Source organism: Myotis nattereri, assembly GCF_964212035.1.
Source record: "Myotis nattereri genome assembly, chromosome: 15".
NCBI classification, from domain to species: Eukaryota; Metazoa; Chordata; class Mammalia; order Chiroptera; family Vespertilionidae; genus Myotis; species Myotis nattereri.
In genome coordinates, this window is record NC_138090.1 from 47,862,109 (window position 1) to 47,966,206 (window position 104,098).

General features: G+C 55.2%; 4 protein-coding genes and 1 long non-coding RNA gene across 10 annotated transcripts; 3 read left to right on the forward strand and 2 right to left on the reverse strand.

Annotated features, from left to right (window-relative positions):
* Window positions 1-2,322: 2,322 nt before the first annotated feature.
* Window positions 2,323-12,062, forward strand: C5AR1 (complement C5a receptor 1). The gene is made up of 2 exons (XM_081106871.1): window positions 2,323-2,350; window positions 10,596-12,062. The coding sequence occupies exons 1-2, from the start codon at window positions 2,348-2,350 to the stop codon at window positions 11,649-11,651; spliced, it is 1,059 nt and encodes a 352-aa protein (XP_080962997.1). The 5' UTR covers window positions 2,323-2,347; the 3' UTR covers window positions 11,652-12,062.
* Window positions 12,063-21,227: 9,165 nt separating this feature from the next.
* On the forward strand, window positions 21,228-30,345 carry C5AR2 (complement C5a receptor 2). Of its 2 annotated transcripts, XM_081107478.1 has the most exons (3): window positions 21,228-21,356; window positions 21,621-21,810; window positions 28,883-30,345. In XM_081107478.1, exon 3 carries the CDS (start codon window positions 28,891-28,893, stop codon window positions 29,911-29,913), a length of 1,023 nt encoding a protein of 340 aa, XP_080963604.1. In that variant the 5' UTR covers window positions 21,228-21,356; window positions 21,621-21,810; window positions 28,883-28,890; the 3' UTR covers window positions 29,914-30,345. The 2 variants fall into 2 exon arrangements, with proteins under 2 accessions (XP_080963604.1, XP_080963605.1); XM_081107479.1 differs by lacking the exon at window positions 21,228-21,356 and having other exon boundaries at window positions 21,456-21,810.
* A 12,525-nt stretch (window positions 30,346-42,870) lies between these two features.
* DHX34 (DExH-box helicase 34) lies at window positions 42,871-70,065 on the forward strand. Its single transcript, XM_081107573.1, has 17 exons — window positions 42,871-42,964; window positions 45,938-46,920; window positions 49,378-49,689; window positions 52,408-52,662; window positions 54,744-54,846; window positions 56,220-56,437; window positions 59,579-59,753; window positions 61,719-61,912; window positions 62,544-62,645; window positions 63,272-63,511; window positions 63,638-63,811; window positions 64,152-64,269; window positions 65,143-65,249; window positions 68,272-68,565; window positions 68,809-68,985; window positions 69,177-69,315; window positions 69,779-70,065. The coding sequence occupies exons 2-17, from the start codon at window positions 46,216-46,218 to the stop codon at window positions 69,910-69,912; spliced, it is 3,447 nt and encodes a 1,148-aa protein (XP_080963699.1). The 5' UTR covers window positions 42,871-42,964; window positions 45,938-46,215; the 3' UTR covers window positions 69,913-70,065.
* Window positions 70,066-81,896: 11,831 nt separating this feature from the next.
* Window positions 81,897-93,157, reverse strand: MEIS3 (Meis homeobox 3). 5 transcript variants are annotated; one of them, XM_081108725.1, is made up of 13 exons: window positions 93,030-93,157; window positions 91,262-91,443; window positions 90,671-90,830; window positions 90,525-90,575; window positions 89,577-89,627; window positions 89,275-89,373; window positions 86,293-86,404; window positions 85,932-86,080; window positions 85,204-85,280; window positions 84,932-84,990; window positions 84,741-84,824; window positions 84,364-84,433; window positions 81,897-82,345 (listed from the first exon to the last, which is right to left on the reverse strand). In XM_081108725.1, the coding sequence occupies exons 1-12, from the start codon at window positions 93,039-93,041 to the stop codon at window positions 84,384-84,386; spliced, it is 1,086 nt and encodes a 361-aa protein (XP_080964851.1). In that variant the 5' UTR covers window positions 93,042-93,157; the 3' UTR covers window positions 81,897-82,345; window positions 84,364-84,383. The 5 variants fall into 5 exon arrangements, with proteins under 5 accessions (XP_080964851.1, XP_080964850.1, XP_080964853.1 ...); XM_081108724.1 differs by having other exon boundaries at window positions 89,275-89,424; XM_081108727.1 differs by lacking the exon at window positions 84,741-84,824.
* Window positions 93,158-102,735: 9,578 nt separating this feature from the next.
* On the reverse strand, window positions 102,736-103,295 carry LOC308530283. The gene is made up of 2 exons (XR_013996835.1): window positions 103,252-103,295; window positions 102,736-102,776 (listed from the first exon to the last, which is right to left on the reverse strand). It is a non-coding gene; the product is annotated as an uncharacterized lncRNA (long non-coding RNA).
* Between the last annotated feature and the right edge of the window lie 803 nt (window positions 103,296-104,098).

Consider the following 104,098-nt stretch of genomic DNA (forward strand, 5'->3'; position numbering starts at 1 on the left):
CCCTCTTCTGAGATCCTGCATTTGCTGTGTTCCATCCCCAAGAGCTGCTTTCAAGGCAGAAGCAGATGCAGTCCAGATGAAAAGATGAGATTCTTCATCTAAAACTAATCTCAAAGCTATGAGATGATAGAAATAGCAGTGGGGAAATGTTAGTGCAGAAATAGAATATTGGGGACCAGCTATTATTATCCTATATAATAAAAGCCTAATATGCTACGTGTCCCATCATCTGGTCAGCTGGTCAACCAATCAAAGTGTAATACGCTAATGATATGCTAAGGCCGTTCAACCGCTCACTATGACATGCACTGACCACTAGGGGGCAGAACGTCAACCAGTCAACCAGTCGCTATGACGTGCACTGACCACCAGGGGGAAGACGCTCCAACCGGTAGGTTAGCTTCCTGCTGGGTCTGTCTGATCGGGACTGAGCAAGACAGGCCAGACATGCCCTGGAGCTCTCCTACGGTCCCTCCCCAGCTGGCCAACCTCCTGCGTTCCTCCCTGGCCCCAATTGTGCATTGGTGGGGTCCCTTGGCCTGGCCTGTGTCCTCTTGCAACCTGGGGCCCCTCAGGGGATGTCAGAGAGCTGGTTTTGGCCCAATCCCACAGGCCAAGCTGAGGGACCCCACTGGTGCACAAATTCGTGCACCGGGCCTCTAGTAAGAAATATTAATCAAGCTCTCTTGCCCTAGCTGGTTTGGCTCAGTGGATAGAGCGTTAACCTGCTGACTGAAGGGTCCCGGGTTCGATTTCAGTCAGGGGCACGTGCTCTGGTTGCAGGCTCAATCCCCAGCTGCTTGTGGGAGGCAATCAATCGATGTGTCTCCATCAGTGTTTCTCTCTCTGCCTCTCCCCCTCCTTTCCACTCTCTCTAAAAATCAATGGAACAATACCCTCTGGTGAGGATTAGCAAACAAACAAACAAACAAAAAAGGATCTCTCTCTCTCAAACCAATAAATAAATAAAAAAATTAACCATGCTCTGTGAACTGCGATTGTTTTGTTCTGATTAAATGTGAAGGCACATTCTAACCTGGCTGGGAGCTGCATGGGGGACCTTGGGAGCTCCCCTGGAAATCTGGCTCATCCCTCACATCTGGGAGCTGCTTATCATCCTGGAAAGAGTAACAGCCTTGTTGCAGAAGCCAGGGGCACCAGCCCTTTGCGAACCCTGAGCCAGCGTTACCTGCCAAGTGCCCATCTTGCATACCCCCATTCTTATCTCTTTCGCCTGCTTCTCCAAGTCATCTTCATCCTCTACCCAGTGTGAGCAGCTGGCTTATGGGGGGCTGCAGAGCAGATTTTTGTGGATGGCCTGCTGCTCTCCCTTACTGCCCGCAGGATTGGAATAAACGCTCACATACGATTCAACCCCGTCTGCAGAATTGGCTCAAGCCGTGACAAGCAGCCCGGACCCAATGATTGTCCCGTTTCATTGGGGCCTCGAAGCAACTTGCTTGGGAGGCTGGGCTCGCCCAACCCCTGCCCAGGACCTCAGGGGCGTTCAGGCAGGTTGGACTCTAAGCTTTTTAAAAATATATTTTTTTATTGATTTTTTACAAAGAAGAGCGAGGGACAGTTAGAAACATCGATCAGCTGCCTCCTGCATGCCCCCCACTGGGGATGTGCCTGCAACCAAGGTACCTGCCCTCCACCGGAATCGAACCTGGGACCCTTCAGTCCCCAGGCCGACGCTCCATCCACTGAGCCAAACCGGTCAGGGCAGTGATGGCGAACCTCTGACACGCGTGTCAGAGGTGACACGTGAACTCATTTTTTTTGGTTGATTTTTCTTTGTTAAATGGCATTTCAATATATAAAATAAATATCAAAAATATAAAGCTTTGTTTTACTATGGTTGCAAATATCAAAAAATGTCTATATGTGACACGGCACCAGAGTTAAGTGAGGGTTTTCCAAAATGCTGACACGCCGAGCTCAAAAGGTTTGCCATCACTGGTTTAGGGCACGGACTCTAAGCTTTTTGGCATAGGGGCCCTCGGAGGAGAGAGAGAGAGAGAGAGAGAGAGAGAGAGAGAGAGAGAGAGAGGGAGGGAGGGAGGGAGGGAGGGAGGGAGGGAGGGAGGGAGAGAGAGAGAGAGAGAGAGAGAGAGAGAGAGAAGTTCCTCAGCGCTCGGAGCCCTGATCCCTGCTCCCCTGGCTGCCCCACAGGGGCCCAGCCTCGGTGCCCGGTACCCCGAGTGCAGACCAATGAGGACCTCGGGGCCGAGGGCCGGGGGACGGGTCACTTCCTTCCTCCCCATCTGCACCTCCCTCGGGGCCATAAAAGCCACAGACCTCGGGCAGGAGGGCGCCGGTCCGCGGAGAACTAGGGAGACCCAACATGGTGAGTCTAGAAGCGGGGTGGGTGCCGGGGCCTTTGCTCTCTCCTTCTGGCACCCCCTCTTCCACTCCCTCCCCTTACTCCCCCCCCCCCCAATCATCGTCCATTTCTCCCCTTCGCCCCTGGCCCCCAGCTCAGACTCTCACTCCTGGGCTGGGACACATGCAGCGGTTCTCAACCTTTCATGCAGCTCCTCATGCGGTGGGGACCCCCAGCCATAACATTATTTTCGCGGCTACTTCATCACTGTGATGCTGCTACTGTGACGGATCGTCATGTAAATATCCGACAGGCAGGATGCATTTTCAGGGGTCGCGACCCACAGGTTGCGAACCGCCGCGCGGAGTCCGACCGCCCAGGAGTCCGCGCGAGGCCTGGGGGCTGGGAGCCTGGGGTCCCCGGGGCGGGGCGTTTGCGCCTCGGGTCCCCCAAGTACGAGGCTTTCTTCCCCACGGGGAGGGTCCAGGCAAGGCCGCGGGGCGGGAGCGCAGGTGGGGAGGCTGCCGAGAGCCGCTGGGAAGGACGCTGAAGGCACTGACCCGGACGGTGGGCGTTCTGGGCTGGAGAGGCAGGGAAACTGAGGCAGGAGCGGAGAGGGGCTCTGCCGCCTGGGGGGCCGGTTCCAGAACCGGGCGCGGTGGCCGCCAGGCAGGTGGATCTCGTTGCAACAAGGAAAGGAGACGGGGTCCCATCCAAAGCTCTGCCTGGGGGAGGGGGGCGCAGCCACGGCTGGGACCTGCCGTTCCCTCCGTGACCGGTTGATTTCCTCTGCGCCTTTGGCTGCACTGCACAGGCTGGGTCCCCCTCAAGCTCCTTCTGCCCACAGCCTGTCTGCAGAATCCCGGGCTGTGTTTCAACGTGGAGCAAGAATAGGGTTTAGCCCTGACCGGTGTGGCTCAGCGGATAGAGCGTCGACCTGCGGACTGAAGGGTCCCGGGTTCGATTCCGGTCGCGGGCATGGACCTTGGTTGCGGGCACATCCCCAGTAGGGAGTGTGCAGGAGGCCGCTGATCGATGTTTCTCTCTCATCGATGTTTCTAACTCTCTATTCCTCTCCCTTCCTCTCTGTAAAAAAAAAACAAACCAATAAAAATATATTGGGGGGGGGGCGGGGGAAGAATAGCGTTTAGCAAGAGCAGCTCAGAGTGTGAGATCCTTGTCTGATCGGAGAGCCGGGTCCCTGGTGGTTGGTTGGTGGGAGAGCCAGGCTGGTCCACGGATTCTGTGAGTGCCCGCGGGGGGGAGCCCGGGGTGAGGGGGTGAGGCCGGGCTGTGATTGAGCACCTGCTGTGCTCGCTCAGAGCTCTCGTCTTGCTTCATCGGGGGAAGGGAAGCAGGAGGGGGTTGGGGGGAGCACGGAGTTGCTTCATGCCCTCACTTCACCTTTTAGACCCTGCGCGTGCAGAGGGGACTTCAGAACAGGGCCCCGGTTAGCTTCGACTTCTGCTTCTTTCTGTAAACTAGTTCCCAGTGCCGGAGGGTGTGAACTGAAGAGCCACTCTCCGGCCCTCCTCAGAGCCTCAGGCTCCTTGCCACGGCTCGCGGAGCCTTCCACGAACATCCCACAGGTGCTCAAGGGCGGAGGCCAAGTCCTGCCTTCTCTGCGCTCTGAAGTCCTCCCCCTTCTCTTTCTCTTCTTGGTCGTCACCCCTAATCCAAGCTCCCGCCTCGATCCCTGCTCCAGCCTCCTCTCTGGCCACCTCTCTACTCACAGTGGCCAGAGCCATCTTTCTACGCTGAATGTTAACCCTGTCCCTCTGCAGCTCAAAGACCACCCATGGCTCCCCATTACCCCAGGATAAAGTACAAATTCTTTACCGTGGCATCTCTGGATCTTCCAGCCTCCTCTTGGCCACCTGCCAGCCACGCCTACCTTTGGTGTTTTGGTGGGTAGCACAGTCCCTGCCACTCACCACGTGGCTTCCTGCCTTGAAAGGGGGCCCCGTACTCTCGAGGCACTTTAAGCCTCTCAGGGAAGGCTCTCGAGTTCAACTCGCAGAAGTTCTCTGCCGCCTGCTAACCGTGAGGACTCAGGTCTCTGACATTCCCGGCCGCCTCAATTTTTCATCTGGGAAATGGGTGTTGCGAGAGCAGCAACCCCCATAGGGTTGTTCTGTGGATTAGATGAGATAATACACGAAAAGGGCTGAGAACAGAGCTTGGTGATTATGATTCTATTTTATAAGAAGTGCCCTGTCTCCTCCTTCACCCTGTCCTCCGGTCCATTCATTCATGTCGCCTCAGTGCCGCCACCCCAGTGCCAGCCACCGCTGTCCCTCACCTCAAGGGGACGGTTCCAATCTCCTCTCCTTCCGGCTTCTGTTCTGCAGCCCTTTGTCCACGCAGCAGACAAGGGCTCTTGCCACGAGCCTGGGAACTCAGGGACAATGGTAGCACCTTGCCCTCCTGGTGGCTGTGACATAAAGGCGGTCATTAGCGAATGAATGGCCGGACACCTGGCAAGTGCTTAGAACAGTGACACCTGGCAAGTGCTTAGAACAGTGACACCTGGCAAGTGCTTAGAACAGTGCGGGGGCAGGGAGGAATGCCTTGCCCCCCACGGCCATGTGCGGCAGCTGGAATTCAATTCACATGACACACCCACCAGGTCAGTTCCTCGGATGCCGCGGCCACAGTTCATGCCCTCCACGGTCAGGGCCACCTTGGACGGTGAGAGCGTTTCCCTGGCACAGAGAGCCCTGCGGATGGTGCTGTGGTTTTACTTCTCCGGGACCGGCCTCCCTTCTGCACACTCCCGGCTCAGTTCCTCTCTCCTCGCAGACCCTGACTTCCTGCCAGGGAAGTTTTCCTCCGGCCGGTGAATGTGTGTGCGAGGAACAAGTACCCTTAGGCTTTTCTGAAACGCCCAGATTCTCCATAAGACCCGCAGTGCGGGATGGGCGTGCACTCACTGCCAGGGGCCTGCGTCCGCCCGCCCACTGCCCTCTCCTGGGCACCACCCTGCCAGGGGCCCTCTGTCTGCTTCTTTCTTTTCTTTTTAAAAACATTTTTATTGATTTCAGAGAGGAAGGGACAGGGAGAGAGAGAGAGAGAGAGAGAGAGAGAGAGAGAAACATCAATGATGAGAGAGAATCATGGATCGGCTGCCTCCTGCATGCCGCCTCCCACTGGGGATCAAGCCTGCAGCCCGGGCATGTGCCCTTGTCCGGAATCGAACCCTGGACCCTTCAGTCTGCAAGCTGACGCTCTATCCACTGAGCCACACCAGCTAGGGCCTCTGTCTGCTTCTGGAACCAGACTGAACACAGGCGGGTGCCGCATGCGAGCGCGCGCACACACACACACACACACACACACACACACACATATACACACACGGATGGAGAGAATGACAGACAGAGTGGGAGGGGAGGGGCCGGGAGGGGGGGGGGTGCCAGTTCTGTCCTCTTTCGTTGGTAGCTTTACGCACTCCTGGGTCCGTGCTCGATCTTGGAGCTCTTTCCCCATCAGGGCCTCACTTCCTCCTTTTTGGTGGTTGCATAGTATTCTGCCGTCCGGATGGGCCGGGCCCCTGCGGCTGGGCACCTCGGTTGATCGGCGGGGAGCCCTTTGCAAGGCCCCCGGCTGGAAACCGCAGCGTTTGAATCAGCGTCTTTGTCCGCATCATCCTGAGAGGTCAGAGCCCAGGGAGCTCTGTCAGCTGATGAGAGGAGGGATGACGCATGTGGGCACGAGGGGGGGGGGTGTGGGGGGATGCTCCCTTTTTGGGGTCTGACTCATTCTGCAGCCAAGAAAGGCAGTTCGCTTGTGCAATCAGCAGGGGAAGGGTTAGCCTTCCCCTATATTTAACAACCTGCACATGCCCCCCTCCCCGCAAAAAAGCCAGGGAATGGAGCCTCCTGCTGTGCCTGGCGTTAACCTTTCTTGACTGGAGCCTGGGGGCCGGAAAGGGGAGGGACCCAGAGAAGCAAAAGGGGAAGGCAGGTCAGGATGGGGAGAGCTGGGGGTGACGGCTCAGGGCAGGTCTGTTCACCAGTGGAAACATGGCGATGATTTTAGCTTTCTACTTTGAAATATGTTCACACTTTATATAGAAAAACTAGAGGCCCGATGCACGAAATTCGGGCATGGGTAGGGTCCCTGGGCCTGGCCAGCGATCAGGGCCCATCTGTGGGGCAACCGGTGGGCCAATTGGGGGCCCCCTGCTGGCACCCGCCTTGGCTGGCCTGGGGCCTGCGGGTGGGGGCAGTTACCAACACTTTGTCATTCTCAGTCATCCAGAGCCTCGCTCCTCCCTCTCAGCTCCCCACTCCCCCCTCCTCCCTCCCCGCTCCCCTCCCCCTCCCCCTTCTTCCTTCCCCTTCCCCCCTCCCTCCCTCTCCTCCCTTCCCCTCCCCCCTCTTCCTCCCCCCTTCCCCCCTCCTCCCTCTGCCCTCCCCCTTCCTTCCTCCTCCCTCCTTCCCTGATTTCAAAGAGGAAGGGAGAGGGAGAGAGACAGAAACATCAAAGATCAGGCATGTGCCCTGACCGGGAATAGAACCAGTGAACTCTTGGTTCATGGGGTTGATGCTCAATCACTGAGCCACACCAGCCAGGCTAATTTTTAGTTTAAAAAAATAGATTTTGAGAGAGAGAGAGAGAGAGAGAGAAACATAGCAAAAGCATAAACACAATACTTGTCACCCTCAATAAAAGTAGCATCGATTCCTTCTTATTGTCAAATATCCACTTGAAAAAAATTTTTTTTTATTGATTTCAGAGAGAAAGGGAGAGGGAGAGAGAGAGAGAGAAACATCCATGATGAGAGAGGCTGCCTCCTGTGCGCCTCACACTGAGGATCGAGCCCGCACCCCGGGCACGTGCCCATGTGCCCCGACCGGGAGTCGAACCGTGACCTCCTGGTTCAGAGGCCGATGCCCAACCCCTGAGCCACGAGGTCCGGGCCAGCCAGGCCACTTTTAAACTTCCCGCAGTGTCTCAAACTGTCTTGTTTCCCAGTCGATTATTCCAGCCAGGATCCAAACGAGGTCTCCATATTGCCTTTGGTTGATATGCCTCCTAAATCTATTTTAATCCATGACACTTCCCTTCCTTCCTTCCTTCCTTTCTTTCTTTCTTTCTTTTTTTTTTTTTTTTAAAAAAAATGCTATTTATGAGGGGGAGAAAAACGACCATTTGTCCTGTAGAGTCTCCTACTGTCTGACCGGGTTCGTTTCGTCCCTGTGGTATTATTTATCATGTTCCTCTCGCCCCTGCCTTTCCTGTAAACTCCTAGTTTTAGATTTAGAACCTTGATTAGATTCATGTTAATTTTTATTTTTTTTTGGCAAAAATTACTTCATAGGTGGTGCTGGGTCCCTTCTATTGCCTCATGCCAGAGAGTACAGGAAGTCTCCTTCTTCTTGGGGTGCTGGGCTGATTGCTGGGCTCGGGGTGCCAGCCCTACCTTATCGACGGTCAAGTTCCTGTCAATCTTTCACCTGCTGGTTTTAATCAGATGTCGATGATCTCCACCCAGATCCGTTATTTCCTTAATTCCATCATTCCTCCTGCAGCTGTTATTCTTTGATTCCCCTCCAAGGAACCACTTCCCGCCCTGGCTGGTTTGGCTCAGTGCATAAACTGTAGGCCCGCGGACTGAAGGATCCCGGGTTCGATTCAGGCCAAGGGCACACACATCCATCGCAGGCTCTATCCCCAGCGCTGTTCAGAGAGGCAACCATCCTATGTGTCTCTCTCACACCGATATTTCTCTCTCTCTCTCTCTCTCTCTCTTCTTCTCCCTTCCACTCTCTCTAAAAATCAGTGAAGCCCTAGCTGGTTTGGCTCAGTGGATAGAGCGTCGGCCTGCCGACTGAAGGGTCCCAGGTTCGATTCCGGTCAAGGGCACATGCCTGGGTTGTGGGCTCCATCCCCAGTAGGGGGCGTGCAGGAGGCAGCCAACCAATGATTCTCTTTCATCATTGATGTTTCTATCTCTCTATCTCTCTCTCTCTCCCTTCCTCTCTGAAATCAACAAAAATATATTAAACAAATAAAAAAATAAAAAATAAATAAAAATCAATGAGAAAATATCCGCAGGTGAGGACTGACAAACTGACAAAAATTAAGCACCCCTTTCCCACCCTGACTCTTACTCTACACACAAATGGCAGGATAAATGCTTGATTCCTTCCCGTTCCAGAACGTGAAGGTGACTACGGGTTTGCTTGTTTTTAGTATCGATGTGAACTCAGATCTTCATATTTAAACTAGAGGCCCGGTGCCCGGATACATGCACAGGTGGGGTCCCTCGGCCTGGCCTGCGTCCTCTAGCAATTCAGGGCCTCTCAGGGGATGTCAGAGTCGGTTTTGTCCTGATCCCTGCAGGCCAGGCTGAGGGACCCCACCGGTGCACGATTGGGGCCGGGGAGGGGCCGCGGGAGGGCTCCAGGGCGTGTCCAGCTGTCTCGCCCAGTCCCAATTGGCTGGACCCCAGCAGCAAGCTAACCTATCGGTCAGAGCATCTGCCCCCTGGTGGTCAATGTGTGTCATAGCAACTGGTTGAACGGTCAGACACTTAGCATATTAGGCTTTTATTATATAGGATTATTATATAGGATATGTGTCATTCCCTCACAGTTCCTCTTATTATCAGGTATTCAAATTTTCCCATCTTTGACTAGTGGGAGCCTTTTCAGACTGTCTTTTGTATCCCTTTGACATGTCCCCGTTAAAAATTTCCTTACTTTCTGAGAGGTTCTGGGGTCATCATATCTATTTCCTGTCCCAGAACAGGAATCAACCCTTCTCCAAGGAGTCCTGGCTTGTTTGAATGGCAAATGGTAATTAGAGACCATAATCTTTGTTCTTTTTTAAAACTTATTTTTTTTGTTGTTGTTAATCCTCACCCAACGATATTTTTCCACTGATTTTTAGGGAGAGTGGAAGAGAGAGGGAAAGAGAGAGAAACATCGCTGTGAGAGAAACACATCAATTGGTTGCCTCCTGCACGAATCCTGGCCAGGACTGGGCGGGGGAGGAGCCTGCAACCAAGGCACGGGTGCTTGACTGCAGTCGAACCCGGGACCTTTTGGTGTGCATGCCGATGCTCTATCCACTGAGCCACACCGGTTAGGGTGACACTTGTGTTCTTCCCACGTCGTGGCTATTGTACGTGAACATAGGGGTACGTACATCTAGTGCAACAAGTGCTTTTGATTCTTTAAAATATTGCATTACGATATTATTTGTCTTGGTGACTCCATCTTTCGGTGACCGCCTCTCCCCGCTGCCTTAAAGGTTGTGTCTGAGTTTGTGGGGCCTTGGGGAACAGCTGACTGCTCCAGGATGCCACTCCCAGACAGAACACAGAGCTGCCCCCGTGGGTGCCAGGCAGCAAAAGGGGGTGATGTGGTGGTGAGGGGTAACCGGGACCCTGGTTATAGTTATGGCATCGCAGTGTGTGGGTGATATTAAGCATGTCTAACGAGCAGCGTGTCATGGGTTGTGACCACAGCTTGCAGCAAGCCTAGGCGTTAATCATTTGATTGCTGAATTGTGGGGACCTCCAGGGACTTCACGGGGAGGTGGTGGTGGTGGGGGGGCCCGGGAGCCCAATCAGCAAGGAAGAATTTTCCATCTACGCTAATAAAAGAGAAAGATGCAAATTGGCCGTACCTTCGCAACGCCCACCAGCCAACCAGGAGTGACTATGCAAATTAACCCAACCAAGATGGTGGGTTAATTTGCATATGCAGGAGCCCAGCGGCCGTGGGTGGGGCAAGATGCTTGTGTTGTCGTCATGGTGATGATGCAGGCATTCCGCACCGCCCCAGCGGCTCCGGACCTCTGGGCACTGTGGGAAGGCGGAAAGGCGGCTCTGGCTGGAGTGAAGGTGGTGCTGGCAGCCAGGGGAAGGAAGGCCCATTCTTCCACAAATCTTCGTGCATCGGGCCTCTAGTCTATAATAATAAAAGCGTAATATGCTAATCAGACCGGACATCCTTCAGGATGACCTTCTGGACAAAGCTGGGGCTGCAAGGGAAGCCCGGGTCCCAGGTGCCTGCTGGCGGCGGGAGGGAAGCCAGTGCTGGCCGCCTGGGGAAGGAAGGCCTACTCTTGCATGAATTTTGTGCATCGGGCCTCTAGTATTTTAATAAGTGATGCGACACCCCTGCTGACTCTCAGCAGGCCCCCATTTCCTAGAGAAACCTGGGGTGATGGGCTCAAAGCCACGTGGCTCTGGTGGACCCCCTGGCACCTGTCTGCAGACTCACCTTCTTCCTGCCTCTCTGCTTCCACCCAGGACTCCCTGGAAAACGATGACTATGACTACCCTTACACCTGGGACCCCAACACGTCAGTGGATCACTCTTCCTACACCGTGAGGCTGAGCACCCCGGACATACTCGCCCTGGTGATCTTTGCGGTGGTCTTCCTGGTGGGATTGCCCGGCAACGTCATGGTGCTCTGGGTGACGGGGATCGAGGTCCGCCGAGCCATCAATGCCATCTGGTTCCTCAACCTGGCCGTGGCGGACCTGCTCTCCTGCCTGGCGCTGCCCATCATGTTCGTGACGATCCTGCATCACAATCACTGGTATTTCGGGGACGCCGCCTGCCACATCCTCCCTGCCCTCCTCCTGCTCAACCTGTACGCCAGCGTCTTGCTCCTGGCCGCCATCAGCGCCGACCGCTTTCTGCTGGTGTCCAACCCCATCTGGTGTCAGAATTACCGAGGGGCCACGCTGGCCTGGGTGGCCTGTGCCGTGGCCTGGGGCCTGGCCCTGCTGCTGACCATCCCCACCTTCGTGTTCCGGAAGGTGTACAGAGAAGGCTTCCCCCCCAAGGCGGAGTGTGGCGTGAGCTACGGCCACAACAGCACCCAGGAGAGGGCCGTGGCCACCGTCCGGCTGTCTGTGGGCTTTCTGTGTCCGCTGGCGATCCTCACCGTCTGCTACACCTTCCTCCTGATCCGGGCCTGGAGCCGCAGCGCCACGCGCTCCACCAAGACGCTCAAGGTGGTGGTGGCCGTGGTGGTCAGCTTCTTCGTCCTCTGGCTGCCCTACCAGGTGTCCGGCATGCTGCTGGCGTTCTACCCCAGGGAGCACCACCACTTCAAAGCCGCGTCCCGGTTCGACGCCCTGTGCGTGTCCATCGCCTACGTCAACAGCTGCATCAACCCCGTCATCTACGTGGTCGCCGCCCAGGGCTTCCACGCCCGGCTCCTCAAGTCCCTCCCTGCCAGGCTGCGGAACGTGCTGGCCGAGGAGTCCACGCTCAGGGAGTCCAAGTCCTCCACGTCCAAGTCCTTCACGCTCTCCACGCTGGACAGCCAAGCCCAGAAGAGCCAGGCGGTGTAGGGGACACCCGCCCGCCCCCCTGCCCTCCTTCCGCTCCATTCTCTTCTGCTGCTTTCAGCTCAGCCCTGGGTGAGCTGGTGGTGTTCCCCTGAGCTCTCCTCCGTCCTTCCTCATTGCCAAGGCCCACGGGGACTGCCTGCTGGGGCCACACAACCTTTCTCTTTACCTAAGGATGTAGAAACACAGACACCGATATGCCAGGAGTCGCCCTGGTCGGCTTGGCTCAGTGGACAGAGCATCGGCCTGCGGACTGAAGGGCCCCGGGTTCGATTCCCAGTCAGGGCACCTGCCTGATCCTCAGTGGGGGGCGTGCAGGAGGCAGTCAACCAATGACTCTCTCTCCTCATTGATGTTTCTATCTCTCTCTCTCCCTTTCCCTTCCTCTCAGAAATCAATAAAAATATATTAATATCTATCTATCTATCTATCTATCTACCAGGCACTTGTTTGCACCGGGAGAGAGGGTGCAAAGAAAATAAAGGGTGCAAAGTAAAGCCTTGGCCAGGTGACTCAGTGGATGGGAGCGGCATCTCATATGCCAAGAGGTGGCGGGTTCGATTCCTGGTCAAGGCACAAACCCAGGTTGTGGGTTTGATCCCTGGTCTGGGCACGTAAGGGAGGCAACCGATCTATGTTTCTCTCTCTCCCTCCCTCTGAAATCAATTAAAAAATGTATTTATTAAAAGAAAGAAAATACAGTAAAACCATAGAATACAGAGGCATTCCAATCTTTCAAAAATGGTTATGTATTTATTTTATGGGGAGTTGGAAAAAAATATGTAACTGGTGTCTCCAAGGTTATTCTTGTTTAGGACAAAGCAAATTACACGGACCTACGCCCGGCCAGCATGGCTCAGTGGTTGAGCATCGACCTATGAACCAGGAGGTCACGGTTCGATTCCCGGTCAGGGCACGTGCCCAGGTTGTGGGCTCGATCCCCAGTGGGGGGCGCGCAGGAGGCAGCCAAGCGATGATTCTCTCTCATCATTAATGTTTCTATCTCTCTCTCCCTCTCTCTTCCTCTCTCTGAAATCAATAAAAACATATTAAAGCCCTAGCTAGTTTGGCTCAGCGGATAGAGCATTGGCCTGTGGACTCAAGGGTCCTGGGTTCGATTCCAGTCAAGGGCACATGCCTGGGTTGCAGGCTCGATCCTCAGTAGGGGGCGTGCAGGAGGCAGCCGATCAATGATTCTCTCTCATTGTTGATGTATTTCTCCCCCTCTCTCTTTCCCTCTCCCTTCATCCCTGAAATTAATAAAAATATATATTAAAAAAAAGTACACGGACCTACTAAGCTTCTGAAAGTGAGTTGATTTCAAGAAAAAAAGAAGTTAAAATGTTGCTTAAATGGGCTTTAAAACAGTTTTAAGTAAAAAGATGGCGCGTGGTTATGGAGAAAACCCCGCAAGAGGAAGGCGGAGGGTGGGAGTCCCTGATCCGGCACCGCCCGGCCATGTGGTCACGGAGGAATTTGTCTTTTTATTGTGTAAACGACTGTTCATTTACAATTAGACGTTTTATCTGGACACATTGCAGACTGCGGTGCAGTTGTCAGTAATCAGACCGAGGGGTCTGTGTCCCCCTGACTGCTTCCCTCAGTGGGAACATCTTGCAAAACGAAGTTGCGAAATCACTGCCGGGATGTTGACACTGACACCGCACAGGTAGAGGACACCTTCGCCACCAGGATCCCTCGTGACCCCTTTTTCCTGCCACCCCCACTTCCCTCCACTCTCCTCAGCCTTGTCCCCAACCCCTGGCAACCAGCAGCAACTGCACCTGCACCTGCACCTGCACCTGCACCTGCACCTCCCACTCCAACTGCCCCTCCCCCTCCCCTTGCCCCTCCCCTGCCCCTCCCCCTCCACCTGTACCTCCCCTCCCCCTCCCCCTTCCCTTCCCCCTGCCCCTCCCCCTGCACCTGCAACTCCCCCTCTACCTGCACCTCCCCCTCCACCTGCACCTCCCCCCCTTCCCCTCCCCCTCCCCCTGGTGGTCAGTGCTCATCATAGCTACCAGTCATTCTGCTGTATGGTCAATTTGCTTATTAGGCTTTTATTACATAGGATAAATATTATGTAGTACATGATTGCTTGTTATATGAACAGCAATATAGTACACAGTTGTATTTATTAAATATTAAATATATTCATTGCTATTTATTAGTTTAATAATTAAATATACTTATAATGATACAATAAAATACAATTATATATAATTATATAATATGAAATGTATAACTATATTATATAATATAGACACTATATAACATTAATACTATATTCATGTATGTAATGTATACGTATTGATACAGTAGAGTAATATTAATGATATGATTATATTATAGTGCTATATATAATGATATTTAATATATCAAATAATAATATAGTCAATAATTATTTTGCTTAACTCAAAATATCCAAAATACTTTTTAAAAATATGCTTTTATTGATTTCAGAGAGAGGGAGAGACAGAAACATCAATGATGAGAGAGAATCATGGATCGGCTGCCTCCTGCAGGCCCCCTACTGAGGATCCAGGCTGAAACCTGGGCAGGTGCCTAGACTGGGAATAGAACCGTGACCTCCCGGTTCATGGGTGGGTGCTTAACCACTGCGCCACACCAGCCGGGCCAACATACTTTTATTTCAACATGTAACCAGTGTGAACAATCATTAAGGGGATCTCTTACTTGTGTTTTGTTTTGTTTTGTTTTGGGCCGAGTCTTCAAAACCCTGTGTGCATCTGTGTCGCACTCACAGCGTGTCTCAGTGCGGACTGGCCCGTTTCAAGTGCCCAGGCGCCCCCAGGACTGGCGGCCACCCCGTTGGATGGCCCAGGGCTGACTCCCCTTCCCTGTTTGCAAGAGCAGGTGGAGTGCAGGGGACGCCCGTCGCCATGCGGCGCTGGCCCAGGTCTTGCGGGTTCCACGCAGCCGTGTCTGCTTGGGGACAGCCTTTACGTCAAGGTGCCGTCTGAGCCCTAGGAGGACAGGGCCCCGCCGGGCTGCCTGGCTTTTGATAGGAAGCGCTGGCTGCTGGGCAGCAAGGTTGTGGAGGGGAAGACCTGAGCCCAGCCACCTGGGCGGGGGGCCCCTGGGCCCCGGAAGGAAGATCCTGGGTGTCCCTTCTACCTCGACTGCCAACATCCCTCCTCTGCCCTCTGCCCAGGCTGGCTCCAGGCCTGGCTAGTTTCCGCTCTCTGTCTCTCTGTCTCCTCCTTCTGTCTGTCTCTCTCTCTCTCTGCGTGGTCCTTCCCTGCTTCCCCTGCCGTTTCTCCCTCTACCCTCACATGTTGGCCTTCTGGAGTTGTCTCTGCAACACGCTTCTCACCTTTCCGATTTCACCATGAACAGCTTTCTTCAGGGTGTGGACGCCACACCCACTCACCTCGCCCACACTGGCTTGGCCTCTTCTCCTAAACCTCCCCCTCCCCCTGCATCCTCTCCCACTTGTGTCCCTGCCTCTCCTCCTGCCTGGTCTTCCAGCTGCCCGGACTGTTTATAGAAGACCATCCCGGTCCCCATTCTACCTTCCTTCAGGATGCAGCCTCCTCCAGGAAGTCCTCCCTGACTTCTCCCTCTGCCTCCCCTCTCTCACGCCCCGCCTCTGTTCCTGGCCCTCCCCCAGCTTTCCCGGTTGGGGGAGTGAGCTGTAGGCAGGGAGGTCTTTCCCTCATCCCGATTCGGGAAGGAGTCGCTGTCCCAGGAGCTGTGCCCAACAGCAGTTTTCTAGAAACATTCGGAGGTCAATGGGTGAGATTTAGGTGGCTTCTCGGCAGCCTGTACCTGGTGCTGCCCAGCCCTGCCCAGGAGGAAGTGGTTTGACATAGAGGCAATTGCCCAAACTTGGGGTTTAGGAATCTGCTGGCTCAACCAGTCGGAAGAGGAAGTGGTGAGGGAAGGAAGTGGGTGAGGGTTTTGGCTGAATCAGCTGTTTCCTCCACCAAGTCCCCTGCCGCCCGCCCACTGTTAGGTCTGATCAAATCATCAGATCGATTCCCCCTCCCCTGGGACCGGCCCTCAGGCAACTCCACAACGGACATTCCACTCGCTTATGCCGCATTCCACCCCTCTCTCCCCTCCGGAGCTTCCCAGGATCCGGACCTGCACAGAGAATCCTCCACCCAGAAAAAGCCCGCCTGGGGCCCTTTCAAAACCTCCGGCTCCCCGCCTGTGGGTGCTGGCGCCATATGGGGGCTCAGCCCATCTGGTATCCAGATACCTAATCAATTCGTAATTTTCACCCCTTTTGGCCGTGCGTTCCTCCTGCGGCGACCCTAACACCCGCTGTTCCCAGGCTGGCTCAGGGCCCGCTCCCTGCCTCTGTGCCACACCTGTCACCTCCGGGGGGTGTCACTCCAGATGAGCTCCGTGTGGCAGAATGTCACGTGAGCCACACGCACACGTTCCCATTTTCCAACAGCCAGGCGAGAGACCAGCAACGAGGAACAGAAAAAAACGAGGTAAAATTTATTTTGGCGAAACATTTTATTGACTCAAATATACCTCAAATATTATCATCTAAATATGGGATCAATATAAAATAAGTTCATCCCTGACCAGTGTGGCTTAGTGGATAGAGCGTCGGCCTGCGGACTCAAGGGTCCCGGGTTCGATTCCGGTCAAGGGCATGTACCTGGGTTGCGGGCACATCCCCAGTGGGAGATGTGCAGGAGGCAGCTGATCGATGTTTCTCTCCCATCGATGTTTCTGGCTCTCTATCTCTCTCCCTTCCTCTCTGTGAAAAATCAATAAAATATATTAAAAAAAAAAAAAAGTTTGCAGGTTGGATCCCTGGCCCCAGTTGGGGCAAATTCGGGAAGTAGCCAATCGATGTGTCTCTCTTACATCAATGTGTTTTCTCTCTCTCTCTCTCTCTCTCTCTCTCTCTCTCTCTCCCTTCCATTCTCTCTAAAAGTCAATGGAAAAAAATATTCTCAGGTGAGGAGTAACAAAAATAAATATTTGTAAAATGTGCATGACATAAAATTCACCAGTCGTGGCATGTACAAGTGCATTCACAGTGTCGTGCAGCTGTCACCACTATCTAGTTCCAGAACGTATTCCTCCCCCACTCCCCGAAGGCACCCCTCACACCCTCCACCCCCCACATACCTATCAACTAGTCAGTCCCAGGCAACCATCAGCCTGCTTTCTGTTGCTACAGATTTGTTGTGGGAATTCAACCCGTTTTGACTGACAGACGTGTCAGTTTCCTGGGGGGTCGATGTCATAACTGCCTGGGTGTCCTGTCATCCTAAGTTCCCCCCACGTTGACGTGTAGAGACCCTGTCCTGGGCCCACAGCACGCCCCAGACACCAGGCCCGGCCCCGGCTTCAGGGATCCCAGCCTCTGCGAAACGGATGCCCTGGGACTCAGTGGCCGAGGAGTTTATGCAGATCCCGTGACCTGAGAAAGGGTCTCGTAAACGTATCAGATCAAACCAAGTCTGAGCGGATCAAGTCCCCACTGTCCCCACCCTCAGCTCTTTCCTTTGAGTCTATTTCTGACCAGAGAGGGTTCCCGCAGAAGAGGCCTTCAGGACGTGGGGGGAGGGGGCAGAGGGAGCGTCTGCCTTCAGGGAGGATGGGGGTCTGGGGTGCAGCGCGGCCAAGACAGGGTCACCCCCACCCCAAGAGAGGCCTGGAGACGCCCAGGTCCCATGGCAACTTCCAGTCCCTTGTGTCAGAAACAACTTCCTCTAACAACAGGATCTTGTTCTCTAAACAGCCATGAGATAAATATATAAACATATGCCCTCCACGTCTGACGCACGTGGACGGAAAAGGAGCCACAGAAACCCAACAAGCTCAGGGGCGGCCTGCGTGGCGGCCTGGACTCTCAGAGACGGAAGGCAGCCAGGTAGGATGGCCTGAACGTGAAAGTCCTAAAAGTGAGTCACGTCCTGGGCCCATAGCTTTCTTGGCAAAGGTCAGTCTTTACCTTAAGCGAGCCCGTCATTATCTTTTTGCATCTAAGATAACATACCTTGTGAGTGTGTGTTAATCCTCACCTGAGGATATTTTTCCATTGAAGATTTTAGGGAGCCTGGAAGAGAGAGGGAAAGACAGAGAGAAACATTGATGTGAGAGAAACACATCGATTGCTTGCCTCCTGCACGCGCCCCGACCAGGGTCCAGGGAGGAGCCTGCAACCGAGGTGTCTGGAGTCGAACCCAGAACCCTCTGCTCCACAGGCTGATGCTCTATCCACTGAGCCAAACCCACTCGGGCTAAGATAACAGACCTTTGAAAGGTCAGAGCGAGCTCCTTTTCCAGCCCCCTCGGGGTGCACTCAGCCCCCAGGGCCGAGGCCCGAGACCCCCTGGGTCACCCGGGCCCCGAATACCACCTCCACGTGCTGTACATGCCGGTGACCCACTCCCCTGCGCCCACCCGTGCTCAGAAGTGTCTCCCCGTTTTACTGTTTACCCAACCCCAGCGCTTTCCCTTCTTTGCTTTCTCCCGCCCCCTTCATCTGCCACTCATGGGGCTCACGTAACCCTCCTTACGTCTCCTGCGTGGACTGTAAGGTGCAAACATAAGCTGCAAAGCGGCCATGCTCAGGGGCACTCTTTCCGATTGTTGAGATGTTGCTTCCAGGCCATTGTCATCATTTTGGCTCAGACTCATAGAAATTCTCTACGGCTTTGGATGCTTCTTACAGCGACACATCACACAAGGAGAGACACGCAAACACACACAAAAGAAATGCCCAACAGCCCTGGCCGGGTGGCTCAGTTGGTTGGAGCGTCCTCTTGTGCACCAAGAGGTCCTGGGTTTGACTCCCAGGCAGGGCACATAGCTAGGCTGTTGGCTCGATCCCCTATCGGGGGCTCGAATGGGGGGCAACCGACCCATGTTTCTCTCTCTCTTTCCCACTTCCTCTCTCTCTCTCTCAAATAAATAAATAAATTGGTGGACAAACAATTCCAAAGTTGGAGTGAGAGCCCTTTCCTCTTGCTAAACCTGCTTTCTTAAAATGTAAATTCTAAGAATTTATATCCTTTCTGTGGTTATTTTTAACAAACATTTACGTAGCATGTTCTGTGAACCAGGCACCACTGTGGGTTTTAAATTTTCTTCACCCATTTTTTAAATTTTTTAACATATATATATTTTATTGATTTTTTACAGAGAGGAAGGGAGAGGGATAGAGAGCTAGAAACATCGATGAGAGAGAAACATCGATCAGCTGCCTCCTGCACAACCCCTACTGGGGATGAGCCCGCAACCAAGGTACATGCCCTTGACCGGAATGGAACCTGGGACCCTTCAGTCCACAGGCCGATGCTCTATCCATTGGGCCAAACCGGTTAGGGCTCTTCACCCATTTTTTAAAATCGGTTTTATATTTACAATATGACTCTTTTGATCACGTTTTAAAATTGATTTTAGACAGAGAGGAAGGGAGAGGGGGAGGGAGAGAAACATCGATGTGAGAGAGAAACATCGGTCGGTTGCCTGCAGCCTGGGCCTGGCCCTGACCGGGATTCGAACCTGTGACCTTCCGGTGCACCGGACAACGCTCCAACCAACTGAGCCAGACGGGCCAGGGCACATTTTTCACTCATTTAATGCCCAGAGTAAAATGTCCACGTCACAGGTGAGGAAGTTGAGGTTCAGGGGGGACTGAGGTCCCACAAGTCATCCCCGGTGGACCTGGAATCGGAACCTCATCGTCCCGGCTCCCGAGTCCATGTTCTCAGCCTCCGTGCTGTGCTGGGAGGGAGCTGGAGAACCGCTACGGTCAACATCTTCCCATTTCAAAGTTGGACAGCTGAGGCCCACAGAGGAGAGAGTGTGTCCCTGGACAGGGACCAGGCCCGGGGCAGGTCTGCCTCCGGCCGGCCTGTAGTGTGTGGGTTCTTGACTTTGTGCAGGAGAGATTTCACAACGTGAGTCCGGGTGACTGTGAGAGTGTGTTTATTAAAGCGGGGACGGTGACACAGGGCTGCTGTCAGCTCGCTGGGAAGTCAGAGAAAAGGGGGCCTTGGGGACAGGATAGGGGGCGAGCTGCCGCTGCCCACTGCTGTCCTGGTGGCAAGTCTCGTGGGGACCTTTAGCGTTTTTAGGAGGAAGTAAAAGTTCATGCCCGCGAAGGGGCGTGGGCGTGCTCTAGAGCGAGCCACTGCTGGCATCCTTTGTCTTGAGGGTTTTATCTCCCTTCTGCAGGCGAGAATCTTAGGGGAGGGTTTCGGCAGAATATTCATCAGTTTTCCAGTTGTTGTTTTTTTTTTTAAATATATTTTTATTGCTTTCAGAGAGGAAGAGAGAGGGAGAGATAGAAACATCAATGATGAGAGAGAATCATGGATCGGCTGCCTCCTGCACGCCCCACACTGGAGATCGAGCCCGCAACCCTGGCCTGTGCCCCGCCCGGGAATCGAACCATGACCTCCAGGTTCATAGGTCGATGCTCAACCACTGAGCCCCTCCGGCCGGGCTCCAAGTGTGTTTTTAATATGCAGATGCATCCAGATGAGCGTAGAGTGGAGTTTGGGATTATTCCTTGGTCTGCTTTGCTGTTTTAGTTTTATCTTGAGTCTGTCTGGCTCTAGTGTTTTGTTTTGTTTTGTTTAATATATTTTTATTGATTTCAGAGAGGAAGGGAGAGGGAGAGAGAGATAGAAGCATCAACGATGTGCGAGAATCATTGATCGGCTGCCTTCTGCACCCGCCAGGGATCGAGCCCACAACCCGGGCACGTGCCCTTGACCGGAATCGAACCAGGGACCCTTGAGTCCCCAGGCCGACGCTCTATCCACTGAGCCAAACCGGCCAGGGCTACTGGGTTTCTAGTGGGGAGCTCTAGCTTCCCTGACCTCAACTGTCCTTGGGTTCGGCCGGCACCAGTGGCAGTAACTGGGTCTCTGTTCTCTCGATCCCCGACCAGCGGGGTTAAGCTCCGCGCTCTCTGGTGTCCTTGGTGAGGGGGGGGAAGTCTGGCGATTCCCTAGCTGGCTGTGCTTTGTTCAAATTGTTTGGCCTGGTGTAGCTGTCTCGGTTTCCCATTCCACTTGCCCAGGAATTTTCCCAGCTTCTTGCTATCCTGCCAGTCGAACTTGTGTGTGTTCCGTCTGCCCCTGGGGCCTCAGGCTCTGTGGCCGTCGCTGTGGTCTTTCTGTGGATGACTCGGCCCCGAGCTGTCTCCCCCGGGACACGAGAGGCAGGAGCAATTACTGGTCAGTCCTTGGGGCTCAGCCGGGCAGACCGGAGGGCTGGGCACACCCGTGGAGGCTGGGAGGGGGTGGCAGGCTGTGGGTGCTGGGGGAGGAAGGCCTCCCAGGGCCCTGTGGGGACAGCAAGACCCCCTGGCCTCCAAGGTCACACCGCACGCAGGTCTGGCTTTCGGGAAGCTGGTGACACTGAGTCTGCGGGTGGGGACCTGGCCAGCCTTCCACCCACCACCCCATCCTGACCTCATCTGCTGCCCAGTCATTTGGGATGTGAGTCATGGGAAGAATACAGGACAAACACCTCGGGAGGAGGAAAAGGCCACTCCTGCTTCCCCCGGGGAGGGAGGTGTGCGGGTCCGGGAAGTGCAGTGCCCAGCAGCCGGGCAAACAGGACCAGCTTCCAGGGACCCACGAGGTGCCAGACGCTCAGGAGAGACCCCAGACGGCCAGGGTCCCAGCTGAGGGCCTGGATCCTGCTCCCAGGTGGCATTTGGCCAAATCGGGGGCCCTCTTGCAAGAGACGGTAAGGATGGAGGGGAGAGGGATGGAGGGGAGAGGGCTGGAGGAAGGTGGTGGGGATGGTGGGGGGCGGGGGGGGGGGTGGTTCACAATCTTGGCCCAGGAGTCTCCGTCCTTTCAGAATCTGGGCATCACAACCTGAATGTGAGGAACGGGCTCTTGACCACATCGCGTTGGAATCCACATCAGAACCCCAGGCTCTGGGACAGCCCCGGGGCCGCCCCACCGGAAGGCTGCCCAAAAGATCCAAACATATCACCACCCTCAGGCGTCCAGAACTCTCGGACCTGCACCTCCCGGGAAGTCCACCAGATGGTCACGTGGCCCAGGAACCAGCCCTTGAACCTGGCGATTGATTCCACTTCTTAGGCAAGGCCCTTGGACTCCTCTTCCCGTGTAACATCCGCACAGAGTGGTGCGCTCGCAGCGCGGGGTGTCTCCAGGAGCCGAGCACTCAGGTAACTGGCACCCACGGGGGGTGGGAAGGTGGGGGGCTGAGGAACAGCCCGGGCTCAGGCCCAGCGTCCCCGTGGCCCCACCCCCGTCACTCGCCACCCCCCAGGGGACCCTCTGGCCTGGCTTTAACTTTCTGTGAGTGGGCTCATCCATCCAGTACATTCTCCTGGGTGCCTGGCTCTCTCTCCTCACACGGAGCTCACCCAGTTCATGCTCTGGTCCTAGGATCTTCCACGGCCTGACGAGCGCGTGGTGTGTCTCTCCGTCCTCCCGTGGGTGGGTATGTGCACGCTGCGAACACCCCGTGCGTGTCTTTCCGTTCCGTCTGTTCAGCCTCCACGGTGCCCCACGGTTTCCCCGAGCAGCGGTTCCAGCCAGACCGGCTGATGCACAAACGCAGGGGTGACCCTGTAGCTTCTCTTTGCCTCAGTTTCCCTCCTTATTATTATCATCATCATTATTTTTAAAAAATATATTCTTATTGATTTCAGAGAGGAAGGGAGAGGGAGAGAGAGACAGAAACATCAATGATGAGAGAGAATCATTGATCGGCTGCCCCCTGCACACACCCCTACTGGGGATCGTGCCCTGGACTGGAATCGAACCCGGAACCCTTCAGTCCGCAGGCTGACGCTCTAGCCACTGAGCCAAACCAGCTAGGGCTTAAAAAATATTTTTATTGACTTCAAAGAGGAAGGGGGAGATAGAAACATCAGTGAAGAGAGAGAATCATTGATCTGCTGCCTCCTGCACGCCCCCTACAGGGGGGTCGAGCCTGTAACCCGGGCATCGAACCGGGAATCTATTCCTGACCGGGAATCGAACCGTGACCTCCTGGTTCACAGGCTGATACTCAAACACTGAGCCACGCCGGCCGGGCCCTCTTTATTATCGTCTCCGTCAAATATCAACTAAGCACACGCTGTGTGCCTGGTGCCATTCGGGATGCCGGACACGGCAGGGAAGAGCGGGCACTCCGGAAAATGGGGACCATGGTAATAATGCTGACATCCTGGGAAACGGAGCTAATAACAACTTATTTCATAGGGTTACGCCTCCTCTATGATGGGAGTGATTATAAAATGATTATGGTAGTTATGTTTTATATGTAGATAGAGACATACAAGCAGACTGCGTTATATAAAATAGTGATGCTGCTCATGGATTATCATTAAATGTCCTTGAGTCCGAGGCTGACTAATAGCGTGACACGCCCAGGCTGTGGACTGATTCCGAAGCTGTTATGGAGACAGGAGGGTATGTGTGTGCAGATAGGGAAACAGACCCAAGACACATGAAGTGGACGAGATTAAGCGATGACACAGTGGATGTTGGCTGTTCCCATTTCTGTTTAATATATTAAAAGGGGAATAACACACCAGACAGACTGAGTTGCTTACACGCAGAGAACTTTCCGGATTTTAATCGGTAAGAGCTGGGGAGGGTGGGGGCTCTCAGGGCGGGGAGAGAGGGTGGGCCTAGGTGGCAGGTAGCGGTGCCGGCCACACACACACACGTCGAAGGCCACTGAGGACCAGGTGCTGCGCTCAGGTCTTCACGCCCATTAACTTGGGGAATTCGCTCAACACCCGCGAGATGAGGCAGTGGAGGCACAGAGAGGTTAAGTGATGTGCCCAAGGCCACACAGCTGGTGAGATTTGAGTTTTTAATTAAAAAAAAAAAATTCCTCATGCAAGGATATGTTTCTATTGGTTTTTGGAGAGATGGGTGGGAGGAGAGAGAAATATCCATGTGAGAGAGAAACATTGATTGGTTGCCTCCCGTATACACCCAGACCAGGGATCGAACCCCAACCCTTAAGGATGTGCCTGACTGGGAATCGAGCTACACCCTTTTGGGGCAGCAGGTGATGCTCCAACCAACTAAGCCACCCAGTCGGGGCGAGTTTTAAAAAAAATATTTTTATTGAGTTCAGAGAGGAAGGGAAAGGGAGAGAGAGATGGAAGCATCAATGATAACAGAGGATCATTGATTGATTGGCTGCCTCCTGCACGCCCCCTATTGGGGATCGAGCCTGCAACCTGGGCATGTGCCCTTGACCAGAATCGAACCCGGGATCCTTCAGTCCACAAGCCGACGCTCTCTCCACTGAGCCAAAAGGGATGGGGCTTTACTTTTTAATTAATTAATTGATTGCTTGGTTTTTAAAGAGAGGAAGGGTCCTGGCCAGTGTTGCTGAATGGTTAGAACGTCAGCCCTTGCATTGAAGGGTCTTGGTTTCAATTCCAGATCAAGGGCATGCATCTGGGTTGTGGGTTTGATCCCCAGCCCCAGTCTGGGCATGTGCTCTCTCATATCGATGTTTCTCTCTCTTTCCCCCTCATCCTGCTTCCCTTCCACTCTCTCCAAAAATCAGTGGGAAAAATATCCTCAGGTGAGGATGGACATAAATAAATAAATAAATAAATAAATAAATAAAGAGAGAGAGAGAGAGAGAGAAAGGGGCAGAGAGAGAGAGAGAGAGGGGCAGAGAGAGAGTGCGTGCGAGAGAGAATCATTGGTTTATTGTTCGACTTATTTTTTTAATATATATATATATTTTGTTGATTTCAGAAAGGAAGGGAGAGGGAGAGAGAGAAACATCAATGATGAGAGAGAATCATTGATCGGCTGCTTCCTGCATGCCCCGCACTGGGGACCTGCCACCCTGGCATGTGCGCTTGACCGGAATCGAACCCGGGACCTTTCAATCCGCAGGCCGACGCTCGATCCGCTGAGCCAAACCAGCCAGGGCCGTCCCACTTATTGATTTATTCGTTGGTTGTTGCTTGTATGTGCCCTGACTGGGGATCAAACCCGCAACCTTGGTGCATCGGGATGACGCTCTAACCACCCGGCCTCGGCCAGGGCTCCGAGGGTTTGGGTGTTTAAAGCTCACACATGTTCTGTTCACTCCAGCGACGAACATAACACGAGAACAGAGGCCGTCCTTCAAACACACACGCACTTCAAAGGGGCTTGGCCTCTCAGCGGCTACTGAGCTTCTCCTTTACTTTTGCAGGGTGGAGGGAATCGGGGGGGGGGGGGAGGCGCCCCAACTTCCCCTCCACCTTTCCTGTTGTGTTAGCCCTGGCGGGAACTCCGGGCAGCGCCAGCAGGCCAGCCCCGTCAGCAAGAGCCTGAGAGCCAGGCCGCCCTGCAGATCCAGCGTCTCCCCCAGCTCTTGCTCCGGGTCACGTGCTGTGCACACAGTAACTCCTCAAGGCCTCCCCAAACCGGTGAGACAGGCTCACCTGGCTGACTCTCGTTTCTCAGACAAACTGCAACCGGGTCCCGGGGCCTGGATCTGCTCGCGGCCGCTGGCTGTCCTGCCTCCTAACTCTCCCGAGTCTAAAGTTTTGGGATGATAAATAGTCTAGGGCCCGGAGTACCCGAGTGGGGCTAACACGGTTTGAAACTCAACTCTTGTTTCTGGCTTAGCTGAGTGATCTTAGGTAAGTTACTTAACTTCTCTGTGCCTCGGTTTCCTCGTCTGCAGAATGGGTATAACGGCGGCATTAAAACCAGAGGGTTGTTAGAAGGATTAAACAATAGGATGGCCCTTCCTCGCCAGTTTGGCTCAGTGGATCGAGCGTCAGCCTGCGGACTGAAAGGTCCCAGTTTGATTCCGGTGTCATGGGCACATGCCCAGGTTGCGGGCTTGATCCCTGGTTGGGGACTTGTGGGAGGCAGCCGATCCATGATTCTCTCTCATCGTGGATGTTTCTGTCTCTCTCTCCCTCTTCCTTCCTCTCTGAAATCAATAAAAATATATATAAAAAACAAACAAAGAAACAATAAACAATAGGATGTTTAACGGTGCTTGGAGCAATGCCCAGCACATAACATAAAGTGCTCCGTAGATAACGGCTTCTAAGAATAATATTAATAATCATACCAACAACAATAATTATTATTGCTGTAATCCCGTGGTCGGCAAACTGCGGCTCGTGAGCCACATGCGGCTCTTTGGCCCCTGAGTGTGGCCACGAAGTTTCAATCGCACTGTATGTGTGCGCCCGCACGTGGTATTTTGTGGAAGAGCCACACTCAAGGGGCCGCAGGTTGCCGACCACTGCTGTAATCGATCATGTCGCTTCTCTGCTCAGTACCCGCCCATCTCACACAGAGTACAAGATAAGGTCCGAAATGCCCCATGTGGCCCCTGATATCTCTCTGTTCTGACTTCCCCTTAATCTCCTCATCTATCACTCCAGGCACATGATGTTCCTTGAACGTGGCCATCACATTCCTACCCCAGGGCTTTTGCACTGGCTGTGTCCTGGGCCTCAAAGTCTCCCCTAAACCCACAACAGTGCCCTCTCTCACTTCCTTTATGGCGTCGCTCAGACGTTACCTTCTCAGAGACGCCCTCCCTGACCACTCATTTAAAATTCCAACGTAGGGAATTAAAACTTCCCTGTGTGATTTTCTCTCTCCCTCGCCATAGCATTTGTCGCCTTTGGAAATACTTAGTATTTTGCTTGTTCTTCTCCTGTCTGACTCCTTCCACTAGGGTGGCAGACCCAAGGGGAAAGGGGTTTTTGTCTGTTTGTCCCTTGCTGTGCATGCAGTGATGGCAATGGAGAAGGTACTCAAGAGTTGTATTGAGTGGATGAATGAATGAATGAGTTGTAGAGAATTCAACTTTTTTCCCTGCTTACCTATCTCTATCATTACTTTTTAAAATTGCTCCGTTGGGATTCTAGAAACGTCCGTTTCTCAACGTGGCCACCAATTACCCAGTTGTGCTCAGGTTGGGAAACCCAGCGAGTGTCCCTGTGTGAGGAGCGCCTTTGCTGTCTGCATGTTTTACTAGGATCTCATTTATGTTAAAAAAAAAAAGGGGGGGGGCCCTTGCCGGTTTGGCTCAGTGGACAGAGCATCAGCCTTTGAACTGAAGGGTTCCGGGTTCGATTCCAGTCAAGGGCATATGCCTGGGTTGCAGACTCAGTCCCCAGTGGGGGGCGTGCAGGAGGCAGCTGATCAATGATTCTCTCTTATCATTGATGTTTCTATCTCTCTCTCCCTCTCTCTTCCTCTCTGAAATCAATAAAAATACATTATAAAGCGGGGGGGGGGGGGGGGCGCTGGCTGGGTGGCTCAGTTGGTTGGAGCATCATCCCGTTCACCGAAAGGTTGCAGGTTTGATTCCCAGTCAGGCCACATACCTAGGTTTCGCGTTCGATCCCTGGTCGGGGCATGTGTGGGAGGCAATTGATCGATGTTTCTCTCTCTCTTCCACGCTCTCTAAAAATCAATGGAAATCATATCCTCAGGTGAAGATTAACAAAAACAAACAAAAAGATGAGAAAATTGCTCCAGAAGCACATTCCATTGCACCAAGATTTGAAAATACAGATGAAGAGGAACCAAGTCAAATACTTTTGCTCTGAATACATATTAACCTTTCCCTCTTGACGGATATACACACTCCAGTATTTTAAATCCCAGAATTCCATGTTGCTGATGGGTGCGTGTTCTAGCATGTTAATGCGCTAGAACTCCATTGCCCAGTAAGGTAGCCACTGGCCAGGTGTAGCTATTTACATGAGTTAAAATTAAGTAACATTGAAATTTTACTTTCTCGGTCACCATGGCCCTACTTCTTCTCTTTTTAAATATGTTTTTATTGATTTGAGAGAGGAAAAGAGAAGGGGAGAGAGAGAGAGAAAAACATCGATCGGCTGCCCCCTGCAGGCTCCTTACTGGGATTGAGCCCACAACCCAGGCATGTGCCCTGAATGGGAATCGAACAGGCGACCTTTCGGTGCTCAGGACGGCGCTCAACCAAACTGAGCCGCGCTGGTCAGGGCCCCGTTTCCGATGCTCAGTGGCCACCTGTGCTGGTGGCTGCCACAGTGGACAGCACAGACACGGAACACGTCCGCCAACATCGCGACTTCCACAGGACAGCGCTGCTCCCCGGTTCCGAGTAACAACCGGCTAGGGTTCCAATAGTGTCATATTTCAGAATTCCAAGATTTTTTAAAAATATATTTTTATTGATTTCAGAGAGGCAGGGAGAGAAAGAGATAGAAACATCAGTGATGAGAGGGAATCCTTGATCGGCTGCCTCCTGCACGTCCCCTACTAGGGAATGAGGCTGCAACCCAGGCATGTGCCCTGGACTGGAATCGAACCCGGGATCCTTCAGTCTGCAGACCAATGCTGTATCCACGGAGCTATCCGGCTAGGGCAGAATTCCAGGATTTTTTTTTTATCTTGATTGTGTCCTAGCATTGGATCGTGTCCCAAGTTCTGAGATGCCCATAAGCAGGAGTCTAACACTGACTTGTTTTAGAATTCCAGAAGGCTCACCGGCCAGGGCTCTGTCCTTGCATTCGAGAATCCCAGGGTTCTAACGGGCTGGCGTTCTAGGTTGGCATATTCTAGAATTCCAAATGCTAACCAGCTAGTCCACCGGCATTGCAGGGAGCCCAGTATTCAGACACACTGGCTCTCCAACATTGTCGTATCCTAGTTTCTTTTCTTTTTTTTTTATTTTTTATTTTTAAATATATATTTTATTGATTTTTTACAGAGAAGAAGGGAGAGGGATAGAGAGTTAGAAACATCGATGAGAGAGATCGAACAGCTGCCTCCTGCACGCCCACAACCAAGGTACATGCCCTTGACCGGAATCGAACCTGGGACCCTTTAGTCCGCAGGCCGACGCTCTATCCACTGAGCCAAACCGGTTCGGCCTTTTTTTTTTTTAAATCCTCATCTGGGGAATATTTTTTCCACTGACTTTTAGAGAGAGAGTGGAAGAGAGAGGGAAAGACAGAGAGAAACATCGGTGTGAGAGAAACACATGGATGGGTTGCCTCCTGCACGCGCCCTGACGGGGACCCGGCCCGGGGAGGAGCCTTTAACCCAGGTACGTGCCCTTGACCGCAACCGAACCTGGGACCCTTCGGTCCACAGGCCAGTGCTCTGTCCACTGAGCCACACCAGCCAGGGCTCATATCCTCGTTTCTCAGATCCCGATGGGCCGGGTTCCACCCCCGAGGACTCCAAGCGGGGAGAGTGTCCGTGGCTGAGGCTGCGTGGCCTTTGTCCCCTGCCCAGGTGTCTGGATGGAGAACGCGTCTCTCAGCGACGAGTACGATTACAGCCACTATGACGAGGAGGTTTCGGATTTCCCCGTGGACTGCGTGGACGGCACCTGCGTCGCCCTCGGGCCCCTCCGCGTGGCCCCTCTCCTGCTGTACGCACTGGTCTTCCTGGTGGGGGTGCCGGGCAACGCCATGGTGGCCTGGGTGAGCCGCCAAGAGGCCCAGCGGCGGGCCGGGGCCGCCTGGTTCCTGCATCTGGCCGTGGCCGATCTGCTCTGCTGCGTGTCCCTCCCGATCCTGTCGGTGCCCATCGCGCGGGGCGGCCAGTGGCCCTATGGGGCCGTGGGCTGCCGGGCCCTGCCCGCTGTCATGCTGCTGTCCATGTTCACCAGCGTGCTGCTCCTGGCCGCCCTCAGCGCGGACCTGTGCCTCCTGGCGCTCCGGCCCGCCTGGCGGGCGCCCGATCGGCGGGCGTGCCGGGTGCGGGCGGCCTGCGGGGCGGCCTGGGCGTCGGCCTTGCTGCTGACCCTGCCCTCGGCCATCTACCGCCGCCTGCACCGGGAGAGCTACCCCGCCCGCTTGGAGTGCGTGGTGGACTACGGCGGCTCGGCCGTGGCCGAGAACACGGTGGCCGCCGTCCGGTTTCTGGGCGGCTTCCTGGGGCCGCTGGTGGTCGTGGCCGGCTGCCACGGCGCCCTCCTGTGCCGCGCGGCCCCACGCCGCTGGCCGCTGGGCATGGCCGTGGTGGCCGGCTTCTTCGTCTGCTGGGCGCCCTACCACGCGCTGGGGCTGGTGCTGGCCGCGGCCGCCCCGCGCTCCCGGCTGCTGGCCCGGGCGCTGCGGGCGGAGCCCCTGGTCGTGGGCCTGGCCCTGGCCCACAGCTGCCTCAACCCCGCGCTCTTCTTGTATTTCGGGCGGGCGCAGCTCTGCCGGTCACTGCCCGCCGCCTGTCGCTGGGCCCTGCAGGGGCCGGAGGGCCAGGATGAGAGTGCGGTCAGCAAGAAATCCACCAGCCACGACCTGGTCTCGGAGATGGCGGTCTAGGCCGGAGGGGAAACCGGCGTGTCTCCTCCGATCCCAATTCACCAGACTGGCTTCAGGGAGATTCAGGGGTTCAGCGCTATGGTCATGTATCCCTTTATTCACCCAACAAACGTTTCTTTTTTTTTTAACATATATTTTTTATTGATTTCAGAGAGGAAGGGAGAGGGAGAGGGAGATAGAAACATCAATGATGAGAGAGAATCATTGATCGGCTGCCTCCACCGTCCCCCACTTAGGGATCAAGCTTGCAACCCGGGCGTGTGCCCTTGACCGGAATTGAACCCAGGACCCTTCAGCCCTTAGCCAGGGGTGGGCCAACTTTTTGACTCGAGGGCCACAATGGGTTCTTAAACTGGACCGGAGGGCCGGAACAAAAGCATGGATGGAGTGTTTGTGTGAACTAATATAAATTCAAAGTAAACATCATTACATAAAAGGATATGGTCTTTTTTTTTTTTTTTTTTTTTTTAGTTTTATTCATTTCAAATGGGCCGGTTCCGGCCCGCGGGCTGTAGTTTGCCCACGGCTGCCCTAGGCCAATGTTCTATCCACTGAGCCAAACCAGCCGGGGCTCAACACACGTTTCTTATGCACCCGCTTTGTGCAATGAGTATCCTAGTATAGGCCCTGGGACGTAGCAGTGGCCCAAACAGACACAGTTCCCTGCCCTTGGGGAGCTGCCTGTCTTGCGGAGGAATACCGGCAATAAGCAAAGAAATAAAGAAATATGCAATGTGTCCTTCTGGTGAGGTGGTATTTGAACCAAGATCTGAAGAAGGGAGGGGAGAGGCATGCTTAAACCTGGAGAAAAGCATTTCAAGCGGAGGGAACAGCAGGTGCAAAGGCCCTGGGGCCGCGTGTGATTGACACATTCCAAGAACAGTGAAGAGGCCAGTGTGGGAGAGCAGAGTGAGCGAGAGGGAGAGTGGGGTGAGACGGAGAGAGAGAGGTGGAGGGGCCTGGGGGGCTGGACTTGGAAATGCTTCTAGACCATAGCAACTGTTTGGGGATCCCCGGGAGGGTTCTGAGCTACAGTGACCAGGTAAAATACCAAACACCCAATTACATTTGAATTTCAGATCAACCACCACAACATTTTTTAGCATGAGGTATGGCCCATGCAAAAATTTTAAAAAATATATTTTTGTTGATATTTAGAGAGAGAGGAGGGGGGGGGAGAGAGAGAGAGAGAAACATCGATGAGAGATGAACATCATCAATCAGCTGCCTCCTGCACGCACCCCCACCTGGGTTTGAGCCTACAACCCAGACCTGGGCCCTGATTGGGAATCGAACCGGCGACCTTCTGGTTCCTGGGTCCGAGGCTCCATCCCTTCTGGCCTATGCAGTATCTGACATACTTATGCTAAAAACATTGCTTGTTGTGGATCGGAAATTCAAATTTAACTGAGCAGTCTGTAATGTTTCTAAATCAGGCAACCCTATTCTGAGCAAAGGAGTGTCTGGATTTGACTTAGATTTTAATAGGATCCCTCGGTTGCTGGTGGAGACTGGACTATGGGGGAAGGGAGAGGGGAGGGAGGGGCTACTGCAAAGGCTGATGGTTCAAGAGGTGAGGTTGACTTCGATCAGGGTCACAGCAGCACAGGTGGTGAGAGGGTGACAGGTTATGGATCTATTTTGAAGGAAAGGCTGCGTCCAAGCTCTGTAACTTGGTATTCGAGACCTGTCTCCACCGCTGAACACACTTATATTCTAGGTGCTCAGACCCTGTAGCAAACAGAATGATGGCCCCAAAGATCTCCACATCCTAATCCCCTAAACTTGTGAATAGGAGGCCTCACATGACAAAAGGAACGTCGCAGATTTGATTGTGTGAAGGAGCCCGAGATGGGGAGATGATCCTGGGTCATCCAGGTGAGCCCACCATCATCTCGTGTCCTTCTAAGAGGGAGGCAGAAAGGTCAGCGTCAGTAGCAGGAGATGTGACAATGGAAGTAGATGTCAGAGGGATGTGAGGAGGGGGCCACAAGCCAAGGAATGCAGGCAGCCCCCAGAAGCGGAGAAAGGCAGGGAAATGGATTCCCTCCAAAGCCCCCAGAAGGAACACAGACTCGCCAGTGCCTTGATTTCAGACTTCTGACCTCCAAAATTCTAATTGAATAAATGTGTGTTGTTTTAAGTCGCTGTGCTTGTGGTAACTTGGTATAGCAGCCACAGGAAACTAATGTGGATCCTCTGGGTTGTATAATTTTCCCACCTCTGGGTCTTTTCTCCCGCTGGTGCCGCTGCCTGGAAAGCCCCTTGGGTCTCTGCTGCCCAATGTCGTAACCACGAGCTGCCTATGGCTTGTCAAATTCAAATAATTAAAATTAAAAATTTAGCTCGCGGTTGCATTAGCCACAGTTCAAGTGCTCCGTAGTTACGTGTGGCTGGTGGCAACCAATTTGGGGAGAACAGATACAGAATATTTCCCTCGTCATAGGAAGTTCTTCATATGTCCTTCCATTCTAGAATCTCACCTGTTCAGATCTTATTTTTCTTAAAGATTTTTAAAATTGATTTTTAGAGGAAGAGAGAGAGAGAGAAACACCGATGTGAGAGTGAAATATCAATCAGCTGCCTCCTGCACACCCCCTACTAGGAAGCGAGCCCACAACCTGGCATGTGCCCTGACCGGGAATTGAACCAGCAACCTTTTGGGGCATGGGATGACACCCAACCAAGTGATCCACACCAGTCAGGGTTGTCCAGATCTTTTAAACCACACAGTGGTGGCGTCTGCGTGTAGAGTCATTGCTCCAGGACCGCACTTTACCCGCAGCTTTCCTTTCAGGTAATTCTCACAACAACCAAGGAAGGTGGGAGGAGATGCTGCATTTTATAAGCTGAGGCCCAGGGAGGGGAGGTCATGTGCCCAAGGTCACCCAGCCAGGAAATGACAGAGCTGAGGTCTGAGCCCATGTTTACTTGACGCCAGTGGCCATGCTCTTCTTTGTCAGCGACATTTCCATTCAACACCTTGTTCAAACGACACTTTCTCCAGCGAGCCCTCCCTGTTCACCCTCCTCCCAGCGAGGAAGGAGTGCTCTTCTCGTTTCCAAGTTTCTGAAACACAAGTTCCCAGCTGAACCGTAAATTCCCCAAGGGTGACATCTGGACCACTTTAATCTCTCTCTCTCTCTCTTTAAAATATATATATATATATATATATATATATATATATATATATATATATATTTTTTAATATATTTTTATTGATTTTTTACAGAGAGGAAGGGAGAGGGATAGAGAGTTAGAAACATCGATGAGAGAGAAACATCGATCAGCTGCCTCCTGCACATCTCCCACTGGGGATGTGCCCACAACCCTGGTACATGCCCTTGACCGGAATCGAACCTGGGACCCCTTAGTCCAGAGGCCTACGCTCTATCCACTGAGCCAAACCGGTTTCGGCTAAAATATATTTTATTGATTTTTTACAGAGAGAAAGGGAGAGGGATAGAGAGTTAGAAACATCGATGAGAGAGAAACATCAATCAGCTGCCTCCTGCACACCCCCTACTGGGGATGTGCCCACAATCAAGGTACATGCCCTTGACCGGAATCGAACCTGGGGCTCTTCAGTTCGCAGGCCGATGCTCTATCTACTGAGCCAAACCGGTCAGGGCTCATCTCTTTTTTAAAAAATAGTTTTTTATTTTTTAATTGCAGTTGACATACATTACTGTATTAGTTTCAGGTGTACACCCCAGTGAGACATTATATAACTTACTAAGTAATCATCCCAATATATCTTGTGCCCACATGACACCATACCTAGTTGTTAGAATATAATTGACTGTATGCCCTATGCTGTACTTTGCATCCCCATGACTATTCTGTAACTGTCAATTTGTACTTCCTTTTTAAAAATTGTTTTTATTGTTTAAAGTATTATATGTCTCCTTTTCCCCCTCAATTTGTACTTCTTAATCCCTTCACCTTTTCTACCCATCTCCCCGACCCCGCTCCTATCTGGTAACATCAAAATGTTTTCTGTACCTGTGAATGTTTCTGTTCTGGTTGTTCGTTTATTTTGTGTGTTTTTTAGATTCAATTTTAATAGATACGTATTTATTGCCATGTTATTGTTCATATTTTTTTAAAAATATATTTTATTGATTTTTTACAGAGAGGAAGGGAGAGAGATAGAGAGTTAGAAACATCGATGAGAGAGAAACATCGATCAGCTGCCTCCTGCACATCTCCTACTGGGGATATGCCCGCAACCCAGGTACATGCCCCCGACCGGAATCGAACCTGGGACCCTTCAGTCCGCAAGCCGACACTCTATCCACCGAGCCAAACCGGTTTCAGCTATTGTTCATATTTTTAATTTATTTTTCTTCTTCTTCTTCTTAAAGAAACCCTTTAACATTTCATGTAATACTGGTTTGGTGGTGATGAATCCCTTTAGCTTGTTCTTGTCTGGGAAGTTCTTTATATATCCTTCCATTCTAATTGATAGCTTTGTTAGGAAGAGTAATCTTGATTGTAGGTCCTTGTTTTTCATTAATTTGAATATATATATTTTTGCCAGTCCCTTCTGGCCTGCAAAGTTCCTGTTGAGAAATCAGCTGACAGTATTATTTCAAGGAAACACCCTTGGTGTTTTTAAGATTCTTTTGTTCTCTTTAATCTCTTACATTTTAATTATAATGCGGCTTGGTTCGAGCCTCTCTGGGTTCCTCTTTTGGGACTCTGCAGTTCTGGGACTTGTATATCTATTTCCTTGACCAAGTTAGGGAAGTTTTCTGTCATTTTTTTCAAATAGGCTTTCAATTTCTGGCTCTCTCTCTTCTCCTCCTGACCCCCTATGAATGTGAATGTTGCCACACTTGAAGGTGTCCCAGAGGCTCCTTACACTATTTTCGTGTTTTGTTTTGTTTTTATTCTTTTATCTTTTTGCTGTTCTGATGGGGCGTTTTTTGCTTCCTTGTATTCTAAATCCCTTATTTGATTCTTGGCGTCATCAACTCTACTATTGATTCCTTATAAATTATTCTTCATTTCAGTAAGTGCATCCTTCATCTCTGACTGGTTCTTTTTTATGGTTTCCATGTCCTTTTTTAATGCTGTTGAAGTTCCATTAAGTTCGTTGAGGATCATTACAACCAGTGTTTTGAACTCCGCATCTAGGAGATTGCTTGTCTCCATTTTGTGTAGTTCTTTTTCTGGAGTTTTGGTTTGTTCTTTCATATGGGACATGTTTCATTGTCTCCTTATGTTGCCAGGCTCCCTGTTTCTGTGTATTAGGTAGAGCTGCCAGGTCTCCTGGGCTTGGTAGAGTGGTCTAATGCAGTAGGTGTCCTATAAGGTCCAGTGACATAACCTCCCTCTTCACCTGAGCTGGGGACTCCAGGTGTGCCACTGTGCCCCACCCCCCCCATCCTGTGTGGACTGTGTATACCCTCAACTGTGTAGTGGAGCCTTGATTGCTGTTGGCATGTCAGTGGGAGGGATTTACCCCCAGACTAATCGGCTGCAAGGACTGGCTGTGACCAGACCAACGTAGAGGATCAGCTGTGCAGGGGCGCGTTCCATGGAGTAGGACTTACTTCAGCAGGACTCGGGTGCTCACTGAGTCCACCTCGAGCGTGTCGCTTGTGGAGGTGGTCAGGTGGTTTCTCAAGGTGGTCTGAAGCTGGGTGCGATGGCTCAGGGGCCTCCTCCTGGAGGTGCAGGCCAAGGTCCATTGCCCCCTGTGTTCTGCCAGGGACCTCCTCGCATGAGCTACAAAGCAATCTGCGGATGGCTGCTGCTTATGCTTGTCATGGAGGTGCGCAGGAGAGGTCAGGCCGTGAACCAAGGCCAGTTGTTGCCAGAGCCAGGCCTGGGGCCACTTAATGAGAGGTATGGGGCACACCAAGGCCAGATGCTGCTTGTGTCTCCTGTGGAAACGCCATGGGAAACAGCATGGATGGGCCCACACATTGGCTGGGGCAGGGTCTCAGGTAGTCAACAGGGTGCGGGGAACAGCATTAGCCAGGCTGATGGAGACACAGATATGGTGCCTGCCTGCCAGCTCTGCAGAGAAAGGGCTCAGCAAAGGAACAATGACCTCTGCCAGCACTTCTGTCTGGAGAAAGCCCTCGCCCTGATGCCACGTAACTCAGTTCCTCCTCATGTGTCCCTGGTGCCCTTTGAGCTGCTGCCCCAGTGTTGGAGCTCAGAGAGAGCGAATCCAAGTAAGTCGGATTGTGGGCACTTTAAAGAGGAACTGTCTGGGACTCTGGTAACCCTCCATCTCACTCATCCACTATCCCCGCTGGTTTTTACAGCCAGAATTTATGGGGATTTCTCTTCCTGGCACTGGAACCCTGGCCTGGGGGAGGGGGGGCGTGGGGGAGTGGGGCCAGGACCCTTCACTCCTGCAGTGGTTCTCAACCTTCCTAATGCCGCGACCCTTTCATACAGTTCCTCATGTTGTGGTGACCCCCAACCATAAAAGTATTTTCGTTGCTACTTCATAACTGTAATTTTGCTACTGTTATGAATCGTCATGTAAATATCTGATATGCAGGATGTATTTTCAGGGGTCATGACCCACAGGTTGAGAACCGCTGCCTTAGGGGGACTGTTACCGGAAAACCCCCAGTTGGACTTGGGCTGCCTGTCGCTGTGTTCAATACGAAGGCAGGGTTGAATCATATAAGGCGTTTATTGAGAAGGCCAGCCAGCCAAGAAGACAGGGTGCTTACAAGCATTCAAATCCTGTCTTACGGCAAGGTGCAGGGGACAGGATTATAAAGGGGAAGGGGCTCAGGGGAGGCTGGGAGCAGAATGCAGCTAGCGGAATGCAGCTACGTGCAGTCTTGGAGGTCCGCAGATGTAAGCTATTGTCTTTAGTCATCAGGCAATGCGATAATGTTGATGAGATGATGTTTTGACTCCTGGTGAGTTGGTCTGACCCTGCTTATCGGTTCTGCTTGCTGGATTCACAGCTGAGTCACCTCCTCAATTGCTTCGCATAGACCTTGAAAAGAAAACTTAAGAAAAACTTAACCCCCTCTTCACATAAGTATATGTGTTCAAAGATTTAAAGTAATATGACTATTTTTCAGATTAATTCAGATGCTCCATCTATCAGAGTATACGTTCCCCTATTAGGACCTCCCAGCCAGACATCCCTCCTGCTTTTTAAAAAATATATATTTTTTTGATTTCAGAGACGAAGGGAGAGAGAGAGAGAGAAACATCAATGATGAGAGATAATCATGGATCCACTGCCTCCTGCACGCCCCCTAATGGGGATCGAGCCCACAACCTAGGCATGTGCCCTTTACTGGAATCGAACCCGGGACCCTTCAGTCCACAGGCTGATGCTCTATCCACTGAGCCAAACCAGCTCGGGCTCCCTCCTGCTTTTTATCTGCTACATGTGGATGTGGGACCAGCCCACATCTCTGTTCTGCATCACATCTCTGTCCCTCCTACCAGTCTTGAGGTGGGTTCTTCTATATATCCTCAGTTGCAGGGCTTCCATTCAGCTAGATTTCAGGTGGTTCTGAATGATAGTTGTTCTGTAGGTTACTTGTAATTTTTTTAAAAAAATATATTTTTATCCATTTCAGGGAGGAAGGGAGAGGGAGAGAGAGATAGAAACATCAATGATGAGAGAGAATCATTGATCAGCTGCCCCCTGCACGCCCCATACTGGGGATCGAGCCCGCAATCCAGGCATGTGCCCTGATTGGGAATTGAACTGTGACCACCTGGCTGATAGGTTGACGCTCTACCACTGAGCCACACTGGCCGGGCTGGTTGTAATTTTGATGTGGTGGAGGGACAATCCGGGGACCACATCCACCTACACTGCCGTTTTAACTGGATGGGCCACATCCATTTCTAGCTCTCCTCCACCCATCCCAGGCCTTACAATGAGCCAAGCCTCTCGATTTGTTTCTTCCAACTAGATTGTGACCTCCCCGATGGTGGGGATCTCCATCTTGCTATCTTTTCTTTATCTAATACAGGAGCACGTAGTAGGTCTTCAACAATACCTGTTTTACTCTTTGGTATTTTGTTCAGAATCTCAGACATACCTTATTAAGACTAAGCCTGCCTTGTAGGATGAATTCTGTCCTCGGATAATTTATGTCACTTCATGAAAGCGTGAGGGGAGGGGATCCTGTTGTTAATCCATGGGGGTCAGGTACCGTTTAGGAGAGCTCTTCTGTGACATATTTTATAAAAGGTCTTCATGTTTTTTGAAGTTTATTTTCATTTATTATTGCATCAACCTTCCTTTCTGTTAAGGAGAATGGTCTTTTTTTTTTTTTAAATATATTTTATTGATTTTTTACAGAGAGGAAGGGAGAGAGATAGAGAGTTAGAAACATCGATGAGAGAGAAACATCGATCAGCTGCCTCCTGCACACTCCCTACTGGGGATGTGCCCGCAACCCAGGTACATGCCCTCGACCCGAATCGAACCTGGGACCATTCAGTCCACAGGCCGACGCTCTATCCACTGAGCCAAACCGGTTTCGGCAAGAACCGATCTTATGAAAGCTTTCAAACATTTCTTCCATTACATGGAAGTCCCTTGATCATGAAAAATAATCTTTCTGCCCTAACCGGTTTGGCTCAGTGGATAGAGCGTCGGCCTTCGGACTCAAGGGTCCCGGGTTCAATTCCGGTCAAGGGCATGTACCTTGGTTGCGGGCACATCCCCAGTAGGGAGTGTGCTGGAGGCAGCTGGTCGATGTTTCTCTCTCATCGATGTTTCTAACGCTCTATCCCTCTCCCTTCCTCTCTGTAAAAAATCAATGAAATATATTAAAAAATAATATTTCTTTTCTTTTTCTTTGCAAATTGTAAGAGGACGTTTATTTAGGAAGTTACCGAGGTAGGAGAAGTGAGCCAGCTGGGCTGGGGGGGGGGGGGGGCGGGGGGGGGGCAAGTTACAGGAGCAAAAGAGGGGCCCTTGGGGCTTAGGAGAGAGAGAGGCCAAGGGAACTGCCTGGGGGAGGGGACAGGCACTGCTCGCCAGAGGGAAGCACCAAAAATCATCTTTCTTTTTGTTGTTTTTTTTGGTAACTTCTCCTTTTTTGTTCTTAAGTTTGTTCTTTTGTTTTTATCTATTTATTTATTTTTCCAGGAATGTATTGATTTCGAAAGAACCAGGTCTTAATGGTTTTTCTAAGAATTAGTTTCAGATTTCTTGCTCAATCCTAGTCTTGGTAGTTGGTGACTTTCTTCTCGATTTCCTATTTGTTATTTACTTCCTCCAAAAAATTCTGTAGTTCTCTTTTGCAAATCTTAAGCAGAGTGTTTAGTCAATTTCTTTTTTTTTTTAATATATTTTTATTGATTTCAGAGAGGACGGAAGAGGGAGAGAGAGATAGAAACATGCGTGATGAGAGAGAGTCATGGATCTCATTGATCGGCTGCCTCCTGCACACCCCACACTGGGGATGGAGCCCACAAGCCGGGCCTGTGGCCTTGACCGGAATCGAACCTGGGACCTTTCAGTTCACAGGCCGACGCTCTATCCACTGAGCCAAACCGGCGAGGGCTAGTCAATTTCTTTTCCTTCTTTGGAAATGATGTGTGAATGGACCTCTCTATATTCATACTATTCTCCAAAGGTTTAGACAGTTCAGTTTTGGATCATTACGTCTGTCAAAGAGTCAGAAAAAAAGCAGAAGTGAAACCAATGACCCGCAGAAGTAGTAATTAATAAACGCTTATCGTACACACATCAGAAGACCGTTTGCAAGGGAGCACTCACACCAAAACATGGGAGGGGGCTTAGATACTCGTAAGTATTGTTATAAAGCAGCTTCTATAGTGAAAAGCAATGACGATTCATTTTTCACAGTGATTGGTTATAATATTAGAATTGCCTTAAATAATAGGGAATTGGTCAGTGGTTACCTCATACTTCCCTGGGGAAATAGTTCAAGCTTTGCTCACGATTTCCGGATGCATAAGCGAGAAGTGATTCAGGTCATGTTAGTCTTGCAAAATAAGCTCAGCTCAGCTTTGTTTGTATGACAAAACTGGCTATTTCTGCTCAGGGAATTTTCAACCTTGGTCTCTGCTTGCTTGTTTGTTTTAATCCTCACCCAGGGATACGTGTATTCTTTTAATGGATTTTTTTTTTTTTAAAAAAAAACCTTTTTATTGACTTAAAAGAGAAAGAGAGGGAGGAAGAGGGAATCGTCACTAGGCTGCCTTCTGCACACCCCCTACTGGGGATCGAGCCTGCAGTCAGGGCATGTGCGTTGACGGGGAACTGAATAGGCCAACTTTTGGTCCACAAAACCACACTCAATCAACTGAGCCCCACCTGCCACGTCTTTTTTTTTTTTTTTTCAATTTTTTTAAAAAAAATATATTTTATTGATTTTTTACAGAGAGGAAGGGAGAGAGATAGAGAGTTGGAAACATCGATGAGAGAGAAACATCGACCAGCTGCCTCCTGCATACCTCCTACTGGGGATGTGCCTGCGACCCAGGTACATGCCCTTGACCGGAATCAAACCTGGGACCTTTCAGTCCGCAGGCCGATGCTCTATCCACTGAGCCAAACCGGTTTCGGCCCAATTTTTTTTTTTTATTAAAACATTTTGTTTTAACTTTTATTGATTTCAGAGAAGAAGGGAGAGGGAGAGAGATATAGAAACATCAATGATAAGAGAGAATCATAGATTGGCTGCCTCCTGCACGGCCCCTATTGGGGATGGAGCCCTTAACCCGGGCATGTGCCCTCCACCAGAATTGAACCCAGGACCCTTCAGTCTGCAGGCTGATGCTCTATGCACTGAGCCAAACCGGCTAGGGCCCTGCCAGGTCTTTTTAATCTGATTTCTGGAGAGAGGAAGGGAGGGAGAGAGAGAGAGGAACATTGATGTGAGAGGGAAACACTGATTGGTTGCCTCACATAGGTACATGCCCCGATTGGGGATCAAACCTGAAACCTTTTGGTGTACAAGACTACGTTCCAACCAACTGAGCCACCCGGCCGGGGCTGTTTGTTTTTAATTTTAATGTATCCAGCTTCCCATGTGACACCCCACATCAATGTCCATACATAACTTAAACCTAATATGATAAAAACAGAACTCAACCCTTCCCGCATCTTCCCCATCTCAGCTGATGGCAACTCCATTTTTCCAGGTGCTCAGGCCCAAACCTTCGGGGCCCTCCCTGAGGCCTCTCTCTCTCTTCTCTCACATTCCGTGGCCAGTCTGTCAGCCAGTCCCTCCACGCTCTACCTTAAAGTATCTTCAGAATCCGAACACTTCTCTTGATCTTCTCTGCCGTCACCCGTGTCCAGCCTTCACCATCGCTCACCTAACCCAGCAGCCTCCACCTGGTCCCCTTTCCTCATCTTGGTTCCCCACCGTCTGTTCCCCACACAGGAGCCAGAAGGTTCTGATAAAATCTGAGTCAGAGCACGTCTCATGTTCCTCCTCTGCTCCTATTTCTCCCGGGACGTTCACCTCACACATATTGGAAGCCAAATGTGTGTGATCTACCCTCCTCCTCTCCCCACCTCGTTCCCTACTATCCCCCCACCTTCACTCTGGCCGCACAGGCCGGCTTGCTGGGCCTTGAGTCCAACACATCTGTTGCCAATTCAGTTTTGGCATTTGCTGTTTCCTCTACCCAGAATGCTCTCCCACCTCACTCTTTTTTTGCTTACCCACCTCACCTTTTCTGCTCTTGCTACTTTCTAGATATCTCTGACCGTGACACTGAGAATAGCATCGCTCCTCACCCCTTTCCTGCTTTGTTTTGCTCCCTAAAGAACAGCGGTTCTCAACCTGTGGGTCGTGACCCTTTGGGGGTCGAACGGCCCTTTCACAGGGGTCGCCTAAGACCATCGGAAAACACATATATAATTACATACTGTTTTTGTGATTCATCACTATGCTTTCATTATGTTCAATTTGTAACCATGAAAAGACATCCTGCCTATCAGATATTTACATGACGATTCATAACAGTAGCAAAATTACAGTGATGAAGTGGCAACGAAAATAATTTTCTGGTTGGGGGGGTCACCACCACATGAGGAACTGTATTAAAGGGTCGCGGCATCAGGAAGGTTGAGAACCACTGCTGTAGAAGTTAGCACTGCCTGGCGGTCTATTTACCTTGATCTCTGTCTGTCTCCCCCAGTTTCCTTCACCAGGGCATCCTCAGCGCCTAGATCTGACTCCAGAACGGCACTGTCACCCTATAACAAAAATCTAACATTTAGCGAGCACCTGTATGTATGGCAGTGAAAAAATGTATACTCTTCCATTTACAGCGTGTGGCAAAAGTAGGCTTACAGTTGTGAGTATGCAAAACAGAGTTTATTCTTGTATTATTGTCTATTAATTATGATATTTTTTTTCCCCGTACAAACAACTGCAAACCTACTTTTGTCCCTCTCTGTATTTCCCCCAACAATCTTGAAAAGTAGGTGATTTTCCTCGTGTTATAAATAGGGAAACTGAGGCTCTGTCTGGCAGTGGCCGGCACGGGTAGGATGAAAGAGGACTCACTTTTCTGACCTCATTGACTTATTTGTTCAGCCAACACCAGCTAGCTAATCCCTGTGGTGGACGCTGGAAACCATAGGACCCCTCCCAAGGCAGAAATGGCCCCGGCCTTCAAGGAGCTGAGCTGCACTATTAGTGAATTGACAGGGTGAATTATACATAATAGAATTATGCATTAGTAATTATTAGTTATAATGAATAAATCTCGGGGTGTTTTAATTCTGTCGGGACTCCAGATACCTCCCTCGATGGGTTGAAATCCCAGCCTTCCAGCGATCCAGGAGGCGGGTCTCGGAGCTAGTCTCCACTGCAGTGCTTCCACTGGCCCCTAGAGGGCGCAGCGCCGCCCGCTCGAAGCGAGCCGGGGCGGGAGCGCGCGCAGGCGCAGGAGCAGGTGCAGGTCCAGAGGGGGTTGGCGTGCGCAGGCGCAGGTGCAGGCGCAGGCGCAGGCGCAGAGGGGGTTGGCGTGCGCAGGCGCAGGACCAGTTTCGGACGCGTGAGGGGCGCTGAGACCGGAAGTTCAAATTTCCGCGGCGGTGGTTGAGGTGAGGGAGGCGGGGCGGCGGCGCCGGGTGGTGGGGAATTTGGGAGTCGGGAACTGAGGGGTCGGGGAGGTCCCGACCTGAGGAAATGTCATGGAGGAGGCCGAGGGCCCGGGAGACGCGGATGGAGATGGAGCCTGAGCGTCCCCGAGAGAACCTGGGGGACGGAAAGAAATGGAGGCACGAAAAGCTGGGAGAGACCGAGAGGCGGGGAGGTGGAGGGAGGAGGGACTGAGTCGTGGAGAGAGGCCAGTAGGTATAGGAAGACGGGGACGGTGAGATGGGGGGACCCGACATGAGCGGGAGAGGAAGCAAGAGATGAGGATGGAGCGAGACGGTGGGAGACGGGAGACGGAGGATCCTGGGTTCGGGGAAACGAGAGGTGCAGAGACGGTGCCGCCGGGGAGATGGAGAGCAAACAGAACTGAGAAGGCAGCCTGCATTTTACAAAAAGTCAAGAAATAAAGCCTGGCCCTGGCCGGTGTGGCTCAGTGGATAGAGCGCCGGCCTGCGGACTGAAGGGTCCCGGGTTCCGTTCCGGTCCAGGGCACGTGCCTGGGTTGTGGGCTCATCCCCAGTAGGGAGTGTGCAGGAGGCGGCTGATGCATGTTTCTCTTTCATCGATGTTTCTAACTCTCTATCCCTCTCCCTTCTTCTCTGTAAAAAATCAAGAAAATATATATATATTTTTAAAAAGAAATAAAGCCAGCGGAGAATCACATTGAAAAAGAGGCGTGAAGGGAGCCGGAATCCCTAGATTTGGGTTTCTCATCGGCCACTTATGCTCATTCTCTCTGCGGCTCAGGAAAATAGTGACATTGCACCCACCGGGATCGAGTGTCTGTGCTCTGTTCCACCGCGGCCTCTGCGAGGCTGGAGGCAGAGGAGGTGAAAGCATCGCTAAATACCGTTATGAAGGCGCGTTGTGGTCTTTGGAGCGTGATTTTTTTCCCAGGTTAATGCCCCCGGTTCTTCTCCCTGTTTTCTGTACGTTAGTCATTTTTTGGGGAAAAACACTGGACTTGAATGCTGGTTAGGATTTAGCTTCTCTGGCCCGGGGATAGGGGCTAAAACACATTGCCGTGGCGTGAGAAGGGTATTGTGCCCGTTTTGTAGACGCAGAAAACACCCGTGAGAAGTTGATTTGCCGCGGATCACACACCTTGTACACGATGAAGCTGAGATTCAAACCCGGATCCGCCTGACTCCAAAGCCTTTATTGTCAGCGGCTCCGAACCCTTTTATGGTCATAAACCCCTTTGAGAATGAGTGATGGCTTTCCCTCCAGTAAGTCGCACACACAAAGGGTATGTTCTTTATGAGTTAGGGCTTTTGTGCCGAGTCCGAAACCCAACTGTAAGCAAAAAGTTTCTTTTTAAAATCTTTATTGTTGAAAGTATTACATATGCCCCCCTTCCTCACCCCCCCCCCCCATTGATCTGTTCTAGCCCAGCCCCACCGCCCTGAAGACTTCCTTGCGTCGCTCCAAAGTGAGGGTTGGTGGAAACAGCCTCAAGCACTAAATGATGGTGCCAGGCTTCTCCCCAGCTCCTTTCACTTCTCTCCTGTGGTAGCTGCGTTGTATGCCTGTGGCTGCCTCATTGCGCCCCCATGCAGGCTCTTCTAGGATAAATATCTAGGAAAGACGTATGTTCAAGAGCGATTACAAACTTCCCTGTTTATATCATCCTTGCCAAGCCACAGTAGATAAAATGGCCAGCTTTTCATCCTGGCCAGTGTGGCTATATAGTTAGAGCGTCAGCCTGCACATGGAAGTGTCCTGAGTCTGATTCCTGGTCAAGGGTATGCACCTGGGTTGCAGGTTCGATCCTGGCCCCAGTTGGGTCACGAGCAGGAAGCAACTGATCGATATGTTTTTTTCACATCAATGTTTCTCCCCCTCCCTCCCTCCCACTCTCTCTAAAAAATCAGTGGAAAAAATATCCTCCAGTGAGGATTAACAAAACAACAACAAAAAAGAGATCTTTCCTAGTAACGGAGCATAAATTCCAGAGAAAGGCTCTGATATGCCCTCCTGGGGTCATGTATCCACCTCTCAAACCTATCACTAGTTAAAGGGATGGAGGGTATTGTGATTGGCCAGGCCTTTGTCAATTGCCCAACCCATATGAGGTCTCTGACTTAAAGGCCATCGGAAACATGTGGAACCCAGGAAGGGCAGCTCTCCAAAGGCAGGTGTGTACTGTTAATCAGAAAAAGAAGGAAGGGATGTTCCAGGCAAGCAAAAACTATATATATAAAAGCCTAAGCGACTCTTACAACCAGATGAGTGGAACCATCAGTCACTGTGATGTGCACTGACCACCAGGGGGCAGACGCTCAATGCAGGAGCTGCTGCCTGGTGGTCAGTGCGCTCCCACAGCCGGAGTGTCACTCAGCCAGAAGCTGGGCTAACGGCTGGCGAGCACAGCTGCAGTGGCAGGAGCCTCTCCCGACTCTGATGCAGTGCTACCAAGCGGCTGTGCCAGGTGATGAGCGCAAGCAGTGTGGCGCCCGGCCCCAGCTCAGGCTCCTCCCTGGCTGCCTGCCGCTCGGCACACTGCTACCTCCCCCGAGAGGTCCCAGATTGTCAGAGGGTGCAGGCCAGGCTGAGGACACCCTCCTCCCTCCCTGCACCAGGCCTCTAATACATATATAAAACAACAATTGCAAAATTGTGCACTTAATTCAAAGGGCTCCTGGGTGTCAAGCTCAGTAGACCGAGGGTTAGGGACCCTTGCCTTCGTCTTCATTGTACCACGCCTCTCACGGCTTTATCACAACCCCTGGGTGGTGATAAATCACTGGGTCGTCAGAGTTTGGTGACACGCCGGTCGCTTGCATGTGACCGTGTGGGGCTCAGGGTGGTCTTACTCATTACCGTCCCTTTTGCTAGGCCAGTGCTTGCATCCAGCAGGCGTTCAGTAAACGTTTCTAAAAATGAACATCTTCTGTTCTCTTCCCCCAAACTTTCAGGGCCTAAAACCCAGCATGAACTTGTGTCCATCCCGGAGATTGCTGCAGAGTCCTGAGGTGCCCTGTGCGTCACCAGCTTGACCCCCTTCGGCCACTCACTCTGCCATCGCCTGCAGCAGGCCTGGACCGTCCCCGAGGAGGAAAATTAGCTCTTTGAAGAGAAAGTGGTTCCTTACTGCAGGCACTGGCCTCTGCAGGAGTCGGGGATGGTGGAGAATGTCTGGTCCAGGTGATCAGAACCACGCCAGTTTTGTGACGGCTTTGTGGTTAGGTCCAGCATGCCTCCTCCCAGAAGAAGGGAGGACAGGGACCACCGGGACCGGCACCGGGCTCCCCGTGAGGAGGAGGCTCCCGAGAAATGGGACTGGAATTGTCCAGAGACCCGGCATCTGTTCGAGGATGCCTTCTTCCGCGACGAGGACTACATCCGCCAGGGCTCCGAGGAGTGCCAGAAGTTCTGGACCTTCTTTGAACGCTTACAGAGGTTCCAGCACCTCAAGGCCACCAGGAAGGAGGACAGGGACCCCGGGCATCCCAAGCACAGCATCCCAGCGCTGGCCGACCTACCTGGTGCTTACGACCCGCGCTACCACATCAACCTCTCGGTCCTTGGCCCTGACGTGCGGGGCTCTCGGAGGCTGGGCAGGCACCTGCCCCCGGAGAGGGTGTCCGAGTTCCGCCAAGCCCTGTTGCACTACCTGGACTTTGTCCAGAAGCAGGCGTTCGGGAGGCTGGCCAAACTGCAGCGGGAGCGGGCGGCGCTGCCCATCGCCCAGTACGGGCACCGCATCCTGAAGACGCTGAAGGAGCACCAGGTGGTGGTGGTGGCAGGTGACACCGGCTGTGGCAAGTCCACGCAGGTGCCCCAGTACCTGCTGGCCGCTGGCTTCAGTCACGTGGCCTGCACCCAGCCCCGGAGGATCGCCTGCATCTCACTGGCCAAGCGCGTCGGCTTTGAGAGTCTCAGCCAGTATGGCTCACAGGTGAGTGGGCGCTGACAGGACCCCACTTTCTCCCATGTGACATCGGGGAATGTGGGCCGTGTCGATTAAGGTTACCGAAGCTCTTACCCTTTGACCTAGCAGTGATTCTTCTAGAAATTTGTCTGCAGATTGGCCTGGATATGGTCCAGAGGATGAAGGTGCTAACTACCCAGTACAGGCAGACCTTGTTTTATTGCGCTTCACTTTGTGCTTCACAGATGTTGCTTTTTGTTGTGGTTGAATCATGATATTTTTTCCATTGATTTTCAAAGCGTGTGGAAGGGAGAAGGGGGTGGGGGGAGATAAACATTGATGAGAGAAAGACACATGGACTAGTTGCCTCCCGTACTTGCCCCGACCAGGCGGTGGGGAGTAAACCTGCAACCGAGCTATGTGCCCTTGACTGGGAATCGAACCCGAGACCCTTCGGTGCTTGGGCCAGCACGCTAACCACTGAGAAACACAGGCCAGGGTAGATGTGACATTTTTGACAAATTGAAGGCAAGTCCCTCCACCAGCAAAAAGATTACAGTTCGCTTTATTGCAATTCTCACTTTATTGTGGTGGCCCGGAACTGAACCGGCAATATCTCAGAGGTTTGCCTCTGTAGCACTTTAACAGTAACAAAATTAGAAATGTCCTAAAGATTCATCGATTTTTTTTTCTAAGTAGCCATAAAAAAAGAATGAGGACACTTCCTTACTAATGATTTCCAGGGTTCTAATCCTGGCCCTACCACTTAAAATTGGTTGTTGTTGAAGTTAGAATATATAGGCAGTCCTCTGGTTACGTTGGACTCAACGTACGTTGTTTCATGGTTACATCGCCATCTCCCATTTACAGTATTTATAAAAAAAAAAAAAAAAAGTTCCGTTATTTTGACGTATGTACATGTGTGCTTTATGTTTTTTATTCTTTTTTTTTTTAATATATTTTATTGGTTTTTTACAGAGAGGAAGGGAGAGGAATAGAGAGTTAGAAACATCAATGAGAGAGAAACATCGATCAGCTGCCTCCTGCACACCTCCTACTGGGGATGTGCCTGCAACCAAGGTACATGCCCTTGACCGGAATCGAACCTGGGACCTTTCAGTCCACAGGCCGACGCTCTATCTACGGAGCCACGCTGGTTAGGGTAACATAGTGGGTTTTAATTTGCATTTCCCTGATGACCAAGGACATGAGCACCTTTTCGTGTATTTATTGGCCATTTGGAGAGCCTGTTTTGTGAAGTGTCTGTTCAAGCCTTTCTCCCATTTGTCTTCTGTGTTGCCTGTCTTTTTGTTCTTGATTGCTACGTCTTTATCAGTTCTGGATAAGAGTCCGGGGTAGGATTTATGTGTTGCAAATCTTGTCTCCTACTTTGTGAGCTGCCTTTTATTTTCTGAATGGTGTCCTTTGATGACGGTGTCTTTTCATTTAAATATAATCCAGTCTGTCATTTTCTTTCTGTGGCTGGCATTCTCTGGGCTCTGTTTAAGAGGTTTTTGCCTTCTTTAAGGACATGAAGATATTCTGTTTTTTTCTAATAACTTTTACATTTATTTATTTATTAAATATATTTTATTGATTTTTTACAGAGAGGAAGGGAGAGAGATAGAGAGTCAGAAACATCGATGAGAGAGAAACATCGACCAGCTGCCTCCTGCACACCTCCTACTGGGGATGTGCCCGCAACCCAGGTACATGCCCTTGACCGGAATCGAACCTGGGACCTTTCAGTCCGCAGGCCGACGCTCCATCCACTGAGCCAAACCAGTTTCGGCAACTTTTACATTTAGAAATATAATTCACCTGAAACCGATGTGTGTGTGTGTGTGTGTGATGTGAGGCACCCTTTAGGCTGTGTGGCCTTGGGTGAGTGTCCTGTTTCCCCATCTGTGAAGTGAGGATAAGAAGAATTCTTACACCCTGTGGTGGTCGTGAGAATGAAATGAGTCGATCGGCATAAAGCATTTATAGTAGTTGGTGGCACATAGTAAGGACTTGAAGAAAGGCTGATTATTGGTATTATAGTAATTAGTGTCATAGCCCGGGGTCTTAGATGTTTCGGTGCATTAGCACATACAGTTCTCACAGGAGGGGGTGGGAGGAGAAAGGGGTCCTAATATTGGTGACAGGAGAAGATGTGACTTTGGAGGTGAGCACATGGTGCAATACACAGGTCTTGTAACATAGAAACCCACACCTGAACCTGTATGTTCATGTTGACCAGTGTCACCCCAATAAATTGAATTAAAAAAAAATTCTCACAGGAGAACACCTAAGTGTCTGAGGGACAGAACTGCTTGCCCAAAGTCAACGACCCCAGGTGGCAGAGGTGGGATTCAAACCCAAGTCTGTTGGACTCCAGAGTCCGAGGCGAGGGCACTTGCTCAGATTTCACTTAGGGCGGGCTGAGGGGCTGGTGCCCAGGCCCAGGGTCCCCTCCCGACCACCCTCCTCCGCCCACCCCAGGTTGGCTACCAGATCCGCTTTGAGAGCACGCGTTCGGCGGCGACCAAGATCGTGTTCCTGACCGTGGGGCTGCTCCTGCGGCAAATCCAGCGGGAGCCCAGCCTGCCCCAGTACCAGGTCCTGATCGTGGATGAAGTCCATGAGCGCCACCTCCACAACGACTTCCTCCTGGGCGTCCTCCGGCGCCTGCTGCCCAAGCGGCCTGACCTCAAGGTCATCCTCATGTCGGCTACCATCAACATCTCGCTCTTCTCCAGCTACTTCGGCAGCGCCCCTGTGGTGCAGGTGCCCGGCAGGCTCTTTCCCATCACGGTCAGTGCTCCCCTCCCCGACATCCTCTACCCTCCCACCCGGTCTCTGGCCCAACCTGGACACGTCCCTTCTCTGTCAGCTGCTCTGCTTCCCTTCCCTTCAGCTAAGGATATTTTTTTTTTGAATTTTTTTTAAAAAATATATTTTATTGATTTTTTACAGAGAGGAAGGGAGAGAGATAGACAGTCAGAAACATCGATGAGAGAGAAACATCGACCAGCCGCCTCCCGCACATCTCCTACCGGGGATATGCCCGCAACCCAGGCACATGCCCTTGACCGGAATCGAACCTGGGATCCTTCAGTCCGCAGGCCGACGCTCTATCCACTGAGCCAAACCGGTTTCGGCCAGCTAAGGATATTGTCTCCTCTCTCTCTCTCTCTCTCTCTCTCTCTCGCTCTCGCTCTCTCTCGCTCTTTCTCTATCTCTGTCTCTTTTATAGCTGCCGTATCTGAGCATTTTCATGTGCTGGGAAGAGTGCTAAGTGCTTATTAGAGGAGACCCAAAAATATAAAGGCTCAAATGACATAGAGGTTGATTTTTCTTATATAACAGTCTGGCTGGTCCAGGCTGATGGGCAGCTCAGTTCCATGTGGTCATCCAGGGACCCAGGCTCTTTCTCTCTCGTTGCTCTGCCATCTCATGGGCGGGTTTCTCAGACCCAGTATTGACCTTTTGTGCTGGATAATTATTAGCTGTGGGCGCTGCCCTGTGTGTTGTGGCATCATTAGCAGTATTGTTGGCTTCTATTCAAAGATCCCAATGGCATCCTCCTCTCCCAGGTGTGATACCCAAATGTGTTTCCAGATATTACCAGCTATCCCCTGGGGGTTGAGCTCCACACCTGGTAAGAGTCCTAGGGAGTGTCCTGGTCTGTCTGGTCAGAGTTGTGGGAAGAGGAAAGGAGCGAAAGTCCAGGGAAAATCCAGCGTGTGTGAAAGTTGGACATGCCCTGGTAGTTACTTCCATTCTAATCTCTGAAGTACACCTAGCTGCAAGGGAGGCTGGCAAATGTCATCTCTCTCTCTTTCTCTCCTGTGTTCCAGGGAAGACTTTCTGGGAACCACCATGGGTCTCGTACACCAATTTCATCCCATTCTCACAGCAATCCTGGGGGTGGGCCTGACTCCACCACATTTCACTCACCATCCACCTGAGGTGTAACTATTGTTGAAGAAGCTGAAACCAAGAGGCAAACCTTTTTTTCAGATCCTCTTAAAATTGCTATACTCAAGCTAGCCGAAGATTCTTTTTTAAAAAAAATATATTTTTATTTTAGAGAGGAAGGAAGAGGGATTGAGCCTGCAACCCGGGCATGTGCCTTTGACTGGAATTGAACCTGGGACCCTTCAGTTCACAAGCCAATGCTCTATCCACTGAGCTAGGGCCAGAGATTCTTTTTTTTCTTTTTTTTAAAATATATTTTATTGATTTTTTACAGAGAGGAAGGGAGAGGGATAGAGAGTTAGAAACATCGATGAGAGAGAAACACCGATCAGTTGCCTCCTGCACACCTCCTACTGGGGATGTGCCCGCAACCCAGGTCCATGTCCTTGACCGGAATCGAACCCGGGACCCTTCAGTCCGCAGGCCGACGCTCTATCCACTGACCCAAACCGGCCAGGGCCAGAGATTCTTTTTAGCATCCCAGCTCTTTAGTCCTGAACTCTCAGTCAGCAACTTCTATCTTGAACTTTCCCTGGGGGTCACCACAACATGAGGAACTGTATTAAAGGGTCGTGGCATTAGGAAACTTGAGAACCACTGATCTAGGCCAAGCATGTCAAACTCAAAGGCTAACATGGGCCAAATAAACAAGATTTAAGTGTATGTGGCCGCAAAAAATCAAAAGCTTCAATTTTCATAGAAACGTAGGTTTATTTCAATAGAGACATGCTGAATACAAAGAACTGAAATAAATGAGTCATCGTTAACATAAAATAATAGAACATTTTAATAAAAATTAATATTTTTTCTTCACCATTAACTTACCAGACACTGAAGAACTGCACAAATTAATAAGCGTCACACAAATAAACCTATTTTTCTTGTTCTCCAAAAGCTAAATATTTCCTGTTGCACACACCAAACAAGTCAGTGCAAGACTAATGACGTGGCAATCGGCTGCTAAAATATTCGCTGCTAGTATTAGTGGAGAGAAATGGTGCGCCTGCACATAAGGTGCGTAAGGGAAATGAATGCAATATGATTATAGTAGTCAGTCATTAGCGAATGTTATAGTTCGTTATTAATAATTATGTATAACAGGATATTGCAAAAATTAAGTTACGAAATTTTTAAAACGTTTCTTCCATACTATTACATTGCCTGGGCTGCAAAAATACTCGTGAGTTTGACATGCTTGTTCTAGGCAGCCATAAAAAAAGAGTGAGGGTTCCTTCTGAGAAGGGATTTCTAGGGTTTTCATCCTGGCTGTACCCCTTAAAATTTGTTGTTAAAGTTATACTCCAGACGTAAAAGAATGTACATCTCATGTGTATAGTTCAATTAATTTTCACCAACTAAATACCTGTATGCAGCCAGCACCCAGATTAAGAAGCATCAAACCTTGTCAGCACCCAGAGGCCTTCCAGTTACCTTCATACTTTGTGCTTTACTGCATCCTGCTCAGGTTGCCTGTGTGAGTGTGGTCTCCCCGCCCCTTGCTCTGAGCTGGGGTGACAGCGTGTGCTCGTGCCTGGGGCTGTCTCCTCGCAGGTTGTGTACCAGCCGATCGAGGCCGAGCCGTCAGTGTCCAAGTCGGAGAAGCTGGACCCGCGGCCCTTCCTGAGGGTCCTGGAGGCCATCGACAGCAAGTACCCGCCCGAGGAGCGGGGCGACCTCCTGGTCTTCCTCAGCGGCATGGCGGAGATCAGCGCCGTGCTGGAGGCCGCCCAGCCCTACGCCAGCCACACCCAGCGCTGGGTGGTGCTGCCGCTGCACAGCGCCCTCTCTGTGGCCGACCAGGACAAGGTATCCCGGCAGCCAGGCAGGGTGGGGTCTGGCTGTGTGTGCCGGGGGCAGAGGGGGGTGACTGCACCAGGAGGGCTGTGGGCTGCAGGGCTACTCCCATTATCTGGCGGCGGGGGTGCCAGGGTGAGACTCCTGGTAAAGTGGGAGGCATTGGAGCTTAGCTGTGGGGGCCTAGGAGGGCTTGAAGTAGGAGATGAGGCAGGCAGTCCAGGCAGGGGCACCGGCTTGAGCAAATGTATGGATGTGGGAATCTGTGAGTTGGGTGTGAGGAAAGGTGAAGAGACCACCAGGCTGGAAAGGAAGGGTGCGGGGAGAGAGCACTTTGGGCCACTGTATTAGTTATAAATTTCCCCCAAACTTAGCAGCTTGGAACGATAAACATTCATTATCTCACATAGTTTCTGTAGATCAGGGGTTGGGAAGTGGCTTAGCTGGGGGGTTCCTGGCTCAGGGTCTCTCATGAGGTTGTAGGTGGCTGGGGCTACACTCACTCGAAGGCTTGACTGGGGCTAGCGGTCCTCACTCACATGGCTGGCTGTTGGCTGGGGGCCTCTCTTCAGTGTCCCTGCAACATGGTGGCTGGTTCTCCCCAGGAGACCTAAACAGAAGCCACAGCGTCTCCTATGACCTGGCCTTGGCAGTCACAGGCTGTCATTTTGGCAGTGTCCTGTTAGTTAAGTTGTATGTGTTCACAGGGAAGGTGAGATGCCCTGGGGCCATCCTGGAGGCTGACTGCATAATCTCATCGGCCCAGGCATTGCTTATTGATTGAAGAAAGACCCCTGAGCATCTCCTTGGTGCCTCCCCTGGTGCTGAGGGGGCTCTTTGAGACACAGTGGGAGCCAAGACATGGCCATTCCCCTTACGTGGCTGTTGGTCTGCTGGGGAGATGGACAAGTAATTGACAGTTTTACAAATGGTAGAGGAGCCTCCTGAACTCTGAGAGCAGAGTCTTGGTGGATTCAGGAAAGGCTTCCTGGAGGAAGGGGCTTTCAGAACTGACCCGGCCGGGAGAAGAGTCCAGCCGACAGGTGTGGAGCATCTGCTGCGAGTGGCAGGAGTTCTGGGCCCTGTTCGCTTGTCTCATTTAGTCCTCACCGCAGCCCTGCCTGCCGGTCCTGTTGTTATTCCCACTTAACAGATTATAGAATCAGAGGTACAGGTACCTGTGCAAAGTCACGTAAGAGGCAGAGCCAGGCTGTGCATTGGGTAATTTGGTACCAGAGTCCATGCTCTTAACGAGAGGTTGGCAAACTTGTAAAGGGCCAGGAAATCCATATTTGTGGGTTCTCAGTCACAGCGAATCTGTTACAGCGGGAAGCGCAGCTGTAGATGGGCCAGGCGAGGCTGTGCCATTAAACTTGATCCACAGACACAGGTGGCAGGCTGGATTTGGTCTCCAGGCCATAGTCGCTGACCCCCGCTCTAAGCCACTATGCTTGACTGTCTTTGGGGTCCTAGAGAAGGGCCTGTGCAAAGGGCCTGGGGTGAGAAGAAGACGGGGCCGCTGGGAAGCTACAGGGCTGGGGTCCAGACTATGAAGGGAAAGTCAGGGGAGGTGGGACTGGAGAGCTACACAGGGTTCGACCACCAGGGTCCTTGAGGACCCAATGTGGTGCCTGGGTTTTGTCCCAAGAGCACTGGGGAGCCATGGGGGGGTTCTAAGCAAGGCGGGGCCAGTGCCAGTTTGTGCTTCAGCAGATCCCTCTGCTGCGTGTGGAGGATGGGCTGGAGGGAATGAGTCTGGAGGCCAGAGACCAAGGAGGAAGCTGGAGCAGCATCTGGTGGGGAAGGAGGGGCCTGGATCAGGGCAGGGCCGTGGGTGCTGGGGAATGGAAATGTTGAAGATGTCCAGGCGTGTGTGGAACGGGGAGGGAGGAGAGGGCCAGGACAGCCCAGGCCCCTGGTCCAGAATGCTGAGCCATCTCGGAGGTGGAGACTTGAGGAGGACAGGCTTTGGTGGGAGGCACCGAGACCAGGTTAGACATTTGGGTGTGAGACACCCTGGGGGTGTCCAGGAGGCCCCTGGACACACGGGTAAGGGCCGAGTTAGCCCCTGGTCACCTACTTACCGCCCCCAGGTATTTGACGTGGCCCCCCCTGGAGTCCGGAAATGCATCCTCTCCACCAACATCGCTGAGACCTCAGTCACCATCGACGGGATCCGCTTTGTAGTCGATTCCGGTAAGGGCTGCCCCAGCAACCCAGGGGCGGAGGGGGGAGTGAGTGTGGGAGGTGGAGATGTGCCTTTCGCGAGGGACCGAGACCGCCAGACCAGAGCTTGAGGGCTGTGGAGTAGTGGCAACACCTAAATCTTTCTCAGACATTCCAAGCTTGCTCCTGCCGCAGGGCCTTGCACTTACTATGGTCTCTGCTGAGAACTGTCTTTCTCCAAATACCCACAGGGCTCACTCCATCCCCTGCCACGGCCCGTGTCTGTCTCCCCTAGAGGCCCGGCTTGTCCACTTCGTCTGCGTGACCTCCCCCTTCTCCCGCGGCCTTGCTTTCCTTGTGGGGCTTTATTTTCTCCCTGGTGTGGGCATCACATTTCACATCCGTTGATCTGCTTCTTGTCCGCCCTCCCAGGTGGACTTCTCTGGAAAGTCAGCAGCGCAGAGTGGTAGGGGACCCTGCTGGCTGTGTGCCCAGGGTCGGGTCCCTGACACTGTGTGTTCTTTGTAATGACAGTGCCTCCCTCAGGCTGTACGGATTAAATGAGTGGATACACTTGGTACCTGGCACAGAGGGAACCCTCAGTAAATGTTAGCCGTTACCTTACAGTGTTGAATCTGGGAGGCCAGCGATAAAACATTCCATAGGTTTATGTACCATTAAGATTCTTAAATGCTGTCCATTAAACATAGACATGCCAGTGGTTTTAAAATGCATCAGAGACAGCGCAATAGGAACAAAGGCCGGCCTTGGAATTGATGAGATATGGTTGGTGCGTGTTCAGCGCCGTGAGACCAGGGACTTCGCTTTGTTCACAGCTGTGTCCCTGCTGCCAGGTACAGTGCCCACCACGTGGCAGCTTCTTCACAGCACTTGTCAGCTGTTCGAGCCTCTGAGTAAACAAAGGCTTGAAAAAATAAATGAAAAGATGTGTGGCCCTGGCCGGTTTGGCTCACTGGATAGAGCATCGGCCTGAGGACTGAAGAGTCCCAGGTTCGATTGCGGCCAAGGGCATGTACCTTGGTTGCAGGCACATCCCCAGTGGGAGGTGTGCAGGAGGCAACTGATCGATGCTTCTCTCTCATCGATGTTTCTAACTCTCTATCTCCCTCCCTTCCTTTCTGTAAAAAATCAATAAAATATATTTTTTTAAAAAAAGAAAGAATAGAAAAGAAAAGAAAAGATGTGTGAATGAGGAAATGCCAGATTACATTAACCAAATGTCAGGTGGGTCCAGAATGAGCCGTGGGTCAGTGTTCATGGAACAGAGGAGTAAGTGAGGGCGAGTGGATGAAGGGCTGGGGAGAGGACCAGGTGTATGCAGGCCCCATGTGGCTGCTGCACACAGATGCCCATCCCTCCCTGCGCCCGCCCCCCCCCCCAAGGGAAGGTGAAGGAGATGAGCTACGACCCCCAGGCCAAACTGCAGCGGCTGCAGGAGTTCTGGATCAGCCAGGCCAGTGCCGAGCAGCGGAAGGGCCGGGCGGGGCGCACAGGCCCCGGCGTCTGCTTCCGCCTCTACGCTGAATCCGACTATGATGCCTTCGCCCCCTACGCTGTGCCGGAGATTCGGAGGGTCGCCCTGGACGCGCTGGTCCTGCAGGTGAGGCGGGCAGGGCGGGTCGGGATCCTGAGTGCTTCGCCAGCCAGGAACCGGGAGGCATTTAGACAGGACCAATCCCAGTGTTCAGGGCCCAGGAGAGCTGGGCCGGCCAGGCCACTGAGGGGCACTGGTTCCTTTCAAATGTCAGATCCCATGTTGAGGAGGGAGTTGTTCCCCAAAGCCATGGAGTCATGGGAGGAACCTCGTGACTCACTCAGAGTTCTTTCAGCTATAACAGGAAACCCATCAAGAACTGGCTTTAGCCCTAGCCAGTTCGGATCAGTGGATAAAGCATCAGCCCACAGAGTGAAGAGTCCCAGGTTCGATTCCAGTGAAGGGCACGTACCTGGGCTGCAGGCTCAATCCCCAGCCTGGTCAGGGCGTGTGCTGGAGGCAACCAATCAATCAATGGGTCTCTCTCACAGCGATGTTTCTCTCTCCTCCTCCTCCTCCTCCTTCCTTCCATTCTCTCTAAAAATCAGTGGTTTCCTTGGGTGAGGATTATCAACAACAAAAAATTAACAACAACAAAAAAGAAGTGGCTTTTACCTGGGCCAATGTGGCTCAGTGGTTGAGCGTTGGCCCATGAACCAGGAGGTCAAGGTTCAATTCCTGGTGAGGGCCCATGCCCAGGTTGTGGGCTCAATCCCCAGTGGGGGGTGTGCAGGAGGCGACTGATGGATGTTTCTTTCTCATCGATATTTCTGTTTCTCTATTCCTCTCCCTTCCTCTCTCTAAAATCAATCTATATATATATATGTACGTGTGTGTGTGTATGTGTGTGTGTGTATATATATATATATATATATATATATATATATACATTCTTAAAAATGGCTTTTAAAACCAGGGTTTCTCCATACATGTGATGTCATGGCTCATATCTCAGTCGTTAGTTTCGATTAGATTAGACAAATAGACCCACTCCCATAACGGCCAACACAACAGAACTTGTGCTCTCAGTTGGCGGCAGTTTCCTTTATTCAGGGGCCCAGGCCCCTTCCCTGTCATGGCTCCGTCATCTCCTTGGGGCTCTTCATCTGTCAGCCATACAGTGGGGAAGGAGTATGGGATGGGTTTGGGGCTTTAAGGGTCAGGTCTGCAAGTGGAGTACTTCCCTTCCACTGCCCCTGGCCAGAGCTGGGTCCCAGCCACACCTCACTGCAGGGGAGGCTGGGAAATGTAGTCTCTGAGCTCAGGAAGAAGAGGCAGAGGAAAGTGGGAGCAGCGGATGGCGTCTGCTCCAGGCCCATATGTGTATGAGTGGCACCAACCAGCCCCTTCCTACAGGGGACGCACGCTGATTGTTTGTTTGGTTTAATATTTTTTAAATGCTGGTTGTGAGCCACTGCATGGAGTTCTGGACCCAAAAACACTGGCTAAACAACAAGGAAAAAGTCTTGTTTCATATGCCACAAAGCCCGAGACGGGGAGGTTCCAGGCTTGGTTATTTAAATGGATCCATAATGTCATAAAGGACCGGGCCTTTTCTGTCTTAGCAACATCAGTTTATCAGCAGCTCTCCTAGTAATAATGATAATGACGATGACGATGAAGCATCACTTACCTAGTGCGCACCGTGGCTGGGCCCTATCCTGAGTGTTTTAGGTATGGAACCTCACAAAAGCTCTGTGGGGTCAGTAATCCTTTTCTAATGCACAGAGAGGTTAAGTAACTTGATCCAGGTCACACAGCTGACAAGTGGCAGAGTCCGGGTTCCATATGATTCTGTCAGGCTCCAAGTTTGCGTCTTGAATGCCAGCTGGCAGTTGTGGGCATCACCTCCTCCTTTACCACCTAGAGACAGAAGCAGCCAACTGTCCCTGTTTGTGGGTCTAATTGTTTTTTTTTAATCCTCACCCAAGGAGTGAGGATATTTTTCCCATTGATTTTTAGAGAGAGTGGAAGGGAGGTGGGAATGGGAGAGAGAGAAAAATATCAGTGTGACAAAGACATCTATCGTTTCCCTCCCACATGTGCCCTGACCAGGAATGGGGATCAGAACTGCAAACCAGGTACATGCCCTTGACTAGGAATCGAACTTGTGACCCTCCAGTGCACAGGCCGATGCTCTAACCACTGGTCCATATCGGCAGGGCTGCGGGTCTAATTTTTAAGGCCATAGGAACCTTTCCCAGAGCCTTTTGGCCAACTTCCCAGTCTATCTTGTTGGCAGAACTGGGTCTCGTGTGTCCACTCTATGACCTGTAATTGTCCAGGGGTGTGGCATTGCCAGACTGGATCGGAGCACTGATTCTTAGCCCCAGTTACACACCAGAACCACCTGGAGAGCTTTAAAAAAACCCATACCCCGGCCCCTACCCAGAGCTTTTAATTTAAAGATCTTTTAGTGGGTACTGGGTGATCCCTCAGACAACATCAGGGTTTGGTGAACAGAGAGGAAGGTGGGACAGCTGGTTCCTGGGTGGACGGCCAGATACCAGGTGGCCTCCAGATCAGGGCCAGGTGAGCAGGTCACCTCCCTGGAAGACGGGCTGAGCCCCCGGGCTCTCTGAGCTTCCCTCTGGCTCTCTCATAGTCGCACGCCTCGCCATGCCAGGCCTGGTGGTGTGTGTGTTCCCCACCACCCTCTGCCCCCTCTGGCCTCTGAGTTAAGGGGGATCCTTTGGTCGAAAGTGAGAGAAACTCAAACTCTTGTAAGCAGGAAAGGGGATTTTATGGATATGTGTACCCATTGTGGGGGGAGGTCTAGTCAGGAACAATGAAGGATTTCTCCATCTGTGGTGGGTCGGGTAATTTCCAGGCAATGGAAGAATAACCACAGCGTCTCTGAGCTTCTATCCGGGCCCCTCACAACCAGAGGATACTGAATTTCTCGCTACCAGTTTACAAAGTCCCAGGGAAGGATTCTGATTGGCTCAGCTCGGTTCATGTGCTCATTCCTTAGTCAATTGCAATGACCAGGGGCTGAGAAACCTCAGTTACTCGCTCCCTGTCCCGGGTTTGGGAGAAGAGGTGCTGGCCAGACAGACAGACAAGGGCCCTCCTCTGCTGCCTCTGTGCAGTGGGCCTTAACATTGGGGCGTTAAAGTATCACAAGTTTGTGATCCCTGAGCCCTCTGAGTGCTCCACAGTGGCTCACGTGTCCCTCATTCCTGGGGGCTTTGGTTCTCATTCTAGATGAAGAGCATGAGCGTGGGAGACCCCCGAACCTTCCCCTTCATCGAGCCCCCCCCACCAGCCAGCCTGGAAACGGCCATCCTCTACCTCCGGGACCAGGGGGCTCTGGACAGCTCCGAGGCCCTCACCCCTATCGGGTCCCTGCTGGCCCAGCTGCCTGTGGACGTCGTGATTGGTGAGAACCCCCCTTGGGGTGACCACGCAGGTCCCTGGGTGGGTTGGGCCACTGCTCGCAAGCCTGCTCCCTCTCCAGGCCCTGTTCATGCGTTCGAAAGTCCCCGGTGCGGGCACTGTGCTGGGCACCAGGGATACAGCAGTAAACAAACAGGGCTCTCTGCACAGCCCGTCCCCAGCTGTGCCCTCGGCTGCCCTTGCGGTGGGCGGTAAGGGTTTCAAAACCTCTTCCTCTTGCTCATTCTTGCGCCACCCCTGCCCCTCCCAAGGAGCTCGCTGACTCCCCTGTGTTCATTCTGCCCGATTCTCCTGACTCAAGACATTCTGTGTCCACCGACGGGCCACAGCCCACAGCACAGTCCAGCAGGGCGCCACCAGCCACCACCGTGGCACCGTTCCCCCAGCACAGACACTCCGCACAGCCTTCTGCCGTGTTAGCCCTTAAAGCCCATCCCTGCAGGCCTGGTGCTCAGCTGCTGAGGCTGTGACAGGGTTCTTTCTGTTTGCTTAGAGCAGGGGTGGGGACCCTTTCTCTGCCAGGGGCCATCTGGACATTTATAACATCGTTTGCTCATTCGCGGGCCATACACAATTATCAGCTTAAAATTAGCTGCTGTACTTGGTCAGACCTTTAATTAACTCACCCCTATTGCCTTGGCCTCCTACGGCCCTCGGCCCTCGGGGCGGACCTTCCCACCCCTGCTCTAGAGGGAAACAGGGCTGGGAAGAAAAGGAACATTCCGCATGCCGTGTGCCAGTGGGAGCACTTCCTGTGTGCCAGTGACGGGTTTGTGGGCCTCATGTCATTTCATTCTCACATAGAGGGGGTGGCGCCCCCGGGCACCCTGTTGTACAGATGGGGAAACTGAGGCCTGGGGGGGTGGGGCCTGTGCCCAAGGGAAGGGGACAGGCCAGTGAGAGGGCCTGGGTTGATCGGCACGTCACCCCCACGGGACAGGAGTGAGTGACACTCGCTTCCCACGAGGAGACGAGGCTCAGAGAAAGCCTGTCCCTGGCTCCCATCACTGTCCGTGGGCAGAGCTGGGGCACTCCAGGCCAGGCGGGCACGTGGCTTCCCAGGCCCCCGGGCAAGAGACAGATGACACCGTGCTGGGCTGTGGTGGCTCAGTCACGGGTCGGGCACTGCGAGCCCTGCAGGTGGAACAGCAGGGGGATGCACTGTCAGCCCCTCGCACAGATGGGGAAACGGAGGCAAGAGGGATGGAGGGGCCTGCCAGCTGATGGACGGAGCTAGGGGCCCCGGGACAGACTTGTTTTCCTGCCCGCCTTTATCTTAGGAGGCTAGATGTGAACAGGAACTTTCTGGAAAGGCAGTCAGGGGACCGTGGGCTGAGTCAGATGCGTGACGTACAGGCAGTGACTGCAGGGCGGGCGGGAGCAGCCTGAGCATCGGAAACGCCACGGGGATACTGCTCCTGCCGCTTTCTTCCTTCCCTCTGTCCTTCCCTGTCCCCCCTCCCCCCTCCCACTCCCTCCTCCTGGCTCCTGCTTCCTCCCTGTCTCTCCCTTTATCCTCCGCTCCATCTTCCCCGCCTCCACCTTGAATGGAATAAAGATGGCAGGAGAGATTCACACCGTGATGGGTGCAAAAGCCAGCAGCGCCCGCTGTGTGCCAGGCAGGCCGGGGACAGCTGGCGTGGCGGTCGCGTTCTGGGGGGGACAGAGCCGTGGCAGGTCCCGTAAAATGAGTCCCGGGAAGAAACGGAAGCCAGGCCCATGGGGAGAGGTGCGGGGGGCCGGGAGGAAAGAAAGGAGCAGTAGCCAGTCCCCACCGCAGGTCTGAGGAGTGCGTGTCTCCAGCTACAGGTGGGGAAACTGAGGCCTTGCCCAAGGTCATGTGACTGAGAGCACAGTGTGTCCATCTGGCTCCCGAGGCCCTTTGTGAGCCGGGGGGAGGAGGGAGGGAGGGAGGGAGGGGGAGGCTCAGCTCGCCGCCCGCCCCCAGGGAAGATGCTGATCCTGGGCTCCATGTTCCACCTGGCGGAGCCCGTGCTCACCATCGCGGCCGCCCTCAGCGTCCAGTCGCCCTTCACCCGCAGCGCCCAGAACAACCCGGAAGGTGCGGCAGCGCGGCGGCCCCTGGAGAGTGACCTGGGCGACCCCTTCACGCTCTTCAATGTCTTCAACACCTGGGTGCAGGTGAGGCCGGTGGGGACGCCCCTGTCTGACTGTCAGGCACAGAGTCAGGGCCTCCCTGCGGCTGTGGCTCCTCCTCATGCCCCACCCCCAGCCCATGGACTCCACCATTCTGACCAGCACGTGCAGAGCTCAGGCCCGAGGGGAGCCTGGGCTTCTCAAGTGCCATTAAAACCAGACTCCTAGGGTAGCACCTGTTTATCCCAAAACACATTCCCTGAGCCCGCCCCCTGGGCTCGGCCCTGTGCTGGGCAGTCCTGGGACCCGGTGATGAGCAAAACCACCTGGCCCTGCCCTCCTGGGGCTCACAGTCCGGTGCAGGAGGTCAGATCTGTCCGTAGACAGTGACCACCCAGGCTAGGCTGCAGTGGGGAGCACAAGGGGCTGAGAGAGGCTGGGGCGGGTGTCTGACTCAGTGGGGTCTGGGAGGGCTTCCTGGAGGAAGGGGCAGTGGGGCTGAGACCTGGAGGAAGGGAGAAAACAGGTGTCATGGAGGGCCGACAGGTCTCCACCTGCCTTGCCTCTCCCAGTGGCTGGTGTTCAGGCCCATACTGGGGTGGTCTGGGTGGGAGGTTAGCCCCCCGCCCCTCCCCCAGCTGGCCAGGCCCCAACACCTGGCATCTACCTCCACCAGGTGAAATCTGAACGGAGCAGAAACTCCCGGAAGTGGTGCCGCCGCCGGGGCATAGAGGAGCATCGGCTGTATGAGATGGCCAACCTGCGGCGCCAGTTCAAGGTGAGGCCCAGGACCAGGGGTCGGGGCCAGCCCCGCCCAGGCAGACAGGAGGCCAGAGTGCTGGGGAGACAGAGTGAGGGCACCTGAGCGCACTCTGGAACGCAGCCTCTTTCCTTCTCTACCACAGAGGTCAGGGTCCCACCCTGCACCCTCCTCCCCTACCAGCTGACGACCAGGCGTGGGGGTGGAAATCCAGGAGGGCTCCTGGGGGTGGCGCACAGGGTCAGCGGTCATGTGATGCATCCTCATGGGCCAGGGGTGCGGAGCTGGCTGGCCAGACATCCCAGCTCTGCCATTTGCTAGCAGTGTGACCCCGGGTAAGCTCCTGGGCCTCTCTGGGCCTCAGCCGGGGAAGTAACAGCCAGCAGCAGCGACTGCTCTCTCACGGAGCGGCCATCTGCACCTGCGCCTGCGCCTGCAGATGGCGGTTCTTACCCGCACATCTCAGCCCCAGCAGCCTCGTGGGCAGCATTGGGAGCGTCCCCGGTTCCCATCTGAGGAAAGTGTGGCTCAGAGGCTGACACTGCCCGCCGGCGAGTGGCAGGCCCCGCTCTTGAATGTGTCGGTCCAGAGCCTGCCCCCCCCCGGCCTGCGCTGTGTCCCTCACTGGGCCCATCTGTCCCCAGGAGCTATTGGAGGACCACGGGCTGCTGGCCGGGGCCCAGGCCGCGAAGCCGGGGGACAGCTACAGCCGGCTGCAGCAGCGCCGCGAGCGCCGGGAGCTGTACCAGCTGAAGCGCCAGCACGAGGAGGGAGGGGGGCGCAGGCGCAAGGTCCTGCGGCTGCAGGAGGAGGAGGATGGCCGCTCCAGCGACGAGGACCGGGGCAAAGCCTCGCGGGCGGCCAGCGACCACGTGGACATCCAGGTGGGGCACCATGGGGCCGTCCTGGGGGCCTGAGGGGACAGGGTGCGGCCCCAGCAGTCTACAGAACCTCTGGGTCCACGTGTCCCAGACAAGCCCCGTGGGACCCCCCTCCCGATGTTCCCACAGGATGTGAAGTTTAAGCTGCGGCACAACCTGGAGCAGCTGCAGGCGGCCGCCAGCTCGGCCCAGGCGCTCACCCGGGACCAGATGGCCCTGCTCAAGCTGGTGCTGGCCCGGGGCCTCTACCCGCAGCTCGCCATCCCGGACCCGTTCAACAGCGGCCGCAAGGACTCGGATCAGGTGGGCCTCACTCAGCACAGCTTCCCGGCCCTGCCTGTGTGCTGGCACGTGGCCTTGACTGCAGCAGCCCTGGCCCTGCCTGTGTGGGGCTACAGGCCAGTGGGGGCGGCACACTGTTCCCAGACAGCTGGCCCAGAGTGGTGGCGCCGGGGCGGGGAGCCGGGGCTGGAGGAGCATAGAGGGGCCCTGGCCAGGCAGGCCTTCCTGAAGGGGGCTTCTGAGACGGGAGGGGGAACCTGGCCAAGAGGGTGGAGGAAGAGCGTTGCGGGCAGGACAGCGGGAAGAGGGCAGAGCACGTCCGAGGGCCTCTTGTCACCTGGCGCCTCCCTTTGGCCTCCAGATTTTCCACACCCAGGCCAAGCAGGGCACCGTGCTGCACCCCACCTGCGTCTTCGCCAGCAGCCCCGAGGTGCTGCACACGCAGGAGCCGGGGGCCGGGGGCGGTGAAGGGAGCCGAGGTATGTGAGCCGAGTGGGGAGAGAACCCCCTGCTCCTCCCCGCACTCGGCCTTCGCTGGGGCTGCTGAGGGGGGACATGCAGGCCGGGAGGTCCCAGGAGCCAGACCTGGCGGGGGGCCGTGGCGCGGGCGGACCTCAGCAGGGAGGTGCCCAGGGGCTGAGTGTGTAGCCCGTCCCGAGAGCTGTCCTTCGGGCTGTGAGCTCCTGGCTTGGTGCTGCCTTGGGGCTCTCCCCGCCCCTTTTCCTGTTACATTATTTTTCATTTTTATTAAATTTTTTTTATTGATTTTAGAGACAGGAGAGAGAAACATGGATTTGTTGCTCCACTTATTTACGCAGTCGTTGGCCGCCTCTCGTGTGTGCCCTGGTCAGGGATGGGACCCACAACCTCCGTGTATCAGGACAGCACTAACCCACTGAGCTGCCCGGCCACGCTTCCCTTTTCTTTTTTTAATTTTGAAAACTTCCATCCTGTGTCACCCAAGTGGACAAACCCTCACTCGCTGTCAGCGTCTGCCACCCTCACTTCTGACCGTTTAGTTTTTCTCCTTTTTGCTGGAGCATCTGAAACGTTTCAGTCATCAGATCACTTAGGGTAACGATGACGGTTTTAGCATCCCCACAATGCTGTTCTCGCTCCTAACAAAACTGACAATATTTCCCAATGTCACCGAAAAGCCAAAGCCGCATTTATTATGACAAAGTATTTAAAACTCAGCCACAGGCATTTTCTCGTTACACACACGCGAGCATCTTCTTCATGTGGATGGTTAAATGGCTGGGGGACAGGAAGGCCTGGGGGTGGACGCGTGTTGGGGTGAGTGGGACAGCGGTGGGCAGGGTGGGCCTGAGCTGTCCTCTTGATCCTTTCAGATGATAAGGACAAGATGAGCAGCAAGCACCAGCTCCTCACCTTCGTCTCCCTGCTGGAGACCAACAAGCCGTACCTGGTGAACTGTGTCCGCATCCCTGCTCTCCAGGTGGGTGCCCGTGTGGCGACTGCGTCACAGGGTTTGGGCCTGAGGAGCCGCCTTCCCCTGCTGGCTGCAGGCATCGGCCGCAGACGGTGGGCGGCTGCTGTCCTCCGTTTGTGCGCTCGTGTAGAGCGCCTGCTGTGTGTCAGGAGCTCTTGAAGGTGCTGGGAACAGCAGTGAACTAAGCCAGACCCGGGCCCTGCTCTCCTGGAGCTGACGTCCAGCGGGGGAGGGCGGAAGATAGCAATGGACAAAGGACAGCACTAAACGAGGGTTCCAGGAAGTTAAAAGGAATCGGGCCAGGATAGGGTGAGGGTGCGGGACAGGTTCCAGTAGGAAATAAGGTGATCTGGACGGGCCTCAATGAGACGGTACGATTGAGCAAAGACCTGAAGGGAGGGCGGGAGAGAGGAAGAAGCCATAGGGAGTCCTGGGAGAAGTGTTCAAGCAGCAAGCGCAAAGGTCCTGAGGCACACGCAAGCTTGGCTTGCACAGGAAACAGCTGGAGCAGTTAGTGAGGAGAAGCATTGCCAGAGGTGAGGTCAGAGCGACAGGTCAGAGAGAGAGGAGGTCAGGAGGCGGGTGAGACTGGAGCCCGCCCCCCTCCCCGCAAGGGTTCGGAGCAGAGCTGGGACAGTCTGACACGGTTGGAAGAGGGAGCCCAGCAAGGAGGCAGAAGGAGGGGACGGTGGCTGGATATGGGTGGAAGCCGAAGATGTGCTCAGGTTGCAGATGTATTTGTGCCTGTAGCTGCCACACCTCGCGGCTCACTGCATGCCAGCTTGCGGTTCTAGGACTGGTGTGTTCTCACTATAGGGGTGAAGACGGCCTCTGGGGGTGTCGGGGGGCTGCCACTTGCCTAAGCCATTCAGTGAGCCAGGGCCGGTGTCCCATTACCAGGACCCCCTCGCTTCGCCCCCAGGGAATGTCCTGGGAAGAGAGAAACCCTTCAGGTTCCCCGAACTCAGTAGATTTTGCTGCTGCTATGATTTATTTTGTTGTTGTTAATCCTCACCTGAGGTTATTTTTTCATTGCTTTTCAGAGAGTGAAGGGGAGAAAGGAAGGGGGAGAGAGAGAAACATCAGTGTGAGAGAGACACATCAACTGGTTGCCTCCTACGTGCACCCAGACCAGGGGCGGGGAGGGAACCCACAACCCAGGTCCTTGCCCTGGACCGAAAATTGAACCCATGACCCTTCAGTGTGTGAGCAATGCTCTAACCACTGAACGACACTGGCCAGAGCATTACTGCGATTTGCATTGAGCTCTGAGCTGCTCAGTTGTGCTCATTCATTCATTCATTGAGCACCTACCTTGCACCAGGCATTAATTACTTGTGTAGGTCCTGGGGGGTGTTTGTGATCAGAAGCGACAAAGCTCCCTGTGTTCATGGGGCTCACATGCAAGTGGGGGAGGCAGACGGTGAACAGAAACAGAAATAAAGGTCAAGGATGAGGCAGGCGCCCCTGTCAGTGCTGGGGAGAGCGGAGCGGGGCCAGGGCAGAGCAATGGCCGTCAGCGGGCCCCGGGGGGAAACAAGGATTTGCCGGTGGAGACGCTGCCTGGAGGGCAGCCTCCCTGCCGTCCCCTGCACAGGGGGTTCGTGGGGGAGGATTTTAGACACACATGCGGGTAGACAGAATGGATGTCGAACCCTCCTGGCCATCTCCCAGCCCAACATCCACTCCCCGCACACGTCCTAGAATTTTCCCCAACATCCTGTGATTCTCTCACCAAAGAGTTGAAAGAAGAGTATGGGGAGCACTCATACCCGCGTTTCCAAGATTCTTCAAAGGAGGTTGGTCTTTTTGGTTAATCTCCACCTGAGGATATTTTTCCATTGATTTTTAGGGAGAGAGGAAGAGAGAGGGAAAGACAGAAACATGGATGTGAAAAAAGCACATCGGTTGGTTGCCTCCTGCACGAGCCCCGACCAGGGCCCAGGCCAGGGAGGAGCCTGCAACCCAGGTACGTGCCCTTGGCCGAAATCAAACCCAGGACCCTTCGGTCCACAGGCCGATGCTCTATCCCTGAGCCACTCCGGCTGCGGCCAAAGGACATTGGTCTTTTGCTTGATGACACACCTGTCCTCACCATTTCAGTAGGTGAGTTTTCTTTTCAATTTTTGCTGCATTTCAAAGTAAGTTGCTGACATCAGTGCCCTTCACCTTTAAGCACTTCAGCATGCATTCCATTAATTAGCATCTACTATTTATTTGTATATTTGAGGGCAAAATGTGTATAGAGCGTTAGGGACACCACTTGAGGAGGGTTGACTTGCATGTAACCCCACCTGTGAAGATGTGGCTGTCCCCTCAGCTGTCTGCCCCACCTTGAGTAATGGCTACCCTCCTCTAGAGCACACTCTTTCACTCTGCTCTTTATTCATCCGTCTCTCCAAGTGGCATGTCCGCTCCATGGGGCAGGGACTTGGTCTTCTTGTTCACAGTCGTATCTCTAGCACCTGGAAGAGTGCCTGGCACAGAGTAGGCGTGTAGTAAATGTTGGCAGGAGTGGATGGATGGATGGATGGTAATTGGTTGGACAGGTGGATGGGTTGGGGAACTGATCGGTACATTGGATGGACAGGTAGATGGATGGACAGGTGGATAGAAGGACAAGTGGATGGATGGACAGGTAGATAGATGGACAGGTTGATGTATGGACAGGTAGATGGATAGACAGTTGGATAGAAGGACAGGTAGATGGATAGACAGTTGGATAGAAGGACAGGTAGATGGATAGACAGGTGGCTAGAAGGACAGGTGGATGGATGGACAGATGGATAGAAGGACAGGTTGATGTATGGACAGGTAGATGGATAGACAGGTGGCTAGAAGGACAGGTAGATGGATGGACAGATGGATAGAAGGACAGGTCGATGGATGGACAGGTAGATAGATGGACAGGTAGATGGATGGACAGATACATGGATGGACAGGTGGATGAATGAATGAATGTCTGGGCCGGAACCCAGCGTGTGGGGGCCCCTCACCCACTGCCTGTTTTCTGCCCCGTCTCTTCCAGTCCCTCCTGCTGTTCAGTCGGTCCCTGGACACCAATGGTGACTGCTCCCGCCTGGTGGCTGATGGCTGGCTGGAGCTCCAGCTTGCAGACAGTGAAAGTGCAGTCCAGCTCCTGGCAGCCTCCCTGAGGCTCCGTGCCCGCTGGGAAAGTGCCTTGGACCGGCAGCTGGCCCATCAGGCACGTCGGGGGCAGCCGGCGAAAGAAGAGGAAGAGGAGGAGGAGGAGGAGCCTCCAGTCAACCGCCAGGAGGTGGTGGCCCTGAGCAGGGAGCTGCTGCAGTTCACAGCAGCCAAGGTACCCGCCGCCACCCTCGGCCAGGGGTGCCTCGGCCAGGGGTGCCCCGTCCACCACAGCTTCCAGGGCGGTGATGACAAGCCCAGGGTCACACCTGGTAAGGGCTGGAGCCAGGATCTGACCCCGGGCCTGGCTCCAGAGGCCGCACTGTTAGCCGTAGCCCTGATTCTGCTCTGGTCCCCCGGCTGCGGCTGTGGGAAGCGAGGTGCGGAGTGGCCCACTCTCTCCTGTCTCTTCCCGCAGGTTCCCTACACTCTCCGGCGGCTCACGGGGCTTGAAGCCCAGAACCTCTACGTGGGACCCCAGACCATCACCACTGCCCCCAGTCTCCCCGGCCTCTTTGGCAGCTCTCCCCTGTCCCCCCACCCCATCAAAGGGGGCTACGCAGTCACTGACTTCCTCACCTACAACTGTCTCACGGTGAGCCTGGGCCCCCTGGCCCCTCACCCACCTGCCCCCGAACGTGGGATTTTAGGGAGCCCCCCACCACATTTCACTCTAGTCCAGGGGTAGTTGCAGAATGGGGCCTGCCCCCCGGGGGGCTCTGAGGAGGGACCTAGACTGGCTGTTGGGGGCGGGGGCAAGGCCCTGACACAGCGTGCCTCCTGCAGAGTGACACAGATCTGTACAGCGACTGTCTCCGCACCTTCTGGACCTGCCCCCACTGCGGCTTGCACATGCCTCTCACGCCCCTGGAGCGCATCGCCCACGAGAACACCTGCCCCCAGGCCCCACCGGCCGGCCCTCCAGGTAAGGCCGTGGCCGTGGGGGGCGGGGCATCTGTCCGTCCCAGGGTTGTTTCCTGTGTATCTGAGCCTTCTCTGGACACAGGACTGACATCCTCAACCCTCTGGTTTTGGTCACAGAGACCCTGGAGCCCAGGTTGGGAAGGCCTGGAGGGCCGCCACTTTCTCATTTCTTTCCGTCTGCCTCTGTCTCTCTGTGGCTGTGTCTCTTGTTCTTTTCCGTCCCACAGCTGTCGCTACCACAGCTGCATCCGCTCTGTTGTTAGCCAGGGATGCTGTAGCAGGCAGACCCGAGCTGCTGCTGCAGTGCACGGACCACCCCAGGGCTCTCTCAGTCTGTGCACATGTGTAAATCAAGGAGGGCTTCCTGGAGGAGACAGCCCCAGCCTCCCCTCGGTGCCCGGGGTTTGGGTGGGTGAGAGCTTGCTGCGGAGCACCCCCTCAGCCTCCCTTCTCCTCTCTCTCAGGGGCTGAGGAAGCCGCCCCCGAGCCCCAGCAGAAGACATCTGCTCTGCAGACGCCTTACCACTGCGAGGCCTGTCAGAGGGACTTTCTGTTCACGCCCACGGAGGTGCTGCGGCACCGCAGGCAGCATGTGTGAGCCCAGCCGGGCCGGGAGCCAGGGCAGGGCCGCGGACTCCACCCGAACCCCCATCCTGCGCTCAGGACTCCAGTCTGGACGCCCCGCTCCCCACACACACAGTGGGGAGGGGTATGAATAAAGTCTGACACGCTGAGCCCGACCTTTAAGCCTACCCCCGTCACCCAGTGGTGCAGCGCCCCCTGCGGGTCCTCCCGTAGTCTTGCTCTCGTGCTGGCCCTGGGGTCCTGGGGTAGATATGGCCGAGCAGGGACTCCAGGTCCCGGGACAGGATCTCCGTGTCCCTGGCCCCGCTGTCGCCTGTCTGTGCTCAGGGAGACGCTGCATGGGCCCATCCACATGTGCACTTCGAGAGCCGCCGGGAGGGGTGTCCGTGCTCACGGACCGCAGGCTGCACCGTCAGGGTCCCTGGGCCGTCCTGCTGCAGGGCCCATGGGCAGTTCTCAGCCGTCACCTCTGGATTCCCGGCCCCTGAGGTGCCTCCTGCCTGGGCCGAGGGCCTCCCTGCTGTAGACGTCTCCCCACCCCTGCAGCCCCGCCTGGTAGCCGCTGCTCCCCCTCCTCGCCTCCCTACCCTGCCCTGGCCGCCTCTGTCCGCACTCGCCTCCCAGTGAGCTCACCCAGTTCCCGGGCCTGACACGTCCTGGCCCCCGGCTCCCATGTCCCGCTGCCTCCTTGGCATGGACACTTGCAGCCTAACAGGCATCTCGGGTGTACCCAGCCCTCGCCGATTCGGGGGTCCCCGGGCTGCCCCTTCCCACTAAGTCAGTTCACGATTGATGCTCCGTTCACTCAGCCATTTATCATTCATGTATCATCTCTGTCCTCGCTCCCCTCTCTCCACCCGCCCCCCTCCACCAGCCCAGGTGTCTGAGCTTTACTCTGGCTGTTTGTGATCCCCAGACAGTGCGGCGCCAGGCACCCCGTCAGGCCCAGGTCCTCATGCCATCTTGGCCCCTCTCCCACCTACACGCACTCGTAGCCAAGCCCAGCGGCTCCCCGTTAAATAGATCTAGAATCTGACTCGTGTGGCTGCCAGCCACGCGGGGACTGGATCGGCCTCCTCGCTGGTCTCCCAGGTGCCGTGGGTCACGTCGGCTGTGCGTCATCCTCTGGACCCGTGCACGTGGGAACAGAGCGTTTTCACTTTTCCAAACACGGGCTGCACCACTGCGGTCCGCAGCTGGCACCCCGTGGGGAGCTGAGTCGGTGCTGCGCCTGCCGTCTGCGCGGCTCACGTTTAACTGGGGAGGCGGCTCCTCTTTTGCTCCCACAAACGGCCGGCATGACACCGTGCACGTGTGTGGTTTACAGATGCACGCGTACCTGGAGGCCAGGCCCCGGAGGTGGGAGCGCTGGTCGTATTCACGGGTCATTTGATAGATTCTCCCAAACGTCCTTCCGCACAGGCTGTGCCGGTTTACCCCGTGTTTCCCCCGACTGCCCGTGAGCCCGGCTCTTCGCATGTTACCCTGGGCCGTTGTGCGTCCTCTTCCATGCGGCTCCGACCCTCGCGGCTGTTCCCCAGGTGCCCTGTCCCTTCCTCTGGTCTGTGAAAGCTCTTCAGACGTCCTGGGCCTCCAGCTCCACCCTAGACGTTACAAACATCCGTCTGCTGCGTGTCTTTGGGCTTTAAGGGGACTGGACTCTCTTAGGACTTTTCCATTTTTTGGTTGTCAAATCTCTAACTCTCTTCTGTGTGCTCAACCCAAGTATTAAGAACAGAGAAATGAATGAATGAAGGGAGAAACTAACCTCAGAGTGTCCCTACCCCGTCCAGCCAAATCTAAGCATTATGGCTTGTCGGGACTGGTCTTGCTTCTCCTCCTTTCTCCACGTTAAATCATAAAATAAAAAGAGGTCTGTGGGCAGGAGAGAGAGAGAGAGAGAGAGAGAGAGAGAGAGAGAGAGAGAGAGAGCGCAACACCGATGTGTCCCGTTAGTTTGCACTCATTGGTTGGTTCCTGTCGGTGACCTGACCCAGGATCGAACCAGAAACCTTGGACATGGGGATGACGCTCTAACCAACGGGGTTACCTGGCCGGGCCCAGAGTTCTGTGTTTCTATTGAGGGACGGGAGGGCGCTGCGGAGGAAGGCCATCCAGGTCCACCAAGAAGCCTTCAGCTTCTCCTGGTCTCTGACCCATCCATCCCTCGTGGGGAGTGAGTCCAAAGGTCCATGTTTGTCAGAACTGAGGAACCCAGGGCTCACAGCCCCTCCAGGGCGACTCTGGCCCGTAACAGACAGAGTCCGACCCATCCGCGTCCTGGAGAGACTGTCGGACACGCTCAGAAGCTGCGTTCTCACAACTGCATGACGTAAACCCGAGACACCATTTCCACCCACCGATGAAGAAGACGGGTGGTGCCCACCGCTGGGGAGTCTGGGAAACGGCGCCTCCTTCCACCTGCCTTCTGCTTCCCCACCAGGCGACCTGGCAGGATCTTTCCAATGCAGAGCGCACGCCTTCAAGTCTCAGGACTTTCTCTCGAAGCAGAAAAGCGCTCGAATCCTCCGTGAACAGCTTGGCGAATTCCTCCAGAAAATGAGCCAAAAATGAACCATGCCCGAGCCACCAGCATCCAGAACAGAAACGAGCAGCAGCCCTAACCCGTTTGGCTCAGTGGATAGAGCGTCGGCCTGCGGACTGAAGTGTCCCGGGTTCGATTCCGGTCAAGGGCATGGACCTGGGTTGCCGGCACATCCCCAGTGGGGGGTGTGCAGGAGGCAGCTGATAGATGTTTCTAACTCTCTATCCCTCTCCCTTCCTCTCTGTAAAAAATCAATAAAATATATTTTTAAAAAAAGAAAGAAGCCCTGACTGGTTTGGCTCAATGGATAGAGCGTCGGCCTGCGGACTGAAGGGTCCCAGGTTCGATTCCAGTCAAGGGCATGTACCTTGGTTGCGGGCACATCCCCAGTGGGGAGTGTGCAGGGGGCAGCTGATCGATGTTTCTAACTCTCTATCCCTCTCCCTTCCTCTCTGTAAAAAATCAATAAAGTATATATTTAAAAAAAGAAAGGAAGAAAGAAACGAGCAGCAGCCCAGCGCCTGAGCGACCCACAGCCTGGCTCCTCACTGCGGGGCCGGTGCGGACCATTCTAGAGTTTACAAAAAAAATGCTCTTCCTTTGCTCAGCGTCTGTTGCGTGGAGCTGTGGCTTACGTTCTGCTGCGTGAAGGAATCCCTGTCCATCGATCCTCTTGTCGATGGGAGCTGGTGTGGTTCCCGTTACAGGAATGCTGCTGGGACACAGCACCTGCACGAACACGTGCGTCTGGTGGAGCCTGTGTCCAGGAGCGGAGTCGCAGGGCCGCAGGACTCGCGCGTGTTCCCTTTCAGCAGATTCTTGGAAATTGGCTTCCAGAGTCCGATTGCCCATTTGTGCTCCCGCCAGCACGTCGGAGCTGCACACACTGACGGGATTGTCATAGCTGGTGTTTAAGCCATTCTAATGATATTTATTTTGGCTTTAATGGCATTTTTATCACTAATGGTGTCAAGCAGTTTTTCATGAGCTTATTAACCATTTATATGCTTTTTGTAGTTATATTAAATATTTTGCCGCTTATAAAGGGGCTGTTTGTCTTATTGATTTGAAAGTTATTTATGTAATATATAGATTATATATTTCTTTTTAAATATATATGTATATATATACATATGTGTATATATACATATAGATATATAGATATAATTGATTTCAGAGAGGAAGGGAGAGGGAGAGAGAGATAGAAATATCTATGATGAGAGAGAATCATTGATCGGCTGCTTCCTGCATGCCTCCTATTGGGGGTTGAGCTGGAACCCAGAGCATGTGCCCTGACCAGGAAGGAATCGAACCATGACCTCCTGGTTCATAGGTTGACACTCAGCCACTGAGCTATGCCAGTTGGGCAGTATAATTTATATATTTCTTTAAATATAAATATATTTGTCAAATATATATATTGTGAATATTTTCTCCAAGTCTATATTTGTCTTTTCATTTTCTTATTTATTTACTAGAGGCCTGGTGCACGAATTCGTGCACAGGTGGGGTCCTTCGGCCTGGCCGGCGATTGGGGCCAATTGAGACTATCTCGCCCAGTGTGGGGGAGGGACCGCAGGAGGTTGGCCGGCTTCGGGAGGTTGGCTGTGGGAGCACACTGACCACCAGGAGGCAGTTCCTGCATTGAGTGTCTGCCCCCTGGTGGTCAGTGCACATTGTGGCGACCGGTCCTAATGGTCGCTAAGGCTTTTATATACACAGAGTGGCCAGATTATTATGACCACGTGACGTTTGTAGACAAATTACCCGTACACTGCATCATATGGGATATGGAAGCTGAAGGCCTGTTCGAACACCTTGGCAGTTACCAAGATGAAACGTCTCCAATTCGCACAGGAACACAAGGATTGGACAGCCGAGCATTGGAAAAAAGTCATGTGGTCCGATGAATCACGTTTCCAGTTGCATCATGCAGATGGCAGAGTGAGAATTTGGCGGAAACAGCATGAAAGCATGCACCCCACATGCATGAGTACAACCCTTCAAGCTGGTGGGGGCAGTGTTATGGTTTGGGCCATGTTTTCCTGGTATGATTTGGGCCCTTTAATTTGTGTGGAACAATGTCTGAATAGCACAACATACCTAAGTATCATTACTGATCAGGTTCATCCTATCATGTTGATGGCGTATCCCAATGGAGGTGGCTTCTTCCAACAAGACAATGCGCCATGCCACGGTGCTCATATTGCGCAGGAGTGGTTTCAAGAACAGGAGGGAGACTTTACCTTGCTTAGGTGGCCCCCACAATCACCAGATCTCAATCCAATTGAGCATTTGTGGGACTAAGTTAAAAGAGCCATCAGGCAGCTGGTTCCACAACCATCAAATCTCACAGAACTGGACAGTGCTATTCATCAGGCATGGTGTCAGATTCCTTGATCACCTTTCAACATCTCGTGGAGTCAATGCCAAGAAGAATCGCCGCAGTATTGAAGGCAAAAGGTGGCCCAACGAAGTACTGATGGGGTGGCCATAATAATCTGGCCACTCAGTGTATATAGATTGATTTTAGAGAGAAAGAAGAGAGTTACATAGATTTTTGTGTTCTACTTATTTATGCATTCATTGGTTGATTCTTGTATGTGTCCTGACCAGGAATTGAACCCACAACGTTGGAGTATCTGGGGGGATGACACTCTAACCAACTAGCTAGAGAGAAACATTGATGAGAGAGACATTGATTGGTTGCATCCCACACACGCTTTGACCGGGGCCAGGGATCAAACCTGCAACCCAGGTATGTGTGTGTCCCCTCTCCCCTCACACCCAGGGAATCAAACCTGTGACTCTTTGGTGCTCGGGCCAATGCTCCAACGACTGAGCCACACCGGCCAGGACAGGGCCTTCATTTTCTTAACAGTGTCTTTTGCAGAGCAGAAGTTTTTAATTTTGATAAAATTCAATTTATCACTTTTACTTGGTACTTTAAAATTATTTTTATTAATCCTATTGTTTATTTTTAGATTGTACCTATTTTATCTTATTTATTTATCTTTATCATTTATTAATTTTATTTAATTTTTTTATTTTTTGTACTTTTTGTGTGCTAAAAAAAAATCTTTGCCTACCCCTAAGGTCATGACGTTTTCCTCCTGGTATTTTTTCTAGAAGTTTTATAGTTTTAGATTTTACCTTTAAGTCTATGATCCGTTTCCAGTTAGTTTTTGTGTATCATGTGAATGAAGAGTCCAGGTTCATTTTCCTTCATGTTCATGTCCAGTTGTTCCAGCACCATTTGCCGAAAAGACTCTCCATTCCCCTTTGAATTAATGTGACGCCTTCACTAAAAATCGACTGACTGATCCACGCGGTCCATTCCTGGGCTTTACCCATCGATCTGTGTGTTGGGCTGACCCTGGACCACACTGATCACGGTGGATCACAGCGAACTTGAAGCAGTTAGTGCAAAGCCTCTGACTTTGTTCTTTGCCCAAATAGCTGTGGCTGTTCCGGGTCTCACGCCGTTCCATATAAATTTTAGAATCGGCTCGTCCACTTCTCCCACAGCCCACTGGGATTTCAACTGGGGTTGTCTCGACTCTACAGATATTTAGGGAGAACCGACAAGTGGAAATTTCAAGTCTTCCAAGTTTTAAATCCATGAATATGATGTATCTCTCCTTTTTAAAAAACGTACTTAATGCCCGGGCCAGTGTCTCAGTGGTTAGACCATCAGCCCTCGCACCGAAGGGTCTCCGGTTCAATTCCAGTCAGAGGCATGTACCTGGGTTGTAGGCCCAGGACGTGTGTGGGAAGCAGCCAATGTCTGTCTCTCTCTCACATGTTTCTCTCCTCCCCTCCTTCCTCCCTCCCTTCCAGTCTCTCTAAAAATTAACGGGAAAAATACCCTCAGGTGAGGATTAACCAACAAACGAAAACAACACACATATGTAAGGTCTTCGCTTTCTCGCAGCGGTGCGTGTGGTGCTGTGTGCATCTCGCGCAGCCATGGTGCAAGCCTGCAGGCTCGCTGGCCGCTGGCTCCCATGGCTGCTGCATCCGAGGCCCCAGGGCCGGGAAGGGGAGGGAAGGCACTGTCACCCCCCCTGCATCTGTTCCCCATCTGTGAAAGGGGGAGAACAGTCTCCCCTCATGAGCTGGGAATGGCGAACACATGGGCACGGTCTCAGCACCAGCGGCTGCCGTCTCCCCAAGGCACCCGAGAGGAACCCAGATGTGCTGGCGGGTCCCTCATCTGTGACGTCAGAGAGGAACGGGACCAGTTCTCAAGGGAGAATCCAGTACCGATGTAGGTGATGTGGATTTTTTCTCTCTTGCTGACTGCATCCAATCTGTCCCTGAGTTTGGTTTCCTTTTTTTTTTTTTTTACAAGAGCTTTCTGATGTTTGTGGGTCGCCATTCCCTCATTGGGCTCATCTGGGATGGACCGCAGCTCAGTGTGATCACCAGGAAGTACACCTGGGGTGGTCTCCAGGCTTCGCCTGAGATGAACCCTGTGGGTCCACAGGGAGCACCCCCTCCTCACCTCCCGTCTCCCACCCCCTCCGTCAGGCCCCTGCCTCCCCCGCCCCCTCTCCCCCGAAACTGCTCCTTCAAGGTCAATGGTGACCTGCAACTGTGACTCTCTGGTCCTCAGCTCCCTCGTCCTCATCTCAGCTGGGTTTTGCCCCCCCTCCCCGCCCCCCACCCGATTGCCATGAGCTGTCGGGAACTTCAACTCACGGCAGGAAAGGAACTTCAGGTGACATATTCCTTTGTGTCGCCCTGCTCTCTGAAAAGTGGATATTCTTTCTCTGTCCAACTATCTGAGTCATTCTGAGTCTGCCCCTTCCTCCCTGCCCACCTCCTCGCCCTGGCCTGGCTTCTCCATCTTCCCAGCCCCGCTCACGCCCCGCAGCTTCCCAAGGCTGCCAGACGCAGCGCCACGCATGGGCGACTCAGAGCATCAGAAACTTCTCTGGAAGTTCTTGAGGTTAGAAGTCCAAAATCAAGATCCGTGGGCAGGGCCGTGCCCCCCGAAACCTGCAGGGAGCCCCCCCTGACCTCTTCCAGCGTCTGGGCTGGCCAGTGCATGTCCCTTGGCTGGGTCCCCCGTCGTCGTCACTGGCCTTCTCTCTGTGTGCCTGTCGCTGCCCCAGTTCCCCTGACGTGTAAGGACACAGTCATACTAGATTAGGGCTCATCGTAGGAGCTCGTCTTAACTCCGTCATCGGCAAAGACCCAATTTCCAAATTAGGGCACAGTCACAGGCCCTGGAATCAGGACTTCAGTCTATCTCTTTGGGGACACATTTCAACCAATACACCCCCTCTGACCCGCCCTCCCCGGGGCAGCCCGCGGGGCAAAGCACGCACCCAGCCCTGTCCTTCATCTGCTCAAAAGCCTCCCAGGACAACGGAGTATTAGTCGGCCCTGAAAAGGGACGAAGCACCGACACGCCACACGGATGAACCTCGAACACACGCCGAGTGAGAGGAGCCGCGAAAGGCCCTGCAGTGTCAGGTCCACGGGAACGAAACGCCCAGAACAGGCGGGTCCCCGGAGGCAGGAAGTGGGCTGGTGGTTGCCTGGGTTTGGGGGCCGAGGGGGGTGTCTGCCGAGGGCGGACGGTTCCTTTCTGGCTGATTGTGGCGACACAGGCACAACTTGGGGACGATCTGAAGCCGTCCAAGCGCACACTTTAAAGCAGCGGTTCTCAGCCTTGGGTGCACATGAGAATCACCTGGGAATCTTTTTAAAATCCTGATTTCTGGGCCTCATCCTCCGGGAATGCTGTTTCTTTGTTACTAATGTGGTGGCCCCCACCCCATCACAGAGAAACAGAATTTCCAGAGGATGAGGCCCAGAAATCAGGATTTTAAAAAGATTCCCAGGTGATTCTAATGGGCAGCCACGGTTGAGAACCACTGCTCTAAGTGGATGGATTTCACCGTCTGGAAACTCTCCCCCCCCCCCCCCCCCAGTAAAGCTGCCACAAAGCAAGCGCCCTCCCGGCTCCCCAGCGCCCCCCGGAGGCGCCACGCTCCGATGGCGTCTGAGCTGGAGGATCAGTGTCCAGGACACACAATTCACAAGAGGCCACGGCCACACAGGGAGGGGCACTGCCATGGACGCAGAAGGAGGCGCCGCTGTGAAGACCCGCGTGGCCACAATCCCACCCAGACACACAGCCACGCCCGGAGTCACCAAGCCACACACACAGACACCCTCCCCCAAGGCGCAGCGTGGCAGCCGGCCAGGGACCCCGACATTCCTGGGGGCCACCCACACCCCGTTCAGCAGCAGGCGCAGCTGTGGCCACGCTCCTGGCGGCGCCCACCAGCCCACCGCCCTCCCCACCGCGGCCCGCGGACCCCGGAGCCACCACGCCATGGCGCACGGCACCGGCCCGAGGCGGCCTGGCCCCGCCCCCAGCACCCCCGGCCACCCCGCGGACCGCAGGCCCCGGTGGGGTCCCCACTTACCCCGGGCTGGGCCGACCGACCCGCCCACGCACTGCCCTGGCTGCCCCGGAACCACCGGCTCCGCACCCCAGGAAGTGGGCGCGGTATTTTTAGTGACAATTAACCTCCCGCCCAGGTTCCCTCCTCCCCAGGCACATCCAATTGGTTTAATTAGAGAGAATTAAGTGAGAGGCATTTCCAGTCGCCGGGAGGAGGAGGGGGGAGGGGGAGGAGGGGGAGAGGGAGGGGGAGGAGGGGGAGAGGGAGGGGGAGGAGGGGGGAGGGGGAGGGGGAGGAGGGGGGAGGGGGAGGAGGGGGAGAGGGAGGGGGAGGAGGGGGGAGGGGGAGGAGGGGCGCCCCTCCCCCCTAGCAGCGCCCCGGTTCCCAGGGGTCAGGCCTGCGTCCAGCGCGGCCCCCTCCCCATAACCCGTCCCCACAGGCCTTCAAGGGGGGCGGGGTGGAAGTCCTTCCTGCTGTCTGTTCCTCACCCACCCCCTTCAGTCCTGGGGAGTTTGGGCGGAGGTAGACACCAACCAGTCACCACAACAGTATCTAACCCAGAAACTAGTTCGTGTTGGGCTCTTTAAAAATCACAGAGTCTTAGATTCTATTTTCTTTTCATCCTCACTCAAGGATAGATATGTTTTTATTGATTTTAGAGAGTGAGGAAGGGAGGCGGGGGGGGTGGGGAGAGAGAGAGAGAGAGAGAGAGATCGGCTGCCTCCTGCACACCCCACACAGGGATCGAGCCTGCAACCCAAGCACGTGCCCTTGGCTGGAATCCAACCCAGACATTCAGTCCACAGGCCGGCGCTCTAACCACTGGGCCACTGGCTAGGGCTAGATTCTATTGTGTGTTTTTTTAATGAGAGGCCATTGGGCAGAGTGGTTAGCACACAGGCTCCAAGGCGCCAGGCAGTCCTGGTTCTCATAGAGCAGTGGTTCTCAACCTTCTGGCCCTTTAAATACAGTTCCTCATGTGGTGACCCAACCATACAATTATTTGCGTTGCTACTTCCTCACTGTCATGTTGCTACTGTGATGAATCGTCCTGTCAATATCTGATCGGCAGAATGGTCTTAGGCGACCCCTGTGAGAGGGCTGTTCGACCGCCAAAGGGGTCGCGACCCACAGGTTGAGAACCGCTGTCACAGAGCCTCCCGCTCTCCAGCTGTGCACCCAGCAGCTGCAATCACTCCCATGGGCTCAGACCCTGGGCACGTGACTCCACCTCTCTGGGCCTCGGACAGTGATCATCCCACCTCCTGGGACTGAGCGGTGGTTTCCCGGGGTCGGTGGGATAAAGCTACAAAGCCTGGCACATGCGCACTAGCAAAGGGTAAATAAACGCGTAAAGTGTACCCCCTACCCTGCACCACCGTCAGCTTCTAGCAGACCCCACGACGCACTCATTTACACGGCCCACGCGGGTCTCCCCATGCCCGCCCCCCGCTCAGCTCCCCTAGGGCAGGGGTTTGGTTTGTTCACTGAAGTGATGAGCAGAGAGTGTGCCTGGGGCCCAAATGGATGAATGAAGGACAGGTGAAGGCCTTTGAGTCTCAGAACTGCTCTCTCCGCTCCTCACCTGTTTCCAGGCAGCCCTCAGTCTGGGCTACAGTTTCTCTAGTTACAGAGAAGGACTCGGGACTTTGACTGCTTACTGCGTGCCAGGCGGCGCTCGCCGTTCTCAGCACGTCCGCTGCCAAACCTCTGCTCATCAGCCCGACAGACAGGACAGACCGGTGAGGTGGGTGTGGCTACTACCCCCACTTTCCAGATGTGGAAACTGAGACCCAGAGAAGTGAGGTCACTTGTCCAAGGTGCCACAGCTATTATGTTCCAGAGGTGGGATTTGAACCCAGGTCTGTGGGCACCACTCTCCACGGGTGAGGCTGATCGTGCCCAGCCTGCCGTCTCCCGTGGGACAGACGGAGAAGGTAACTGGAGCCAGTGTGGGAGGCTGATGCAGGAGTGGCCCCCATTCCTCATCTCTCCCAGGATCCACCTCCCTTATAATGTGAGTTTGCAGCTCCTCCCAAGAAGGGTTGAGTCTGTTTCCCCTTGGGCTGGCCTTGAGACTTTCCATGGCTAAGGGATGGTAACCCTGAGCCAGATCTGAGCAGGGGCCTCTGGAGGGCTTGGGCCCTTCTGCTCTCTCTTGGAGTCCAATCAAGCCTCTATGTGAACAAACTCGACAGCCTGCTGGCTGATGTTACCACGTGGTCCCGTTGCCCCCGCTGCCAGCAAGCTGACCCCCAGAAGCAGAGCCCCCTTGTTGACCTGTCCCTGCCACAGAAACACAAGAGAGCCCTGCTGAAACCACACGACCTGCCTCACTGAGCCTAGTTTAAGATATCAACCCAGCCCTAACCAGTTTGGCTCAGTGGATAGAGTGTCGGCCTGCGGACTGAAGGGTCCCAGGTTTGATTCCGGTCAAGGGCATGTACCTGGGTTGTGGGCATATCCCCAGTAGGGGGTGTGCAGGAGGCAGCTGATCGATGTTTCTCTCTCATCGATGTTTCTGACTCTCTATCTCTCTCCCTTCCTCTCTGTAAAAAAATCAATAAAATATATTTTTTTTAAAAAAGATATCAACCCATAAAATGATGAGCTAAAAAGCAGTGGGCGTTTTGAGCCACAAAGTCTAGGGATTATTTGTTACACAGCAATAGCTGACTGATACATATGGAGTGCCCACGGGCAGAGCAGGATAAAGCGTATGAATTGTCATTGTAATGAGTGCTCTATGAGCTTCAAATTGATGAGAATTTGAATCTTAGAAGAGACACAAAGACTTAAATTGGCTCTGGTCAGTATGCCTCAGTGGGTTGGGTGCCATCCTGTGAACCAAAAGGTTGCTGGTTAAATTCCCGGTCAGGGCATATGTCCAGGTTGCAGACTGGATCCCTGGTAGGGGGCATGCAGGAGGCAGCCAATCAATGTTTCACTCACATCGATGTTTCTCTCCCTCTTCCTTCCTCTTTCTCTAAAAATCAATAAAAACGAACAAACCAGAACTCAAATTGGTGGCTTTTTGTTTTTAAGACTTTATAATTAAAAAAAAAAGTAGAAGACATTAGAGAAGGGAGGTAGGAGGAGACAGGAGGGGGGTGGGCTGGGAGGATGAAGGGAACCTCCCCAAATATCGGATCCAGGTGACCCTCCTCCCCTGACGGCCCCAGCCCACCCAATTCCCTCTCTGTCCTGGAGGTGGGGGACCCCAGCCGCCATCTTCTGAGGACCCAGATCTCAGCTCGGGTTCCTGGCAGCGGTGAGGGCAGAAGTGGGGCACAGAGCCTAGAGGCCTTGTCTTTGTCCTTGAGAGGCCCCCCACCAGGTGCTCAGGGCCCGTGTCCTGGCGGGGCCCCAGGGAGGTAGGCGTTGAGTGGGAGGGCCGTAGGAGATGGGGTCCTGAAGCCAGAGGTGGGGACTGGAACCAGGTGTTAGCCCGCTGGTCACAGTTCAGAAGCTGGAGTCTGTGGAGAGGGGACGAGAGGCCGCGTCAGGAGGTGGGAGGGACCTGCCCCCCCCATGTCAGCCCTGCTGAGTAGTTCCCACCCCACAGTGAGAGGGATGGAGAGAGAGAGAGAGAGAGAGAGAGAGAGAGAAGGGGAGGGGAGGGGAGGGGAGGGGAGGGGAGGGGAGGGAAGGGGAGGAGGAGGAGGAGGAGGAAGAGAGAGAGAGAGAGAGGGAGAGAGAGAGGGAAAGAGAGAGGGAGGGAGGGAGAGAGAGAGAGAGAGAGAAAGAGAGAGAGAGAGAGAATCAGAACAAAATAGAGGGAGAGAGACAGTGTGGGAAAGAGAGATAAGGAGACAGTTAAGACCAAGAGAGAAGGACAAAGAGAGAGGGAGATAAAGACACAAAGACAAGAGTGGGCGAGGGGAGAAAATGCAGGCCCCCCACCCCCGCCCCGGGGAAGTAGGATGAGAAGCTGCCAGGCCACCCCTGTCCACACGGGTCAGAGCAGAACTGAGACCCCCACTGACCAGCCAGGCTCTGAACAAACCTGTCCGTCTCTCCTGCCCGGGCTCAGGCCTCCACTGCCCTCATGCCTAAGCCCTCCCAAGGCTCCACTCCCATCTCCCAGCCTTTCTGCTGGCCCTGAATTTATTACCGACTCAGCTCAGGCCTCTCTCCTCCTCATGTGTGTGGGGTGGAGAGGGGCTGTTTCTAGCCTTGAAGTTTCTAGGTGCGCTGGGCCTTTGCATATGCTGTTCCCTCTTCCCCTGCCTCACTCCTCCTATTTTCCTGTCTCAGCTCCAAAGTCCCCTCCTCCAGGAAGCACTCCCTGAACTCACCAGCCTGGGTCTGATGTCTTCTCTGGGCTCCTCCAACTCCTGAGCTCCCTCATCCCACCCTGCCCACTCTGGGTCATCACTGTCTGAGACGGGTCTGCCTCCCCCACTGGATTGTGAGCCCCACAAGGGCAGGGCTGGGCTGTCAAGGTGACTGCCATGTTCCCAGCACCACCCAGCACAGGGCCAGGCACAGAGGTGCTCAGGGAATGTGTATTGAATGAATGAATGAATGAATGAATGCTAAACTAAGAGTTTCGACTTCATCGAAGGGCACTAGGGAGCCACAGAAGGTTTAATGCAGAGAGGGTCAAGGTTTAATGCTTCAGAAAGTCCGGGTAGCCTCTCAACCCTCAGCCTTTGCACATACTGTTCCCTTTGCTTTTCTGAGCTGAGTGAACCTGCACAACTGAGCTCTTCTCTCTGAGCCTCAGTTTCCTCATCTGCAAAATGGAAATAATAGTTTCTCCCTCTTGGGGTTGTTGTGAAGAAGAAACTCTAAAACCTTAAGACCTGGGAGAATAAGAGAATGTGTCCTATTACTTTGCCCCTAACTCCTACCCAGGGATTCCTATTCATGCTCCAATATCCTGCCCAGAAGCCACTTCCCCCATGAAATTTTCCCTGATATCTCAGAGACAGCAGACGACTCCCTCCTCTGGTCAGCCTGTGTTTTATTGTTTCAACGGTGGCACTGGTTTCTGATGTCCACTTCCTCACAAGCACAGAATCTTTCTCAAGAGCAGGCCCGCCCTAGCTGGTTTGGCTCAGCGGATGGAGCATCTGCTTGCGGACTGAAGGGTCCCAGGTTCCATTCTGGTCAAGGGCACATGCCGGAGTTGTGGGCTTGATTCCCAGTAGGGGGCGTGCAGGAGGCAGCTGATCAGTGATTCTCTCATCATTGATGTTTCTATCTCTCTCTCCCTCTCCCTTTCTCTCTGAAATCAATAAAGATGTATTAAAAAAAAAAAAAAAGAGCAGCCCCTACCTGCAGCGTTTCAGGACATGTGTGTACTAGTATACATGTATGTATAGATGGATGGATGGATGGGTGGATGAATCACCTTCCCCCCAAGCCTTGGAGAACCCTCGGTTCAGGGACCGACGCTGCCCTGCTCTGGGTGGCTCATGATTGGAGTCCACAGGCCTCACAGAGCTGCACAGCCCCCAGCCCAGCAGCCCTGGCATTGGACACTCACACTTCTCCTGAGTCCTGCCTCTACAGGTAATGCCACTCTCCTTCCAAGTTCACACTCATCCCCATAGATCCTGGAAGACACAAGAGGGTTGGCGGGTCCTCACCAGGCACCCCGTAGGCACCACAGTCCCTCTCGCCCCTTTCTGACCCAGGGGGTTCCTCCATCGGGACAGACTGAGCCATTGTCTAAGACCATGCTGGTCATTTAAGGGAAAGTGGAGCCTTCCCATAGGTGGGCACCCGGAAACCGGCCCCCCTGTTATGCAAATGAGGCCCTGTCTTCATTATTCATGAACGTAATCCCAGAAGGTGAGGCACCTTCAATAGAGGAGGAGCCTGGTGCTGGAGGTGTGGCTTAGTTAAGGGGCGGAGCCTTACCTGGTGGCCTGCCAGTCATGTGTGGCTGTGTTTCTGTGTAGCCCCCCATGGGCTGGCCCTCTGGGCTGAAGGCTGCACCCTGCCCTGCGGGAGGGGTTTAGGGGCGCAGCCTGAGCCCCAGGGTGCCTGGGTCTGGGCTTTGACCCTCCTCGGGGAGCACTGGGCCCTCTCTCCCCCCCTCCTCCTGGTACCTGTGCGGTTGGATTGATCTATCATGGGTTGCACGATGCGTCTCCGGGCGTTAATGAACCTGGAGGGGGGTGGGGGGTCATGGACATGGAGGAGGGTGTGGGGGGAGGCAGAGGTGAGCACAGAGACAGAGAGAGCTGGGAGGAGAGGGCTGGAAGGGGAGGAGAAGGCGCGGGTCTCCCCGCGCTCCGCGGGCTCCTTCAGCACCGCGGACAGCGCCCGGCCTCCCGCCCCGGGCTCCCCGCGCACCGCCCCGGCCACCCGGGCCCCTCACCAGTTGTTGACTTGCAGGATGGTGAGTCCCGTGTCCTGCGCCAGCTGTTTCTTCTGCTCCTCCGAGGGGTACGGGTGCTGTGGCCACAGCAAGAGTCACCCTGCCTGCTGGGCCACCAGCTGGTCCCCGAGGCCGGCTGGCGAGCCCAGGCTGGGGCAGGGGACGGAAGAGCCAGCGAGCATCCGAGCTTCCCCTTGCTCCCCGAGGCCCGAGGCCCGCCAGCGAAGCAGAGCCAAGCTTCGGGCAATTAGGCCCGTGGGCGCCCCGCCTCCGCCAGCAATTACAGGCTAATTGGCCAGCTCTCATTTGGGAAGACGGAGCTGGGGACAGGGCTCCATGGCCGGGAAGGGAGGCAAAACCCAGCCCCGGCCTCTGAGCCTGGCAGGGCCCTGCGCACGGCTGTCCCTGCCCCACTTTCTCGTTCTCCATGCCTCTCTCCCCTCCCCCTCCCCTGTGACTCGGTCTCTCCTCTGCAGAAGGGAGGGGAGGCAGCCCTGCCCCCACAGAGTCTGCTGGCTGGCGGGTGGCTGATTGATGGGTGGGTGGCCAGAAGGGCAGATGGTCAGATGCAGGCGGGGTGGGTTGGGGAGGGCTGAGTGAGTTAAGAGCCCTGAGCAGCACCTGGCACACAGGATGCTTTTTCCTGGCCAGTCCCCCCCTCCTGGACACCCTCCCTCAATGCTCCCCGCCTCAGTCTCTGTGCCCCGCCCCCGGGGGAGGGCTCTCACCGAGAGGTGCTGGAACAACCAGGCCCTCATGATGTTCGTGGCCACCTTGGGGAAGATGCCCCTTTTCTTGTTCCGCCGCCGCTCCGGGTCCAGCTCCTCGTCCTCCCCCCCAGAGCTGGGGGAGGCCACGCTGGTGTCCAGGCCGTCTCCTAAGGGGGGAGGGGCGTGCTGTGCTTGTGGACGTGAGGGTGCGAAACCGGAGGCTCAGAACCCTCACCCAAGACACTCCCCCCTCCACCCCCGGCCCCCTTGGCAGTCCCACTAGCTGTCTAACTTCAGTCCCACTAGCTGTCTAACTTCAGTCCTCAGTCTGGCTCCACATTTCCCTTCTACCTGCCTCCCTCCCCCCCAAGCTTCTCACCTGGGTCACTGGAGTTGTCCCCACTCTGGGAGGCCAGGCCCCCGCTGGACGGTCCCAGGGTCCCCAGATGCACAGACCCGCTGTCTTCCTGGTCCCTAAGCCAGGAATTATTCTAGGAAACAGGAGTTGGAAGTCACCGCACAGTCGCTAAGACCATGGGCTCTGGGGCTGGGACTTCTGGGTGGCAGGCCTGTCCCTGCCTCTCCCCTGGCTGCGTGACCTGGGGCAGGTCACCTCCCCTCCCCGTGCCTCGGTTTCCCCAACTGGATAATGGAAGACTATCCTGGTCCCCACCTCACAGAGTGTGGAAACTCAGGGAGTTAATTTACACGAAGGCACAGCAGTCACCAGTAAAGATGAGTTTACACGGACCTATGGGACCTTATCTGAGGTCCGTGGGGCCGGAGGCGGTTCCGAATTCAGAACCGGTCACATTTTTAGACAGCAAGTCAGAGCACAGCGCCCATGCCGTGTGTTTCATGCCACCCCCAGCGGGGTCTGGCCATAACCTCGTCATCAAGCTCATTAACATTTCTGCAGCAAAATGGATGGATATTTAACTAGGTGGAATAAATACAGGCTATAAATAGCGTCTCATTAGTTCAGGTCAGATTTTGCTGCCAAATGAGTTTGCACTAAAGTTATGGGCCCTGAGCCGGGGGGGGGGGGGGGGGGGGGAGGGGCAGGGAGGGAACAGCTTTCAGTGTTTAGAGCAGTGATGGCGAACCTATGACATGCGAACTCATTTTTTTGGTTGATTTTTCTTTGTTAAATGGCATTTAAATATATAAAATAAATATCAAAAATATCAGTCTTTGTTTTACTATGGTTGCAAATATCAAAAAAATTTCTATATGTGACACGGCACCAGAGTTAAGTCAGGGTTTCTCAAAATGCTGACACGCCGAGCTCAAAAGGTTAGCCATCACTGGTATAGAGACTTGGGGGTCTCAGACTGCAGGGCCCTGTGGGACTGAGGGCCCTGTCCAACTCCTGAAGTGTGGGCAGGAAGACTGCAGACCCGGAGTCCGGGACTGTCCTTTCTTTATCCAAACTCCTTGAGGAACTTGACCAGGTGTTGGGCTCACCCTCTGGCCCAGCTCCGCATCCTGGAGGCCAAGCCACCCGCATGGACACGGCACCATGACTTCAATGTTGGGAGGCAGATTGGAATGTGAGGGAGGGATGCAGACAGCCCCAGGAACCCTGGGTGCCTGGCTTGCCCCAGTCATGGCCCTCGACCTGCCCGCTGCCTGTAAACAGCCCCTCCCCACAGGACCCGCCCTCTGAGGCCTGCGGAGCACAGCCCAGGACGCCAGCCCAGGGAAGCCTTCCGCAGGCTCGTCCTGTGTGTGCAATTGCGTGCCTGGTGCCTGGAGGGGGCTTGTGTGTGAGCTGCAGGGGCATCGGGTCTGAAGGCTTCAGGGTGGACGTGACTGGCCCCTGCAGCGGTTCCAGCGCTGGAGTCGACCCACTGGTGTGGGTGAGCCTCCACGCGGGGGTGCGTGAAGCTGGCCTGAGACTGTGGCAGTGCGAGTGCCTACATGGTCTGGTTGTCGCTGGATGGGAGGTGGCTGAGGCGTGGGTGGAGCTGAGACATGCAGTGGGTTCTGAGGTGGCTGTCGCTCTCGGGATGGCCAGGAGGCTGTATCTGACTACCATCGAGTGTGTGGCTGTAGGTTTTCCTATTTGTGAGACCGTGTGCGATTGTCCTGGTTCCTGCTCCCGCGGTGGGCAGCTCAGTGACTATATTGGGTGGTAACTGCTGAGGGAGTGAGTCGGGGGCTGTGTGATAAGAAACATGGCCTGGGCTGCGTGGTTGAGCGTCGACTAATGAACCAGGAGGTCACGGTTCGAATCCAGGTTGGGGCATGTGCCCAGGTTGTGGGCTCGATCCCCAGTGGGGGGCGTGCAGGAGGCAGCCGATCCATGATTCTCTCTCATCATTGATATTTTTATTTTTCCAGCTCTCCCTTCCTCTCTGAAATCAATTAAAAAAATATACATGTTTTAAAAAAGGTAAGGACTATGGCTGTGTCTCCAGGTGAGCTGTAGCCAGTTGTCTCATGCACGTGGCTCTCGCCGAGTGGGTGGATACGATGGGCTGTGGCGGAGGGTCCTTGGGGCCCATCTGTGACTAGCGTGAGGCACACCCAAGTCCGGTTGGGGCATGGCAGCACGCCTGTATCTGGGTGCAGGTGTCATTCTGTATAACTGCTGGGTGTGTGAGAGGGCGACCGTCTTGAGGGTGTGGGCCTGGTTGGGATCCAGGTGGCTGGGCTGTTGTGTGGTTGTTGATGAAACCACAGTCCGACTGTTTCAGAGCCGGAGTGGCACGGGGTGTGTGCACACCTCCTGTAGGGACACTGTTAGGCGGTCAGGTAGCGTGTGCGTGCGGGTGTGCAGGCCCTGTGGTCAGTCTGGGTCTAGGTGGCGCTGTCTCTGATTTGTGTGGAAGCATCTGGGGGCATGTGGCTCAGCCTCCGTCTGTGTGGTTGTTGCATGTGTACCACACACACACACACACACACACACACAGAATGACGGTGTCTCAACCGGGCTGTGTGGCCTACGATGCAGCTGGGCATATGATGCAGGCTGTCACTGGCCATGAGTGAGAATGGCTGGAATTGAGCCTGTGCGGCCGTGTGTGAGCCTGTGTGGGTGTAGCCGAGTCTATGGTAGTGTCTTCAGCTGTTAAGGTGCGTGCACATGTGTGTGTGTCTGTGTGTGTGTCTGTGTGCGTGCGCGCATGTGTGTGTCTCTGTGTGTGTGTCTGTGTGTATATGTGTGTGTGTCTGTGTGTGCGTGTGTGTCTGTGTGTGTCTCTGTGTGTGTGTCTGTGTGTGCGTGTGTGTCTGTGTGTGTGTGTCTGTGTGTGCGTGTGTGTCTGTGTGTGTGTCTGTGTGTGTGTCCTCACGCTGTAACCCCGCTGCCTGGCTGGCTCGCTTGCAGGCGATGCCTGGTGCCCGCCCCGCCCACCTGGTCCGGGAGGCTGGGGCAGGAGGCGGGGTAGTCCTCCAGGTCCTCCCTGCAGCCGCCGTCCCGATCCTCGATGACCAGGTCGATGGGCATCTTTCCCTTGAGGCAGGTGATGTAGCGGTGACAGAAGTTGTCGCACAGGTCGTGGACCTGAGGGGGCACGGGGTACTGGGGGGGCCACCCGGGGGCCAGGGCTGGGGTGAATGGGAACGGGGGCGGGGAGAGAGCCTGAGGGGAGGGGAGGGGCCTGAGGGGGAGGGACGGGGCGAGAGGGGGTGGGCGGGGGAGTGAGAAGCACTCACCTTCTCCAGCTCCAGCAGGTGGAACCGGAGCACCTGGATGGCCTGTACCATCTGAAAACAGAGACAGGGAGCGGGCAGAGGGGCGGCGGGAGGAGACGGAGCAAAAGAGAGAAGAAGGGAGAGGAAGAGGAGGAGGAGGGGGCGAGAGAGGGAAGAGAAGAGACGGAGGGAGAGAAAGGGGGAGATGGAAGGACAAGGACAGAGAGAGGAGCAAAGAGAGACACCAAGACAAAGGGGCAGGCGCAGAGAGAATTGGAGATCGGAGACGGAGGCCCCGAATTCCGGAACAGCGTTGGGTTGCGTCAGAGACACAGAGAAGCGAGCGGTGCAAGAGACAGGAAAGGGTCCATCACAAGAGGCGCGGACACCGGGAAGCTACAATAACGACGCCCTCTCCTTGGCCCGCTTGCCCTCGGCTCCCACCCGGCACCTGCGAACTACATTTCCCAGAGTCCTTTGCCAAAGGGTTCCGCCAATAGGAAGCGCCGGCGGGAGCTGGGACCTGAAAGAAGCCAGGGCATTCCTCCCTCCCTTTCCCTTCTTCTCTTTCTTGGCTCTCTCCCTCTCCTCGCTCCTTTGCAGCTCATTTGGAGTTCAATTCGTTCCAAGACCGAGCTCGTTAAGGAGCTCATTAACTCAAATTACTCTGCCAACTCAATGCAAAAAATCGGCGGAGAGACAGCTGGTATCTCAAAAAGCTCGTTAGTCGGGACACTCGTAAGTCAAGGCCCCGCTGTACTTGTCCTGGCTCACAGAGCCAGGCTGTGGCAGAACTTGGCTTCGAACTCGAGCCACTGGTCTGCGTTCTCAAGTCCAGGCCATACCTCATTGCAAAGGGGCAACAGTCTTCACTGTGTGGGTCCCCCAACCAACCCCAAGGCTATGGAGGGCGGGACAGGAGACCCCCCCCCATGCAGGAGCGGGCATTGTGGGGGGCCCAGGCCTCACCAGATTGTCCAGCTCTGGGTTGGAGGAGAAGAGGGGCCTCTCGGAGCGGACCTGGGGGGGGAAGAGAGAGGCCAGGGCGGGCACACCTGTCTCCCGCCTGCCCTCCCTGCTGTCCTGGGCCTGGCTGCACGCAGGCGGGTGCCCACCTGCTTGGCAAAGGCTGCGATGTCCTCGTTGAAGGAATCGGAGGAGCAGACGTCACCGCCCAGGGGTGCGCCCAGCCCAGCTCCGGCCCCATCACGGGGTGAGCAGGTGGCCAGTTCACATTTCTCAAAGACCAGGGCCAGCAGCGGGAAGAGCGGGTGTCTGGAGGGAGCAGGAGAGGAGACACCGCATGAGGGGAGGGCCGGGGTCTGTGAAACGCCGAGGAGACGGGAGACCCAGAGGGAGGAGTTGGAGAGAGAGAACCAGAGTGAGATACAGAGGGAGAGAGAAACAGTCTAGAGCAGGGGTGCTCAACCTTCTGGCCCTTTAAATACAGTTCCTCATGTGGTGACCCAACCATAAAATTATTTCCGTTGCTACTTCATCACTGTCATGTTGCTACTGTGATGAATCGTCATGTCAATATCTGATCTGCAGGATGGTCTTAGGCGACCCCTGTGAAAGGGTCGTTCGACCGCCAAAGGGGTCGCGACCCACAGGTTGAGAACCGCTGGTCTAGAGAGACCAAGAAACAGAGAGGAAGGCCTGAATTCTGAGACCCCCAAGGGGCCCCCAGCCCTGCCCCCACTCACCCGTAGATCTCATCCTTCTCCTGCTTCAGGCCATCACTGTCCAGGCCCGGGGGCGGGGGCTGGGGAGGCCGGTGGGGGCCGAAGGGCCCAGGGGCTCCAGGTGCGGGAGGCACTGCCTCCGAGAAGCCAGCCAGGGTTGCAGCGCCGTCCACGATGCCTGGGTAGTGGGGCAGCTCATCGTACTGGGGGAGGCAGGAGGGGAGAGCTCAGGGAGGCATCAGCACCAGCAAGAACCCTCCTGGCCCTGGACCGGAGACTCCATCTCCTTCTCCCTCTTCCTCTCCCTTCACAGGAACCCACACTGGCCCCCAAGTGCCCCAGCCATGCCCCTCATCCCCCCCCCCCCAAGACCCTCCGTGCCCCATGGAGCTGTGTGGGACTGAGGGCCCTGTCCAACGGCCTGCTCTTGTACCCTGGGCTGTGACATACGTCCCATCAGAGACTCCTGAAGTGTGGGCAGGAAGGGCCAGAGGAGACAGTCAGACCCAGGTCTCCGACCTGAGGGTCAGGGTGTGTGTGTGCGGGGAGGGGGGTCAGGGATCAGCTGGCTGGTAACTACCAGCTCCTCACAGAATGAGGAAGAGAGGAAGGAGGAGAGGAAGGCCTGGAGAGAGATTTAGAGAAAGACAGAGGGAAGGGGGGGGGGGGGAGAGAGAGAGAGAGAGAGAGAGAGAGAGAGAGAGAGAAGGTGAGAGCGATAGAAAAAGAAAAGCAAAGAGAGAGAGACAGGGGACGGAGCGGTGCAAAGAGGCAGAGTGGAGAGTGGAGAGGCTGAGACACAGAGAAGATACAGAGGAAAGAGGCAGAGAGAGGAGAGAGATGGTCGCTACAGACACTTCCCAGGGAAACAGTGCGTGGCTTGTACCCAATGCACATGTCTCCCCACGTCCATTTCACTTCAGTTTTCAAATAAGCACAACCAGTCACAGCCCACTCACCCGGTGGGTCCAACACACACACGCCAGAGCCAACTGCCAGGCACAGGAATGAATGAATGAATGAATGAATGAATGAATGAATGAATGAATGAGGCATTTCGCAAAGTGCCTGGCACATGTTCAATAAACTCTTGTCGAACTGGGGGTGGGAGGGGGGGAAACCACCAAAACCCACACCCGCACAAGCTCACTTTTGCCAACAGCCCCCCAGAGAGCCCACGGGCAGCCCCGTCATCCCAGGAGCACACGCGCTGGGAGCCCGGGACTCCGAGCGCCCAGGTCGCACCCTTCCCTGGGAGATGCAGAAACTGAGGCTTACAGAGGCGAAGGGACTCGGGGGCGCGGGGGGCCCTGGGTCTGCCCCCCTCCTTCACTCCCTCCCGAACTTCGGAGCCTGAAGTTGCTCCAGCGGCTCCGGGCGGTTCACCGCACCAGCCGCTCCTCCTGCGCCTCCAGCCCCGGGGCGCACACTCACCTCCGCGCCGCCGCCTCCGCTCGGCGCATCCCCGGGACAGAAAGGGGCGGAGGGGCCCAGCCCGGGGACCCACCTCCCCCAGCACCGCCCCACCCGGAACCCCCGAGGACTTGGAACAAAAGTCCAGCGGGAGGAGGACGGGGGCAGCGGAGGAAGCGAGGGGGTGGGATAAAGGGCCTGCGGCGGCGGGGGAGGCGGAGGGACAGCGGGGGCCGCGGGGTGGGGAGACGGAGGCAGAGGCCGGGAGGGTGGGGAGGCCGGATGGGAGGGCGGGACCGGAGCGCCCACCGGGGGTGGGGGTCATGGAGGGGTGGGGGCGAAGGAAGGCGGGCTGGGTGCTCGCCCTCAGACCTACCCTCCGGGCCATGGGCTGATGCCGGCGGCAGCTCCCGGGTCCCTCCAGGGCCTGGCCCGCGGGGAGGGCGCCGCCAGGGGTCCCCGATGGCCCGCGGCGCGGACGCCAGGGGGTGGGGCAGGAGGCTGGGTGCCCGGCCCCCCGCCCCCGCCGCCGTCAGCGGCCCGCGCCCGGCGGAGCGGAGGCTGCGAGCATGGACCCCCCGCCCCCTCCCGCGGGGGTCACAGCCCGGGGCTCATGCCCTCGAGGGAAGGGGGGCGCGGGCGGGGAGGGTCGCCCCGGGCCCCTCCCTGGGGCCCCCAGTCCCTTCCCGGGTCCCGGGAGGACCGATCCAGCTCCAGACACACAGATCGAGGGCCGAGGGGTGGGGGTGGGGGTGGGGGAGGAGGGGCCCGGCCGGGGCGGGGGGGCGATGGGGCTCCCCGCGCGGCGCGGGTGCGGGTCGGGTGCGGGTCCCGGCGTGGGCGGCCCGGGGTGCCGCGGCCCTGGCGGCCCCTCTCCGCCTCCCGGCTCTCCCTCTCTCTGTGGTCACATCCGGAAGTTCCACCGCGGAGACGCTTAACCCGCTGTCCGCCGGCGGCGCGGGCGGGGCGGGCGCGCCTCCCCTCCCCCTCCCCTCCCCTCCCCTCCCCCACGCCGGGGACGGGGCGGCCTTTGTAGCTGAGTCTCCCGGCGTCTGATCTCCCCACCCCTCCCGCCCTCCTCTCTCTGGCCCCCCCTTCCGCCTCAGGGTCTCTGCCTGCCCTCTCCCTCGGCTGCCACAGGTCTCTGTCCCCCTGTCCCCCGTCCCCCTGTCCCTCTGTCCCCCTGTCCCTCGTCCCCCTGTCCCCTGTCCCCCTGTCCCTCTGTCCCCCTGTCCCCCTGTCCCCCTGTCCCCCTGTCCCTCTGTCCCCCTGTCCCCCTGTCCCCCGTCCCCCTGTCCCCTGTCCCCCTGTCCCTCTGTCCCCCTGTCCCCCGTCCCCCGTCCCCCGTCCCCCTGTCCCCGTCCCCCTGTCCCTCTGCCCCCCTGTCCCCTGTCCCCCTGTCCCTCTGTACCCCTGTCCCCCTGTCCCCTTGTCCCTCTGTCCCCCGTCCCCCGTCCCCCGTCCCCCTGTCCCGTCCCCCTGTCCCTCTGCCCCCTGTCCCTTGTCCCCCTGTCCCCTGTCCCCCTGTCCCCTGTCCCCCTGTCCCTCTGTCCCCCTGTCCCCCGTCCCCCTGTCCCCTGTCCCCCTGTCCCTCTGCCCCCTGTCCCTTGTCCCCCTGTCCCTCTGTCCCCCTGTCCCCCGTCCCCTGTCCCTCTGTCCCCCTGTCCCCCGTCCCCCTGTCCCCTGTCCCCCTGTCCCTCTGTCCCCCTGTCCCCCGTCCCCCGTCCCCCTGTCCCCTGTCCCCCTGTCCCTCTGCCCCCTGTCCCTTGTCCCCCTGTCCCCTGTCCCCCTGTCCCCCTGTCCCTCTGCCCCCTGTCCCTTGTCCCCCTGTCCCCTGTCCCCTGTCCCCCTGTCCCTCTGTCCCCCTGTCCCCCTGTCCCTCTGCCCCCTGTCCCTTGTCCCCCTGTCCCCTGTCCCCCTGTCCCTCTGTCCCCTGTCCCCCTGTCCCCTGTCCCCCTGTCCCTCTGTCCCCCTGTCCCCCGTCCCCCTGTCCCCCTGTCCCTCTGCCCCCTGTCCCCTGTCCCCCTGTCCCCCTGTCCCTCTGTCCCCCTGTCCCCCGTCCCCCGTCCCCCTGTCCCCTGTCCCCCTGTCCCTCTGCCCCCTGTCCCTTGTCCCCCTATCCCCTGTCCCCCTGTCCCTCTGTCCCCTGTCCCCCTGTCCCTCTGTCTCCCTGTCCCCCGTCCCCCGTCCCCCTGTCCCCCTGTCCCTCTGCCCCCTGTCCCTTGTCCCCCTGTCCCCTGTCCCCCTGTCCCCCTGTCCCCCTGTCCCCCGTCCCCCGTCCCCCTGTCCCCTGTCCCCCGTCCCTCTGCCCCCTGTCCCTTGTCCCCCTGTCCCCTTGTCCCCTGTCCCCCTGTCCCTCTGTCCCCTGTCCCCCTGTCCCTCTGTCCCCCTGTCCCCCGTCCCCCGTCCCCCTGTCCCTCTGTCCCCTGTCCCCCTGTCCCTCTGCCCCCTGTCCCTTGTCCCCCTGTCCCCTGTCCCCCTGTCCCCTGTCCCCCTGTCCCTCTGTCCCCCGTCCCCCTGTCCCCTGTCCCCCTGTCCTCCGCGCTCTGCGCCCTTCTCTGCCTCTCTCGCTATCTCCCTGGTTCTCTATGTTTTTCTACATCTTAGACTCTCTCCCTCTTTCTCTCTCTTTCCTCATTTCTTTCCGTCTTTGTCTCACTCTCTCCCATCGCTGCCCCCACATCTCTGCCTCTCTCCGTCCCCCCCTCCCTCCCCCCGCCTCCTGCGGGTCCTCTCTCCAGCCGTCTCCCCCCTCTCCCTCTCTCGCTGACTGTGAAACAGGAGAGGAGAGCACCAGAGGCTGGAAGTAACCAAACCCCCATATTTTAGTTCTCCTCTTGCTCTGCCCCCTAACTCCCCTCCCCCGCGAGACACGGACTCCCCCGCGCGCATGTGTGTGTGTGTGTGTGTGTGTGTGTGCCCAGCTGTGTCCACGCACCTGGCTGTCTGACCCAGGCCTGGGGGGGCGGGGGTGCAGGAGTGACCGCAGGCGGTATTTCTGTCTGAATAGGGGTGAGTGCTGGGGGGGGGGGGTGCCCGAGGTTGTGCACACAATGACTGGGTCGTGGACGGCGGAGTGTTAGCACAGGTGTGCGGCTGTGCGCGTGCGCCCGGAGGCGTCCCCCCACCCCCACCCCGCCCGCTGTGACTCCCACCTGTTAGCAGGTCCTCAGCCTGAAGCCTCCGCAGCTGCCGGGGAGGTCGGGCATCTCCAGGATCCAGGGCGCCTGGTGGGACTGGCTGCGGGGATGCTGGAGAGAAGGTCCCCGCTTTGACCTGGTTCCCCGCGGGGGGCGCAGGCTGGGCCCCGGGCAGCCACTGAAATGGATGAGGCAACAAACTCTCGGTGCGCACCTGCGGTGTGCGGGGTGCTCTGGGGAATTCGCAGGGAAAAGACCAACTTCCTGACCTCGTGGTTCCCTCACGTTCTACCGGGCGTGGGGTGGGGAGAGAGACAGTCACGCACGTGTGTGCGTGTGAACTAGTGCCCGGTGACAAGTGCCCTCAGGAAACGCCAAGTGAGGAGGGGGGTGGTATGTGAGCTGGGCAGGGAGGTCAGAGGGGGTGGCATCAGAGGAGAGCCCTGAAGAGGGCGAAGGAGCCATGCAGATCATTCCAGGCAGGCGGAGAGCAGGTGCAAAGGCCCTGGGGCAGGGATGTGCCTGTGCGTAGGCGGCCGTGGAAGGCGCGGGGAGGCCGAGGAGAAGAGAAGACCACATGAAGTGTCTTTATCCTCAGGTGCCCTTGGGATTGCGGGGGGTGGGGGTGTGTGTATGCAGCAGGGCCACCTGTGGGCTTGGTGCTATGTGTCCTCCCCAGGAAGATGGCCCATAGTGTTCATCAGATTTTCATGAAGGGAAACTTGACCGCACCCCCCCACCCCCAACGTTACAAACCATCACTCTAGCAGGGGTCCTCAAACTTTTTAAAACAGGGGGCCAGTTCACTGTGCCTCAGACCGTGGGAGGGCCAGACTATAGTTTAAAAAAACAACTATGAACAAATTCCTATGCACACTGCACGTATCTTATTTTGAAGTAAAAAACAAAACGGGAACAAATACAATATTTGTATTTGCATGTGGCCCGCGGGCCATAGTTTGAGGACCCTTGCTAGAGGATAGTGCCAAAGAGCAGTGAGACGTGGGCTTGGGGGGAAGGGAACAGAGACCCAGAGAGGGGGGGACAGGAGGCCAGAGAGGGGGGGATAGAGGCCCAGAGAGAGAGGGGGACAGGGGCCCAGAGAGAGAGGGGGGGACAGGGGCCCAGATAGAGAGGGGGACAGGGGCCCAGAGAGAGAGGGGGGACAGGGGCCCAGAGAGGGGGGGGGGGGACAGGGGCCCAGATAGAGAGGGGGACAGGGGCCCAGAGAGAGAGGGGGGGACAGGGGCCCAGAGAGAGGGGGGGGGACAGGGGCCCAGAGAGAGAGGGGGACAGGGGCCCAGATAGAGGGGGGGACAGGGGCCCAGAGAGAGAGGGGGGACAGAGGTCCAGAGAGAGAGGGGGACAGGGGCCCAGATAGAGAGGGGGACAGGGGCCCAGAGAGAGAGGGGGGGACAGGGGCCCAGAGAGAGGGGGGGGGGACAGGGGCCCAGAGAGAGAGGGGGACAGGGGCCCAGATAGAGGGGGGGACAGGGGCCCAGAGAGAGAGGGGGGACAGAGGTCCAGAGAGAGAGGGGGACAGGGGCCCAGATAGAGAGGGGGGGACAGGGGCCCAGAGAGAGGGGGGGGGACAGAGGTCCAGAGAGAGAGGGGGACAGGGGCCCAGATAGAGAGGGGGGGACAGGGGCCCAGAGAGAGGGGGAGGCTGAGCCGGGAGCAGCGCGCAGCCCTGCTGGCCTCTAAGGAAACGTTTACAGCCTCATAAACAGCTCTGCCTCAGCAGCACCTGCTTCCCGGTCACCTCTCCTCTCCTGGAAATTAAACCCGCCCTGGCCGGGCGGGGTGAGGCCGCGGGATGGGGTGAGGACAGAAGCACTGCCCAGTGGGACAGGGCGCCTGGGGGGCTGGGGGCGAGGTCGGATGGGTCTTCCCTCCCTGAGCCTCCCCATCTGCGGGGTGAGCCTGGGTTGAGGGGAATGATGGGGAACCAGCTAAACTAGAGGGAGCCAGGACTCGGGGTGGAGGGGGGGCGCCTGGCGCTCCCCAGAAGCTCTTGTATGCGACTGTCCCACAGGTGACTCTGGCCCTTTAAGGAAGGCGGAGGGAAAGGGGTGCTTTAATCACTGCCACACACACCCCGCCCCCCTGATAGGGGTTTTGGAGCAGAAAATTAATTTAAATCACTTTTTAATTAAAGATGCAAAGCTCTTCTGTGTGTCCCCTCCACGGCCCCCAGCTGAGGGTCAGGATGGGGGAGCCAGGGGCCTGCTCCCCCACCACCCGGCCTCACCTTGTGTCCTGGGGGCTGCACTGAGGTCCCCTTGCCCAAGTTGGTTCTGCAAACAAGAAGTGTGGCCCCAGTGACAGCCCCAGAGAGGGGTGAGGGACAGCGGCCGAGGCGACCGCCTTACCTGTGAGGGGCCCAGGGAGGCCCATGTGGGGGTGTCACTGGGAGGAAAGGGTGGTTTCTGCCACGGCTCTGCGCACAGAAGGACCCTCAGCCCCTACAACACGGGGGTGGGGGGGTGGAGCTAGGACTCCTGGGCATAAATCTTTTTAATTAAAGAGAGGAGGAGGCGTTGTTAGGGGAGAAATGGGAGTGTCTGGGAGAAGCCAGGGCTGGGGGAGGCGGGAGGGGTGGCTGTCACCAGCACCCCATCTGTGTGGTCACTCAGGGTCCCATCTCTCTGGCCTCAGGCCCCTCTGCCGAGCTGTCCCTTAAATGGTCCTCAGACCCTCACGTCCCGTCGGGGAGGGAGCCGATGGGGCCCAGGCCTGGGCGGTGCTTGCTGGCCCCTGTGGCTGCATCTGGAGAGGGGGCGGGGGGAGGGGGGGGGAGGGCTGCGTGCCTTCAGGGGCTCCCAGATCAGCACCGGCCTGGGAGCCGTCTCACCTCCAGTCCCTCCCCCCCCCTCCCTTTATAGAGAGGAAGGCCCCGTCCCACCCTATTGAGACCGCCATGAATACAGCTGGGGGGCCTCCAGGTCTCCCCAACACAGGTGCCGCCCAGCGTGGCTGTGGATCTCTCAGTGGCCTGGGGAGGGCCCTCTTGCTGACCCCAGTCCCCCATCCCCAGTGGCCCCAGGGACCCCCAGCGATCCCGGGACCCCCCCCCCCAAGGTCTGCTGTCAGAGGCTACAGGAGCCCAGCGGGTGAGCGAGGAGCTGCTCTGGCCCCCTCCCGTCTTCTCTCTTGGTGCCGCCACTCTTGCCTCAGTTTCCCCTCTCTCTCATCCGCTCCGAGTTCGTGTCTCCCTCCCTTGTCCCTCCTCCCTCACTTAGGGCTCTCCCCGGACCTGGGTCCCCCCCCCCCCCCGCCCCAGGGCCTTCGGGGCTCTGTGCTGTCTTGGGTGTCTGTCTGTCTGCTCCATTTCTGCCTCCTCTCTCCCTGCACCTTTCTCTCCACCTCCGTGCCTCCTTCTCTCTGTCCCCATCGCTGTGTCTCGCTCTCGCTCTCTCTCCCTCCCCTCCTCCCTCTGCATCTGGGGGCCTTGGTGCCCCCCTCCGCCTCCCTGGGTTCCAGCCTTCCTGTCTCTGTCCCTCACGCCCCCACCCGCGGCCAGACCTTTCATAAACGCATCGCCCCGTCCCCAGTCCCTCCCCGGCCTGGCGTGGCTTCAGGAGAAGGAAATGTTGATCTTGGTCCCCCCCCCCCGCCCCCCGCCCGCCCCCCTCGGGGCCATCCATCACCTGAGCCCGCGACTCGGGCGGCTCATTTGTCACCCGCCGCCTGCCGCCGGCCAAGCAATCATACCATTAGCCACGGCCGGGCAGAGGCCACCGGCTGGGAGGCCCGGGAGGACCGCTGACCGGCGGGGAGGGGCGCGGGCCCATCCCACCCCCACCCTCCCTTCCTGCCCCCATCCTTCCTCTGTGCCCCTGTGCCTCTCCACTGCTCCTCCTCCTCCTCTCTCTCACTCTCTCCTATGTGTGTCTGTCCATCTGTCTGCTGCCTGTGTCTCTCCTTCCACCCTTTTCTGTCTGTGTCTCTCTGTCCGCTTCTCCATTGCTGTCTCTCCTCCATTGCTCGCTCTCTCTCTCTCTCTGTCTCTGGGGACCTCTGTCTCTCCCTCCCTCTCTGGCTCCAGCCCTGGGCCCTGTCTGTGTGTCTCTCCCCCTCCCTCCCGCCCTCCCGCCTCACCCTGCTCGGGACACCCCCCCCTCCCCCCCGTGGCCCAACGCCCTGGAGTCGCGGGTTTCTCTGCCCGCCTCCAGCCGCTGCTCTGGGGCTGTGGCGCTGGCCTCGCCGGAGGGTTTCTTTAAACCTCCGCGCCACCCTGCCCCGATCCCGCTCTCCCCTTCCTCCCCTTCCATGTCCAAGCCCCTCTCTTCCACTTCTGTCTCCGCGGCTGTGTTTTCTCCTGTGGCCCCTCCCCCTCCCCCTCCCCCTCTTCCCCTCCCCCCTGCGGGCCCTCCTCCCCTGACCCAGCTGCCCCCTTTCAATCCATCATCCGTGCTGTTCCTTCCCTCCACCTCCGGGAAGAAAATTGCAGGGAGAGGGCAGGGGGGTGGGGTCGGGGTGGGGGGGGAGAGAAGAAAGAGAGCAAATCCCTGGGGAGACCCCCAGGACTGAGCCCACCCCTTCTCTCCCACAGCCCGCGGGCATGGAAGTCCTGCCCAGAGTCTGACCCAATCCTCAGGGGCTGGCAGGCTGCGGGGGAGGTGCCAGGAGCCGCCCTGCCTGTTCCCTGAGGGACCAGAAGCTGTGTGCTGGGGGAGGAGGGGGGGGGCGTGTGGCCAGGAGCGGGGAGACCTGGCATCGTGCCTGCCCATGGTGCCCATGCACTTTCCCCATTGGGACAGAGGCAGTGAGGCTGTGGATGCCCCATTCAGACCCCTACACAACAGCTGCACCCACACAGGCACCTGCACCCCCCTGCCCACTCCTCCCCCCTCCTCCTCCCTCCCAGTGTGCTCTCTAGCTGAGGGGAGGGGGGTTCTGGGAGTCAACCCCTGGAAGCAGACTCCCCATCAGCATCCAGGGGCTAGTGGCTGAACACCCCAATTCCGCACCCTCAGGCTGGGCACCCGAAGCGGGTTCTGCCCCCTGGGGGTGACCTGCTCATCCTCCCGCCTCCCCTCCAGTGTCTCAGGGAGTCACCTCCCAAACAAACCTCCAGCCCCCCATCCTGGCCTCAGGCTGGCTTTGGGCAGGGGTGTGGCGGGTGGGCAGAGAGCAGCACAAGGGGAGACAAGATCCCCTGTGGGGGCGAATGGTACGTGCCCACTTGGTGCCCCATGTTCCCCAAACATGCGTTCAGGTGTTGCTGCGGATCAGAGGAGACGGGCATTTCAATGGGTGGGCAGACGACCCTCCAGGACGCGGGTGGGCCTCACCCAACCAGGTGAAGGTCTGAAGAGAAAAGACTGGGGGCTCCTGAGGGAGAATTCTGCTTCCGGCTGCACTTGGACGTGAGCTGCAGCGTCAGTGTCAGCCTGCTGGCCCGCCTGCAGCGTTTGGACTTGCCAGCCCCAGCCCCAGCCCCAGCCCCAGCCCCAGCCCCAGCCCCACAATTGCATGAACCAGTTTAAAAGAATAAGTCACGCCCTAACTGGTTTGGCTCAGTGGATAGAGCATCAGCCTGCAGACCCAAGGGTCCCAGGTTCGATTCCGGTCAAGGGCATGTACCTTGGTTGCGGGCACATCCCCAGTGGGGAGTGTGCAGGAGGCAGCTGATCGGTGTTTCTCTCTAATCGATGTTTCTCTCTATCCCTTTCCCTTCCTCTCTGTAAAAAAAATCAATAAAATATATTAAAAAAATAAAAATCATCATTCTCCCTTTTAAAAAAAAAAAGAATAAGTCCCTATCATCTATCTATCATCTATCTATCTATCTATCTATCTATCTATCTATCTATCATCTATCTATCTATCTATCTATCTATCTATCATCTATCTATCTATCTAATGCACATCCTATTGGTCCTGTTTCTCTGGAGAACCCTCATTAATATACCTCCCAAACCTAAAACCCTGTGAGCAGTGAGACATGGCAAAGAAGGAGAGAAACAAACAAGATAGCTCCGGACTCAGCGTCCCTCACAGGCGGCTGGGTGAGCGGTGTGCTGCGTTCGTGCCAGGGGTGGGTGGGGGTGGGGGGTGGGGAGGGTATTACCCGGCCTAGGACACAGGGACAGAGGGAGAGTCACTGTGCAGACGAAATGCAAAGGAAGACACGGCTCCTGTCCGCGGCCGCAGCTTCCGGCTGTCGGCCTGCCCCGGCACAGCCTGGTGAGGGGCAGCTCAGACCCCAGATAACTCAGCCGGCACATGTGACTGCAGTCCCTGGGTCCCCAGTGAGAGAGAAGAACAACTTGTCATTTTAAGCCACTGAGTTTTAGGGTGATTTTTTGTTTTGTAGAAACAGATGCCAAAACAGGAAGCTTGGAGGGTCTGGAAAGGTGGGTGAGGGGTAGGAAGCTGGGGGTAAGGGGGGGGGGTCTCAGGCTGCCGGTTATTTGGAGGAAACAGGCCAAGGACTTGGGGAACAAAGAGGAGGCCGAGGAAATCTGGGTTTCAGAGTCTGGGGAAGGTCAGAGGATCAGGACTGGCTCCAGCTGGGGCCCTTCATGTAGGAGCTGGTGATGCAAAGGCCCTGGGGCTCCTTGGCCTGAATTTCCACGGTGCATTCGGCTGGTACCTCTAATCTGATTGGTGAGGGTTTCTGAGCATCGCTTCTGTGTTCCTTCAAACCTTCCGCAGGAGGCTGTTCACTGTCCTCCAAAACCCAATCTTCCCCGTTCCCTTTCAAATCCTCGATGAGCTTTAGCCGATGACTTAGAATACAACTCTCCCCGCAGCTCCTCTGGCGGCCACGCAGGTCCGGTAACTGAGATGCAGAAGGACGTGATCGGGGCACTCCTGGGTATAAACTCACAGTGGACGGTGGGTCCGGGCCCTCTCCTCCCGTCTCCATCCTCTGGCTGGAACGATGCCCCGAGGTGAGCCGTCTGGGACCACACAGACCAGGGCCAGGCCGGCTGTCAGAGCCACGGGACGGAGAAGCCGGGATTTGTATTGCCCTCATGAAAGAGAGTTGCAGACTGTTACACAGCGAGAAAGAGAGTCGTCTTATTTAAACCACAATTATTTCAGATCCCTGTTATTCACGTCTCTTAATCAAAATATTAACGCCCTGGCCGGTTTGGCTCGGTGGATAGAGCGTCGGCCTGCGGACTGAAGGGTCCCAGGTTCGATTCCGGTCAAGGGCACATGCCCGGGTTGTGGGCTCCATCCCCAGTGGGGGGCGTGCAGGAGGCAGCCAATCCATGATTCTCTCTCATCATTGATGTTTCTATGTCTCTCTCGCTCTTCCTTCCTCTCTGAAATCAGTAGAAATATTTTTTAAAAAATATATTAACAGGAAGCCCTTCCCAGGGCTTACAGACAGACCCCGCTCCAGGTTCTGGAAGTCACTCCCTCTGCTTGTCCCTCAGTCTGGGGGTGTTATGCTCCCCCTGCTACCCCCACCCCACTCCGCCCTGCCCCAACCCTTACCTGCCCTCTCCCCACAGATCCTGGACGACCTGTTAGAGACGGACCGGGTCACTGCCCACTTCTAGGCCCCTGGACACAGCCACTGCCACCACCCCTTTTTGTACAAAACACATGAGAAATATTTGTTTGGTTTGAGAAGTACGTGTGGTCATTGCAGGGCCTCCTGGCCCTACCAGTGGTCAGAGCCCCCGGGGTGCTGCACCATCCCTTGTCCATTTGCCCACACCCTGCACCCTCGGCTCCCATTCCCTTCTTACACTCGCCTCCCCCACCCAGTTCCGTGCCATCGGCCTCCTCCTGGGGTCTTGCTACAGAGTCCTTGCCTTCGAAAGTCCCAACCTGGCTGCCATCTCTGGCCCCCTGTTCAGCGTGTGCCCCCCACTGTGCTGTGATCCAGGTGAGTGCAGGGACATGGGGGCCCCTGCGGTGTCCCCAGCAGAGCGCCAGGCACAGAGCAGGCCCCCAATGAATAAAGTGAATTAAAGAATCCCAGGGCCCCTGCCGGTGTGGCTCAGTGGGTTGGGCACCATTCAACCAAAAGGTTGCCAGTTGGATTCCCGGTCAGGGCACACGCCCCCGTTGCAGGCTCCATCCCCAGTAGGGGGCGTGCAGGAGGCAGCTGACCCATGCTTCTCTCTCTCTCTCTCTCTCTCTCTCTTTATATTTTTATTGATTTCAGAGAGGAAGGGAGAGGGAGAGAGATAGAAACATCAAAGATGAGAGAGAATCATTGATTGGCTGCCTCCTGCACGCCCCCTACTGGGGATCGAGCCTGCAACCTAGGCATGTGCCCTTGGCCGGAATCAAACCTGGGATCCTTCAGTCCGCAGGCCGACGCTCTATCCAC

Bases quoted from the DNA above. Each gene is read 5' to 3' on its own strand.
- C5AR2 (XM_081107478.1), top strand. From the start codon at position 28,891: ATGGAGAACGCGTCTCTCAGCGACGAGTACGATTACAGCCACTATGAC.
- DHX34 (XM_081107573.1), top strand. From the start codon at position 46,216: ATGCCTCCTCCCAGAAGAAGGGAGGACAGGGACCACCGGGACCGGCAC. The intron at 56,438-59,578 runs GTGAGGCGGGCA...TTCTCATTCTAG, and splicing joins TGGACGCGCTGGTCCTGCAG to ATGAAGAGCATGAGCGTGGG. The intron at 69,316-69,778 runs GTAAGGCCGTGG...CCTCTCTCTCAG, and splicing joins CCCACCGGCCGGCCCTCCAG to GGGCTGAGGAAGCCGCCCCC.
- MEIS3 (XM_081108724.1), bottom strand. The intron at 85,281-85,931 runs GTGAGAGCCCTC...CTGTGGCCACAG, and splicing joins GGTTGTTCCAGCACCTCTCG to CACCCGTACCCCTCGGAGGA. The intron at 84,825-84,931 runs GTACCAGGAGGA...CCCCTCCCGCAG, and splicing joins AGATCAATCCAACCGCACAG to GGCAGGGTGCAGCCTTCAGC.